At 39.2% G+C, this 104,140-nt stretch overlaps 2 protein-coding genes across 8 annotated transcripts; one reads left to right on the forward strand and one right to left on the reverse strand.

Moving 5' to 3' along the window:
* Positions 1 to 20,456: 20,456 nt before the first annotated feature.
* SGCE (sarcoglycan epsilon) lies at positions 20,457 to 51,799 on the forward strand. 2 transcript variants are annotated; one of them, XM_082044173.1, is made up of 12 exons: positions 20,457 to 20,627; positions 30,128 to 30,232; positions 34,195 to 34,317; positions 36,930 to 37,087; positions 39,612 to 39,684; positions 40,509 to 40,707; positions 42,366 to 42,528; positions 46,390 to 46,601; positions 47,354 to 47,380; positions 48,093 to 48,281; positions 49,850 to 49,893; positions 51,491 to 51,799. In XM_082044173.1, exons 1-12 carry the CDS (start codon positions 20,510 to 20,512, stop codon positions 51,505 to 51,507), a joined length of 1,428 nt encoding a protein of 475 aa, XP_081900299.1. In that variant the 5' UTR covers positions 20,457 to 20,509; the 3' UTR covers positions 51,508 to 51,799. The 2 variants fall into 2 exon arrangements, with proteins under 2 accessions (XP_081900299.1, XP_081900298.1); XM_082044172.1 differs by lacking the exon at positions 34,195 to 34,317.
* Positions 51,800 to 51,947: 148 nt separating this feature from the next.
* Positions 51,948 to 89,973, reverse strand: CASD1 (CAS1 domain containing 1). Of its 6 annotated transcripts, none has more exons than XR_014183208.1 (19): positions 89,641 to 89,915; positions 80,895 to 80,991; positions 80,092 to 80,212; positions 78,503 to 78,547; positions 76,142 to 76,204; positions 74,750 to 74,794; positions 71,782 to 71,905; positions 69,829 to 70,043; positions 68,424 to 68,849; positions 67,922 to 68,011; positions 67,219 to 67,338; positions 64,773 to 64,929; positions 63,113 to 63,192; positions 62,205 to 62,306; positions 60,837 to 60,977; positions 59,445 to 59,522; positions 58,400 to 58,492; positions 56,150 to 57,374; positions 51,948 to 54,878 (listed from the first exon to the last, which is right to left on the reverse strand). XR_014183208.1 is itself a non-coding variant. In XM_082044171.1 (18 exons), exons 1-18 carry the CDS (start codon positions 89,771 to 89,773, stop codon positions 57,108 to 57,110), a joined length of 2,397 nt encoding a protein of 798 aa, XP_081900297.1. In that variant the 5' UTR covers positions 89,774 to 89,973; the 3' UTR covers positions 55,015 to 57,107. The 6 variants fall into 6 exon arrangements, 1 of the variants encoding a protein (XP_081900297.1); XR_014183209.1 differs by lacking the exon at positions 51,948 to 54,878 and having other exon boundaries at positions 55,015 to 56,289; positions 56,614 to 57,374; XR_014183210.1 differs by lacking the exon at positions 51,948 to 54,878 and having other exon boundaries at positions 55,015 to 56,315; positions 56,614 to 57,374.
* Positions 89,974 to 104,140: the final 14,167 nt, after the last annotated feature.

Raw genomic sequence — 104,140 nt, forward strand, 5'->3', positions numbered from 1 at the left:
CTCGTATATTTACCAGGTTAATGCTTAAACTACTGATTCACCTATAAGAGGCACAAGGAAAAGGGAAACCACCACAGGTTTGGTGGGGTTTTTGTGTTTGTTGTTGTTTTGTTTTAAATAAAAGACATAGAAGGATAAAAGCATGGACCAGAGCTCAGAGAACAAGCCTGGCATGCACTGGCAGGAGAGGCGATGTGCCAAGGGAAAGCGGTGCCCATCGCCCACAGAAAGCTGAATGCCAAAGCTGCAGGAGGAGGCAGGATTTCAGAGACATCCCTGTTCTTGTTAACTGGCTCAGAGCGGATTCCTGCTGAGAACGCCGACTCTTTCAGATCACACTTCCCCATATGCAACATCCACCACCTCAGCTGTTTAACAGAGGTAATTAGGGTGCCAAACACCTGAAAGGTATGCACAGGAGCTTATTTTCCATTTCTTCTATTTCACATAGGCTTCAGCCTCTACGGACCACAGTTTTCCGTTTGTTAAAAGCAAATAAGCTTTCTGTTCCACAGGGATGGCAAGGATGAATGTACTGAACATTGAGATGCTCAGATGCTACAGTAATGAGGGGTGTAGCACAGGATAAACCTCACAGAGATAAGATCCTTGTCTGAAACCTTAACTATGCAGGCAACAAACCAAACTGAGAAGAGTAATATGAAGTGATACCAAATGATTAGAATATTGAGTTGGTTAAAAGAGACTGACCAACCAATATTGTGGGGGGAGAATCCCCTACAAGCTACACTAAAATCACAGGATTTCTGCACAAAAGCAAAAAACAGCAAAGCCACCCTCAAAATTCTCTCCCAGTCCTGCTGCCTACTTGAAGGAAAGACAGTAACAGCCTAGCCCAGTACTTACCCCTCCAAAGTGGTGCAGCACAAGTAAGGAAAGGTAAATAATAAGGAACTGGCACAACCAAAATGAGATATAATTTTTAATTCCTGGTTTGGGGAGGGAAAGAGGCAGAGGAACAATTGCAGAAATGAAAAGCTTTGGCATAAAACAGAGTAGGGCTCAGACTTGGACCCTCCTGCTAGGGCTGCCTGGAGAAAGACATTTCTGCTTCATGAAAGCTGAGATTTCAAAATCTGGATTTAAGCCAAACCGAGATGAAATTTTATAAGCTAACAGTTTCCAAACATGAATTTTGGAAAATAAGCAAGATGCTTGATTTTCCATCAAGCAATGATCCTGTAATACAAAAGCAGCATTTGTTAAAAAACCACAGAATTTAGACTTTGGCATTAGAAATTTCTATTTTTGTCCATGCAACTTTAGTCAAATCCTTATCATGTCTCAAAAGAAAAAGTGTATCTAGTCAGAGTTATACAGGGTTTCAAAGTGGTAGTGATTGCCATTTAAAGGATGCCGATACAGACAAGACTAGTGGACTGTGTATATAAAACTTTACTAATTGAGTAAGACAAGAGCAAATATACTACAGTTCATAAAATTAAATAGTTCCTTTCTCATGCTTTTGCTGAATCGTCTCTTCTTTATCACTGTGCCACAGGAGCACCATTTCAGCACAGACTGATAGCAGAGCCTCGCTCCTGTAGATAACAGAAGTCACAGACTGAAACCCAGAGACAGTAGATCTGAGGTTTCCTCCTCTTCCTTCAGGCACAGAAATACATTTGGGAAGTTGCCCATTTTTTAACCGAGTCACATAAATTCTGTTTTATATGTAGAAAAATATGGAAAATGGGATAGATGGATAAAAATAAGCTCAGTCTGGGAAAACCCAGAATTTTCTAACATTCGCCACTCTCTTTAAAGCTGCAGAGCTGTTCAGCAGAGGCCCCACTTTGGAAGCCTAAGGTTGCCATCTTTTGGAATTGCATGTGAAGTGTGGAGCTCCTACGCAGTGCCATTTCATGAGGTCAGGAAACAGCAGTAGCTTAGTGAAAGAAATTTTGGATCAGAAAAATCTCATGTATTACTGAAAAGTCTTTACCTCCAAGTGTTTTAATCAGTAGTAGCATCTGACTTCAGAAGAAATTTACATGCTTTTCTTGTCATCAGTATTTACATCACCTAGGTAAGTTCTATACTGGTTCTACAGGTCAGCGTGACAGATTCCAAATCAGCCTGTGCCTCACATGGAAATGCCACATCACCTGCATTTCGAATGGAGCGTATGGAAAGGCTTTCCATTTTAACCTCCACCCAGTTTCCCCACCTTGTCCCCATGCTCCTTTAAAGTCTTGTCCTCCTCATCCTGGAGCTTTCCCATCTCCCTCCTGGTATGGGGTTCCACCTTTACTCCCTCCCATGCATGTCCCACCCCACACACCAGCCTCCCCTAATCATGCAACTTGCATTGCTCTCACAGAAGGTGCTATCTTCACTCTCTGTCATCCAGCATGCAGCAGATGGGACAACAGACAGCCTGTTTTCCTCTCCTGGTCAAGATGCCCCCTTTCCAGCTCTGGATCCACAAACTATAAGCAGATTAACTAAACGATTTTCCAGAATCATGAAATTCAGTTCTGCTCCTCAAGTTCAACAAAGTAGTTCCTGAGCCTAAAGAAATTTTCCTTTGAAGATGCTACACAAAGGCCATATGCACCAGCCTAGTGATGGAAAATAATATCTGTATAAAGCCACTTTCTTACTAACACCTCATGGTGGGTACACCTGGTACAGCTGGTGACTGAGAAAATTGGATGAAGAATGACATGGGGACAATACCATCCCAAGTTCACTATGTTCATACTTCAATTCAGTTCTCTGGCTTCTGTGAGGCCAAACTTTGTATCATGTTGGCAAAGACAGTCAACATCCTTCTGGACTGTATTAAGATCGCTGCCAGCAGGTCAAAAGCGGTGAACCTTCCCCTCTGCTCAACAGTGGTGAGACACATCTGGAGTCCTGAGTCAAGTTTGGGGCTCCCCAGTGCAAGATTAACATGGGCAAACTGGAGCAATTCCAATGAAGGGCCATGAAGTTGATTTAGGGATGGGAGCATCTGTCACATGAGAAGAGGCTGGGAGAGCTGGGGCTGTTCGGCCTGCAGAAGAGAAAGCTCAGGGAGAACTTGTCAGTATGTATAAACATTGGATGGGAGGGTGTAAAGAAGATGGAGCCAAGTTCTTTTCAGTGGTGCACAGTAACAGGATAAAAAGCAATGGGCACAAATTGAAATACAAGAAATTCCACCTAAATGTAAGAGAACACTTTTTGACTATGAGGGTGGCCAAACACTGGAACAGGCTGGCCACAGAGGCTGAAGTGTCCATCGTTTCAGATACTTGGAGCAGAACTGGACCTGGCCTAATACCCTGCTCTGGGTGATCCCGCCCTAAACCAGGGTCTAAACTTCCCATCAGTTTAGAGTGGCCACATACTTGCTTTCCAAACATATGTCTCCATGCTTCTTTCCCTCAGAGGCACTCCTCTGAAACATCCTCGAAGTTACAATCCTATCTAACCTTCACTTCACTCTGTAAAGCTCTTTTGCTATGATTATTGGGTTGTTTATGTGTTGTAGCTACCACTGACCCAGGTGCTCTCATTGTTCTTTTTAATCCTTCTGTGTTTCTGCATTCTTCTGTCATCTTGTTTTATATACCTAAGGAGTAAACTCTTGGAGTAAGGATTGGCTTTTTGTTTTGTGATTATACAGCCTCAAGCACCTTATGCATACCTAGAATTCCTAGATACTATGGTAAAAGCAAACAGTAGTAAAACTGATCTGTTGATGTACCTTTAAGAAAGTACATTATCTATCACTTTTATTTTTAGATACTTGTTCAAGAAGGTTTTAATCATGGAAGACATTCATTTCACTTAAGTTTAGCCATTTAACTGCCAGAGACCTCGTGGAAAGACAGATAAGCATCATCAGCCAGGCATTCATCTCACTTATCTCAAGAAACCTATCTCAGCCTGGTATGATCTGCCTCTCTCTCCATTTATTAGAAAAGGAGCATAGAGACATAAAATTTAGCCAGCTGTGATTATGCAAAAAGATAATCTTTTGACTAGACATGAGTCTACATATTCATCAGTAAGCATCTAACTTTAACATTTTTAGTTCGATGGCCGGGATAAAATCCCATCTTTTATTTTTACCCAGAGAATGGCAGAGAGAAAGATAAGATTTCTTATAACACATCATTCATGTAATTTAGTCACAAGATTATGCTTTACTACTTGCAGCGTGTCTTCACAGAAGCTGAGAGATTCCAGTGTGCATCTACTTCTTGTTGTGCACTGACCCAGCTTTTTGAGAAAACAATAATTTTTCTCATCACAGACTGCAAAGCTGCTGTGAAACACAAAAACTCAACTGAGCTGTTCGAGTTTCAGTTAAACACGCTTAAGATCTGACTTAGACATTCCCAAAAGATACTTAAATGCTTATTAACTTAAGACAACATTGGAGTGGCACAAATAACTTAAAATTCTGTTGAGGACTCTGAAAGTACTGCTAGATTTCTGGTAATTAGGTGCTCCCGTGAATGGCATTCAGTATCCTGACATTTATGTTTGGGGGAGAAAATGGCTTGTTAGAAGTAATAGTGGATGACTGATGTAATATAGAAAATATTCAATTCCAACAGTCTGTTATTAATGATTTATACAGCTGTGCAATTAATATTCTGCCTTTTCAATATAATTTAAGTTAGACAACAACAGTGAGAAAAATGAGTTTTTTACCTAACAAGCTGACCAAGGCTGTGCAGTGTCCTACACAATTTGCAGCTAATATTGAGTTAAAGAGATTGAGAGAGAGCACTTGTTGTTTCTTTGTTGTGAAATTCAGTCATGCAGAGAGAGAACAAGTGTTTACTATTCTTTCAGAAAAAAGAAGCGTCTGTGATGATTGCCAAGAAGGACTTACTTGCTCACTTAATGATGTGCAAAATCTTGGTCAAGGGCTGGGAATATTTTAAGTTTCATTTGAATTTCAGTAGAAACAGTGCAAAAACCCCTTTGTGGATATATAGCAGTCACCTCCAGGGCTACTCAAAGGAGACAAAATTCATTTTAGAGCTTGCTAGGTTTTGTAAGTTTATAATAACATAACTACAACATTGACAAAGATTAGACCTCTTCATTATTTTTCGAATGGTTGGAGGAGGGAAAAGGGAGCAGGCAGGATTAAGGTTCAGTTTCAGCACCTTTAAGTCATATCTAAGCATGATTTTACTCGCTAAACAGTCTTTGTGATCGTGACATTAAAGTATTTACAAAATAATATAATTCCTCATAAATAAATGCAGAGTGAAAAAAAAACAACAAAGAGGCTTTCAAATATAAATATCAATTCAATATTTAGTGGCATCTTAAAAACCAAGGACAACTTTGCTGGCAGCACACTGCTCAAGATTATCTTAAAGAATCTCATTCTGGAATATAATTTAAGTTCCTATTCTTGATATGAGCTTGTACAGACTAAGCTTTGCTGAAGTTTCGAGACAGAGTTCAAGTTACAGATGCTAAAAAAAGAGGTGGTGATACAAAGTCTTTCATCTCTGGCAAAAATACCAAATATTCTCATGAACAATGGCTGCTTTGAAGTAGGCAGTTGAAGTTAAACCGAACACACCTTCCCTGGTTTTGTTTCTTTAGTAATTATAGAAATCCGTGGATCAGTGAGATCTTTTAAAGAGAGAATCTACTGCTTTCTGTGAATCTTCCCATCCCAATATTTAAAGCTTTAAGACAAAGCTCAGCCATACTGTGGCAGTCACACTACCGACGCTTGAAGTGAGGTGTTACTATTACTGAATAGTAATTTGATGATGTGAGCTCTTACTGCAAGCTAGGGCCTGGCTTGTCACACTTATGCAAATCTGCCATACTTTCTGCTTGCACAAAAGCTCTGTGCTTGACATATACAAGCCAAATATTTTGTTACATGATCATTAAAGGTTCTTTGTACTTAGGTCCAAAGTGTAAACAAGACAGAAAGCCACAGAAATGCCAACAAAGAGACATAATTTGCTATGTCACACCTACTTAAATATCAGGATCTTCAGTCTGGTAATTCCAATGGGAATATTCTGCTCTGTTCAACTGTCCTTACCACCTGACTATGTATATAATCTCACAGCAGTTGTCCCCATTCAAAAGCACTTTTCTGTGCTTTTACAGCTCCAACATCCCCCTGTTTGTCAGAACAACACATCTATCATTTTGTAGTTATTTTTTCCTCCAACCACTCTGAGTATTTTGCCAAGTAGCTTTACAAGATGTCCTTGAAAAATAAGCAAGTCTTTTCTCTTACTCCCTGTGGTTGAAACCTTTGACTGAGCCCAGATCATCTTTCTTCTGAAATTCTTAAGCTACTGCTACCTCCTCTGTTGCTTTTCCTAATTCCTACTTGGTACTCCCACAGTGGCTACAAACCCTTTCCACAAAAGAACTCCTTCTCATAAATCACCTCACTAGTTTCCTCCATCCTAGCAACCAAATATTTCCAGTTTTGCTAATCTTATTCTTTCTCGTATTTCCAATTTTTATTTCAACCATATATTCAATTGTATTGGCACTTCTGGCATTGGTAATGCAAAGTCAGCTCCTACCCCCTGCAGCAAACTTCCACTGTTTCCTTCCCAAAACCCATCACTGCCATATCTACAATTATGCTGCATACAACCTTCTAGGAATATTGTTTTTCCCAAAAAAAGTTGGTTTTGAGTATTCCTGAACCAAACAACAAGAACTCCTGCACACAGCTCTCTACACAGCCTGTGTGACAGGCTCACATTAGAACTTCACAGTGAATTAAATACTGTAATTTCTAGTTTAGTGCAGCTGATGTGCTACATAAAGGTCCTCCTACACAGCAAACTCTCTCATGCAGAGATTTTGTATTTGTTCTGACACTGTGCTGAGAACATATATGTCTTTAGTTCTGATAATATAGGACATTTATTCCTTGTAAAAGCAAAATAAATCCCTGCCTTGCCCTTCCTTCCGAAAATACAAGCTATTCTCCTCCCTCCCCCCTGCCCCATGCTAATCAACAAACATCTAACATAAAGGACTTGAATCATTAGCTTGCCTGGTGGCAATAATTTTACAACTCAGGATGGTGCATGCTTAAAATAGAATGTTACTTTTAGAGGGAAAACACTCAAATTTGTTCTTCAGATAGAAAAGGTGAAATGGTCTAGCCTTTGTAAAATCATGTGTTCAGAAAAAAAATAATCTTCTCGTATTCTAACTAAGCTTGTAGTTTCAAATTAAGCTCTTGTGCCTTACCAAAAAAAACCTCACCAAAAATCTTCTGTATATGACACTGCCCAAAAACCATTATGACTGGGAAGGCTGGCATGGATCCAACAGCTTTAAAGACCAAGGAGGGAAGGAGTGTTGCCCTGGATTATGGCAAAAAGAAAATGCTTAGCGTACAAAGTCACTTCTTTATAACTGGATTAGAGTTTAAAATACTTCAGTTCTACTCTCTGTCTGGACCCTTACAAGGCTGTGCAACTTTATACAAGTCACATCATTTAATACCTCTCTGTTCTACCTTCATATACTGTGTGTGGAATCTTCTCTGTAGTTTTTAATATACATGGTTACTGCAACAACAGGTAGCAAAATCCTGGGTTGCAAAAATGACTATCTACTTCAGTATCTTTTTCAGAGTATCTACTCTCTTTACAGTTATTTTTAGGATTCTGTTTACTAACTTGTAAAACACAACTGAAAGAAACGTTTTTCCAATTACTGCTTTGAGTTCCAGAGTATTCCACGCATCATGTACTGCTCATTATTTTATTGGCAAAGGTATTGTCTGTCTACTGGTTAAAACTTTTTAACCTAAAGATAAACAGATCTGTCACTTTCAGTACTGTAAACAAACTCCCTTGTCTTAGCATATACAAAGTGCCTGAGACTTTTCTTCAGTTAGTTCGCACCTTTAGGTCTGATTAACCAGAGTGACAGTGTGTATTCACAAGAATATACAGAAAGGGAGTGTATCACAGAAAGGATGAAAAATACAAATGAGTCAGGCTAACCCTCAAAACTTGGGTACTAACCCCTTCCAACATCAATATGGGTGTACAAATCCCTCTTCCCAGCAGCCAACATACCTAATCTTAAAAGGAGTGCCCCTATCCAAAAAAGGTTGCCCTGTGCATAGTTACAAGGCAACTATTTTTTGTGGAAATGCTCTTCTTGTACAGAAGTTTAAAAGCTGAATTTTGTAACATGGTCAGTTTTCCTCACCCATTTTCTATCTTCTCCCCTCTATGCATTCCCACCTGCCGTCTCCCACCCAGCACATACTGTTTCCAGCTGGGATTCTCACACCTGTAATCTCTGCTCACATTCTAGATAGAACTTGTCTCACCTCAGGAGTCTTCCCCTTTTGTCTATGCAATATTAAAGGGTACAATCTAACCTGAAAAAGAGATACATGCAATATTCAGTTCCCTCTGCAATCATATATCACTTCTGAGAAAAAATAGAAAGCTTTTCTTGATTTCAGGAAATAAACAGCTCAGGGTTGTTCCTGCCACACAGCAGAGGCTGGCAGATGCGACCGTTTGATATATATCCATAGTCGCTGATGAAACATAGAAGATGTTCTCTAATTTTTGGTGATGAAATGTCAGGTAGGACATTTCCAGTAAACCAGAGTAAATTCCTACTATGACTAGACAGACTCCTGTAAGGTAGAGAAAAGCTGTTCACAGTGAGCCAGTGCCCTTTAAATACAAATGCTAAGTGCCCCTTGAGAGCTCACATTGCAGATCTGGACATGCTTCATGCATCACGTCCTTCATGTGCAGGGATGGCGACTGTAACATCCCTGACATAGCTCTTCTGGTCTGAACAGAATCCCATTTCTCTGCAACACACACCCTGCAAAGAACCATGGAGGGCCAGCCTGTTGTATTGCTTGCCAAAATCTTTTAGCAATTGCCTGTTTGCTACAGGCATTCATTAAAAGGTCAGAGCTAGCAGAGTACTGACAAAACGTCTCTCTCCTTCTCAAGATGACAGCACAATGACAAGCCCAAGAAACTCCAGTCTTGCTGTGAAATCTTGATGTGGCAAGATGTTTTGGTTACTCCTAAGAGTAGGAGGAATGAAGAGGAGGGCCAAGAACAAGGGGAAAACACCCCAAGCTTTGAAAAGCAGCCTGGAGAGAACAGTCATTCACAGATAGGAAAGGCAGGATGTGCTCGGGGAAACATTTAATAGAGGAATAAAAGTAGATCCTGCTTCTCTCCTCTGCCTTTGGATTTCTGCAAACCAGAGGCAGGTATGCTATCGCCAGTTCAGAAGTTATCTGAGCTGGCCTCTGAAGCATGCGTGGTGCGAGAGGGACAACCCAAATCATGTCCTGACCATGACCAAATAGCTGTGAAGGCTCAAACGCTACCAGATATGTGCGTGTCTGTAACACTGACCTGTACGGCACGCTGAAGATGGTCAGCATGGTCCAGCCCAGACTCCACGCTGAGGTGCTTATTGTGCAAACTCAGGTTGCATTGTCTGCCCTAGGCTGGGTACTCAGCCAGTGACACAGAAGGAAAACTTAAACTCAGAAACACTGTAAGAATTCATCACATGGTGGAAGGTAGCTAGAATGGATTAAGTTTTATAGCACTGTGTTTATTTCTCTACCGTGGACAGCATTACCATACCACAAACCAGGGAAACACACAGACAAAAGCAAAGACATTCCTTTAAAATGAAAGCAGAGCAGTGGCAAAAAAGAACATGAGGCTGCACACAGACAGGCAGAGAGGTCTAAATATTGTTCAGCAGTTTTTGCAAATCTGTACACAAAAGAGCAAAACCATTTCTGCAGGAACATGATGAAGAGAGCAGGATACATTTAATACATTTAAGGAAATACAGTACATACCCTATCTTGCAGAGTTAAAGAAGGAAGAGATTGACAAGCAACCCCTAATTAAAAACTGGAATATTATTTTGAACATTCCTATGCATAAATTAAGGTTGAGTTTTAAATATTTGAAGAGAAGAAACTGAGAGATGTAAAGGTAAAAGTTCTAATCAGATGGAAGAGGATTGTGTTAAACAAAGATTTAAAACAAACCTTCAAAATAAGTCACAGTTGCTGTGGGACATGGGGGTCTTGCTCTAAAGCTAAAATGTGAAAAACCTTCTGCATGTCAACTGAAACAACGTATAATATTAAATCAAGAAGCTTTATATCTTTGGTCTGTGTTTGGCATAGAATTTATTTTGCAGTAGAAACTGGCACAGATCAAGATTTTCACTGTGCAGAACACTTCAGAACAATGAAATTCAACCTCATTTAAAATCCAGATTTGCCAACAACGCAAAAACTATCAAAATGAGAGATCACACCACAATGTGACTTAAAAATCTGTAATAATGCTGCATGTAAGTTCAATCTCTTGCAAATTACTTCAAATCAAAAGACAGCTAGAGTCTATTGGAAAATAACATGAAAATGCTTAAAAAAATTCTTACAAAAACCTGAGGAATCCATTATAGAACTTGTTTGGAATCACGACATGACAACAGTTATGAAACCAGGACCATCACATGCTAATGATGTTCAGTGGTCAGATTTTATTAACCTGATGTTGTAAGAATTTACAATACTCATATTTTTGCATTAAAAAATCCTGAAATATTATGTAGAATAAAATGGGTTCGCATAATCCAAAATCATTGCATGTGTATGAAGGCAAAACCAGTGGTCTGCCAGGCATCTGTAGCTTATTTCCATGTGACAGTTATAGGAACAGGTCTAGAAGAATCAGAAAAGGCCTTCCTTCTCCTATTGCAGAGGCTGAAAACATGAATTTTGAGTCCTACAGATCTGAAGCAGAACATGCCAGCAGCAAGGTCTAGATCCGGAAATCTGGCTATTAAGAAAAGCTTCGCCAAATTTTCAGTCCTGCACAAAATCCTTCTAAATGTGAGAATCACAAGACTTCTGACTTCCATGTCACCCCTTCCTTCTCCTCCTCCCTATCATTATAGGCCTAGATTTGACAGTATTGCCAGTTTAGAGTGGTCATGCGCACCTTCATTCACTAGATAAAAGCACTACTTGCAGTCTACTTCATCTAACTTGGATGCTTTAGCATTCACATGATTTACTACCATCAGATATGGAAAACTTACCCAGAGAATGCAAACAACCTTGCCAAGATTTGGTAAGTGAAAATCTTGAAACATAAATGCCCAGAAAAAGACTAATCTATTAACTTTTTGGGCTGCCAAATCTGAAATGATCTGATTTTGTTTTGTTCCTGCTCCGGCAGGAGGATTGGACTGGATGATCTTTCGAGGTCCCTTCCAATCCCTAACATTCTGTGATTTTGTAATCTTCCAGGATGCTAAAGTCTCAGTTCCTACTAAAGTCAATAAGAGTAGTAAAGGACAAGACCCTGTGTAGGCCGTTCCTTCCCAGATTCATTTAGAGTTTATCTGATCACCTGCCTTTAGCTGGCTGGTCCTCCACCTCTCCAGATTAAATCCTGCATTTCAATAACTCTTCAACTCTGGTTGAAGCAGTAAAGGATGAGGGCTGCCTTGGCTGCAGTGACCATGAAATGGTGGAGTTCAGGATCTTGTGTGGCAGGAACAGAATAGCAAGCAGAATTGCAACCCTGGACTTCAACAGGGCAAACTTTGGCCTTTTCAAACAATTGCTAGGGGAAATCCCATGGGAAAGGCTGCTTGAAGGTAAAGAGGCCCAAGATAGTTGGTTAGTGGTCAGGGACTGCTTCTACCAGGCACAAGATCAGAGCATCCCGACACGTAGGAAGTCAAGGAAGGGAGCCAGGAGACCTGCGTGGTTAAACAGGGAACTGCTGGGTAAGCTCAAGTGGAAGAGGAGAGTTTATAGATCATGGAAGGAGGAGCTGGCCACTTGGGGAGAATATAAGGCTGTTGTCAGAGGGTGTAGGGAGGCAACTAGGAAAGCTAAGGCCTCCTTAGAATTAAACCTGGCAAGAGGGGTCAAGGACAACAGAAACAGCTTTTTCAAATACATGGCAGATAAAAATAACACCAGAGGCAATGTAGGCCCAGTGATGAATGAGGTGGGTGCCCTGATGACAGAAGATACAGAGAAGGCAGAGTTACTGAATGCCTTCTTTGTCTCTGTCTACTCTACCGGAGGCTGTCCTGAGGAGCCCCATACCCCTGAGGCCACAGAGGAAGCTGGGACAATGGAGGAGTCTGCCTTAGTTGATGAAGACTGGGTTAGGGAGCAATTAGGCAATTTGGACATCCATAAATCCATGGGTCCGGATGGGATGCACCCATGGGTGCTGAGGGAGCTGGCTGAGGTCATTGCTGGACCACTCTCCATCATCTTTGCCAAGTCTTGGGGAATGGGAGAGGTGCCTGAGGACTGGAGGAAAGCAAATGTCACTCCAGTCTTCAAAAAGGGCAAGAAGGAGGACCCGGGTAACTATAGACTGGTCAGCCTCACCTCCATCCCTGGGAAGGTGATGGAACGACTCTTGGTGCCATCTCAAGGCATATCAAGGATAAGAGGGTCATTAGGGGCAGTCAACATGGCTTCACCAAGGGGAAGTCATGATTGACCAACCTCATAGCCTTTTATGAGAACATAACGAGGTGGATAGGTGATGGTAGAGCGGTGGATATGGTCTAACTTGACATCAGTAAAGCGTTTGACACAGTCTCCCACAGCATCCTTACAGCTAAACTGAGGGAGTGCAGTCTGGACGATCGAGTAGTGAGATGGACTGTGAACTGGCTGAAGGAAAGAAGCCAGAGAGTTGTGGTCAATGGGGCAAAGTCTAGTTGGAGGCCCGTATCTAGTGGAGTGCCTCAGGGGTCAGTACTGGGGCCGGTATTATTCAATATATTCATCAGTGATTTGGATGAGGGAATAGAGTGCACTGTCAGCAAGTTTGCTGATGACACCAAGCTGGGAGGAGTGGCTGACACGCCATAAGGCTGTGCTGCCCTCCAGGGAGACCTGGACAGGCTGGAGAGTTGGGCGGGTAAAAATTTAATGAAATATAACAAGGGAAAGTGTAGAGTCTTGCATCTGGGTAGGAACAACCCCAGGTTCCAGTATAAGTTGGGGAATGACCTATTAGAGAGCGGTGTAGGGGAAAGGACCTGGAGGTCCGGTTGGACAGCAGGATGACCATGAGCCAGCACTGTGCCCTTGTGGCCAAGAAGGCCAATGACATCCTGGGGTGTATTAGAAGGGGGGTGGTTAGTAGGTCGAGAGAGGTTCTCCTTCCCCTCTACTCTGCCCTGGTGAGACCACACCTGGAATATTGTGTCTAGTTCTGGGCCCCTCAGTTCAAGAAGGACAGGGAACTGCTGGAGAGAGTCCAGCACAGGGCAACCAAGATGATCAAGGAAGTGGAACATCTCCCTTATGAGGAAAGGCTGAGGGAGCTGGGTCTCTTTAGCTTGGAGGAGATGAAGGGGTGACGTTATTAATGTTTACAAATATATAAAGGGTGAGTGTCACGAAGATGGAGCCAGGCTCTTCTCGGTGACAACCCGTGGCAGGACAAGGGGTGGTGGGTATAAACTGGAACACAGGAGGTTCCATTTAAATTTGAGAAGAAACTTCTCAGTGAGGGTATCAGAACACTGGAACAGGCTGCCCAGGGGGGTTATGGAGTCTCCTACCCTGGAGACATTCAAAACCCGCCTGGACACATTCCTGAGTAACCTCATCTAGGTGTTCCTGCTCCAGCAGGGGGATTGGACCGGATGATCTTTCAAGGTCCCTTCCAATCCCTAACATTCTGTGATTCTGTGATATGCTACATGTTTCCTCCCACGATCTGTGATATTTCATAAGCTGAGAGGTTTGGCAACCACTAGTTATTTACTTTGCCAGCCAGACAACACCACAACACATTGATGCAGGATTATCTTCTCCTAAACAAAATATGGTTTACTTACCAAAAGACATAAACATTCCATGAGGGAAGACATGGCAGTTAAACAACAGAGTCATTTGAGCACAATCGTGTCTATATGCACTATTTCTTTTCAAAACTAAACACAATTGGCTCCCTTGGGACTTATTCTCTGGGGAACAAATTTTAATGTTTGCTGCTTTCAGTCAATATACGTCTCACAAAGACACATCTGTACAAAACTAGCCTAAGATCCTGGATATAAACTCTACACTACTCAAAAATGGTTCAGATATGTTTAGGTAAGGCACGCCTTTGGCTCTCAGTTGAGACAGAACCACATTCAACAATCCTGCAAGTACAGCTGCATTCCACCCTTCCAGCCTCTGTGTTCTTGCTGCAAACCTGAATATTGTATTTTGTGGCACGCTCTTAATTTTTTTAGTCTTTCTTAACTGCTAGCCTTAAACAGCCACTTTCAATCTGGCTCTCTCCTTGTAAGGGAATACCTCACACAAATACACTGGAGAGCACGTGATACTTATTTAAAAGAAAATAAACAAGTATTTCGCTGTTCCTCCAAGCAAAGCTTGTTCTGGAACAGAAAGAAAACTTGTTATTTGTTTCGTGAAAACCTTGGCTCTTCTTCCTATCACCACTGTCAAATTTCATGCCTTCAGGCTGAAAACATTCCATTTTTCATCAAACCATTTTCATAAACCTGCACGTAACACTCACATCTGTCACAAACTTTTGCTCTGCACCTTTGAGATATTCCTGCAACTCCCACACTTTTGGCAAGAACAGACTCCAGGTACGAATCAAACACCCTCCTTTATTCATCATTTAGGATGTACAATTAAATTGCTTTTTTCAAAGTTGTTGCCTTAAGCGCTGGGTGTTGACTATCCCCACATGAGGAACTACACCTTGTTCAGTGCTGGCCCACGTTTCCGCTTCTCTTGGCTGAGAATTCATAATGAAGCTGGATCTGTGTGTTGCATAACCTGGCCAACACGATACTGACATCCAAGGTTTGGCACTCGCAAGAGTTCCTGCTGGGCGTGTTTCATCCCCATGTTTAGTCATAGACTCCATCTTGACATGGAAACTACTTCTCCAAAGCATCACTGATCTGTTGCATCAAACGTAATAAAGGACTTCAGTTCATAGACATGTATGTATGACAATGCATGTGAAACCCCTCAACAGAATTTGCACCATTCAGTCTAGATCACATTTCACAGGTGCTAAATTACATTTGTTACCAATCCTAGTTCTAGGATAATGTCAGCCCTTTCCAGTAGATTTTGTAGCAAATTATTTGATCAAAGCAGAAGAGATGGACATTAATGCAAAGGAAAAAAAAAATCGAATCTTATTGCCAGAAATTAGGATTTACTCACTCAGTTTGCATTTGCCAATGTTTTCTCTAATAATTCCTTTTGAGCTACTTCTGTGCATCCAGGGAGTGCATCACCATAAAGCTGCACTGCAAGGCCTATGCTCTGCTAAAAAGAAAAAAAATAAATAATTCCAAGTATAAATATTCTCTTGTTTCCAGAGCAGGACCTCTGAAGTACAGAGGACATTCCTTAGTGACATTATCCAAAAAATGTACGTAGCTTTAGGCAGCCACACATTAGGAGAATTTAAAAGTTCTCGTTTTTCAGCCATTAACTCTGATAATTTTATTTCACATATGCTTCTGAACAGACACCTACTCTTATCTTCCCAGGTGGGGGTGGTTTGCCTTGATGTGGATTACAAAAAAAGGTTGAAACAAGGAATTTAGGTAGATAACTCAAGAACTGATAAACAATGAAGACACAAGAATTAGTACAGAATTTTAAACTAATTTAGTGATTAGACCAAATTTTCTAGGCAGAATTTACAAGAAATTAAGCCAAATTAAAACCTAGAGATTTAGGAATGGAAGAGCTCAGAGAAAGATGAGGAAAATGTCAATTTAATGATACTTACAATGAACTAAGCAGTCTACTAATCTGAGTATTACAGACAGATATTTTTTAAAATTCAGATAATGGTTCTGATACTGTTTTTTCCCCCACGAAAAATCAGTGTAGGTACAGTATTTATTCGCCGTGGCATTCTACAAGATGCAGCTTTTTCCAGTACTGACCAAGGAGAGAAAAATCAAACTCACCACTGCCTAGCTATTTTTTTATTTCTAGAATAGCAGTTAGAAACACAGATAGAAATATTAATTCTTTGAAGCAACATGCTCCCTAAAAGCTTGACCACCAGAAAAATTGTGCGACAGAAATCAGAGTCAATACTTTTTTATTTTAAACTAAGGTAGGAGCTATCAGTGAACACTCATCTGCAAGCATGTTTGAAATGGAATTCTGATAAAAGGAAAGCACACCTCAATATTGTTTCAGTCACTGCTGCCTGACAGTACCCTAAAAAAGGAGAGAGGAGCAAACATGGGCTGTTTGTACATATAAAGAGAGTGAAAGCTCTCCTATAATGTTGACAAAAACCAATATTTCAGGTGCAGTGGAGCGTGTCTGAATAGCCAGTGTCACCACTCAGACGTGTGAAGCCATCACCACTAGAGTAAAGCCAAAGTCACTGACACACATGGCTACTGGCTACACAAGCGCTGGTTCAGCAAACTGAAGTTGCCTGAGGGGTGTTTTAACTTACAGTGCACTTCTTATTTCTTCCAAGTTCTATTTCTTATTTGCTCTTGTTTGTCACTTCCATATTTGGACATATATAGCCTTCTTTTTCTGAACGCATGGTATTTTCCAAAATATGTGCCAAATTCTAGAGAAAACTACTACATCGCATAATTCAATCTTTTGAGCTCCTCTTCACCATTTAAAATTCCGGGAAAACATGAAATACATGGGCTAAATCAGCCAAAACCACAGCTCATAAAAATCTATTTCTGTTCAACTCTGGAAGTTAATTTTTTAATGAAGTGCTTTGTTTCAATAACCATCTGTTGGGTGCATATCACATAAAATTAAAATTCTTAAAACCTTAATTCTTGAAGAATTTTTTGTTATACAGTGTCCTGTAGCACTGCTGCATATGAAAAATGTACTTAAACACTGCCTAAAAACTAGTAGTATGCAGCAGTCACAAAGTACCACATTAATAAGCCAGAAGTATTCCAGTAAACACTAGAGAGACAGAAGTACAAAAGAATAAGAATCATTGGAGTGCAATGAAAGGCGGTGTTATAAACTCCTCAGGACTTGCAAACCAGAACACAAATTGTAGTAGTTCTTTTTATGCCTTACATAATAACTTCGTATAATAGTTGCTAACCTTACTAAAGGCTACATAGAGATATACAAATATTTTTCCTCCAAGAGTGCCTTGGGGGGGGAAAAAAAGACAACGCTTCCTTCTTTTTTTTCAGGTGGGCTGATCTTCAGAAGCACTGAACACTTCTAAGTGTTCGGTATCTATAAAGATCAAGCTGGAAGCACCTGTGGTCTAAAAGACAAAGAGGCAAATGGATGAGGTGGTTTCTTTCTTAATGAAGTCAACAGCCAAATGTGTCTAAAGAACAAAATAAACCTTCAAACCTGCAGAATGTGCAGGGAAACGGTAGTTTTCGCTATTGCATCTCTAAAAAGCGAGGGTTTTATACTCTGGAACTAAGAGGTTTTAGCTAAAGCTTGTACTAAGTGTTATCCAGCTTTATACTTGCCAAAGCAAATGCACTATGTATGGAATACAGAGCAATTTCTGTAAAAATGTCTCATCACTGCATCCCTTCCCATTAATTTCCATTACAGTCTGTTAAATTACAGTACAGGGAGAAAGAAATATTTACAGAGGAAGTATTTCTAAACAATACCAAGTCATTGGTGGCTGATATGAACAAATTGTTTAGTCCATTTCAGTTCATTTTGTAAATACAAGGATGGATTTCTTACAAAGTGCACAGACACAGAACCTTTTCCTCCCAGGCAGCGTATCTCACCAACATGTTTCAGATACACGGAGCCTTCTTTCTGCGCAGAGCTGGCAGAGCACTCAGCACTACTACACTGCTGCTACTACATTAAAAAACTTGGTGTTGACAGCTTTACAGTGTCTATAGGAAGATCTCAATATGATAATACTTGGAAAGAAAATAATAATTAATAAGCTAATGATAGTACAGATGTTTACAAAAATCAAGACACTCCACTAGCATAAAAATTATTGTTGGAAAGTTACCAGTATCCTCACTCATTACTCTTAAACATCACCATCACAGGATGAACTCGCTATTCGAGATCGTTACGGTACAGCTGCACCTGCATGGCTTTGTACGCTTCCACAGGAGAATGAATTAAAAAATCACATATATTCAGAGTGGAAGGAGGCCTACTCAAAATTGTAAAGTGCCGTGGAACAGAAGAGTACTTCCAGGTAGAGGTAAATGAAGGACATTTATTTCTGCTCTTAAGTATCTATGTAGTCAAATAAAAAATGTGAATATATTCTGAAAGAAGGTCTCCATGGAAAGAGAATAAAAAAATCTTGTATCTGGGATAATGAACTGGCTGACTAAAACACTGGAGTATTTTGCACCTTAATGTCAGGCAGAACTTCTATACTGAAGAGCCTCTAACTATGTTAAGTTCCCCTTCATGAGATGGTTTCATGGAAATTTAGAGCTGAAACAAGACTAAAGCCAGATAGGGTAAAGTCTTCTACAGTTGTATTTTTTTCCCCTGCTTATAAAGAGTTCAATAAGGTCAATACAATTTGAGTAAGCCAGATTATATTTCTTCCTTCCAACCCCCAAAAACATACAATTATTCTTAGTTTTCACAAATGCATTTGGCTCGTGAGAGTGGAAATGTGTATGAAATTTCATGAGAAATCAAAATTCTGTATGCAGAACAAAGGAAAGAAGGTAATTTGCACAGATAATGAAAGACTTACTGCAATTCGCAAATATCAAACATCACAATACACCAGAAGGAGAAAAATAGAAAACAGATTTATTGAGCTGGGGCTTTAGTTGTGGAACGTAAAAAAAAAACCACCCAAATTTCAACTGCATTCCATGCAATTCCAAGCAAATATTTCACAGAAACTCCCCATCCAAGTCTTGTCCCTATTCAAATCTACTTCTTTGCTAGCCTATACAGCAAAACATTTACAAAGTATTTGTCAAAAAAAACTACCCTCACATGGATAACTGCCCTAAGATACTGCAACTATAAATAATGAGTTTATCAAACCTATTAAATAATACATAAAAGCAGGCATGGCTCTAGATGAGGTTCTATAGGTAGTTCAAGTACAGGGACTACTCTTATATATACAATATACAAAGCTGAGACAGTGTAGCTCCCTAAAAGAAAATGCTGTACTTATATAGCACTGTGTCTTAAGTGGTTACATATGACATACACATACACCTACCCGCAAAATACATTGCTACTGCCAAGAAGTGTATTTGACAATATTCTTCCATCCTACAGAGGGGGATTTGCTTCCACAGCAGAGCGAATACTGTCATGGCTTTTGGGCTACGCCACAGACATTAAATGGCAGTCAAAATCAGTAATTAGTCCAGAAAGCATAATGCAGCTGCTGTGAAGTGAGACAGCATGGAATGGTCAGACCTGGCTTAGGAAATGGGGGCCGCAGAGCCGCAGGACGGCAGTGCCAGAGGAGCGCCAGGTCTCTGTGTGCACAGGAGCCCGGAGCTCAGACCCCGACCATTCCCTCCTGCCACCCCACTCACAACTCTGCTATCCTGTTTCCCTGAAAATAATACAGGGTCTTATACAATTTTTGCTCCAGAAGTTGCTTACTTTTTTACACGTGTAGCTGCCCGGACACTATTTAAATTGACTTGTTTAATGAACTGTAACTAGGACTTATTTTTGGATTAGGGTTTATATTTGGAGCATCCTTAAAAATCCTGAAAAATCATGCTAGGGCTTATTTTCGGGGTAGGTCTTATTTTCTGGGAACAGGGTAGTTGCAGGTGCAACTGCAGAATGTTTGGGGAAAAAACAAACAAACAACTTTGGCCGTACAGGTACAATAGGGATATAGACTTAAAACAGGATAAGATGTTCAAAAAACTGATGCTGCAAGGACTGCAGCCGTGACGTCCTCCAAGAGCACAGGACACCCGTGTGCACCGACCAACTGTGAGGTGTCGTGCCCTGCTGCTGGTGTCCTGGTTTCGGGGCAGGAGCGGGGCAGCGGGAGGCGGGCAGCGGGGGCACAGCCGCTGTCCCCCATCCCCACCCGGCGCAGCACCAGCGCCTCCTGCACTGCCGCTTCGTTCCCGCCGCGTCGGCACCGCGGAAAACGCCGAGCCCCGGCAGGTCAGCAGGAGGTGCCGCCTCGCCCCGGCAGGTCAGCAGGAGGTGCCGCCTCGCCCCGGCAAGTCAGCCACCCGACCCTTCCTTCAGGGGAAACGGCTCCCGCAGCCTCCGCTCCCCAGAACCCCTCACTAGAGAGGGTGACACCCGGACGGCTCCCCGCTCCCCCTCCAACATGGCGACCGCTGGGGTGCGGCGGGCGGCTCCTCCCGGCATGCCCCGCGGGGCAGCGCTCTGCCAGGAGCCCGGCGGGGCGGGGCGGGGAGGATGCTGCGGCCGCCGCGGGGCGAGGCGGCACCGGCGGCCCCGCACGGCGCGGAGCGGAGGATGCGGCGGTGGCGGCGGCAGCAGCAGCAGCAGGCGGAGGAGCGGGGCGCGATGCGGTGCTGCGCGGCGGGGCCCTGGCCGCACAGCGGGGGTGCCCTCACCACCCTCCTGCTGACAGGTCGGTCACGGCGGCGTCTCACCGCGGCAAGGGGGTACGGGCCTCGCCGGTAGCCGCCGGCCTGCGCCGCGGTGCCCCCTCTCCTGTGGGCTTCGTGTCGCCCCCACCCCGCCTTGCCCTGAGGCTGCGGTTCGCTGTGCCCCTCTCTCCGCTGCGTGCCCCCCTTGGTGCGGGGTCCGAGCTGCCCCGCATCCACCCCCGGGGCGGCTCCAGCGGCTTCCCGGCGCGGCGGAGGCACCCCCAAGGCGGCGCAGGGATGGGGGCCCGCCCGCCCCTCGCCGCTCCCCCTGCGGAGGGCACCGCTGCAGCCCGCCCCTCCCAGCGCGGCGGGGAGCGCCCCCAGCCCGGCGGGGCCCGAGCTGAGGGAGCCCGGCTGCGGCGGGGGCGGCCGGGCTGTGGAGCGGGTTTGCGGGCAGGGCGCGGGAGCCAGGCCCGGCCGAGGGCCGCCGGGCGGTGGGGGCGGCTGTTCTCCCGGGGATGTGGCCGGGCGGCTGGGCCCGCTGCTCTCATCCCCTCGGTGGACCTGACAGGGCTGATGCCTGTCCCGAGGGCTGGACTATTTTGGGTACAGAGCTATCTTTCGTACCCCCCCCCGCCCCGAAATTTATTTTCTACCTTGACCACTTAATCAAACTATATCGTAATTAAGTCTGAAGAAAAAGTCTTAATTCTGCTCTCTAATGCATGTAAATAATAGCTGTCATGCAGCAAGCGGGTTTCACACCCATGAGGCTCTTCACAGTGAAATACTTTAAATGGGTAACAGCAGCAGCCCAGACATGAATGCCTTTGTGAGACTATTCCTCCTTAAGAACAAGTTATGAGCAATAAATCTGTTTCTTTAGGTTATTTTGTGACATGAGATGTCAGTGATATGTCATTCAAAAGCTAACAATTTGCTCAGTATCTTCTTGAGTAACATCTAGATACACTACTTATAGGATACTGACAATAGAAGTGACGTGAAGTGTTGGAAATATTAGAGATGCAAATAGCACCTAAACCTTAAGCTGTTCAATGTGAGGATAAAACTCGGCATTTGTTAGATGCAAGATACTGCTTTCTCCTGATGTGGAAATTCTTCTGGCTTCTTCCATCTCCTTTTCTCAAGACAGGTTGTGGAATAGCAACCAAGAAGGAGCGAGGGCAGTCTGAGGATAAGCTTTTGGTATGAACTATGATATTATGTTTAGAAAAGTTCAACTGAAATGAGCTTCTAGAAGCTGAGTTGTGGGCTACATGCTAAAGGAAGTGATCTTAAGGTTTTTTTAGTGTTAACTTTTCCAGATTAAATTCAGACTTTTTAAAGCTTGGTTTAGTTGGAGTTCATTAGTTAAAACAGCAGAATACATGGCTTGAGACTGATGTGAAAAAGGAAGCATGAACAAAGTTCAGTTAAGGTCTCTTAAGTGATATCTATGTAACATCTGGGGGACAGTGAAGGGGACGATGCTTATGTCCTGTCTGGTGACCAGCAATAGGACATGAGGAAATGGTATGGTGACTGAACCGCTTCCCTGGGCAGCCTGTTCCAATGCCTGACAACCCTTTCTGTGAAGAAATTTTTCCTAATATCCAATCTGGACCTTGCCTGGTGCAACTTGAGGCCATTTCCTCTTGTCCTATCACTTGCTACTGGGGCGAAGAGACCAACACCCTCCATGCTACAGCTTCCTTTCAGGTAGTTGTAGACAGCAATAAGGTCTCCCCTCAGCCTCCTTTTCTCCAGGATAAACTGCCCCAGTTCCCTTAGCCGCTTCTCATCAGACTTGTTCTCCAGACCCTTCGTTGCCCTTCTCTGCACTCTCTCCAGCACCTCAGTGTCTTTCTTGTAATGAAGGGCCCAAAACTAAACATAGTATTCAAGGTGTGGCCTCACCAGTGCTGAGTACAGGCGGGTGATCCCTTCCCTAGTCCTGCTGACCACACTATTCTTGATGCACACCAGGATGCTGTTGGCCTTTTTGGCCCCCTGGGCACACTGCTGGCTCATGTTCAGCCAGCTGTCAATCAACACCCCCAGATCCCTCTCTGCCAGGTGGCTTTCCAGCCACTCTTCCCCAAGCCTGCAGCGCTGCCTGGTATTGTTGTGACCCAAGTGCAGGACCTGGCACTTGCCCTTGTTAAACCTCACACAATTGGCCTCAGCCCAACAATCCAGCCGATCCAAATCCCTCTGTATGGCCTTCCTACCCTCCAGCAGATCAACACTCCCACCCAACTTGATGTTGTCTACAAGCTTACTGAGGGTGCACTCAATCCCCTTGTCCAGATCATTGATAAAGAGATTAAACAGAACTGGCCCAAATACTGAGCCCTGGGGAGCACCACTTGTGACCGGCTGCCAGCTGGATTTGACTCCATGACCATGTGAAGGAACTTCCAAACTGGACTGCAGGCTCTGAGATGAGCCACAACCTTGCATAAATGTCCTTTCTTTTGAATCTTGTTCTTAAGTAGCCTCTATGGTATTGAAGCATTACTTAGCCAGGCAAAAGGCATCTTACAGACAAAACGGAACATGAGAAGTAGCACAAGATCTGTGAATAGTTTTGAGTTCTCTTCCACTAGTAGACATGAGGTTTTCCCCTTTCTGTTTTAGCACTTGATCTACAGAAGAAACTTGATTTGTGTTTTTCGCACTTCTTAAAGATGTATGAAACATACACTTAAAGGCTTTTTGGAGGAGGCTGCTTACTGTCAGAATTCCAGGTGGTTGTGACTCTCACACCCCACACTTCCATGGCAAAACAATAACTCAAAATCCAGGGATTTCAAGAGACTTAAGAGTTTAAAGGGTGCAAGAGTGATATCAGAAGTCCAGCATTTGCTCCTAGATGGCCAATGTAGTATTCAAATGGAAGGCATTGACTCAAACACTAGCCGATAATGATTTTCTCCAGTGCCAGAAAAAATGGGAATTGACATTATTGTGAGGTTTTAAGGTTAAGCTTTTCTGAGACAAACTAGGTAGTTTTCTTTGACTTCAGCTTCACAGTAATAGAACCAGTAGAAGTTTACTAGATTAAACTAGTAGAGAAGTTTGCCATAGAATTTGGCAGAGCAATGAGCTGCCACCATATTCTGCTTCTGCAGAGAGAGTGGTCGTTAAAGAGTTGCTTGAATGATTGTGGCCATTTTGTGGTTATTACCAGGTACTTCTGCACTTAAAAGAATGAGTTGTCAGTGCCCATATTTTCCCTGGAATGCCTGTTTGCCCGTGAATAGGAAATTATAGAGCAACTGAGTCATATTCTCCCTTCCCTATACAGAGGTCAAAATGGAGAAGCAGCTCACTAGTTCTCATTTCAGAAGATGTGATTATGTGGTCACATTAGTTTGTCATAAAGCAGTGTTGCTGCCAGAAGACATTCTTCTGCCCTTCCACAGCTAGGCATTTTTCACCACCTCCCTTGTGGGGGCTGAAATAACTCGTACAGTGATACTGTGAATTGGGTCATCTGGCTGAAAACTGCCCACAAACGAAATTGTTCACTGAAATCAGTTTACTGACTAGGACTAGCACAGGATGATTTACGCTGGTGTGCTAGTTGGCCAAGAATGTGCTGAGAATCCCTCCTTTCATCAGGGCTACAAACATAGGCTAGTATGAAACAACTGTGAAATTGCGGACTAGGACGGATATTCAGGAAACTGAACTAAATACCTGCACTTTTCCTGCTCTTCGCAGCAGAAGTGCTATTGGCAATATTCTGCTTCTCAGCTGCACCAAACAGAGGGAGAGAGAATGTTTCACAATGATCTGCTCTTTCAGTGTTTCCAAACTAATATTGTAGCCTACTTGCCCTGTTTTCTTTTGTGGGGGCAACCATTAGGGCAAAGAAGCAGTTTTTCTTCACACAGGGCTCTGAATCTCTGCCTCTGAAGATGGCACCTGTCAAGTCTTTGTACTAATCTGACCCAGATCAATAAATAAAATCTATTGCCAGTAAGTACTTGCTTGAATAAGTAATTCTTGGAATGAAAAGCTAGCCATTCCATTAGTATGCTTTTCATTATAAAAGCACGTTATTTATAGGTAGTATAGTTTACATGGAGACAGCTTAGAGATTTTAAAGCCAGATAATAAGAAGTTAGCTTTATAGCATTAATTCATTTTCTATATGTAACTTTTAGTATGTAAAGACAAACTAAATTTTGGTCTTTCATATTTGGTTTGTTTTTTGTTTGTTTTTTTTTTTTTTTAGGTTTGGTTAGAAGTTCATTAGATTACTTGTCATGGTTTAACCCCAGGCAGCAACTAAGCCCCACGCAGCCACTCAGCCACTGTGCCCCAGTGGGATGGGGGAGAGAATCGGAAGGTTAAAAGTGAGAAAACTCATGGGTGGAGATAAAGACAGTTTAACAGGTAAAACAAAAGCTGCACACCAAAGCAAAGTGATTCACTCCTTTCCATTGGCAGGCAGGTGTTCAACCATCTCCAGGAAAGCCAGGCTCTGTCATGTGTTATGGTTACTTGGGAAGCCAAACACCATCTCTCCAAAAGTCTCCCCTTGCTTCTCTACTTGCAGTTTTATATGCTGAGCATGACATCCTATGATAGGGAATATCCTTTTGGCCAATCTGGGTCAGCTGTCCCAGCTGTGTCCCCTCCCAGCTTCTTGTGCATCTCCAGCCTCCTCCCTGGAAAGTTCTTGACTTGGTATAAACATTGCTTGGCAACAACCAAAACATCAGTGTATTACCAACATTCTTCTCATACCAAATCCAAAACACAGCGCTATACCAGCTGTTAGGAAGAAAATTAACTCTGTCCCAGCCAAAACCAGGATAGTATTTAAGGAATTACTGTCACCAAATTAGAACTCTTTAGATGAAAGATTGTTTGCAATCAAACTAAGGAGAATAAATTTCAAACCTAGACAAGAATATATATTTTCATATAGCTTTTGGGCGCTTCTTGAATAGGTGTTGATAACTTTAGAGCAGACGCTGTCAGTGTAGAGTGCCTTCTTTTGGCAGAGCTCTAGAGGAAAGGAGGGAGGTGGTAGTTTTGATTACTTCCACATGAATTTTAAAGAAACAGAGGAGCCAAGAAACCAGTGAACATATTAGTTTCCCTCCTAATTATCCAAACTGCTTTTCAAGCAAGTAGTAGCAAGAAGTGGTAGAACCAATAAGTGCTCTAACCCAAGAAAAGTTTTTACATTACTATCTTGCTGAAGTGTTTTCAGATTGAGAGCTGAAGGTACACATAAATACTGATAAGTATTGCTGTGTTGGAATTAGCAGGAACTTGTTACGCTCATGGAAAGTATACATTCTTTTGTTAACAGCATAGTTATGGGGCTCATTATGTAATACTAAAAAAAATAGTTTATCTAGACTGTGTCTAAATGTTGTTACAATTGCAACACTAACCACCAAAAATTCCTGTAGTCTTTTAAATCAATTGCCACCTCAGAAATTTGGAATATAATTGCAGGGACACTCTGACAATTAATATTAAGAGATGATAGGAGTATAGGGGGCACCTTGGAACAGTTGGCTTACAGGGTGACCTGGCCATACCTTGTGGTTACACCGTGGGTTTGGGGCTGGACCACAGGAACTAGCCGTTTTTCTCCTCGCCTTCATGGAAAAGCTGATCTAATTAAGTTCTCTTGTCAGGTCTGCAGTAGGAGGGAGAATGGTGGTGGGTAAATGTTACTATTAATAAAGCATAAGGTTTTTGTTCACCCAGTGAGACTAACAAAATGCCTTTTTCAGTTACTTTTCTCAGACGATCTTTGAGAAATATTCAGGTGTTACAGTAATCAATGAATGGCACAGAAACAGGTAGAAAACCATTACCTACTGAACAAAGTTGAGTGAGTGTAGAGCTTAGAAACATTTCTGTGTTTGATTTGAACTTTCACATAGTTATAATAAATGGAGTGCGGAGTGACCTGAGCAATCCACAATGGTCATCTAGCACAAATTAATTCTTGTTTCTTATGTGGTAGCTGTGGTTGAAGAGGATCTTAGCTGTTAGAAAATACCCTATCTCAATGTGAATTTCTACTGAGAGAATCATGTTTAGTCCATAATGAATTTCTACAGTTATAATTGCTTATACTGCTCATTAGCTAAGAACAAGGGGTGGGGAGGTTGGGAGAGGAGGGAGAGTAGGTGCAGGTGCAGCTCCTGCCTCCAGTAGTGGGCAATGTGACCCGGAGGGCAGATGTCTCAGTGCAGGTATCCGTGGATCCTCAGGAACTGCCGGGGTACAAGCTCTGACTTGAACTGTGGGCTGAGCACCTCGATGCAGATGATTGCTTGACGAATGGTTTGTTGTAACTCAGTTTCTAGTTGTTCTGTATAAAAATAATATAAATATAGTTTATATTTATAAAATAGCACAAATATAATTAAAGAAAAATGAAAAATGTTAGTTTAAGGGAAATAAAAGAAAGGACTAATTAAAGAAAATAAAAAAAGAAGACACTGTATTTGTACTTCACCTGGGCACGTTTAAGTCTCAGGCAGGGAACTGTGAGCTGCTCCTGCTGTTATAAGCACTGGTGGGTGCTCCAGCAGCTGTGGCAACATATATAACAAACTGAAGAGCCTGACGCTGTTAACATTTTTTTCAGTGGGAGTTACAAGGCTTATTAAATTAATTCTAAATTGTCTCTTTGATAAAATGCATAGTTTGAATCTCTGCATTCTGTAGTATGAGGCCTCTTTTGTCATCCTTTAATCGTATTCACAGATCTTCCCTGAGCCTTCTTCATGTTGTCACTATGCTTCTTGAAGGCTCTGTGTAAGTAGTAGACATAGCACTTGAACAGTGATCATATATGTGTCAAGGACAAAAATAAAATCTCCCTACTTTTCTTTGATGTTGCTGTTTACATTTCAGCTGTTCTAGCCGGTCTTCTGCTGAAAGCTTCTGTTCAACCAGTTATTACCTGACGTATCTCCCTGTTTTTTTGTCAAATTTCAGCATCCCTGAAGTGCGTGCTCTTTGTAATATGCATATGACATGCTGCCTTTGTTCCTGGGTATGCATTTACATTTTATTCTATTGAAGTGCCCATCACTGGATCACCTTTTTACCAAACAACGTAGACTGTTCTGTGCTAGTGGCTTGTCATCTCCATTATTTATCAATCTCCCTGCCTTGTTTTTACCTTCAAATTTTATCAGTATATGTTGTACATCCAAGTCATTTTATATATATATTATATATGTATATATGAAGTCAAATTGTGTAAGGCCAGTGCCAGAACCTTGTGAGGCCCACTAGAAATCGAAAAAATTAACTATCCAGTAGCTCTGTTCTCTTGCTTGAGACTGCCGTTCCTGTGGTGAAAGCTCTTGGATGGGCAGTGTGCTCCTGAATTGTTTCATTGCACACCTGTCATTTGAAATAAAATAGGTGGTGATAAATATTTATATTAAAATGCCACAGTGTAAACTCTAGGATCTAGAATCAGGCACACTGGTTGCTTTTCCATTTCCCCTGTGAAATGCAGTTTAGGGTGAAGAGGTGGACACATAACCTCTTTAATCCCCACCCCTAAACCTAGCACAACTTGTGAACCTAAATCAAAGATGTTTACTGATTGTTTATATTTAAAAATACATCTTGGAACCTGTTTGTTTTGTTTTTGTTTTTTTTTTTTTTTAATTCCATTTAAATATGCTATGATGATTTTGTATCGAGTTTCTCAAAGTGCTACAGGATATGCTGCCTATCTAAGGGTAACACATCATTATTGCTATTTTTATAAGAAAAAAAACTTGTGGGCTCATCAAAAGTGTCAGAAAAGATGCATTAAATGCTTGTTGACTGTGATAATACTCTTATCCATTTAATAATTCAGTAATCAAATCTTGTATTAATTATTTTCCTTGGTGCTGGTTTGTAGCTGACAACCCTTTGATTGCCCAGCTCATCCTGTTGAAATATTAGAACAACTTTATTTTACCTTTCTGCATTCTCTTGAGTGTTCCAAGAATTACAAAAAATTTACACTAAAGGTCGTATGCAGTGCTGATTTGGATAATCCCTAGGATGGTATTATGTTAAGACTTGCAATGTGTTCAGATCAATTCAGCAGGGAGAAAGTTGTCCATCGTGCAAGACAGATGTAGAACAGTGGATGCAAATAATAAAATTTTTTTTCAATCAGATCCTTTGAGTATATTGAAAATCTAAAGAAACTTAACAGAAATTCATAATTTAGAAATGTTATTTTGTTGGTATGATAATTTGAACATGTAATTTTTTTTGTTACATTTCATCCTCAAATCAGTTTTAGGTGTTTTGAGTAAATTATCATTAATAAATGCCTCACATGCATGGATTATTTGTGTATTGTGACTACTGCTTAAACCAGATCTGTTTGGTCTCCTAAATTGTGTTTGGAGAATGCAATATCAGTAATGCAATAGCTGACCAGTGTAACTATGTCAGCAGAAGTTTCCACAGATGTTTAAGCTTTTAGTGTAAATGATACTTGTATAGTTGGAGTGTTTGCCAATAAGTGTTGGTTTCTTCCTGCAGACTGATGTATCTGAATGCAAGTACTGCTACTTGTTTGATATCATGCTTTTTACAAGGAAGTTAAGATGCTGATAACATCTTTTAACTGGGGTCTGACATGAGTTCTTGCTCTCAAACTATTTCAAAGGAAAGACTGTTTATTACAGCCACTTTCCCCTTCCTAGCATCTGACTGCAGTTCCTTCCCTCAACACTTTCAGTTGACACATAGCTATACAAACAGCTGATATATCTATTATTCACCACAGATGAAAGGGAACAAAAGAACAAAAAGTGGGAGGTTAGGAGCGGGCTTTCTTGGCAGTTCTGCTACTGGTGAAATGGAGTTTTTCTGTCAGCTCCACAGCTGCTGTCTGTCTCCTATAATCATTTGCTCCTCACCACATTTAAACCTTCTTGCACCTTCAGCTGCACTGATCCAGCTGTTTCCAAGCTGTGTTCTGGCTGTGTGGGATGAACACAACTGGTTCTTTTTTCAGAACTGATTATTGGTTATGCCTGCAAGGCAAAGTGGCCAGCCCCATGTGTCTTTATATATGCAAAGCATCTTTGTATAAGCAAAGCTGTTCTCTTGATTTTATTGCTTTCCTTACTTTGGCCAAAATATACTATGCCAATGAAAGTAACTTTAGATATGTCTTTACCTGTGTATGTGGTTTTGCAGGTGAAAATATATTTATCACAGAATGCTCTTCATCATCTTTATTATCAGTATAATTATGTCAGCAGTAGTTCTGCAGAGGTTTAAGCATTTATTGTGAACTTAGTCTATTTGGAAAAATGAGTGTCAAAAAGGTGACTCTCGGAAAGATTATTATGTGTTTATACATTCAAATCAAATGCCACAATTTTTTTTAACCTGAGGCTCCTAAACTTTGACTAAAACCAAAACCTGGTTTAGAAGGCATCTGATCCCATCTGATACTTGTTTTTTGGAAGTCTGTTGACCTGACTAATTTTTTTTGCATTTGTTTTGTTCTGAAAAGCTTTTTTGTTAAGCTCTGCTGATGGCAATAATGGAACAGTTAACTGGAAGACTAAGCAAGCCCACAGTTATATTATCAGCAGAAAAAAGGCTGTTGAGAAGAACGGTGAGTTTAGGTTGTAAATTTAAATCCCATGTTGGTTCAGTCAAATCTGCTTTTAATATTACTCCTGCTTTTTCAGTCATGTCCTTGTTTTAGGAATAAGTTGCTATTTCAAGGTAAGTAATTTGGAAAATTTTACATCTCTTCAGTCAGTTTAAAAACATTCACAGGGCTGCGTCTTTTTGTGAGTCTTCCCCAACTTTTCCTGTTCCTGCAGCTTTGCTTGAAATAATGGCTGTGTGTATACCTAATATTGCACATTTTCTTATCACAGCTGGTTGCTTGGAAATACCTCTGCAGTTCGCTTAATACAATAACTTGTCTGTAACAATTTAAAATATCTTTTCATATACTGATGTAAAAAGACTATTTTACTGTCATTTATGCAAGTACACACAGAATATTGTAGCTAGTGTACACTAGTTGAGAAGAGGCTTGCACTGATTACCCATTCAGGCAGGCAACCTGGATTGGACCCCAAATCAAGTTATTTTTGGGATTGCGCTTCATCTGCTAAAAATCAATGGAGAGAGAACCCATTGAAAATCAGGGAAAAAATTTCCGGGTGTATTTTTTTTCTGAAGGTCATCAACATACAGGCTTCAACCAACATAGTACATCATCTGAAATTTCTGGAAACAGGGGTCATCTGCTCCAGGCTGAAGGTTGATACAGTCCCAGCTGTACCTATGTTCAAGGCCTACAAGAGGAATGACTGGGACAGTTTCTTGACATGTTTAGAAAGGAATAATGCATGTTTTCCAACCTTCAGTTTCCAGTTAATCTACTTCTTTCTCAGTCTCCAGAACTTCTAAACTTTCTGCACAGATATATCTTGGGATCTACAGAAAGTCCTCCAGGAGATCTGGAAACAAGAAGGAAGAAAACGGTGGTGTCGAGATAGCTGATACTATCTTTTTTTTTTTTTGGTAGGGATCTGTTATGATCTTATGTAGTGAAGATTTTTAATTTCCCATGGTTAGTTTTATAAAAGCCTTTAACAGTCCCTGAGATTTTATTTGCCAGAGGGAATTTGCCCAAGCAATTCACACCTGGCAGTCTGCTGTATCAGACTAGTACCTAGAAGTTGGTAAGTATATTCAGTTTCATCCCTAGATCACCTAAGATGATAACACATTCATCTCCAGTCTCAGGCAGTCTTATGAAAATAATAGTGGGTTTTAAAAGCTTCTGAAGAAAACAGTATTCCACTGATTTCATTATTGAAAAGCAGTGGTTGCTGTAGTGGGCTGAAGACTCATCATTTTTCTTCTGATTTTGAAGGAGCTTCGTAGGAAAAAAAGAAGGAGGCTTCTCTGACAAGGGGGGTGAGAACTTTTTAATTCTAAATCTCCGTACTTGTGTCATTACAATGGTTCTGTCATAATAGGATAAAACTGGTTTGGTTTTTTTTCGTTTTTCCTTCTGAAAGGCATTTTTAGACTTCCACCAAGATCACTGGTTATATCTGCATGAAATCCTTATTGGCATGCTTTCTTCAACAACAGAGAACATCCCATTACTAGGCATGGGCAGGTGTTCAGTGGTGGCTATAGATTTCCTCAAACAGACAAAAGCAATAGGTTATATGTTTGTGGTTTGTTTTGTTTTGTTTTTCAGTAACTGCTGATTCTGTTATCCTTCCTTTCTAAAACTATTGCTTATGGAGAAAATATACATTACCTTTTCACTGTATTTCCTGTTTGAAATGGATTCTTATTGTATAGTCAAAGCATCAAAAATGAAAAAATGGATTTTTCTAGATATTTGACACATTTTCAGCCAGCCTCTGTATATTTGTCAGCTTTTCTGCTTATGTTATAAATTTCTTCTTTTGGATTTTCTTGAAAATATTTTAAAGGAAATTAATTAGTTTCCTTGCTCTATTTACAGTTCATTCATAGAAGTGTGTGCAAAATTTTTTGGGTCATCAACTTACTAATTTTAATTATACAAATCAGATAGCTATGTTACTGTACTTAAATCAAGTCTACATAATTAAAATTACAGTAACTGGTTTATTAACCACACAAAATTGTAATAAACTATTTAAACTTCAGGATTAGTTTTAATTTTATCTTTATGGTAAAATTATTAGAAAGATATTCTGTTCACTACTGTGTTAAAAAAGGTTTCCAAAAGTGGTGAAAAGCAGCTGCTGTAGAATTTGATCAGTAGTATGTCCAGGGCTTGAGACTGTTAATTCTGCAACATCAGGCTTGAAGATTGGGAAATGTGTAACTAAATGTAGAGGTCTGCATTACAGATGTCTGCACCTCCTCTCGGCTGCCTCTGCAGTCATTGCAGATCTGGTTTGTGCAGTCAGGAATCTGGGACGTGATTCATCTCGTTTTACAGGAGAAATAAAATTAATCAACCCAGAGAAGTGTCTGTTTCTTCTCCACTGACTATAAAAGGAGCCTGACTAGCTCAGTGGTGGATGTTGTTTCTGTAGGCATCTAAAATTAGGTGAGATAGATTCCACGTGGAGTACGTGGTGCAAGGAACGGAATGTCTGTGATTAATGCCTAATTAGCAGTGGCTGTTTAAGCACATCTCAAGTAAGAAGGTTGGTATAGTGATAAGGGTGGAGAAATTACACCAGGATGAGAAAATTACGTGAAGTTGATCCACATTTCAAATGTATCTTGCTTACATCTTTCAAATGTATCTTGATCCAAGTGTTGAAATGAGCCCTTTTATCTTCTACGAATTTGTTCCCAAGAGTTTGTTACAATACAGACTCTGAAATCTCTTTCCGAGTCGCTCTTCCCAATGAGAGTTTCCCCCATGCTGTATGGCCTATAACCTTTCTTTGGAGATAGGACTTCTCATAGGTTCTTTCACTTTAGCAAGCAAGGCAGGTAGCTGTGTGTCTCTGTATCTGTGACTTATCATCTGTATGTACCACTTGTGTAACCCTCATCTCATTGACAAAATTTACCAGCAATGATTGATTCTTTCAATAGTAATATGGAATAGCAAAATGACTTATGACCAGTCCCGTTAAGACATAATGAGAAACGGTATTCTCCATTTATACTTAAATTTTGAAACTTGTTGATAAAGTGGTTTCGTATCCATTTAATTTATAGAAAAGATTTTTTTATTCTTCTAATTCATGTGTTATACCTAAATAAGATTTGCCTTTATCAGCTAAATTTGTAACTCCATAAAAATAGCATATTGTTTTGACATATGCTGGTGATTCTGAATTGTTTCCTTTAGGTTTTTAATTCTGAGTCCTGTAAAATATGGCTTCATTTTTTGTTTTTGTAATCAGCGATTCCTGACTGGCCTATAATTACTCATGTCCTTCTGTTTTATCCTTCAATACAAGCACATCTTCAGTAATGAGCTCTCTAACCAAATTTTTAGATATATGTTATCTGAACGTGCTGGTCTAAGAAAGTCGAGCTTTAAGAACTTGTAGAAATCCTCAGCTGAAGTGAATCACTTTGTCCTTTTCTGCACAAGAGCTGAAAAATCTGCCAATTCCATTCGGTGAGGAATCAGTACCACCAATTGGTAAGATTCCTCTGTATTCCTCATGTTCCTTATTTATATGTAAAATATCAAGAAAATATGATTGTATCATGAATGTATTTTTTTCATGTGATATTACAAATAAACCAACTATAAAATTACAATAGCCTTCCTTGTTTGTTTGTTTTGTTTTTTTTTTTAAATTGCAAAAAAAATGAAGAGCTTCTACAACTTCTGCAATCCTAACCCATTTTGTTTATTGCAATGTTGAAGGGACCCTGTTGGGCAAAGCAAGGGTTTGCTCTGCCTTCTGTTCTTATATGTATGCAACGTTTTAAAAAACTTATTAACAGTTATCTAATATTCGTTGCTTTCCTTTTCCCAGATGCCCATGTTGCCATTGAAATGCATGCTGTATTATCTAGAGCATGTCTCACTTTTGCTTTTTTCTGTCTCTTATCTTTCCTTCTGCATTTCAGTGTACACGATTCTGTCTAAGGTGCACTCTGATCGGAATGTATACCCTTCTGCTGGAGTTCTTTTTGTTCATGTTTTGGAGAGAGAATACTTTAAGGGGGAATTTCCTCCTTACCCAAAGCCTGGTATGGGATGCTACCCACTTTTGCTTTACGCACGAAATTGTGAAAGTTTAATAATTGTTAAAAATGCCATTTATCTGATCACTGCTTCAGACATAGTATGTATATGAAAGAGCACTTTGAAAGCACATAATAAGCTTCAGACAAAATAGAAGATTAAATCAAATATGAGACTACATAATGATGTTTTCTTTAATTTTAAACAAATTTGGATTCAGCTGCCTTCTTATATTTAGGAACAGTTTAATGTTAGTAAGCCATTTGTTTTTAGAGAAGGAGCTGTGATTTCCTAAGGTTAAAGCTAAAGGATTGATCATTGGCAGATTAGAATATGTATAAGCAACCTGCGGGTTGGAAGAGAGAGTATTCTGCCCCACATGCTTATCAACAATGAAAGGGAATATCTATGTATATACAGGCAAGAAAAGGAATAAATATATAAATGTATCCTATTCATCTAAGCATAACTATGCTGTTTTCCTGTGAAAATGGGAAAAACCTATAATATGTATACAGTGCACAGATAATCAAAACCTGTTTAATTAATAAGCTTTTGAGTTTATTTGAGAGTACTATTTTCAGAGCTCACGTTAAAGAAAAAAGTAAGCTTCTGTTAGCATTGGTTAAATTTTGTCATGAATAAACCCAAATGTTTTAAAAATTTCCTCTCCCTGAAAAATTGATGTTTTTCCTGACGTGTAAACCTGAGTCTTCATTCATGTAACAGTGACTGGCAGAGTGAAGTTTGTCTCAGTCCCCAGTTTTCTCCTGGTTTTGCCACACAGATGGAAGGAACCTGGAAATTTTACTAATAATGGATTGTCTTTCAAGTCCTTACAGCCCCATCCTGTGTTGACAATCGCGTGATTCAAAGGCAGTATGAATTTGGTCTCACGTCCTGCTGAAATTTCTGTACCCATAGACGATTGCGATCATAGAAATTCACTGAAGGCGAGATGTTACCACGGTCCTTTTATTGTTGTCTGCTGTGCTGGATCATTAGCCTGGCCTACCTTGATGAAGGGCAAACCAGAATGTGCCACAGGTGGCTTTCACAGTTTCCCCCAGAATAGTTTGTGATGCTGGGAATTTTATTCAGAATGCAATAGGTTAGATTACTGGGACGTCCCTAGGGAATCAGAGAATGTTAGGGATTGCAAAGGACCTCGAAAGATCATCCAGTCCAATCCCCCTGCCGGAGCCGGAAAACCTAGATGAGGTTACACAGGAACCTGTCCAGGCGGGTTTTGAATGTCTCCAGAGTAGGAGGCTCCACAACCTCCCTGGGCAGCCTGTTCCATCACCCTGACCAAGAAGTTTCTTCTCATATTTAAGTGGAACCTCCTCTCTTCCACTTTGTATCCTTTGCCACTAGTCCTACCATTGGTTGTCACCGAGAAGAGCCTGGCTCCATCCTCCTGACACTCACCCTTTACATATTTATGAGCATTAATGAGGTCACCCCTCAGTCTCCTCCAAGCTAAAGATACCCAGCTCCCTCAGCCTTTTCTCGTAAGGGAGATGCTCCACTCCCTTAATCATCTTCGTGGCTCTTTGTGGAAGTTGCGTTACACGCTGGTGCTGGTTTGGGGTTGTTCTGGTCCCTCTTACCCACAGCCAGATGTGTAAGTGTGGACCTGAAAACTAGTTAGCCCTTGGCCACAGGTCTCTGGAGGAGATGTCAGCCCTTTATTCGCTGGGCTCAGTTTCTGCCTTCTGTGCCAGCCTGCCTGTCATCTTCTCTTGTCACCTGTCGTACGATGGCTGCTATTGCCATTTCAGAGACCAGCTGGAGGAGTGCAGTGCAGCAGTGCCTGCGCAGGCTCAGAGGGATTTGCCCAAGTTCTGTGCCTCAGCTTATGCCTCAGGGGTGAGTATCTGGTAGTGTTGAGGCACATCTGAATTCACTTAGAAAAGCTAAAATAAACTGAAGTAAAATCCAGACATTTGTAAGAGTAGTGATAAGAACCACGAGAACTGTTGTACTGGTTTGACTTGAGAGACTTCTAGAGATTGCATCTGGACCATTGCGTTTAGTAGCTATCAGTGGACCAGGAATGTCTGGTCCTTTTTTGAATTAATTTGTTTCCTAAAGAAAAAACTACTGCCAGCTGTTGGTGCTGAAGACCTGTATGTCTGTCCTGATGCTAACAGAAGCTTTCAGGTATTGATGGTTACACTGCCACTCTTCACAGTAAGCCCTCCCAGGTACATTTGGTCTCTGGAGCCATTATCAAAAACATGAATAAAATAAAGGTTTTGGGGAATTACAGGACTGAAACCTTTGTGCTTTTGTCAGTGAGGAGGTTAGATGCTTCAATTTGAGGTGGAATTAAGCTCTCAAAATCAGACCTACTAGTTAAGGAGCATGAGCTGTACCAGTACATTCATCTCTGCAATTGGTTTACACTTTTCAGATATTAATTTCTTAATACTTAGAAGTTCTAAGTAAGAGTTCACATATATCTGATATGGTAAAGGTTAGCAATTTTTGTTTTTGGAAAGGTTTTGCAAACATAACTGGAAGTCAGAACAAGACTTTCTAGTGGAAACATCAAAATCAAAGCATATAAATGTTTTCTTGTAAATATTCTAATACAGTGTTTCTTATTTAGGTGAAATAAGTAATGATCCTATAACATTTAATACCAATTTAATGGGTTACCCTGACAGACCGGGATGGCTACGCTATATACAAAGGACACCGTACAGTGATGGAGTGCTGTATGGCTCACCAACTGTAGAAAATGTGGGCAAACCAACCATCATTGAGGTATTTTCTTTCAAAAGTTCAAAAATACGTGTTTTGTTTTAGAGTATAAGATTCAGTACTGTCAACAAGTATTGCCTCTTATTTTTGAAAAGTTAATTACAATAATAACAAAAATCTTATAAGACGGGAATTTGTGACATTAACATTTAGTCTTAGGTACCATTATATCCTCTTTTGAAAGAAAGCCAAGTTGTGTGACATTTCGTGTTTTAAGGTATAACTAGTAAAAAGGAATAACCACTTAAACTTAATATTCCTAGTTGCAATACCTTTTGATTCTTGCCCTTCATCTTTCTAAAAGGCATTTCATTTCAGTAAATTATGAATATATTAAAGTTTTATTCAAAATGCAGGGCAAAAAAACCTTTGTAAACTACTGTACTTGAAGAACAGATTAATTCTGAACTTTGTAATATTCAACGCTAAATATGCATCGGACTTTTACCCACTGGAAAATATAGTGTTCAGTCAATAAATAGGTTTTGGTTTTATTTTTTAATTTAAAGTGCCTTCCATCAAATGTTCACTGGTTCATTATTAATGTTTAGTGATAGACTTTAATTAACCCTTGCATTTATTTAATTCTGTTCTTATAAGTTTAACAATGACAAACCCCACTACTTTATTTTTGACAATTAGCTATGCAAATGTTTAAAAGCACAAGTTATTCACTGAGCAGTGATTGAGAGGTAAAAAGGACTGTGTATTCTGCCGTGTATGTCACAGACCACAAACTGAATCGGACACTGTGTGCTCGTTCACAGTGTTAAGGAGAAATCTGCTCATTAGCTTGCTCCAGCCATTTTGCTGCTTCAGCAGCACATTTGTCTTAAATTCTTGATGAGTTTTTTTTTTTCCTAAATTGCATTTCATATAATTTTTCTGCCTCAAGGATGACATCTCTAAATGTTAAGTTGTACTGTAGATAATTTCTCCCATGCTTAGTTTTATATACGTGATTCAGTTTTGATTTCAGCAGGACTCATCACATCTGTAAAATTAATCATGTGCAGAAGTATTTGCAGACTCTGCTTAGCTTTCTGTAGAGGAAACCATTATTTAAAATTGCCCTTTTTTAAATGGCACATGCTTTTAGATACTAGGATCTATATCAAGATCTCCATTCTAAGCATGACCCCAAGCCTGTATTGAACTAAATCTTGCCTAGCATACAATTTAATTCCTTGCAGTCCAACTCTCAAATGTGGCTTTTGAATTAATTCTTCAGTATGTGGGGAGGTCAGATTGCATTTAATCCACTTCCCAGTGCCATCTGAGAAGAGCAGCTACATATTCTATTAATTTTATAGTGGAATTGTTACATTATGTAAGATATAATTGTGTCAGGTAAGTTTTTCCCTCCACACTTAAATGAACCTGCAGAAGATATTCCAGGGCAATTTTCCTTTTCATTTAAAGTCCTTAAAAGAAAATGCAACATCTGTTTCTTTTGTTTATTTAATAATTAATGTCACAATGCTTTGTAGCTGGTTGCTGAGAAGCAATGTATTTGTCACTATTATTGCTACTCCTCTGCCTCTCCTTCACCCCTGAAATGAATGAAATAAGTTTAAAATTGCAAAGAAAGTTTGTATTTTTCAGTTTGTTTCCTGAAATATTCTCAGCTTTCAAGGGGGAAAAAAAAAAGTAGTGAAATTTATACATAATTATGCTGATATCCAGCTTCATTCTGTATTTCCTATGAATGAGCACTTACTTGTAGTACAACCTACTAGATTACAGTCACCTCTGAGCAGCAGCCACTGGTGAGCATTTCAGGCATCCTATACATTTAAACTACAAGATTGGTATCCTTGGGTAATTTGTTTACGAAGGCATAAGTTTCCAAAAATAAGTCATCAATGTTGTATCTGCCTACGAGTTTGCAGTTCCCCTACAGTTACAGATTCCAGTGGGGGTTTTTTTTCAGATTACATGTGTTGGAGCAATGCTTGTGAATCTGTTCATGGAGTGTGACTTCAATGGGGCTACCGCTAAAACTAAACCCCAGCCCCAAAGATTAGAATTGCTGGGATCCCGACACTCCTTTAAATACCTCTGTGTTGGTTCGTTCCCTCGGAGTGATCAATGAATGCAGATCTTCCAGTATTGATGGAGGGTGGTTTGAGAGTGGGCAGGGAAATGGAGAAGCTGGTCTTCATGTGTGGTGGTTCCTAACTCAAAGACAGCAGAAACCGAAGAATATACATGTATGGCAGAACACTTTTATCTGGACCAAAATATATTATTTTCACACGTATCCCTTGGATAATTGTATTTGGCTATCGACTGGTTGAGAAAATTCTGGTATCCTGACCTGAAGGCAGTACTGCATCAAATAAATCGACCTTACCTTTCAAACTTTATATTAATGAATGAATGTTCATACTTTTCAAAATAAAGAGGCAAGGTGTTTAAAAGGTGAGAAGTATTTCTAAATTATCAGTTTCATTTTCTTTGATGTTTTATTTACCTGATTTTCATATTTGCGTTGTTGGTTTGCAATCATGTCTTTTCACTCCAGATCACTGCATACAACAGGCGTACCTTTGAGACAGCAAGGCATAATTTGATCATTAATATAATGTCAGCAGAAGGTATGTACAGAAAAGAGCTTCTTGTGTTTTTAACTGAATAAGCAAAATCATCTTATGGGCTCCTGTTCTTTTAAAATTAAAAAAAATTATAATAAAATAGTTGTCTGGTGTTCAAGCCAAATGCAGGGGCACAAAGGGGAAGCAAGAGAGTTTTCCCTCCTTTGATTCAATTTGTTATTTTTATCCAGATTGTTTGTATCAGGCAGGACTGTTATTCCTCATTTGCAAAAAAAGTTCTGTTTCCCTTTTATAAAAAATTAATTTGAATTTTTTCCTGTCATTTCAAATGGACCTTAGGTGAAGGATTTTACTCTGTTTCTGCATGTTGTTCATTTTTCTTAGTTCTGTGTGTTCTTTATGCAGAGGACAATTGTATAGGTGGATTCCAAAACCAACAGATTATGGCATATACGGATGTTTGTGTCCTTAAAATTAGTTATTTTCATTATATTTATTTATGTATTTACAATCTGGAGTATGGCAGGTTGGAATCCATTGTCACTGCAGATAAGTTTTGGCCCCCAAATTAGCATGAATGTAATTTTATCTGTTTAATTTACCGGCTGAGACTCTTTTACTCTAGTCTGCTCCTTCATCTCCCAGTTGTTTTATAAATAGCCAGTGGTTTTCAGCTAAAGTATTAATAACAGCTAATGGTACTAACTATTTAATTAAACATAATCACATTAGGTTCAAAATGACCTAGTTCAAATAAAAGATTTTTGGAAAGGTGTATCAACCTTGAAGGGGTATTACGTTAACCATTACTTCAAATTCTTTGTTATGGAGCCTTTATTTAAGGCTTCCTTTTTCATCACAAATAGATTTTCCTTTACCGTACCAAGCGGAGTTCTTCATAAGGAATATGAATGTAGAAGAAATGTTGGCCAGCGAAGTTCTTGGCGACTTTCTGGGAGCGGTGAAGAATGTGTGGCAGCCAGAGCGCTTGAACGCTATCAACATTACTTCAGCCCTCGACCGGGGAGGGAGGGTTCCGCTTCCCATTAATGACATGAAGGAGGGGTAAGCACGTGTGTCACTCGGATGTTTTTGCTTTACTCGTTTTGTTACTGAAAAACTCAATATTTTTTCAGGTTCTCTAGAAATTTGCAATTATTCTTTTATATTTTGGAATTAGGTATGAAAAGTTTACTGATGTTCCAAGCCCCCGTTATACCATGGGTTTATTGTGCTAGATGCCATTTCAATGGGCAACAGTTTCTATATATTGATTTTAAAATCCAAGCAATACTAATAAACTCCATTAACTATAATACAGGTGGTAGTAAATACGCTGATTTTGTAATTCCAGTCTTACTTCTGACTAGTCATTTAGCATTATTTTCAAGTATTTAATAGTTCCCAATTCCAAAAACTCGAAATTTTGAAACAAGGTGTGATAGATCATAGGTTACAAAGACACTTGGATTTCCAAGAGTGTTTTGCATATAACAGTGTCATTTGTAGCTGTAATCTCATTTAGTGAAATTTAGTTAAGTGCTTCGGAAGCGCTGTGGACTTTCATGTGAAAGTGATTGATAAGCTGAAGTATCTGGAGAATTTAGGTTATTGAGTGTAAACTGCACTCTTTCTTTCCATTTGTGATTCATAACCATAAACTCTGCTCTGAAATATGATACTTCACTTAGAAACTAATAAGGACTTAGTTTTTTCAAAATACCATTGTGGTAGTGCTTTTCCCTGACAACAATAAAGATGCCTAGTTATTTTTAGATATTTATTTTAGCTTTAAATAATATTGAAGAAAGGGCCGAGGGTTCAAAATCTGTGATGTGTGTATAAAATATTGCTGTTTGCGCATCTGGAGTTTCTGAGCACATCTAAGGAATGAAAGCGACTTCTATACTAATCGGAGTAATAGCAGAGCCACTTAATACAAGTGGGTACATATGTGGCCACATTTGAAACATTTATTTAGGTAGTACCTAATATACCAAATATAAACCAGGACCTAATTTCTGTTTCATGATCCATTGGTACATTATTACTTGTTGCAGCTGACTGTATTTTCCAGCAGCATTCTACATATTTAAATATGAAAATGAATAATGTGTTTAGCTCAGTTGCTCTTGTTTTATATATTGTAATACTAAATGAAGTATCAAGTTTACATTCAGCTTTCAGTATTCTACAAATGTCGTTGGCAGTACACAGCTACAGTATGGAATCTTTTAGGAGAAGCTGGAGGCTTGGGCAGGTTCATATTAGTATTAGGTTTAGAAATAACTAGGCCTCGTGAATTTCATTTGAAAACATGGGAAGAAACTCTTTAAAAATAATCTTGAAGAGTGATGTTTTACTTAAGATAAAATTATGCTATTTCAATGCGATTTTCAACAGTAGTACTGATTTACTTACATGAGGAACCTACTCTTGGAGCTCTTTGACTTCATAGACATTGACAGCTAATGGTAAGCAAACATTGACGTTATGCAGCAAACCAGAATACGTTATAATAAGAAGCTGGAAAAATAATTTGTTTTCAATCTGTTATTCATATGCTTAGATAAAGCATACTGTCAAGAAAAATAATTGAAAAAAGTCTTTAAAGCACAGCTGAATGCTGCCACGAACAATAATAACGTTTGGAGAGTACGTCACTGTCCCCTCGGGATTTGTGAGAGGTTTCCTGACAGTCTGTCACCATTCTCTTTCTGCAGTGTCTATGTTATGGTTGGAGCAGATGTTCCATTCTCTTCATGCTTACGAGAAGTGGAAAACCCACAAAATCAGCTGAGATGCAGTCAAGAAATGGAGCCTGTTATAACCTGTGATAAAAAATTTCGAACTCAATTCCATATTGACTGGTGTAAAATCTCTCTGGTAAGTTATTTTATTATTGCGTAAAAATGATGTTTGAAGGAGTACAATATTTTAGCGAGGCATGACTGAGGTAAGAGTTTTGCCAGCCTGGCCAGAGAGCTCTGCCAAATTCCACTTTGTCATGATGGATTGACATTGTTTTCCATCTAGAAGACACTCTTAAAATTGTGAAAGAATTTAGCTATGTAGAATAAACTCTAGTAAATGTGAGCACCAGTGAAACCACCATATTTGTTTTTACTTGTGATGATTTATATAAATGGCCAGAGAACTGTAGGATTTACAGAACTAAAAGTAATGAGAGAATTATTTAAGCAGGTGTAGTTCATTAATTCAGTGCACTAATACTGCTAGTTACACTTGCTTTTTTAAAAAGTGTCTGTCTATATATATATGTTTTCTCAAATATTGAATCTACAGCACTGACCAGTTAAATAGTATTTCTATTCTGTTAAAAACTTCTTTCTGAAAATTATCTAAAACACATTTCCTGTTAAAAGTGAAAAATAAAAGAAAATAGTGTTCAATAATGAAACAAAAATAAATTAGAACATTCTTCTCAGTCAAATACAAGAAAAATTATAACTGAATGCTGGACTATTTGCCATGGAAGGAGTATAATTCCCAAAGAGGCTTTTAAAGGTTATTTTTGTTCAGTTCTGGTAAGGAAAAACTAGAAATGATACAGTATCAGAAGAGAATGTTGCAGATAAATTTGAACAAAGATGGTGGAGGTACATAAAATAAACTTAGGTGGTTGTTGAGTGGCTTCAGAAATTACCCAAGAGGAAGCAGAAAGGGGAGATATGAAAAGCTTTGGTACAAGGTAAAAAATGTATTGAATATGAGAAAAGGTATTCATAGACAAAATAGATTAGATAACTTTCAACCCTTTCTTTCTATACACTATAAATTAGGAAATCTGTTGGAAAGCTGGAAAATACTTGTTTTCAAAAGAATTTCGAGAGTGTTTATTATTTATTGGCTTTCTGTTGACAAATTGCAAAAGGTACATGTGTACACAGCAATACTTATCAGCACCTGAAAAACAGCAGAAGTCAGCCTTTGTCAAGAGCAAACTATTTCAAGTCTTTGATTTCCTTCTGCAAGAAAGAAGTAAAACAGTTGCTGCAGCAGATGTCATTTATTCTTGATAAGGTTTTTTGATACTTTCTCATAGGCAAGCTCAGGAATATGGCCTAGGGAAGCTAGGGCCTAGTGGAGAGCTGGTTGGATAGCCATAATCATAGCAGAATTATTAATAATTCCTTGCCATTTTTCATTAATAAGCTAGGTGATGGAATGTGCTTATTAAATTAAATTTGCAGTCCCCATGAAACTGCAAGTGTCTGCAGGCACTTTGAAGGTCAGGATACAATTCAGAGAGGTCTTGAGAAATTGGAGGAATGGCCTTAGAAAACACAGTGAATTTCAAAGGGAGCAGCAGAGGAGCAGTGAACTAATGTGAGAATAATCAACAGTACCCATGCTGAATGAAGAGCAGCTGGTGAGGAGCACTTCTCCAGAAAAAAAAAACAAACACCTGATAGCGGTTCATCAACTACTGGTGAAGCAGCATCGTGCTGTTCTGAGAAAAGCAGAGACCACCCTGGGATGTGTAACAGGAACGGGCTCTCAGAGAAGTGTTAATTTTCTGCAGCAGCCTAAGAGGCAACCTTCTCAGCACTTGTTTGGGCAGCACACCACGATAACCGAACTTAAACAGTCTTAGGGGTGTTTGCTGTTGCCAACGGCATTGCTGCTGCGTGCTGTAGCCTGATGCATCGAAGGGAAAAGGGAGCACAGCTCCCCCCGTTTAATCACAGAATGTTAGGGATTGGAAGGGACCTACCTCAAAAGATCATCTAGTCCAATCCCCCTGCCAGAGCAGGAACACCCAGATGAGGTTACACAGGAATGTGTCCAGGCGGGTTTTGAATGTCTCCAGAGAAGGAAAATCCACAACCTCCCTGGGCAGCCTGTTCCAGTGTTCTGTCACCCTCACTGTGAAGAAGTTTCTTCTCAAATTTAAATGGAGCCTCCTGTGTTCCAGTTTGTATCCATTACCCCTTGTCCTATCACTGGTTGTCACCGAGAAGAGCCTGGCTCCATCCTCGTGACACTCACCCTTTACATATTTATAAACGTTAATGAGGTCACCCCTCAGTCTCCTCTTCTCCAAGCTAAAGAGACCCAGCTCCCTCAGCCTTTCCTCATGAGGGGGTGCTCCACTCCCGTAATCATCTTCGTTGCCCTGTGCTGGACTCTCTCCAGCAGTTCCCTGTCCTTCTGGAACTGAGGGGCCCAGAACTGGGCACAATATTCCAGGTGTGGTCTCACCAGGGCACTCACAGTCTGTGCTTCACCGGGCAAGCGAGGGGCAGGAGCCCCCAAATCCAGGGGCTGGGAGGGAGCTGAGCTCCATTTCTCTAACCACAGCATAGACCAGGGAGTGGAAATAAAACCATCAACTCCTCTCCCTCCCACGTTTTATGAGGTGACGATGGTTGTTAGCACATGAATGAAAGTGACAATTTAAGTTTGTGTGTCCCAAATTCTGAAAAGGGGGGCAACATAATTGCTGCTGATAGCTTGTGCATGGGCTTCTGCCAGTCACATCAATAAGTGCATAAGGATTTTTCGTGCTTTGCTGAGGGTTGTAGAGTCAGCTAAGCAGCCACGTGCAGCTTGGTGTACCTGACATAAAAAAAGATGCTGTGGAATTAATGAGTGGAGAATGCATAAATTAATTTTTATCAAACTATCTTGCACTTACATTTGACGCTCAGCAAAACATTATTCTAGCATTCCATGAAAACCTGTTGATCCATTGCGTAATACACCATTTTATGACTTAAAATATAAATTATAAAGAAATGACCATCAGTTGCAAGGTTTCTCAAGGAACAGTGTCAGGCAAGAGGTCAAGAATGTAGGCAAATATAATTTATTTTCATTAATGATCTGGAGAGGGTTTTAAAACTAAGACTGATAAAATTTAGAAGTGCTATCTAACTGAAGGTAACAGGAAAACGAAGGCAGAAAATTGAAAAGTCATGTGGGAAAGGCAGTCAGCTAAATGCAATATGAAAGTCAGTAGCAAAAAAAAAGAGTTGAATTTGTGGAAACATTAGATACAGACATTTAAAAACAATTCCTTGTGACCAGGAATGCAGCCTTGTGAGGGTTAGTTGGATTAGGAGGTAGAAGCAGCCTTGGAAGTCCGTCTCTGATCACCCCAACGCACATCTCGTGTCCAGGGCTTCCTGCGTGGGGTCGGGGGAGGCACGAGAGCTCCATCCCCAGCAGCTCCCTTCACGTCTCCTGCTGCTTCCAGCGCTGGATGCAAAGCTCAATAGGGAGAAGGAGAAAGGAAATCCATAGGTACACCACTCTTCCTCTCTACCACCTCTGTACAAGAGAGGGCAGTATTGTTATTTAGGAAGACTAGTAAGAAATGGATGAATTAATCAAAAAGAAATCAGTGTCAAATAATTAGTTTGCAATAAAAGTGTTTACTGAATTTTTTGCTCACATACTATCTGTGTGAGATATCCCTAAAATTAATCTGTAAAAAACATAATATCTCTGGTAGGCACAAAATAAAGTAATAAAGCGGTATTGTGACAAAGTTATAAAGTGATATTATGTATCACATTGATCAGAAGCTTTCAACGAAATGTAAGGTTTTGTGAGTTAAAAAAAGGTATTGGATGCAATTGTATAGAATTTGTCAAACGTGTAATAGCCATTCTTTTATATGTTGTGGCTGGTTAAATACTGCCTGGTTTTTACACACCGGTACTTTGTGATATAATTGTCTTTTTTTTTTTCTTTTCTTTTTTTTTTCCTGGGTATCAGGTTGACAATACAAAACAAGTTTCCACCTTTCAGGAAGTGATTCGTGGAGAGGGGATATTACCTGACGGTGGAGAATACAAGCCACCTTCTGATACACTGAAAAGCAGAGACTATTACTCGGATTTCCTAATTACACTGGCAGTGCCCTCGGCAATAGCACTGGTGCTTTTTCTAATACTTGCCTACATCATGTGCTGCCGACGGGAAGGAGTGTGAGTACTTTAACACACTAACAAGTAACTGTAGGTTTTGCTAAGGTTATAATGCATAGAAGACTGTTTGTTAGAATTCCATTCAGTTCATTAAAAAACATTTTAAACAGGCCAAAAGATAATCTGCTTGAAGTATTGAGCTATTTCTCATCTAAGCACATACAGTAATTTCCAAGAGAATGGATATAGGGCCTTTAATTGTTCTAGCTGAAAGGGTTAAAAATCTCAACGTATGCACAAAACTCCACAAAATCTTCACATACGCACAGCTCGACAAAATGCCCCAAACAAATAAAATGCTAATAAAGGATCATTGATTCAGGAAAATATTAAGTAATTTCTAAAATGCTAACTTTTATAAAATAAATCTGGTTGAGGATATGAACTGAATTTAGACATGTTATAAAAGAAAAATACATAAAAGGAAAGCAGCAAGTAACGTAATTTCTGCCATTTCTTACACAAACTACAATTTCATTTTGTCACAGAATTTATTTTAGCCAGAAGCTTGTTCTTTAACTTGCATTTTCATTTCTCTGTGTGTGTCTGTGTGTGTCTGTCATCAGTATCATGTTTCTATACGTGCGTTCATCGAGGCCTCATCATAAACCCAGTTGCAAATGCTGCCAAGTTGCGTTTAGCATTAACCTTGTCAGCATTTCAACATCATGTACTATTTTCATCATCAGATAGATTTAATGTTCCAACTATCAATGCTATTATTTAATTCATAAATTTTGTTTTGTTTTTAGGGAAAAGAGAAACATGCAAACACCAGAGTAAGTGTCTTCTTTCCTGTTATTTTTCTTTTACCATTTAACTTTCATTCTCAGTAGCTTGTCACGCTTCATACATGTGTGTCATAATCTTCCTTCATTCTCTCTATAATCCATGGTTTAATTCATAAATATGAAAGCTGCTTTTAAATCAGATTCTTGGCAGGGATAGAAGATTAGAATAAAAAGGGTTTGAAATTAACAGCTGTCAATCGAAAATAAAATAGTGCTGTTAGAATAAATATGTTAACATGTAATTTATACTCCTGGTTATTGGACTTCCCAGCCTCTGTCTTAAGGGCAGTGGACAGGAGAACAAATATCCTGGAAGGTATCCAGTGCCTATACTATGGAGTGTTTTACAATTAATCTACGAGGGTTTTTTTAATCTAACACAAGAATCAGGAGTTAATAAAAACTTTTAACTGCAGCAAATAAGTGGAAAATTAGACATAAATTGCACAGTCTTTGATCCTATGAAAAATACTTATGTAGACAGCAAAATCTAATGGAATAATTATTGCTTTAAAAATTAAATAAATGTAATTTTTATTAAATTAACTATGTAAAGTTTTACTGTAATTGCTGCACTATAGAGTCTGTAGCATGCATCAAAGCCCTTGCATTTTTAAGAAAAATAATAATTGTAGAAGTCTATCCATTTTGATAGAGCACTTAAAGCCTGTATTTACTGTTTTATTTCCTTTTGACGCAGCATCCAGCTGGTCCACCACAGCGCGATCCAGAAATCAACCAAAGAGCTTCGTGACATGTCTAAAAACAGAGAGATCGCGTGGCCCCTTTCAACGCTTCCCGTGTTTCACCCGGTCACTGGGGAGATCGTGCCGCCCCTTCACACCGACAGCTACGATAACACCAGCATGCCGCTGATGCAGACCCAGCAGTAAGTATTTATTTTCTCTTTTAATACTCACTATGTTGCACGATGCTTGTCATCCGAAATGTGTTTATTATGGAGGTATCAGTAATGACTATAGTTCAGGATTGCTCTGCTGTTCGCATTTCAAGCAGAAAGAAAGGCTTTCTGTTATAAAATGAAGTGGCTGGGTTTCAGTCTGCACGCTTGGCAAGAAGCTTTGCGTGGAGCAGCTACATTTCTGCATATTTTGGAGGAAAACTACTTTTGACAGAGGAATCAATTAGAACTGTTCTATTTTAGACACCCTACGTCTTAACCCATGGTATAAAGCTACCACCGGGCCGGTGGTGGTTTGATACCGGAAAACCCAGGCTTTGTAAGTAGTCAGTCATGTTCTGTCACACGTGGTTTATGATTGAAATGGTAACATTGAACAGAAGAGCATATTCCATTTCAGAGATAACAGACTTGCCAGTGAAAACGCTCAGAGCTCTCAGCCGTTTCCATTGTTGCCAGCCTCTCTCCAAGAGAGACATCAGAAAAATACTCATGTGTGTTTCCTGAAGTTCATTTACCAGTAACTTAATGAAACTATCGAGACAGACCCATCTAGTGCTTTGCACGTGTTCTCATTCAGGCAAGTCAGTGGTGCTGTAGGAATGACATTCCTGGGAAGGTTTGGCTGAAGAGCCCGTGGTTTTGCGATGCTCACAGAAGAGCCTGGTGGTGTTTTGTTGTTCCCCAGCGCCGTGCGGTGACACTGGATCCAGTCGGGAGCTCAGCTGGCAGGTCTCCCTGGCCCCACTGATACCCACGCAGTGCCAGCACTAACCTGGCCCTAATTTAGACATGCTTGCCCCGAATTCCCTTCATAGTGTAGATATGGTAGAAGAGTGTTTTCTTCTCCCTGTCCCAAAGCTAAATTCTATATAAAGTAGAGCTGTGTAAATTAATCCTTGTACAACTGCTGTGAAGTGCTCTACCCTCTCTTTTATAGTTCGTTCTCTGTTTGGGATAGCATTTATTTATGACTGGGGTGCCAAAACCTGTACCAAAGGCTTTCTTGAGTTGTACATAGGGCGTTTATCTGCTTCACTTGTGTTCCAATCCCTAATTCCTTTCTCTAAAAACAACCTGATTATCTGGTAGCTGTAAAAGAGACACTTAAGCAGGACACATAAATGTAACTTTGCCTTGATAAGTCAACTGGTCCAATATGTAAAAACTAGCTGACCATGAATTCATCCCACAGTCAATAATTAAGTTGCCAATACTGTCACCTTTTCTGTATTCATCACTTATGGAAACCAAACACCAGAAACCTGCGGTGACTCTTGTTATCTCTGGCGTTTCGCCAAGTCTGAGCCTTTGAACCTAGTTGACAAGTGAAATAATAGTAACTACCCCGTGACACTGATTTTCTTTATTTCATTGACTTGGCTGACCTTTTGACAACTGTATTTGCATAGTGAAAATGGATTATTGCCTCATAAGCAAAAAAAGAAGTTTAAATACTGAACTTTCATGCATAATGTACTTCAGACTTCATATGGAAGCCTTAAATATATATATTTTTTTTTTTTTTTTTGTAGGAACCTGCCACATCAGACTCAGATTCCGCAGCAGCAGAGTGCAGGTCAGTAGTGAGAAAATATTGTAACTATTAAGTGACCAGTGCAGAGGAATCACTAGTCAAAACACATACAGTCTATGGACAGTGGAAACCATTTTCAAATCTAGTGAAGTATTACAGCACTGTAATTCCAGATTTTTTTTTTGATACATCAGTGGAAATTTTGGGATGGGATTGATGGAACAAGTAGGAGAGATGCTACATTAGGACTCAGCATGAGACACTGGAATCTGGTACAGCTAAGTTAGAAACCTCCTTATAGAAATCATTTTCTATTACAACATGAAGCTACAGCCAGATTCCCAAATGTGGTTACACTGTTCAGATTCTTTAAAACTTGATAGGAAATCAAAATTTCTAGTTCCCACCAATACTAGTTAAGCTCTGAAGAAGGAGCTGCTTATTGCTGTTACTAAACATGAGGAGTCGATAGCAGGGAATGTGTGGTGAGGCGCACATCCGTGCTGCGGGTTTGCCGTGTCTTAGTCATCACTTTTACATCATTTTCACAAATCCTAATGTAGTGACTGAGGTCGTGAATGATCCCATCAGAGTACTGACTGAGGCTGATTGTTCTCTTTAGTTAGTGTATCAGGTCTGAGAAAAAGCTACAGCCATAGCCATATGAGAGGGGAAAAGGATCATACAAGGAAAATGTAGAGGTCAAAGTGTACTTTTTGAATTTTCACAGAAGTGTTTAGGCAAAACTCTAGAGACAGATATGTATTGAACATAATACGGGAACTACAGCTCCAAGAGGAAGACTTGTTTTAACTTAGGAGTTACGTAAGCCACTCTTTCTTTTCATTCAAAATCCTTCTTCTTCATTACTGCTTTCGGGGATTAAAGGAGAATTTCGTATGACAACATTTCAAAGATTTGAGGCAAGTATATAATAGATGCTTCTGCCCATGTGGGGTTTTTTTGTTATCTGGAAATTAAAAACATGTTTATAAAAAGGAAGCTGACTGCAGTTCTGCTAGCTTTGCTGTTTGTGTGCTTGATTATACATACAGTGGAAACGGCAGATGACTCTGGCAGGCAAAGCCTCAACCCAAGGCCTCCAGCACTGCTTTGGGTTGACATCTAACATAGCTCTTCACACTCACTACTGCGGGCGTTTAGAAGGTACAATAAAAATCTCACACACTTCAGCTCTTCTGTTACCACCGTTCTGTTACAAGAATTCCTGCCAGTCTGTCTTGCAGGAAAAAAGTTGCAAAATCACCTGGTAGCACTGTAACTTGACAGCAGTGAGGAATTCTTAAAGAGGTGTGAAATCCAAACAAGCATGGGCTTGTCCCTCACAAGTTGCACTGAACTACTGCCGTAAAAATAGATCTTAAAGATCCTCCTGTGTCTCTGTTTTCTGTCGTACGTTATTTTTGTAGAATACACCTGTTCTTTGAGAGTCATTGCAGATGCTGCCTGTGACAAGCTCTCAGAAATCAGGGGGCAAATAAAATGTATTTGGGATAGACGATGTTTCCTCCTCTTTTAGTATACACTGGTGCCTTCCTTCGTAACTCAGATGTGCACTGCAAGTACTTCCATGACATGATGACACTGATGGATTATAAAAATTCTCGTCTATTTGCAGGTAAATGGTATTCCTGAGGAAAGAAAACTGACAGAAGCAATAAATTTGTAATCAGAGAAGGCAGCAAATTGTCTTATTTCCTTATTTGTTCTGACTGATGCATGAGCTTTTCTGGTGTATATTGTGTATGCCCACAGTATTAAGATGATTTCAGTGCCAGAGCGTACAATCACTTCCATATAACTAATGTACTGTATCCTTTTGTACTTTGGACATTTTTGACAATTTGTAAACACTGATATCTTTTTATATTTGTTACATTCAGAAAATAATCTTTCAAATATATGTATTAATAAATATCAAACTTTATTCTGTCTTGTGATCTCTCCTGAAAGTTTCAGCAGGGAAATTAAAACTTCAAAATAAACAGCAGGTTCAAAGGATTTTAGACTCTCTTCACTGGGAGGGTATAATTGCCTGACATTGGCACACAAGAAGCAGTACTGTACAAGCATGAACACTTCTGCATTGGACGAGGCTCAGAAATAGTACTCTAGATTTATTAAGCATTAATTTTGTAGAGATCATAAAAATATCATGAGGAAAGTTATTTTTGGAAGAAAAAAAAAAAAAAAGCAAAACAAAAAAAACCCCAAACAAAACCCTAAGATGATTCCTGTTGAAAATTGAATTGGCTTTCTCTTCCTTTACCAGATATTTTTTCCTGTATTTGACAACTTGCAAGCAATAAACCATTTAAAATCTGTCCATTCATTAATCTGGTTCTGTTAGAAGAAGCTGTTACAAACTACTGTAGGCAGAAGTGAATACCTGCAAAGAAGGGTAAATTTTGTTATGGTATCCATAGACTAATTTTTAACTCTTTAAAAATAGTCTCTTTTGTTTTTGGTGATATTCCTGATGTCCCAATGCGTGGTGCTGTGTTTGGGTTTTGGGTTGTTTTTTTGTTTTTTTGTTTTTTTTTTTTTAACTGTCCTCCACATTCTTTGTTGTTCTTGGAGCAAAAAGAGTTGTGGGAGAGCGAGCTGTCCAATAAACTAAGGGTTATTTTGTTAGAGTCTTAAAAAGGAGCTGATTAAATACATATTTTTTTGGGAGGTGGTTACTTTGAGAGGCATTTGTCTGTGCAGCTAAAAGCTTAATAACATGAACTTTGTTAAAAGGATCTGAACTGAGGTTTCCTTCTGTTTCAATAGGTGGTGATAAATTCCAACACCTTTGTGTGTATTTCAAATGAATTTTTCTGATGCTTATTTAAATCCTCAAATAGCAGCACAGCACAGGGCTTCAGGGTCTCCAGCTCTTAACAGCTCCCACCAACAGTTCTTTGGGTTTTACCTCAAAGCATCGTGCTGTTCTAAGCTGACACTTATGTTTTGCCTTTTTTCTGTAATATTTTCTCTTTCAGAAGCTGTTTGTTGATCAGGACATTGCACTGTAAACAGAAAGCTGCGTCTGCTTTGAAATTACTAAATGCCGGCTACATTTCCTTAGCTGAGGTTTCTGAGGTCTCTGCTAAGAGAAGTTCTGAGTAATTTAGAAATTTAAGACTGAGGCTAAAAAGAAATTTTAAAATAAGGTTTTTAGAGTTTGTGAGAAGACCCAAATAGTCACTGGCTTTTTTTTCCCCACTTATTACAATTATGACAATTTTCCTTCAAAACAAACTTGTTTTTATGCTTATTTTTAAGCAAACAATGATGTGTTTATAGGCTTGGATCTGAATGCAACACCTCAGCAGATGATAGTTAAAAGAAGTCCTGAGCTGCTTTTTAGATGCATTTTGTGCAACAATATGGCAACTATTGCAGCAAAGTATATAATCAGTGCTCAGTATATTGTACTTGTATATTGCTGAGCCTTAAACGTCAGAGTTCGCAAGGCTGCCCCAAGTGCTGAGCACAGCCCGGGATTACGTTACCAATTGCATCCAGCCATAGCAGCAGTGCCAGTGGTTGTGGTACTGCCAGAGCCGCTCAGGCTGCAGTCGTGGAAGTTGAAAAACTAAGTTTCTGAAAGAGTTGGAATAAAGAGCCATCCCTACTCACTCCCCACCTCATCCAGAGGTACCAGGAAAGAGGTTTCCTCAGCCACGCAGCCCTCAGAGAGCCCTTATTTCTCCCAGCAGCTTGGGTAGTTACCAGTGAAAAGTGAATTAGGAAACTGCACACTGAGATTTATAGTAAAGAAAAGATTCACATCTTTTATCCAAGCAGTGAAAAATTTAAGTACAATCAGCGTTTGGTTTCTACTGGTTTGTTAGTTTCTACTGCTGACTTCAAATGCATGAGCTGTCGGTGCTTTGAAACAGAAATGAATGGAATGGATTTTAAATAATGATACTTAATGCAACCTTAAGACTAAACATTGTAAATAGTATTGGATTTGGCTCATAACAATTTCTGATAACTTGAGTATGATGTGACAATCAATTAACTACCAGTTGAGCTACTCCTATCTGTTTTGTATTAATTTATAACAGTGACAATATATTTAAGGAAATTTCTTAAACTGGTGTGTACCTGCATAAAGAATCAGTTTGCACCTTCTCCGAAAAGACCCTAATGATGTAGGTCACTTGAGTATTAAGCACACCTGAATTATTTTATGATTGAAAGTTTCATTTATTTGAGGTAAATTTAATAAATTATTTATTTTTACTTATTAAAACAATTACTGCAGAAGCATAGATTTCTAAAGCTGGCTAAAGACACTTAATGGCTAAAGAATTAGTTAAAAGTGCTGATGGTTAAAACAGTAAATTTACAGCCTCTTTTAATGTATGATGACAGTATGAACTGATATTGTATTGATTGACAGTTGCAACCAAATTAAACAGAAAGTACTACAGATCTCTTTGTAAATACATGAAATGTAAAAATCTAATAAATAGGAAAACATTAAGTAGTGATGTTGCCTGGTTATTTTACATAATGATGCCTGGACAACTTTGCGTTACAGCTGTTAACATCATGGATGGTGATACTGGATGGCAAGTGCCTAAGGATGGAAGTGGCCCCAATCAAACAGGGTTTAACTGGGCCAGCTGGTGTAACTGGAAAGGATGGAGAGTATTTGCAGGTGCCCACGTTAGATGTTATCTCCCCAGTTATATCAGGAGCTTTGGGGATACGAACTACCTCTCTAAATCGTTTACTGAAATAGTCCTTTCTTCTTAAGCAGCTAATTAAAAGTTAAATTCGAGAAACCAAACAAATCTTACGGATGGGTTTCTTCACGTTGCCAGGCTGAAGAAAAGCCAAGTCAGTTCCTCTGCTGTGGTTTCTTTGGGGGATGAAGTGGTCGAGACCCCCGCTGTGCCGTTCTGCTGAAGGCCCCTGCGCCCCAGGGGCGGTTTTGGCTGCAACGTCATCAGACACGGGACAGCACGATTTACTGCAGAAGAATCGTGCTCCCTGCATTACATCTGAAATAATTTGTGATACGAGTGAATATCTGCCCTTCATCTGAAGTAATAGTATCCAGACTATCCCTTTGGAGAAACTGCAATACTAATCTGTAGTTTAAGGTGGGTATAATAGTGAACTGTAGTCCAGCTAGAGTCAAGTAATAAAAAGTTTTTACTTAATTGATGCTGCTCCCATTACAAAAATAAGCATCCACAGCACATTTATTTAATATTTAAATTACGTCATATTTTTACATAACCTGAAAAGAAAATATATTTATCCCACATACAGTAATAGTAAACAAGTGCATTATTTCAAACATTAAAAATAAATCTTTTAACCAAGTCTGTACAACAGATAAATAAAATTATATCTACAATACTTAAGTTGTGAAGAACAAAACAAGAATTATCCCTCAAACCCACAGTTCCCCGTTGCTCCTAATACTGGCATAGATGAAGGTTACGTGTCCCATCCCCACCTCAGTGTTCACCTACACCGTGTCTTTCAGCCATTCCGAGGTGCTGATCAAGGAGCTTCACTTCCCAAACACTGGAAATAATGCGCACAAAGAACAAGTAGCTGAGTGTCTTTCCAATAGCTTCAAAAGAGCTGGCAGACTTAGTAATAACTGCTGAATTTGGGGGAAATGAATGATTTATATTTTTATGACGAATGCCTGGTCATTCTTTAAAAGAAACTGTTATCCACAAAAAAAAAAAAAAAGAAAAATTGAAGCCATTCTTTTCACATTTTTTCCTTCCACTCATTGATGGCTGCAGGATTGAATTCAATTTTTTAACTGGGATAAGATCAAACACACGTACCTGACAGTACATATGGTACAAATTAGAAATCATATTGTTTCTAATCACACATAATTGCACATATGCTCAGAAAACAATACTGTGCTTGTGCTAACAATCAGTAGAAGGATTAAGGTCAAACTATCACTTGAACCAAAACCACAAACAACAAAGAAATGACTGTAACTTCACTGCCACACAAAAGGGCTATTTCTTTCAGTTTTACGTTTTTACGCTAAAGGGAAGAGTTACTAAGCAAGATGGGTGCTGCCAAAAAGGATGGGGAAAAAGGTTCCTTCAAACAGCTCCAACCTCATTTCACTTGTAATTCTGAGACTCAACCATCTGCACACAACAAGGCGACCACTCAATCCCTCCTCCTCATTACACCAACGGATTGACTCTCATCCTTTTAAACAATATTATTACAGGATAGAATATGGCACCAGTTCCCTAACAAGACATAGTTCAAGGTCACCTACAAACTCCGAGAGAGGTTCAAAGATCACCGTTCTCCTGTTCACCCATTTCCAGAAGATCCGATGGAGCAGATGTGGTGGGATTTCATCTGACTGGAAAAGGCTGGAGGTCTTCCAAAGATTCTCTGTCTTGAACTGCGCCTCTGAAATGTATTCATCTGTTTGTTCACTGGGATTGTACAGAGAACTGCACACAGTTACATGAATTAATGGAAAAATTATGAAAAAGCAAACAATTTTAGGGTAAAAAAAAAATCAAATTTTCTGTATTAAAAAATTCTACCTCAGAATTTGCTGAAAACATATTAAATTTCTAAAAGAAGCCCATAAAATATTATGTAAACTTGTATATAACCTTAAATCACTGAATTGGTGATGACTGTTTAGTTCCACATATAAAGGGTTTCATATAACATATACTATCTCCACCCAAAATACTCATTTCTAAACAAAAAAAAAAAAATTACCATTTTGTTCAGAAAAATGCCCTGGTTTACCAGTAACTTCATGTTTCACATCAGCTAAAGGTGACCATTAACGAAGGATCACAAGTTTGCTGTTTTATTCCTTGATGACAAAGATGACAGCACGTGTTCCGCGCAGGTGCTGCTCTTGTAACATCCACTCTTCATTCGGCTGACCCAAGGTAAAGTTAATTCCGTGATATGCACATGATATTGCTAAACCGTTGAACTTCACTTCTTCATGTCATGTTTAAACAGATATGTAAACAGAAACATATATCCAGTAGAAAAGACTCGTTTTCACATGCAATGCTGTACAGTGCATTCTTGTTTCTCAGATTCTTTGAGAAGGTGATTTCCACACAAAATATGTACATTCGCACTATATACATTTTCCACACGCTTCATTTAAGTGTCTTCTTGTACCTCCAGTTCAGAATATTTGTTCAGGCAGACACAAAGTAAACCTGAAGAAAGTTTCCAAGATTCTTCTCAAATTAATGCCTTGACTGATCTTGCATTGCTGAGAAGAAAAGTAGTCCAGATAAAAATCCAGCTATGCATAGCAACCTTTTCAGCAGAGTTGAGTTATCTTTAGGAACCACAATCTGTGCCAGATCATTAGTGATCTGAGAAATTTCATGTGCCACACACACAAATATAAAAGTGCTGACAAGAACATTAAACATTGGATATCCAGGAATGAGCACCAAGATCCCCTTTGTGTCTGCTGCCAGCCAGATGTGGTATTGGCAAATGAAAAGCTGAAAGAAAAAAAAGAGTGTTTTTAATAATACTTACATAAAAGTATTTTTACTGATATAAAAACATATAATTATTACTATTGCATCAACTGACACACTGTACTTCTGCCTAAGTCAGACATGCATGATTCAATAACATACTCTGAGAAGCTGTTTTCCACATGTCTTTGCTATAAGACAAAACTATTAGTCTTTACAGTGCACAGTAAAATGGGTTTACTTAGTCCTTAACCAAACGTGGTGTCGTGGCACATAATTCACATTAGGTCAGAACAGAGGAGGAATACGCCTCCGCTCAGTCACTCAGCCTCTGGTGAGGGACTGAACTAATGTGCCTGCAAATACAAAAAAAATGCTTCGACTGCCATTGAATACAAAGGTCCCTGGAGGTGATCAGCACCTTACAGTTCACCAGGAATCAGGACAATGAAAACGTGACCGTTTATGAAAAATCCAAAATCACGTACTACATATACATTATATTACAATGAGTTTCTCCTCTAAGTTCCTTTCCCTTTAAATAACATATTCTAGGAGTACAATAAATTAAAGAGCAAATAAAATGGAAAGATAACTCCTGCTGTTTCAAAACATACACTCAGTGGAACAACATAACATTTGCACTAAGAAGGGTTTTGTTTGTCAAGTTACATTTTCTGTTAATGCAGGAAAGCTTTCTAGGGCAAACACATAAGTGTAATACTTGCCAGTATAATTCATGCTGATTCTTCCACTGCTTTGAATTTTTATCTTCCAATTGCATACACACCACATTTTACTCCAGCATTCAATCCCCTCTCTCACAACCCAAAACTCTCCCCCAAAACCAGCATAAGAAATAAGTTTGCTTCTGTGAGACTGCTATTTCAGCTATGATATTTAATTGTAGATGGAAGCTACAGTGCTAAAAGAAGTCAACACGGTAACTTTTTTTCACTATTCATGTGTTATACTACAATTTAGACGAGAAAGCCACCTTAAATTTCTAAGTTTCAATTCACTGTACTTCTGATCATCCTACTTACCTCTAAAGAAATTTTGCCAAACCAGGCAAAGAAGGAGCTATACACAGATCGGACATATCCGGGAATGTTCCTGATGAGGATGAAAGCCAGAATCTTTAAAAAAAAAAATTAAAAAAAGGGTGGCTGTGGATGACAAGCCGATTACACACACACAGAAAAGGTTTATTCATTTTCACATTTAAATCAAATTGCATTCTGCATTCAATTTTCTTTTAATAAATATGAAAACCAAACAAAAATCCACACAAGTAGGTCTTGAATTTGCAAATCTCTTACACAACATTCTTATAGCATAGCAAGTCACATTTAAATCTTCAGTAGAATCACGGCCTTGATGTTGATAGATATTCCTATACAGTTACTAGGCATGGTCACAAAACATGTTATACCATGCTGGCCTAAGATGAAGGTGGCTACAAATCTGAGTCAACCCTCACTTTTTGAAGAGAAGGTGTCAAGATGGACAAATCATATTGAAAATGTTACAAATGCTGCCCCTCAGGAGAGCAGGACAAACTATTAAAAACAAAACAAATCAAAACACAAAACAAAACAAGAGAGGGAACAGAATCAAACATCTGGGGTATAGGGAGGCACGGGACACAGTAAGAGGAAAATCTAAATTTTAGAAAACCAGATGCATGCCCCTGTGACCCACCTCTTCTCTGCATAAAAGTGACTACGGGGTCCCATAGGTTAATACCTCCCAAACATGCATATTTCTCTACAGCTTTCTTCTTTTCCACTGCTATGCAATTAGTCAAAAGCTGGGTTTGGACTTAAAATGGTGCATAAGAAACCTACACTAAGGACATCGAGGTTAATCAAAAGCAGAATTACAGTATATGATTTCAGTGCTTAAAGGCAATGAAAAACGAGCAATGTAGTTAAACCCCTTTCCACTTTCAGACATGAGAATGAAGCTCAATAGCTGACATTCCATGCTAAAGCAAAAATATATTTTAAAGCAATTTTTTAAAAAGCCCAAACAAGAACAGACTAGAGATTCTGTGACTGTAAGGAAAAGGACTAAAATTATAATTACCTGCACCACAGAAACAGAAGGATGTAGTTCATTGCACTCTGTCTTGTTTTTACAGCTACTAGCCCAAATAGAGTAGGTCTAAAAGATAAAAAAAAAATCAGTCTGTGTAGCAGTTATATGTAACATTTAAAAATGAAACAAGAGGTAACCTATTTTGAAATGCTTCAGCACTAGTTGGTTCACTAAGATGTGGGACAGTAATAGAAAAAACTCCATGTGTTTAGTTTTCTCTTTCCCTCAAATTCTTCTCTGCAACTGACGAATCCCACACTTGTTAATACTCTAGGATACAGCTATACTGTTGTCCTGGTTTTGTTAAAAACAAGACTGGTTCTCTTTTAGTGATTTTTCTTTCAGCTAAGTTCCTCTAGGTGGCTGTACTTTTCTGAGTTTTAGCCTGCATTTTTTTCCTAGGATGCCATACCCGGTGCTGATAAGAGACCAATGGAATGCTGAAGAAACTCATGTTTAGATTTATTACTATGGTAGCTAAGAAAGACTGATAAGTTTTCCCACGTTCCGTTGTGAGAGGGGCGTGTTTGAGGAGGGGTGGATGGAACAGGTGACTAGAACTGACCAACGGAAGTATTCCATCCCATAATCGTCATATCGCCTATATAGGAGGGTGATCACGAGGGTCACTCTCTCCGACCATGGCCGGCATCTAGAGAGGACCCTGCCTGTCTGCCTGTGACCTACAGGCCTCAGGCCCTGCATCCTGCAACCAGGTTCCGGTTTGCTGTGCAGTCCCGCCCATGACTTCGGGGCCTGAGCTGCAGCTGCTGGAGCCGCCAGCTCCGCACACCCAGCTCTGCTGCTGGAGTGACGCCAACTCCACATCCAGCATTCGAGACTGGTTTTGTATATTTTGTATACATATTGTCTATTTATTACTAGCATTAGTAAAACCCTTTAAAATTCTCCAACTTGAAGTCTAAGTCTCTCCTCCTTTCCCCTTATCTTTCTTATCATCTTTCCAATCTAAAGGAAAGGGGTGGCGGGAAGTGAGGGGATAACAGGGAGTGTCTGCCATGGTTTATTGCCACCTTGCCTTAAACCTTGACAACTGTTGACATTTTCTTCATCACAAACAGAAAAGCAATCAAGAGCGGAGGTAAGAGCTGCATTATCTACCATATTATTTTCATGTTCCAATTTTCCGGTAACATTTGAACAATGAACTGAAACAGTGATGATGTTTTCATCTACAGTTGACTGAAAGGAAAATATTTATTGAGTAGACAGGTAGGGCTATGCACAAAAGCACACCTGAAGTATCTCCAGATCAAGATCTGATTTTTTAAATCAATGTATTTTCTAAACAAGAACTTCAGAAAACTTGTTCTTTAGAGATCTACAAACCTGATTGTACTGGTTATACTAGGTACGTACCGAAAAGGATACAACTGAAATAAATAATAAAACATTTGAAACTCTGTTGGAGAAAAGAGGATCTCCCTTTCCTTCTGATATCATCTGCCGTTTCTGCAATGCCAGATAAATAAAAGCAAACAGCATCCCATGAAAAACCACCTGTAAAAGACAAACAACACATTGAATATTTCATGGCTTTACAAGTACTTCAGGTACAAACTCTTAACAGAAATGCTACAGGATAAACTATTTCTAATACTGAAGCTTAGGTGTCAAAAGGCCCTTTCCCAGAAGCAAACAAAAATAGGCTTTCTACCCTAGGTTGTCATAAGCTGCATTTTTAACTCAACTAAGAAACTAGAAATAAAATACTCCTACTAATGCTTCACAGAGCATTAGAGACAAGACAAATTTCAGGAAGCTTTCAAGTACCTACTATCCCCTCTGCAACCCATGCCAGCACTGAAAAGGCCTTTCTCTGGGGAAAAAACATGAATCTCTGGCCTTCTCCCAAGCTGGCAAGTGAAAACATTCAAGAAGCACCAGAAGCGCTTCCCTCTCTCACAGACACAGCTCCTCAACACTCTGTTTTATGACCTTATGCCAAGTTCTCACTAGCTACCAACACGATGCTGCCTCAGGCCCATGCGGTGCTCGTCTCCTCTGTTTATTTTGGGATTTCCTCTCCAGCAGCACCACAGAACACATGCTGTTCACCACCAACACAGCTCCAAGTTGGGAATGTCCCTGTGCATGGGATCCCGTTCAGGATAAGCTTAGCAGATAAATGCTCCCATCTCAGCAACTCACCTTACCAAGAAGGCAAAACTAAAAAAACAAAAAAGACCAATGTTCTATTCCCCCACATCATAGGGTCAGTAACTGGAAATAAAGCGCTTTCCCACTGGAAAACCACTTAAAAATATGTGAAAAAATAGTCTGATTTGGGCACCAAGACACTGATTTAAAAAGTGTTTTAAAGGTAAACCTAAAAAAAATATATCCTTAATTAATACAACTGCCAAAAAACATTATTAAGAAAGCCATCACAGTAATCTGCCCTGTATTTCAACAGCCTGAAGTGCTACAATTGTTAAGCTTTCACAGTAAAATTTTTGAGAAAAGATAAATCTAGGTCACTTTATGACTTTATTTTTTAAAAGCAAACTAAGCAGGATCCAGCAGCAAATAAATCAACATCCATCTTTTAAGCAAGGCTTTGACAGACATTTGCAGAAGTAAGCTGAGTGCAGCTTAGTGTTATATTAAACAATCCACAGGGACAAACTCCTGCTTCTTCTGAAGGAAAGGAAAACCACCTTCCCTTCCCCCAAATTAAAAAACACACTTGAAAGACTAGTATAAATTTATGCAAATGTTACATACATAGCGATCCAGTTTCCACCTAAACCACCACTCATAGACATTCCCATTCAGTTCAAAACACTTGGACAGTGGCCAAAAAGAAAATATCTTCTCAAATGCACCCTGTAAAAAATAATCATGGCGAAAGTGTTAACACTGACGTCAAACACATTCACTACATTTAAATCAATATGCTGTCTTTTAATTTTATCACATCCCTGTTTCACTAGCTACGCAGCATTACTAAAATAACAGGCTGCCCTGAAGACACTCCACTCGACAAAAGAAAACAAACAAACAAACAAACACCATGACGAAAAATACTTCTTCAAATGAGAAAGGGTTTCAGCTTTGCTTCCCATGAAGGTATTGGAATACCTTCCATTTTGTACCGGAGACTTAAAGGGAGAGATACACTGATACGTTGGGATAACAAATGTACACTCTACGGAAGACTCAACAGGTGTAAAAACCCCAGAGTGCCCAACCCTGCCCTTGCTTCTGCCAGCTATACTCACAGCAGGCAGTGAGTGGCTAATTTAGCATGAGAACCAGGCTTTTGATATGGTATCAAAGCCAACTCCAGGACTAAGAGACACAGATCTTCGTATCACCATACATATCAGCATATGCTCACAAAAAAAACAGTAACCTTAAGCACATCAAAAAAAACCTCACTCCAAAACCAAAGCACAGACCTTTGTATTTATTACACTTGTATTAGTATACTGAAACCGTAAGATACAGAATTGTGTTTTTTCCCAGCATCCACACCAATTCAAACATGAAAAGAAACTGAAAGGTTCCATTTTTCTCCTTCTGTATTTATGATGCAGGAGCAAATATAGAAGTTATGCACACATTAATGGGTAGAGGAAGGTAATACACTCTTAGGTCATTAAGCACAAAAATAGTGAAAATTTACAAACCTGAGAATATGACAGAAAATATATACATGTCAGTAAGCAAATCAGTTTCAGCAGTAAACCAAAGTGCCATAAGCAGTTGCCTGAGGAAGAAATAAATTAATCAGTATACAGTCATCAATTTTTCAAAAGCAAAACACCCAGGACACATTAAATAATAATTGCCAATTATTTAGTGTAGCTATGCTTAGTAATAGATACATTAATAAATAACTGTTCAAATATTGCCAGCAATATTTTATCACTATGTACATTTACCTATTACGTTTGACTTTAAGCAATTAAAATAAATAATCACAGCAATTAACAACTTATTAATTCTAAATCAAGCCTCATGTCTAAAACAGGAGCAACATACATACAGAAATAAGAGAATTTAGATGTTCAAACAGAAACATGATTTTAAAGTCTCTGCTTTCCCAAGCACTCTGCACAGACAGTCCTTATTCTAGTTGAATGTCAATGAATAAACAAAACAAAATGCCCAACAGTTTTGCCATGTGAAATAAGCAAACCATGCGTTATTAAATTTGAGGTACCAGTTGTACTCCAAAGCTCAACTGAGGTGATGAAGGACAAGTATCTTGTTAAGATAAGCCTGAAAATTTGCTCCTCAAAGCTGTCAACTGATACTAAGCTCTACTCAAGCCTCACCATTGCAGCAGAGATCATCTCCCTCTCTCGCCACATAAATTGGTGGCTGTAAACAGGGACTTAAACAGATGGAAGATGTCACTGAAAGATTTTCTAGTTTCATAGTACACTATTACCCTGACACGCAATAGTAATTTCTATCTGGAGCAGAACTGCCTTTGTAGAAAAAAAAAAAAAAGTAATATTGGAGCTATTTGCCTTCAAGATATCTTGTAAAACTACTCACTAGTTATATTTTTGCAGCATCTATTCCTAGGACGCATTTGGTATATTTCATGGTCACATCTGCAGACTATACAATTTGGATATTACTCCATCAATAGGGAAGGAGGATATAAGACTTTTAAGGTTTTAGTTCTAATTTAGGTGAGTTAAATAATAGGCATTTACCACATGATGACAGCTCTTCAATGAACTGCAACACATAAAATAAACCGGGATTTCACTTCAGCTTTTATTTAACATATCCATCTCACAAGACGTATTTCTGATAATTCACTTAATCTGAGATACTAAGATAACAAAGCCCAAGTTCTCATTTGGCAGGATACAGCAGAATTTGTGCTCAGGATGGATGAGACACGTTGACAATGCAGAACAGGGAAGTCTGAGTGCTCACTGTTCATGCTGCCCCCAGTAGTACAACACAGCAACAACCTCAAGTAGCATCAATAGCGTGGCCTATATTTTTAGTTTGCATCCAGTAAAATTACAGCTCTTGATAAAACACATTTCTGATGGTCAAAACCTATTAAAAAGTATTGTACTACGACTGCAATCAGAGATAGACTTTAGTCATCAGCTGTTACATTTTTCAACTGACATATGACAATCGTCTATGACAAACCAGAGGTATGTGACCAGCTGTTTAACATATTTTGACTATGTTACGAAGAGACTGAGGTGTACTAACTATACCATTCTCTGTATGGTTATAATTTGTATTAACATGTAAATGTTTTATAGCACAAGGGGGGGGGGGGGGGGGGGGGGGCGGGAAAAATCTTACCATTTGCTTTTTTCTGGACTATCTGAGGCCATATAGCTAAGGTGGCATAAATGATCATAAACCAGACAGTGACTAGTGGCACAAAATAGTAGAACTGGTAAGGTCGGTCCATCACTACACACAGTACCACGACCAAGAAATTGAGACGAAATAAAACCTGGAAAGAGTCAGAGAAGACAGAGTATATATCAACTTGTAGGCAAAACTAAGAAAGACAGGGAACATGTTTCTTTAGCACTGTATGAAAATATCAATGTATTTCACATAGAATCATAGAACCATTTTAGTTGGAAGAGACCCTCAGGATTACCGAGTCTAACCATTAACCCAACTCTGGCATTAAACCACGGCCCTAAGAACCCCATCTACATGTCTTTTAAACACTCGCATCTCACATGCTGATAGTATTTCAGTTGAAACATGGGTTAAATATCTCAGAGAACATCAATAATGCACTATCAGACTGCAGGCTGATGATGTAGTACTGGACCTGTCCTATGCTGGCCTACTTGGGTAGAGACAGCAAGAAAAGAGTGTAAAACAGAACTGACTCTGGGCTGGGACGGGGTATTCCAGCTGCTGGATGCTGTCAATACCTCTCTGCTTTCAGTCACCCAGTGCCTGGGCCATCACCAGTGCTGTCATCATTCATTTAACAAGTGTGATGATCTGAGTTATATGACAATGTAACACTTAATAGCAATTAGAGATTCATTTTTGTTTTATTTTTTTAAGCTGGTACAGCACGCACTGCAAAACTTGGGAGGGGAACCACAAAAATAGGTACGTTCTCCAGTGTTGTTAGTTTTCTTTATTAACAAATGTAGGCTTCAATGCACTGTCTTTGGAAAAGAAAACAACCCACAGAATCAATAAAGCTGACTGGAAAGTATTTGTTTCCTCCCTATTTGCATTTTGATCTGAAAACTTAAACCCATAACTGAAAAGGCTCTTGGGCCAAGCAAAACACCAATTTTTAAATAAAAAAAAACAAAAACAAAAACAAAACAACAATAAACCTGCATATTTGTTTTTCAAAGGAAGCAGATACAGCTGATACGCTTGCGAAATTTTCATCTGTTTCTAAAGAAAAAACAGCAGCGGGGGTGTGGTATTTCTGACCATATTCTATGTATCAAACAGTTAAACACACTGTTGCACAGAGCTAACTGTTCCAATCAAAAATACAACCCAACAAATTCTCAGTTGAGAACAAAAGAAAAAGCAACGTACAATATTTGGCAATACTTTGCTATGTCTCGAAAGAGGTGACAATTACTACAGTGATGCCTCTTGCTCATGTATTATTAATCTACTTCAGTGCAAAACAGTTGGATACTTAATAAAGTAGCAATGTGAAGAGTTTCTTTAATAGATCAGAAAGATCACTCATCTGAAGGAAAGAGAGGTACCACAAATGCTTTGGGACACTGTCAATTTCCCCAACTAACCAACCAAAAAGTTTTTCTTTTCAGCAACAAGTGAGGAAAAAATCCAAAATGCACACTAAAATCAAAATCTTTCACAATTTAAGCAAGTGGAAATGACTTAAATTTTAATCAGAGACAAGAAAACATTTGTTCCCTCTACATAAAGACTTGTTATGCTGGGAGAAAGCAAACCAATGTGCTTAATGACTTGCTGAATAAATACCTTTATTCACAGAAGAGGACAAAAAAAAGAAATTCTGTACACAACTGACTAGGATTTGCCAAACATTTATCTACTTGTATAAAGAAAACTCTAAGAGAAACATACTAATAATTAAAAAAAAGGCAAACACACACGGGAAAATGTCAACATGGAGCAGACTCATGTTTTAAGAACAAGGTAAGAGAAACAAAATGAAGTATTTCCAATGGCTGATTTGAGAAAACCACCATGTTTTGGTGTTGTTTTTTTGGTTTTCTTTTTCCCCTCAACAGAGGCGAGCAGATGAGAACCTTCACGTCATCTATTTATTCTCAATAGTAACTGCAACAAGGCTGTTCCAGAGGGCAATTCAGACCATCATAGGTATCCACATAAACCTCTTACTCACCAGTGACTACTGAAAAAAATCTAGGAAGATTTAGCAAATAAATTTCTCGCCAATGATATCGCTCTTTACTGCCAGCCAGCGTGTCATCATTACTCATATATTGCTATTTATTGTAAATTGCTACCACAATGAAAACTCCATTGTTATATATTGAAAACTATTTGTCTTGATATTTTAAGGGCTGCATACTTGCATTTTTTACATTGCAAGTATCATTTATATGCTATATGTTTGTATTAGATAAAGGCTACCATTTAAACAGATCAGATTACATGGCAACAACAGCCATTTTTAATGTGCAGACCCTGGTTAAGTAATCACATTATTTAGGGAGTATGGATATATCATGGATGTGGTGTTATCTGAACACATTTCCTCATAAAAACAGTAAGTAGATATTCTTACCTGACACACTCTGTATACACCAAAATCCCCTTTTACCCAAAAATATGAGAAGTGTCCATAACCTGTTTGGAACAGATATGCAGCCACCAGGACTCGAATGTGCATGTACACAGGCAAAAACTGTTGAGAGAAATAAAGTACCTTTTATAAACGGCCACGTAAATGCCCTTGATGTTCCTTTCTTCCCCTCATTTTATGCTGTTTCTGCATTGCAGTAAAACAGCTCTAAGAGACTAAACATTATGCTGAATTTCCCTGTTTCTTACTAAGCTCTTTTGTTGCCCTAAGCTCTCTGATGTTAAAATGAGTTGCTGCTATTTATTGCTCTACACTTTCCATATTCTGTAACCAGTTAAGAGAGAGTTAAGAAAGGATCTTTGAAAGCTTGCCTTCAGGAGTTTCAAGTTCTGAATATAAAAATGAAGTGTTGTTAGCAATTACAAATAAAGTAACATAATATTCTACATGGAGGAAACAAATATATTTTTTCATCGGCCAAGTAACATATAAAATGCTCTTATCAGTGAAATACACCTAAATAGAGAGAAAAGCTAATCTTGCTAATACAATTTTTTAAACTACAGGAACAATAGCATGAGTTATTAATTCTATTCAACTCTAAATATGCATTCACACTTTCTTTTGCAGTAACATGCCCAAATTGCATTCCTACTTAAAAAGAAATGAAATTCAAATCACTTACAGTGCTTGCTCCAGAGATATGATAAATCAAAATAACTAGTTGCATCCAGCCCTTCCATTCATCAGTCTGTTCTCTATTTAACACTTTAGTCTAATGCAAAACAAAACAAGAGTGTTGCTATTCCAAAAAGTACAACGAACATCTACAAAATGAGGAGAAAAAGTTCAAAACAATAAACCACTTTATGGGTAAATAGGTCTCAATTTTAAAAGACTACTGCCTAGTGGACACAGGTCTACCAGATTTTAAAGTGCTCTACACGCTCTTGTATCTGAGCTGTGCTCACTCCAAATTTCACTGAATGATAAAGACTAAAAGCGCTTATATGCTTTCAAAACACTTCTGCATCTAATTCCATGTAATCATTACATTGCTTGTGAATGCATTTTTTGCAGGTGAGTCATACTGACTTTGAAAATTTGACTTTCAATATTTAGCAATTACTTTTTTACACTCAAATGGGGAAACAATGTTATAAGTAGGATGTCAACATGATCATTACCTCTTTGGTATTTTCAGTATAAAATACTCCCAAAACCAAGATATAGACGATTGGTATGAAGAAAGATGAATGTGTATAAAATTTATTTTCCTTCATGAAAAGATTTGCTCTGTCACATAGATAAAAATAGGTCATGATTAGACCAAGTTTGCAGAAGGAGTGTAAGAGCATCTCTAACGTAGAAACATTAGGAGTGCTGACGGTAGGTTTCTTCTCCTCTCCACTTTCCAAATCAGTGCATGATTTGTTCTTCCGAAAATTATTCCGATGAATTAAACTGATAATTAAATATCCAATAATGGACAAAGTAAAGAAACAGAAAGCTAACTTCTGTATCAGAGTGAGAGGAGGCTGAGGTTGGCAGCAGGAGCCATCAATCGGCTTCATTATCTTATTGCAGTAGACATTCATAAGAATCATTGCATTCTGTCAAAGAAATAGGCAGGTTTGTCAATTAATCTCTAATAAAAATGTTAACATTTTAATCGTAAGAAATTTTCTTCTAGAGCATGCATTGACATAAAACATACGCAATTCTCCCTTATCATTACACAGATTAAATTTCCCAGTATACCCATACACTTTGTTGCATTCAACAGTACAGACAAAACCATCTTTTCCAAACAGGAAACCCTTGAGCTTCTTGAGGTAAGCAAAAATAATTAATCTGAATCCTTACAACAGCAGGGTTCTCTCTACCGGCTGTAAAAGGAGCTATAAAGAGCTAAACAGACTATAAACAAAAACCAGCTCACAAACTTGGGTCCTAAAGAGGCACAGTAAGGAAAGTCTCTAAAATACAACAACGAGACTGAAACCTGTGTTAAGATGATATTTAGTTCATCTGGTACTTGAAAGCAATTGAAATCTGCAAAGGAGTGGAACTAGAGGTGACACAGTGGGAGAGCTCCATCACAAGAAAGGCAGACTGACAAAATTCAGAGGGGCTCAGTGCATGCATCAATATAACATAGGCAGCGGTGCTCCATATACCCAGGAAGGTGTATATTGTGTGTTTTCTTATCCTTTTCATACCCCTTACTAAACAAAATTATATGGGCACATATGGGAAAATTTAAGACATTTCTTAGCACTGCCTTACAGATCATTATCACTCTAACTCATTCCCACACATGAAGGCACCAAGTTTGCACTCAGGATGTAAAGGATCTTGCAGGTTAACAGCTATTTTAAAATAGCTACGAACTACTTTGTTTGCTATTGTTTTTCAAACATACTATATAACTGACTGCCCTCCCTCCTATTGAGATCTTCTGAACAAAATTTCCTGAAGAATGTGCAGACGCTCATTACATTCATATTATCTGCCAATTCAGAACACTGACTTAAAATCTTGTTTTACTGTTATTACTTTTTAATGCTGACCAGTGATAAAAACACTTACTGTATCTCTACTTGATTCAGGAAGATGCAGGCCATCTGCAGACTTCATGATAGTTTCTTGTGCTATCAGTTTTGATACACTGAACACTTTAACTTTAGCTTTGGAATTTCGGGAGCTGCTGTTCAGAATACGAATGGCTGCTTCATTATAAGCATCTATTTTCTCATTAGTGATCATTTTCCGACTTTCACTCAGCATATCTTCACAAACAGGGTCTGAATTTGAAAGGGCAGAGAATAGGCAGATTAATCTTCTACTTAACAAATACTTAGCTCAAATTGTACAGGCTACTTTCATTTAGGTAGCCACACTTGTTTAATGGTACAGAAAAAATGTACAATGAGGAATGAGTGACTGTTACAGTAACTAGTGTAGTATGGAGAGTTGTTTATGAGGAAATGTTTTTAATGCCATTCCCCTAGTCATGCATAAGTGCTTATAGATTAGAAAGCTTTAGCCAGACACGAACGCCTGTTTGATTTCCCCAAACCCATGAAGAGTGTATAATAATGGAGTGCAGAGCTGTTTATGCCTTCTCTCAGCAATGGAATCCCCCAAGGAAAGACTCCAAAGCCAAGAGGACCAAAGACAGGCAGCAGAATAGACACGTGAAAAAACACACAAACAGAACACAACAGCAAAAGACTCTCAAACCCTCTAACTAGAACCCTCTAAACTCTAACCCTTTAATTAGCTGCAGAAGAAACCAGTTTCTCATTTCTCTAAGTCATAGTGTATAGGCATACTCCACTTGCTCCTGCTGATTCCAGTTTAACTGATGGCAGAATTTCAGTCTTTCAGAAGAATGGAACATGACTTAATTGCCTGCAGGCTTTAGAAATTATGTAGAGCTTAACACAGGGTTCTAGATCAAAACGTCAGCTAGAGATCAACAAGCTGCTATGAAAAGCTACTGATGCTCCTAACTCCTGTGAAACACCCTCTATGGGCTTTAACTTGATTTGCTGCCTTAATGCCTACTTTTGGACAATTAATATCTAGAAAACTCTGTTCATACAGACTGCTTTTCCTCTTATTTGTTCCATTAAAGAGCTCAGAAGAGACTTAAATTGACTGGATCTTTATCAACAGAACACTGAGAAATGTCTGACAGCTAACTGCTTCTGTTATTGATAAACATGGTTTTGAAAGGAATGCAAGATTAACCTCTCGATTCAGGTTAACCTCTGAACTCATCTTTGACAGGAACTTAGATGTGACAGTACAGCTGGATATAATCCCATCAGGGCTCAAAATCTGCTGCTGTTTCTAAACTCAGGTGATGATCATCTAAAATGCTGTATCCCACAGCAGATAAACCAGGAGCACATTCTGCCTCCGAGCTCATTGTTCAGAATCAGAGACATACCTTAGTTTTATTGAAAAAAGGCAAAAGAATGTGAAGCTTGGTGACACAGTAAAAATAACACAGACTTATTCTGAACCATGATTTCCGGCTCCTAATCTTAGTGTATCAGTGCTCAGTGTACGGAAGCAAGTTTCATCCTAGAGACTTAAATTCTCTATAGCACGTAATTTCATTCCAGGCACACACAGAGGATGCACTTGTTGAACCTTTTTCTATTACTCATGTAATCTGAAAATTTAATTGAACACAAACACAGGAATACAGCTGGTTTATGCACTTGTGATCTTGACTCCTAGGAGGCACATACGGAACACAGCACAAGGAGAACAGACCTAGTATACTGTCTGTGACAGTATGCTAATACATAATTAAGAGTTCAGAAGGAAAAGACTTTCCTGAGAAAGCTCTAAAATTTCCATCATTAGTAACAGCTAGTTAAGGCTGCAGAATGCCAGACTGGAATTCAATCAACACCCTTTCTACTCTGCAAGTAAGCACTATGGACAAAATTTTCCGTATCCCACAAGAGAATGATTCAACAGACAGTGACAGTACCAATTGTTACCTGATGCTCATTACTTTACCTTGTAAGACCCAGTAAACATCACTACTTTTTGCTAATTTTTCCAAAAGAGGAGCAATTGAAGTGATATTGATTTTATATTGCGTGAGGGCTTCATTGCTGCCATTGTGAATCTTGATAGACCACTGGAGAAATAAAGAAAGAAATTCAGAACCTGTATGTCTGAGGATACTTAATTGATTCCATTGCTCCATTAGTAGGTATTTTCCATTATTTCTATAAGCTAGATTATTTCTTCGGTCTTCACCTTTAAAGTGCTAAAAAAATTCTTTGGACCAAGCAGCCATCTAGACAGATAAATAGTCTGTTGGAATGTAATTATATTCAACCTAATGTATATTTGATTTTTCATAAACTGATACAAGGTGTTTTAAGTAAAACCCCCTTGACTTCAAACAATGACGAAGTAGCAAAGCCAGAGACATCATATAAAAATTGTAGCAAATTTGGTCAATTTTAGTCTAGGAACACTGACCACAGCAAGAGATGTGTGCAAGCAAAACTTGATGGTAGTATCAAGTGCCATGAGTTCCATCGGTTTCGCAGATATACACAAAGAAAAAAAAAAACCACCTAAGAATAAAAGATCCATTTTCATTTCTGATTTAATCTTCTATATTAAATGACTGGGAGAAGGCTACAGCCACCCAAGAATTTCTCTTAACTTCTGAAAAGAATCTCCCATATTGTAGGAAAAATAGATTTAGCATTTTTTTAAAGTATTACTGTATCTATACTAATTTAGTCAAAATTTGTAAAAAAAAAAAAAAAATTGGCCTGAATGTAGAGAACTCTCTAGTTATTTTCATATATCTACATAAAAATTTTGATGTAACCCAATTACACTGATTAATCTACTTCTTGAGAATATTACTGAATAAAAACTAATACTTTATATAAACAAATAACATGCAGCTGCTCCAAGAACTCGCACTCCGGAAAAAAAAAGCAGTTTCTCCCAGAAGCTAAATCTTTACTTATGAAATCCCTGCAGTATTTAAACAGACAATTTAAGAAGCATATTCTATTCAGCAGGAAACTAAGCAGCAGAGCGCTCCAGTGACATTCTGAGACCATCTTCTTTTCCCAGAATAAGCAAGCAACTGAGTTTTGTACTAGCTGGAGGTTCTCCAGCTTATAAGACTTCTATTTATAAACTGTTACACAGTTGACTTCTTAAGACAGACATGTCCAGACCAAAGTCGCATGATCAAACTGGAACATGACTTAATTGCCTGCAGGCTTCAGAAATTATGTAGAGCTTAACACAGGGTTCTAGATCAAAAGGTCAGCTAGAGATCAACAAGCTGCTCTGAAAAGCTACTGATGCTCCTAACTCCTGTGAAACACCCTCTACAAGCTTTAACTTGATTTGCTGCCTTAATGCCTACTTTGGGACAATCAATATCTAGAAAACTCTGCTCGTACAGACTGTAAATTAAAGATACAGGTAAGTTTCAAAATGCTGACAAGACCAAGGACACACACCAGTTTAATCTATAACAGCAGCAGGTTACCTCACTAGTGCCAGCAATAGTAATGTTGCTGATGTGTCAGATTTTTGAAGCACTTTATTTTTCTGCAAGTCCCTTAAAACAGGGGATATTTATCTTTGGCCAACTCTAGATACCACTATTAATGTTTTGTGTGAATATGTCAGTCTTACAAAGAGCTGAGCATCACATACATATTGTTGGTTCATATCTCCTCCTAACGCAGATATATGAGTAAAAGGAATTATTTAGCTAAGAGTCCTGGAGTTTTGCAACTTGACCTTCTGCATGTCAGAACACTATCTATATATAATGGCATTTTCTGTGTGAGAGACAAAGACTCCTGCTAGTAAGACATGCTAGATTCTCAGACTACGCAGAGATATTCTAGGCTTACTGAGATTCCTAAAACTCAAATATTTATGTGGATCCTACAGAGATTTTGGGGGTTTCACCTGTAAGGAAACAGAGAATTTCTGATCCCTCAGGAAATGTGTAGGGGGTCTGCATACATATATGGACCTTCCCCTAAAACTGGGGGAATTCACCCTAGACTGGCATGCCCAGTAGCTTCCAGATTGGTAGAATGCCCAAACTGTCATTGGACCAAACTGCTTTCAAATAATTTTGGCTGAAATGGAACACATTCTTCCCCCTCTACATTTGACCTGGTATGGATTTACAACAGCTAATTCCTTTCAAATTCCATTTCCAAAATATCCAGAAGTAAGGGACATTAAATGTGGAATCAATGTTGACTTGTTGACTCCCAGTACCAGCCAACTACTGGAACAGACTACTTAGGGGGGCTGTTGAATCCTGTCCCTGGAAGTTTTAAAGAATTGGTTCACTCCTGCCAAGCACAACACAGGTGTGACTGATCCTGCCTTGTGGCAAACTGAAGGGTTAGGAGACCTTTTCAGGTCCTTGTCAACCCTGTTTTCTGTGATGCTGCAGCTCATAGCAGTGGTGGAACCTTGCAGTGGAACAAGATTCTGGAAGTGCAATCTCTTTGGTTGTTGAATTACTGTTGTAAAATTGAGGGTTTTCCCCCTGTAAGTATAAAATAAATATGTGTGCTCAAAAAGAGCGTTCCAAATTGGACCGTGCTCAAAAGCAGTACTTTGAGACTGAAAAGAGTTCATTAAAAATACATCTCAGTTACTATGCAAGTACTTTTATTTAACTTTTTAAATTAATAATCTGCTTTTAACAAATAAACTACTTTATTAGCTAGGTTCAAGCTAATCAATGCTTATCAACCAGTATTGCTGCCAAAAAGTAAGTCCTGTACACCACACAGCTACAATAAAATACATCTGATATTTTAGAACTACTTGTGGTAACGGAAAATTCACTGAGAGTATATTTTTACTATAAATTTGGCTTAATAACTTCATCATGTAACCAACTTGAGAGCATAAAAATTATCCTACTAGAACTTCCTTCTTTACTAAAATACACCATATAACTTACCGTGGCAGCTCCTACTACAATTATATGAGGTTTTGCCACAGAACCCTAAGACAGAAAGTAAAAAGCAATTAGTTTTAAAATATTCACAAATTTTACTTATTGTTATATTGAGCAAGGTAATTGGGACTTATATCTCAATTAACTGTGACTCAACTTGTCCATCAGTTAGTGGTTACAAAAGAAAAGACTCTGAATATGTTACATAGCACATCAATTTGTGATACACCAGAATTTGCAAAAGATTCAATAAGCACTTACAATCATTATCAAATTAGCAGCATAAGTTCTCTTTAAAAGCTATTTAAACATCTCCTCCTAAGGTCAAGTAAATTGTAGATCCCATTATTGAAGTACTTTTTCTCTCAGCATCTCTCATCATTCTCAAACATTTGTTTGAGCTGTTCTACTGACTGAAGTGACCACAAACCCATTGCAAAAACAGAACAAGGACAAGGGGCAGTTGTTGCCCTTGTTTGAAAGTTACGCCTAGGACAAGGAACAGAACATGTACTCAAACAGAAGAATACAAGGAAACAAACAGTGCTGATCAGCTCAGTGTGAGTTTTGCCTTGGCACATCAAGGGTTTAGCAGCTCTCAATTTTTGGTAGTAATAACAGAAAAAGAAATATGAATTATAACTTCAGCTATCTTAATGGAAGGTGTTGTGTATGAATGACAAATAGGGTAGCAAAAGGATCACTGGGGGCCATTGCTAAATAACCCCAGGTTTTTTAAAAGACAACAAAGAAAGAAGAGAAGTTTAGTTGCCAATCTGTAAATATACTACTCTTTATCAGAATTACATACACAATCTTATGCTGAATAACCCGACTGAAACATAAAATAATTAGTATGCAATTTGAGGGAAATATTGGAGAAAAATCAAGGCATTCTTGACTTTCCACATTGCCTTTGTCCTTCAGGTTGGAAGACTCAAATTGACATAAATACAAAATCACAGAATCACCTAATATCTCAAGTTGGAAAGGATGCGTAGTATACAAAAATATTTGTTCACATAAAAGTGGAGTCATTGCAGACACAGAGGAAAAGTTAAATCAGAGTAAAATCCTTTCAGCTCTTAATAGGATTAATCAACCTGCTCCTAGGAAGTAGGGTTCTCCTGGTTTGGTTTGAGTTTTCTTTTTACCCAAGTGAAGCCAACCTTGTGAGACCAGGAGATGCCCAGAAGCATACACATTAGTAAACATCCCACTTTCACTATTTTGATATCAAATTTCAGACCTATGGTACGTAACTGACTGAATATATGTGATATGTTGCAGTCTGGATGACTAGAAGTTATAGTTGTGTCTATGAAAAAAAAGAAAGCCAGTACTCCTCAGTCGGTTGCTATATTTTCCTAAAATAAACAGTTTTTAAAGACAAACCTCTGTCCAAGATTTGATACGTTGCCTCATAGAACCATTAACTTCAGGATACCACAGAAAATCCTGTAAAATAAATCCAGATGTACTCTGTAAGCTTAAAGACAAGCAACAGATTAATAACAAAAGATTTAAAAAAACCCACTAATTGCCATTAATTCAACTGTGCAGGAATAACACTTGGCCCAAAGTGAGATTTCCTTTATAGTTAGCATTAAAAGCCTGACATCTCAGTCTACCATGGAAAACAGACAGAAAGAAAAGAAAACAAAACTAACAACAACAAAAAACCCCACTAACAAAACAACAACAAAAACCAAACCAAAACAACAAAAACACACCACCAATAAAATCTCCACCCAATCAAACAAAAAAACCCTTTGCCCCCATGAAAAAAGGGGAAATTTTCATTTGTAGTTCAGAAATTGGGATTTCACCAAGAAGGTAACTGTTTAGCTTCTGCCAAAGGAGATGTCCTTGAGCCTTCAATGCAATCAGGGCTAAAACCAAGCTGACATCTAGAACTTATTTATTACAGCTTGCTTTTTGCTCAATTTCCCAAAGTTTTTACAAACAGTTTTTTGTGGGTTTGTTTTTTTCTTCCAGGACTTTCCATAACGCGACTGACAGCTTGAAATAACAATTTTCAAACAGAAATAAATCCTAACATTTTACATGACCACTTTATAAATTATTAGCCGTTTAAATCTAATAGTGCTATGGACATTAAATGTATCATCTAGTGACCTTTTTTTAGATGTTAGGAGTAGTGTCCAACCTTCATCTAGAAGGACAGTCTAATGTAATTTATTTATACAGCCCTAAAATTACATTCAGCCTTTTGAAGGCAACCGCGAAGCTGATGTGTCCCCCCAGTGAAAATGAGTTTGACATCCCTGGTCTATATCTTGGCTAGTGCTATTATGTCTCCCAGATAAAGCTGGGATCATCTAGCATCTAGTTACTCCTCAAGTGCAGAACTACTGAAAGGCTAAAAATACAGGAGAGTGCAATGGTAGGGACTACATATGCAGACATTATTGTGAGGAAACTTTATTATGCAGAATGCAGAAACACTACCAGCAGAGAAAAAAAATCTCTACTTTCCACCTGGCACATACCTAAAGATTTTGGTAGTTCACTTGTACTGACAACTCAGTCTTTGGCAGGAATCTGTGAGCAACCAAGCAGCCACCCTACAGTGGCTGAAGGATGGAAGGGTCAATATGATGACTAGAAAGGGCAAAATTAAACTCTCCACTTGTTCCCAGTGATCTTCTCTTTTGCTGGTCAAGTATTTTCCACATTTAGATTATTGGGGTTACTGCCATTCTGAAAGTGAAAATTCAGCTACCATGCCAGTAATGTCAACAGCAAAGCAAGGAAGCAGCAGACTATTTTCTGAACTACTCAGACATCTCCTAAAAGCCCAAACCTGCCATCTCAAATCTTGGTGGTTAGACATCTACCAAAGCTTAAGGAATTTTGAAGATGTAGTTCTGTCTCAGGCTACACCAACACAAATCACATTGCTTTGTCTCCTCTGTCCTGCCTTGCGTTCTGCCCTCTCTTTTCCATCATTCACATACCTATATGACAAGCCACATCAGACTTCACCAAAAACCCTATAAGGTAAGATTTTGGCTGAATCGACTCCTAAACGAGCCCACCCCACAGCTGTACCAGCACTAGTTACAGCAGAAACACAGTGTGGAGAGCAAGAGAGTGGCAGAGCACGGGCTTAAACTGCCACAGGCTCATACCTTAAAATGTGATTCTGTGCCCCAAATCTTAACCATGTACACAAAACAAGTACTGAAAACTCACTTGCAGACAACTCAGCAAGTACACTACTGCTTTGGTTTTCATGAACAGAGAATGAGTTGTCTCCAGGGAATAAACAAATACATGACTAGCAGAACCCCAGTGCTGCTGACAGCTGTCATGGGAAGCATCGAAAGCTACTGAGGACACCATTGTCATTGCCAGGGCAGAGGAGAACTGAATCCTTCATAAAACCTACCCTCAAGTACTTTGTTTGTTTTCTTTTTTACAATATACACATTATAATCAACATTGTGGTTATTTCTCCATGCAAAAACGGTGGAACGAACACTTGCTGGGATAGCAGAGAGCACTTGACAGCAATTATGACAATTACCACTCTGTGTAAGTTAGCCCCAGATACACATTCTTACAGCAGTGGAAGACTAAACTTCCTGGCAAAAACAATTTTTGGGAAGGCCACATTATAAGATCGGACAAAAAGAAAAAATCCAGCTCTTGCTGCAATTTGAATTACATTGTATGAAATAATAATACGCATTACCGTGGCTCACAGTTCAACGCTAGATAAAAACTTACCACTTTAATTGAAGAAGATTTATCTTCAAAAGGGATATTTCCATGCTGTCAAAAAACCCAAAACAACAAAATCAAAGTAAGACGAATTTTCAGAAGGAAAAAAAAATTGCATTCATATGTTAATTTGCTCTCACCCAATGGTTTATCTTCAGTAGAAAGGATTTTTCTTGTATAAACTTGTCAGTATACTCATGCAAAATGTTTATGTTACTTGCTTGCTAAAACAAATTACTTGCATAAAGGGTTATCTTTCCTGGAAGAAATCTAACCAAGAAAGCCTGAAAAGCTCACTCTCTAACAAAAGTATAATTTTTTTGCCTAAAATTAGCCTCCCCAAATGAGAAAAACTTAGACTTTTTTTGTTTTTCTTTTCTCATACTTCCTTTCCTCTACCGTTCCTTTTCACTTGTCCATCTTCTTTGCACAAAACACCTGAACAGTTTTAATTAAAGCATAAAAGAAAATAATCTCAGGTAGAAATTTGTTTGGAATTGTTCTGGAATTTATTAATATTTCAGTGAGACTGAAAGAAATCAGAGAGGAAGAAGTCAGATACGGCATACACAATCCTCCTTTAAAATATTACTAAATTCAATATTAGTTTCAATCCTGGTCCAAAAAAAACAAGTGTATTTCTTTTCCACAAAGTGAGATCTTGGTTTCATAAATACCTGACAAAAGATACCTCTTGATACAAACATCAATGATAGCACTCTGTCATCTCACCATCACTTTTGGCCAACAACTGTGACCCAACCAAAAGACTAAGAAAACCAGAGTTATTCGATCAATCAAATATCTTGTTTTGACAAGTGAAAGTGAGTGCATGCTGCCTGCTGAAAAAACTGCTAGCCTGCACTTCTAAACAACAGAAGTACTAACTAATTGACAAATCTGATGTACAGTTGAAAGTGAAACATCTTTGCCCTCACTAATGTACACATATCCATAAAGGGATATGCCTAAGAAGCATGATATAGCAAAAGAAACTAATACTCCGTTCAACAAATGACACAGCTAAATCCTTTCTTACTGCTTCCACCCAGCAAGCTGCAGCTTACATTCTTCACCTGATAAAATTCAAACAGCTCTTCAGCAAGAATCAAAAGGAAGGTAAGACCAGAAGCTATTTTTAGTTTCAGGCTTAAGATAGACCTGGAAATCTGTCATTGCCCCAAGGATTTTTATGAACAGATTAGATCAGCAATTTAACTGACATTTAAAATGACAAATTATAAGTCATGAATTACTACTATTTAAAAACACACAAAGGAGCAATCATTTTCTCATCGAGAAGCCAAATATGAAGCATAAATTGCTATGGGACAAGTGAGCTTCATTAATTTATTCCCAGACTGCCGCAAGCTTTCTCTCAAGCTTCCTAGTTCACTTCTCAGGTTCCCAATAATCTCATTAGCACCCAGAAAACTATCTTGGTCTAATCTTGTTCTTCTCCTTTCTGTGGTTCTTCTTCCCAATGGCTATGTCAGAAAATGGTGTAACTTCTTGCTTTTTTGGAGTCCACATAAGAGTTATGAGGTAAATGAGGAACAAAGAAACAAAAACATCACCAAAATAAACTACCTCACCTTATTTCCTTCTTCTTTGACTTGAGGATTTATGAGTTTTATAAATGAATAGAACAGCTGTCGAATTCTAGAATCTCCTATAAACACAATATGTTTGTCTACGAGGCAATTTTTTGCTTCACTGTAAGACAAAACAGCAACATTCATTTTACAGGCAATTTGTATTTTAGGAAAAAGTCTTTACAAAATCTATTGAGCAACATAATTCTAAGCATTACATCCAACTCTAAGGAATGGTAAATCTTTTTTAATCATGCTGAACTAATAAAAAGTTTAGTGCAATTTGCATAAAAATGAAAATGAACACTCCTGCTAATGTGATTATGAAAACAACTAAGTAGGCTTTCCTATTCCATGGTGCTACAAACACAGTGGTAATATACAGTGTAATGCTAAAAAATAAAGTTCTCTTACTAGTAGGTGAAAAAAAGTGATTGGTAATTTTTATTTATGTTTTTACTTGCAGTTCTACACATAAGGTCAGCATTTTCCCTTTCAGCAATCTGAGAGTGCCATATGGAGCTATGCAGTCTTTTGCACTATCTTGTGGCTCTCCATAATACGTATCAGTACTGCTACCACCACCATTTGTATTTTCATATATAAATGCAACTATGGCAAACACTGTTGACACACATATAATATACAAGGATAAGTTTTCCTTCTGATAGATGTTGATCATTTTTGAAAGCCTAGAGAATCAGCTAAAAACTGAAAAACAGATGACATGGCAATTACTACAGCTGCAGTCAAACAATTACTCTTCTTTCTGGCAGATGAACAGAAGACATGAGTTTCCTTACCTATTTTTATACTTATGCATCATACAACTGTGGGGCTGCCATACTTTTTCTCCAAGAAATCTTCCACTGGACAGAAGATACTCACATGTGTCACCACCTTTAAAATGTTATATTAAGATTAGAATTCAGACACACAGAATTTAAAACATAGCCCCACACCCATTAAAAAAGAAAAAAAAAAAAAACCAACAGTATTTGAAACACAGGAATTTATGCAATCAACTGCAGTAAACAAATTTAACTTATTGTAAAAACATCTTGCTCAAGTTTCTGCAAATTGCCTTCTGACTTCTTATATCATACTTGTGTGTAAATCGTTCTTCTATGCACAAAATGTTTGTGACCCCATTTCTGCTGTCAGAAGACATTGTGACATAGAATGGCATTTCCATCAAAAGATGCCAATCCACTGTGCTATCTACTATCCAGAATACACTAATACTAAATTAAATTATTACACAACAGTTCAACATAATAATTTTCTACACAGAATCACCATACACAACATCTTGTATAGAACATGAATCTCAACAGGAGATTTGTTACAAAGTCTGTTACAAAGTCTGCTACAAAGTCTGTTTGCTTAAGACATAGCAGGCACCTTAGAGAAGGTGAAATGATGTGCTGGGTTAATATGCAAAAAAAACCCAAACAAACCACACAAACAAACAAACAAAACCAAACAATATTTACATGGGAATTGCTGATCATTCTGAATTGCAGCTACCTTATTCCAGCCATGAAGTTGCACACTAATTAAGAGTATTCACTTTACAGGTTAAGTTCATATAAATAAAATACCTCAGTTATGAAATCAGTGAGGTTTATCTTCTAGCAAACTCCATGTCAGATACTGCTGCCTTACAACTGAACACAGCTGAACACTGTCCACTGCAAGAGGAGTTGCCCTCCAACATTTTTGTCATACTTGGCATTTCAGAGCACTGACAAACAGCACAATGGTGTGAACGAAATGGCAAGTACTTGTACTAGCCTGTGCAGAAACAATGTACCACAGCCCATACTTAACACCTCCTGTGAAACCTACGCCTTGTTAAACTCAATGAGAACTGCTCTTCTATTCCACCGGTCCTTGCACTAATCCTAAAAAACAGGGCGTCTCCCATCTACTACTTATTTTCACGGCTGCTGGAAGCCACACATTAAATCAAACAGACTTTCTGCTTCAATTATTACAAGAGAATCTGAAGCTTTATGTAGAACTGGAAATCAGACGAGGTAAACGGAAAGAGATGCAAGTAGCATGAGGTCTGATGTCAGTGAGAATGGGAATTACAAGGCACCACTGACATCTATGAAGATCCGGCCTCATAGCCCTCCAACATGAGCACTATAGTAAAGCTCTTAAAAAAAACAGAGCCATGGTATCACTTCCCTTGTGCTTAAGCAAAGGCTTCCACATGACCACAGTCTAATCACAAAAAAAATTTGGAAAAAAAAGGTATACTGGATAAAGAAAGGCTTTCTGTGTAACATTCTGATAAGAAAAAAATATGCTAAATTAAGGTCCTAAGACCACAGTAAAAGCTAACTAATTCTCATATGTACTGAATCAACTTTTTTGTCGTTGTTGTGTTTTTTTGTTTTTTTTTAGTTGGACACAGGATAATTAGAAAAATTACTTATTTCTATAATTTCCCAATAGCAGGAAGAATTACAATGCTATCTATATTGAAATTATTTTTCTATAAACATTTAAAACCTACGGGTAATAAGCTTCAGAAAACATTAATAATTACATGGGTGACAGAAATATATCTGTATTTCAAACAAATATGGAACTAGGATCTTTATAATCCTGTATGACCACAGTTCTTTCCAGATAACTCTTGCATTAACATTGGCAATGATGTTGCTACTCTAGTTTGTGAGCTGATACTCAGCCGCTGGCTCCTTCACAATCCACGCAGAGAAAACAGGTAAAGTTCTCATCTATGAAGCTGGGAAAATGTTATAAGAACCATAAAGCAAAGCACATCTTTAAAGTATAGCTGACACCCAAAACTCCAGCTCTCTCCTAATTAGATACATGAAGAATACCTCAGATACTTAAGCACAGACAGTACATCTCAGGTATGCTGCTTCTTGAAGAATATAAAATTAGCTTGGAGGAAAGAAGTGGCAGCTGAAGACACCTTTTACCCTTACCTTCCTTCCTGAAACTTCTCCTACTTGTTTTTGTGAAAATCAGAAAAAGGCAATGTACAACTGACAGTATTCCAACTGTTACTCCTTGGCTCATTTGTCTAGCCAAACCCAGCAGTGGTAACACAATCAAGTAGTGTTATTTACCATGATATAAGGCTCCTCAATCCCTCATTTCAAAACACAACTCTAATAGTCAGACTTATTTTCTCTCCTGGAACTTCAACTGCTATTGCATCGTGACTCCTACAAAAGCTGGAGTAACATGAAGAATTATAACAGTCTTGAAAAAGATCTGGATAAATATCTCAGATTCATGGTTCTGGGTTTGGTTTGGTTCTTTGTGAGAAACCCACACATGACATACTCCTAACACACATGATAAACTGGCTTTACTGTAACTGTTATTCTTTACTCTCTATCTGTTCGGCAGCTCTTGGTCAGGCAGAGTTTGACGTATAGAAGAAATATGTGTTTAAAATTTGAATAAAAGTTATACATATGATGTTAAACTCCTATTTTTATCATCAGTAAGAGTCTATTAATCACCCCAGGATAGTTCTCAAAGTGACGAGTAACCTCTTGAGCAAATCCTTGAGATACCACAAATCAAACCAACACTTCCTTCCTAATTGCAAAGCACATGCGCTATTCATGTCAAACTGATTAATTACTGCACAGCAGCAATGGGACGTGGCAAGTGGCCAGATGCAGAGGGCCACAGGCTTACGAACATTTAAAGGAGGTCTCATGAAAGTACGCTGAAACCACAGATGTAGGTTGAACACAACAGGTTTCCAGAAAGGTTCTCTCTGTAACTCTCCTATCTTTCAACCGGTACAGGTCACTCCAGGTCAGTAATATTATATCTTTTTACAGTCAGTGCCTGTTTCATTATTCAGTACACTGCCATTTCTGAACAGATTAAAGAAGCAGTTTATTGATGCCCTTCCTCTCCTCTTTCAACCGCTGCTACTTATAGGATAGCTGCAGATCCTGCTGCCAAAACTTCAGCAAAAGTAGCTCAGAAAAGCTGAATCTTTACCTGTTTTTTAAATATGTTGGCACAGTTCAAATTTGCTGGACTGACATCTTTCCAGTAAAAATCATAAATTCAAAATGAACATAGTTTCAGTTTTTCTTAATGGTTTCAAATATAATCCTTTTTCTACCTCTGGCTTTCAAGCAACATAATTTCCTTCATTCTCAAACATGTACACTTACGTAAACTATCATTTCTAGTAAGTTGCATAAAAACAAAACTGTCAGAAATAATGATTAAAAAAAAATTAAACTCATGTTGCTTGTGATTGGATTATGAGAATAGCTGACTTACAATTATTACACCTACTGCTACAACATCCTCCACTTTGGAAACAATAAAAATTAGATATATCAGAGCAACGTAAGATTGAACTGTGCAAAAGAAAGTCCACTACTAATTACATTGCCTCTGAAATCCACTAACTTGCTGAGGAAGATGCATAAGAAAACAAGGACAGTTATTCACGGTCAGACCAATGGTCAGTCTAGCCTGGTATTCTGCCTCCAACAGGGGCCATAAGCCAATGCCCAGGGATGAATAAAGAAGAGGGCAAGTAAACATTATGTTCTTGTCTAATATTCTTCCAACTATGTTCAGTCCAGTGACTCCCTGAGCTGGACATGCTTTCTATATATTTTGTAGAACCTTCAACAGATTTTTTCCAACAAATGCATGCATTCTTCTCCCAATTTTTTAGCATCCACATCATCTGTCCACAAGAGCTTTCCATATGCACAGCTGCTGGCTGAAGAATCACCTGTCTTTATTTTAAATATGGTTTCTACTAGATCTACTTGGCATGCCCTAGTTCTTGCATAAAAAGAGACAGTTCATGCTCATGTCTATCATGATTTGTAGACCCCTATCACTTCTTCCTCAATCAAGTTTTCAAGACTGAAAAATCTTGGTTTACTAAGTCTTCACAGGAGAGCATGTTCCGTATCTTAAGTTCATGACCCAAGCTTGGTAGCTCTGCACTCCATGGCACCTTCGTCATAATTACCCACAAATAAAACAATCCTCCATCCTACAGTACATTTACTGAAATAACATTCCAAACATCACACCCTGTATACATTTGAAACATAGAAAGAATATTTTAGGCCAGGAAGTTACACCTTCTTTCCCAACTCCCAATACCGAATATCTCCCTATTTCCCTGGGCAATATTAGAAAGACTGAAACAGCAGCCAAGAGAGTAAACCGGAGGTTACAGACAAGACAGCACCTCCAGAAACGCTCACGTCTGACTTAGGAGTTGAAATACACAACAGTCAAATAAACGCTCTCATTTTAATATACCACACCGTCTTCTTAACCAACAATGAGATATTAAAAGATAAAAACAGAAAAAAAGAAACCCTCAAACCTGAGAAAAAGAAATTTGTCATTCTATACATAAAACACATACACCCTTCTTTTTGAGCTCTTCCTTTGTGCTTTGCTTAAATTATCTTTCCAACATATTACCTTTTATTTTCATCAAATGTTGCACTTAGATATACTATGGTATAGTTATACAAAGAGTATAATTTATCTGAATTTTATTATGCTCATTATTCTAATTTACCATTACTCAAAATCATGCTTTTCACCATTGAAATTGTAAAATCTCAAAGTCTCTGTTCAGTGCCAGAACAGATCATGTTTCACGATCCTTTCTCTAAAAGGCATACTCTCTATTTCAGAGAAATCGAAAATCGATTGTTCTCTATTATTCAAAATAAAAAGATAGCTTTAAGCAGTATCTATTAGTGCGGATTTTAAGAATGCAAAATTTTAAATTAAAACTTATTTCCAACAAGGTTTAGGACTGTACCTTTGAAATATAATAATAACTGAAAAATACACAGCACTAACTTCACAGGATAGTACATAAACATTTAGCCCAATTAACTCTTCACAGAAGCTGTAGGCAAGTTAAAGACAGTCCTTAAGTTTCTCTTAATCCACCTCAAGCTTCATAAAAAAATACAGTTGACCCCTAAATATGACAGTCTCCCTGAACATGAATTTGACCTCCACAACCCCAGACCAGCAATTTTTCATACACATAACCTTTATACAGGCAAGTTTTACTGGGAAGTGCAGTGGGTTGCTCCTATTTATAATACACATTTGCATGGCTGAGGCCAAAATTAGCTGAAACCTTTACGTGTAAAGACAATCATACAAAACACACGGAGTTCTAACAAAAGTCTCAGTCACCCAAAACCTCCCAAAGGAAGCCAAGACAAAAACAACCTCTTTGTAAAACATATGCATATTCTTAATTGATGCCTTGTCAACATTTCAATATGGCAACAGGAGAAGAAAATTAGATGGCAATCTGCACAACATGGGTTTCTAAACTGAGCAACATAAACTACGCTAACTACCAAAAATTTAAAGCATCCAATTGTCCCTCACTTTAAATCTTACAAGTACAGATACACTGCAAACACAGAATACCTACTTATTAATACTTTCACTCCTACCTAGGGATAGTAAGAAAAAAGAAAAGGTATGAAAGAAGCAGCCTTTATCATTTTTAGAATGTCTTCGTCCCACAGAAAGAAGGATTCACTGACAAACCTTCTTCACAAGTAGCATTCTCTGACTGGTTATATACATAATTCGTGGCTTCTTCCTTCTGGACGAATTGTCCAACGCAAAAAACTGCAGGATAACAGGCTAGAAGTCTCAACACTGTCAGTGCGTTTCTGTGGTAGAAGGTTGATTTTGTAAATAATAGAGGACATAAAATAACAAAGTATTTTAACGTAACACAGAATTTTTCTTCAAAGCCAACTATTGTCTTTGTCAGCCTTTAAACACCCTACAGGACACCTATACACCAGGATCTTGTTTGTATCATCATCATTGTATAATGGAGGAAATTAGATTGCAATTAGGCATGTCATTCATAGATTTAGACATGCCTAATTGCAATCTAATTTCCTCCATTATTCAGGCACTTGCTCTTTCAAATAATGGAAACTTATCAGTTTCTTCAGATATCAAATATCTAAGGTGGGGCAGAGGGAGGAAATGCAGAGGAAAAAAAAACAAACCACACCTCCCACAAAACATATTTAACTAGTTTTTGTTCATATGCAGCTCTCTCTTATTTCCTCCATATTCCTAGAGATCTAAGATGGACAGACACATGGGTGGTTAGTCCACCGCCAGATTTCTTTGCCCCACTGTGGCAGAAGGTATGTTCATATGAAAGAGCTGGTCTTGCTCACTCTCCTCTTCCTGACAGCAGCTAATGACAGATGGTCAAAGTATAAAAGCTCAAGAAACACAGAGCAAACCCTTCCCTGGCAAGGCCCAGCTTTCATAGCCTGGCAACTTTGAGCTGGAGGGTATAAGGAGTTCAGCAAGTTTGCAGCCCCAGCTCATGCACCCTCTGCGAATCAGGATGACCCTTTTCAGGGTATTTTTGGTATGAAAACTTGGCAACACATTTCAAAATGCCCTATGTGGAAAAAAACTTGATTTGTTCTGATAATTTTAAAAGTACTGTCTGCTAATTTCATTTTTCAGTTGATAGTTTTTGTGTTATGATACAATCACAATTAATGTACCATCCCAAATAATTCATAATACTTGAGACCATTACCAGGTTACTAATTTTCTGTCCAGGCTACAGAATTTTAATCTATTTCATTACTTCTTGCACAGAAGCTGTTTCATCTGCCATTTGTATTGCTCTTTTGTACATGTTTTCCAAGCTCTATTTTACCATTACTAGGAGAGGGTGACCAGCACCACTGACAATAAGGAAGGTGTTGGTTAACTTTCATTATGCAATATCACAGAGAAATCTGGTGTTTTGTTTTTGATTAATTGCCAAAAATATCCTACCATTTGCTGAATTTCAAATTATTGAGATCACTGAAGGGCTGCAGAATGATCTGTCAAGCAACTCTTTTATCTATCCTGAAAACTTTTGTATTGCTATAAGCGCTCCACCCTCCTTTCCTAAGCTATTTGTGTCTTTTAATGTTGTTTGTTCAAAGGAGCCCAAGCTTGTAACTCTGTACTCACTCTCACTTTATGCCCTGCCTTTTAATCAGTTATTGAAAAGCCTCTCTCTTACCTGCAATAGATAAAAGAAATCAAAAGCCTTAGGCAAAGGAACTTGTTCAAAGCTTGGTGAAAACCCATACAGTCGATATCAACTTACCTAAAGGCCTGCAAATTCTCTACCGCTTTGCAATTCGTGACTCAACCCCCTCATTAATTTTCCCATCATATACTGGTTTTATGCACAGTTCAGTTTCCTTGTAATCTGCTTGATACGTCAGTCTCAAAATCCCTCTTCAAAAAACCATCACATTCGTCACCCTCCATCCATCTATAATAGTTCTGCGACTGATTTGGGCCTTAAGGAACATAGTTCAATGGGAAAGTTCAATTACTTCATGCCTGAGCACCTCTAGAATTCAGTTAATGCTTCTGTGTCTTCCAACTTACTACTATTCAGTTTATCAGACTTACTGGCATGGCAGACAGAGGGTGAATCTAGGGAAGGCTCCCTACCTCCTTTCCCATTTCTACAATAAACAGCCTCAAGCCTTGTCTTCTGCGGACACTAGCAGCAAGTATTAGAATACGACACCAGTTGTCCTACAATAAACAGAGCTGCAGTGATCTCTCTTTGGATCAACTTTTTGATTTACCCACAAAAACATACTACATTTTTTAGCATTCATCAGAAACAAGGAAATATTTCCTTTAGCAGTTCTGTTAGTATCTACGGATCATGCCAAAATTCACAACTTTGGGGTCCAAACAACCCAAAAGAAGAGGAATCAGCGAGGTCCCAGCACACCCGTACCTGCCGTGCACCCCTGTGCACCGCGGTCACGGTCACCAGCAGCAGCTTCCAGGCCTTGGCTACTGGCCTGTCCTCAAACCACTAAAAACATGTGAAACCAAACTCTTTATCTTGCTTCATCCACCAAGGAGGCTGGATTTTGTTGTGTTGAAGGCAATGGTTCAAACAGTAAAATAACATATACCGAATCTTACGCCAATTAAGCTATTAATCACTAATTGTCAGGTAAAAGTCGTTTAATCACGCTGTAGGGGAACAAGTGACAGGGAAGTCACCCTCCACCCCTGCAACTTCACCTGCAGCCGCACAGCTGCTCCACACGCCGCGGGCAAGGCCCCAAGAGCGGGGCTGTGCTCACGGCAAAAACACCGCAGCGCCACACAGCCCGAGCGCCGCCCGCCCGAGCCCGGGGCCCAGCCCGGCCGCCGGGAACTCTGCGGCGACCCCGGGCCCGGGTCCCGCCGCCGCTGTCCCCAGGCTCGCCTCCCGCAGCAGCCGGGAACCTGCCACACCGCGGGGCCCTCTCCGCGCCAGTCCGCCGGGGCAGGGGTACGCGTGTCGACCCTCTCGTCCCCGCCACGGCTGCTCCGCGCAGGGACGCCGCCGCTCCCCCTGCCCGGCCGCGGTCCCCGGGCTCCGCCGGGGCTCCGCCTCCCGCTGCCCGCCAGCCGCGGCCCCCCGCGGAGCGCCCGCGGCCGCCCCCTCACCTCGGTAGCGGCGGGAGGCGGCGTGGCAGGCGGTGAGGACCAGGACGGCGCCCAGCGCCAGCGCCTTGGCGCTCCTCACGCTGAAGTAGTAGTTGATCTCCCGCTTGCCCAGGGTGTAGGCCGGGGCCGCCATCTTGGCTCCTCCATGACAACAGCGTGCGATGGAGCGGGCGGGCGCAGCGGGGCAGCACTGGGTCCCCGCTGGCGGCGAACGCAGACCCCGCCGCTGGCGGCTGTCACCGTCCCCACCGCCGCGGCGGAGCGAAGCCCGACACCCCGCCGCCGGGGCGGAGCCGCCGCCCTCCTCCCAGCGCCGCCGCTTCCCCTCGGCCGCCAGCGGGCGGCCCCAGCGCTCGCCTCCCCGCCCCGCGGCGGACGGCTCGGCGCGGCGGGGCCCTGCGGAGGGCGGGGGAGGCGGTGGATCCCCCGGGCTTGGTCCGAGGCCCGCGGCTGAGGGGGCGGCGGCTCGGCGGGGACCGTGCCGGGCCTCGGTGTGTTGCACCGCGCCGGGGGGTCGCTGTGACTGAGCCCCGTGGAGGAGCACCTGGGCGAGGGCTGTACCTGAGCCGGGACGTGACAGCTGGCACCGGGCAGCACTGGCTTTTCTCCAAGTAATGCGATTTTTAGACATTTGTCACTCCCCAAGTGACATGGAGGTAGCCAACCCGGGCTGGGAGACTTCACTCCCTGTGAACGCGGATAGCACTGTACAAGCTGAACCACGTTCACAAATTCACCTGGCTTTACAGAAGAAAAAAATTAAAAAAAATAAAAATAAGGTGCATGTTGCAATTGAAATGCTGAAATGTTACAAAACGGAAATCCACAGGCAGTTACGTAAATCCCACCCGGGGAAAGGCTCTGGGCAGCGCTCCGGCCCCAGCAGAGCGGGGGACACGCTGCCCGGCGCGGGCGGGCACCGGCAGCATCGAGCGAGCACCAAAAAACATATGGAAACATAAAACTTGGGAAAAGTGCTCGGTGTGCATTCGCATAAATATGGGAAATGAACAGCGAGCAGTTGTCAGCCCTCGGGTTCGTGATGAAGTACTATGCTTGACAGATGTTGAAATACTTACTCTCCCTCAGATCCTGTAGGACTCTTCATTAGGATTGGCCAAAGAAACATGAATGGAAAAAGGTTTTTCTAACCGAGCGGGTCAACAATAAAAATGAATCATCTGGATTTTTGAACAGAAAAGTGTGGTTTTCATTTCACCATCCTTCCATTTCTCTGCCATCCAAACGACACTGTTCTGGAAGTTCTGCAAATCCTTGAATTTGATTATTCATTTAAACACGTGAAAAAAACGCAATTGGGGGAAAAAAAATAAGTGAAATATTTTAAACTAAACTGGAAATTCTACACACTGCAAGCAAAGTTTTATTTTCAAATATTGTCTGAAAAAAAGCAGAAGAATTTGAAGTATTATGCCCATGTAATGTACATACAAATTTTGAGTTCTAAGTGTTCCTCCGATGTGCACTGTTACTATATAATCAATGTATATCCCATTTCCACCCAATCAATATCTTTACTATCTGCCAACATATAATCTATATTCTTTTATATTCAGTTCAGTCTGTTAATTCATTCAGTTTAACAGCAGTGTTTTTAGATACTAAAAACACTATTTTAAAGTGCTCAGGTTTATTCTCTCAGGGAGGGAGGGGAAAAAAGGTATCAGGTAAGCTCTCAAATATACGGATTTATAGTTACAGCGTTATTTTGCCTAAAAGATTCCCACCCACCCACCCACCCATCTACAAACAAACAAACAAACAAAAACAAACAACCCCCCCAAACCTGGTCATAGCACGAATGCTTTTACTCCATAAATGAAAAGTTCCCATTCATGTACTGGTTTTGGTCATACATCACTCAAAAAGCAAACTTTACTATTTGTTAAAATATTCCTGTTAGCGCTTAGCTTTCTTTGTCCTCGTTTCACATATGTCCAAGTGACAGCTGCAAGCATTTTACACTTTAAGAAGCAACTTTTAAACGTCTTTTGAATAGCTCGTCTAACTGAAAGTATTCACTGGAATATTTTTGTAGCTTTCCGCACTATTGCCCGTTAATGATTCTTAACAGTCTTATGAAATGTGTCTTTCCTGCAGTCATTGAGGACCACGGATACTCTTCTTCATTTGCTTTTGCAACATTTATTCATGAAAAAGTAAGGCTTTTCATCCAGCCACAACATATTTACTTCATCCTGCCTCATTCTGCAGTATAACCGTGTTTTTAGTAAGTTTGCTGGCTCGCTTGCAAGTCTGCAAGGTGCATTTATGACAGTGACTGTAGTTCCTCGAAACTTGCCCTAATGAACGCTGTGACTATAAGCAGAGCAGATGCAGAAAGCGTGGAGTTGAACTGGAGCTCCCAGAGTGCTGACTCAGCTTCTCAGGATGGCTGCAGTGCTTGAGCAAGGATATTTAAATTTTTCTCTCATAATTAAAAAAATAATTCAGCTCTCTACTGTGAGATAGTATCTCTGGAGAATTTAACTGATCCTCATTGAAATCAGCTGGTTCCTATGAAGGAACGGCAGAAATTAAAAAGTTATCAAAACAACCATACTTTTGTTTATAGATACCTCAGAAAATCACAACATTCAGAAGCAGCAACTGTGTCCCACAGCCTGGGGAGGGCTGCTGCAGGTCTGCCTCTTGCTGCTGGAAGACCCTGGGCAGTCCTTTGCCCTGGAGTGCTGACACTGGCCTTCAGCAATGCCAGAAAACTCCATGTGTGGATTACATCTCTGTTATTTTAGGACTGCACAAATGCATACTGATACTGGTGCAGGATGAATACCTTCATTAAGACAACCTGCCTGTGTATATTAAATATATATGTGGATGGGAGCAAGACATCTACTTTTACTTGGTTGCTCCTTTGGAGACATTGCTGAGGTGTCTGACAGAGAGATCTCCTTCATGTCAGTCAGAAGCTTTTGGCTGAACTGCCATGAGCTGGGAAGTGGTTTGCACACGTGCAGTCTTGCTTCTTAAAGGTTTTGAATTTGGCATCATTACCTATACCTAAGTAGTTCACACCTAAATCACTATATATAAAAAAATCTGATGTAAAAGGCTAATTAAGGATTGCTATGTACCTGATGAAACTGACTCCAGGTGTGAGCTATTATTAGCTAGAAGCAGCTTTGTAAATTGTATACCTACTTTATTTTCCTATCTGCCGATAAGCTTAGTGTGCTGGAAGCAAACCAATCTGCTAGCTTTTCTGATCAGTCAAACCTCAACTTTTGTTTTGCAAATGCTAAAGCTTCACATTGGCTTTCTGCTTGCTGTGCTGGAAGCACCGAAGGCCATCAGTAGGAGGGGAACACCTGTAACAACCAGAAAAGACCCAGCAAACAGGAGTTTCTTTGCGAGGTGGAGATTTCACACTGCTGTATGCATGAGATAATGGCTGTGAATATTGAGAGTGAAAAGCCATAGAAGGGTTTTCACATTTCTATTTTCTACAGATGTATCCTTGGCTTAACTGAATTCATTATTTTCATAAGAGACTGCAGTGTTTTGTATGGTGATTAATGATAGAAGCTAAAAGTAGTACTGTGGTTTTGGGTTGTGCTTTTCCCCTGTGTGTCAGTAAAACAAAGCAATCAGGAAAGATGAGGTTCATCTTGCCTAACTCCACCCACTTATAGTGAACACATCTATTTTAAAATAATCACCTACCTCCATCTGTAGAAGTGGTGGAAGTAAGGCACTAACAATGTACTCATAAGTGAGAATAAGGTGGATGACTTACTGCTGGGAATGGTGACTCTTTGCTGAATTTAGATAATAAGTTGGATAGATGTCACTTGCACAGGTATAATTTAGGTGAGATAATTCTTCCTTTACTGCTTCCTGATTTAGCTCAACAAGCTCAGTGTGAATGAAAGAACTCTGTGCCATGGGTCACACCTGGTAGGCACATACAAGTTTGCTGATAAGCTCAGTTCCCAGTAGATCTCTTTCTCTTGATTTTCCTGTTTTCAGCATTACAGCCACACGTGGCTTCTGGAGTTCGATCTGGTGTCCTCAATCAAAGGCTCAAGGCAAGCCCAAGGACTGTAAGAGTGTAAAAATAGATGAAGTGACTATATATTACACAGAGCTGATACTTGAACACTGTCAGAAGAATACTAGGGCATTCCCATGTGATACTTTCCCTTTAGAGTTTTTATATGCTTATAGGTGTGGAATTAATTTTGCACAAGTGTATGTAGCAAGAAATGTAGGCATCAGAGCTGGAAAAAAAATTATGATTTACCTCTAATCTGTAAGTTTCATGTATCATCCAAGGAACATACTGCTTGTTATATACTAACTAGAAGATGCCCTACATTATCTTACAGGTTAAATGTTGAATAATTAATTGATAGGATTTGTCATATCCAAAACCATATCACATCTTAATTTCTGCAACACTGTCAGATTACTCTGCTTATGTTGTAATTCCAGAAATAAAGCTGTATCTCCAACAGACTCCTGGGGAGAGTAGTATTTTCAGTACTGAATCTTTTGCTTCAGCACCTTTTATGTACTTCCAAATCACGACATTGAACATTTTAGTTGCTGAGTTTTCAGCCTCATCTTTCTGTAAGCATCAGGTTTCTGTGTGGTGTGTGCAGGTATGGTAGCCATCTATTGCAAATATTTGATTATGTTAATGAAGAGGGAGTACAGAGAGTAAAGGTTTATTTCTCAGTGGACTTGTTCAATCAAACAGTGCACCCTGAGTAGCGTCCCAGTCAAATACTGAAGCTGATATGCCACCAGACCTGTAATATCTTGGAAATGCTATCACAGATTACTGCTTTTACAGATTTATGATTTTATAGCAGTTATAAAAATGGTTCCTCAATATTCTCTGCTAAAATCAAGCTGATATTACATGAAGCAGTTTTGAAATCACATGTACAAAAGCTATATTTAGCTTTATCACGAAGAGAGAAATACATCCATGGTACTATAGCATGAGACTTAATTGTGTTTTCAGTTCAGATTTCTGTGGACCTGACATAGAGGTGGATTGGAGGGATGGGCACAGGGAAGGGAAATAGGCAGATTGCAAATGTTTGTCATCCATCCTCTTCCATTAAGGACAGTTAAGGGGCTGCACTTTTCTGCATCGTGAGGTGTGGTCACCACTGCAGCCTCGCGTCAGGACTGGGACTCTGCATGGCTCATTAATGCACAGCTATTTTTCTTTCGGCCATGTAGATTCTTATCCTCAAAGGTTCATATTCATCAATGTAACGGGTTCAGAATTTTCAATTTAGATTAGTTTCTTGGTATGCAGGTACTATTTTTTTTTCTATTTTCGCCTTCTGTTTTCTTGACTCCTTCTTGAGAGAAAGTGCTGGTCACTGTTAGTTCCTTGTCAAATTGAATTATTCTTTTTTCATCAACACCTTCTTTTCTCATTGTTTCTCTTCCTGTTTCCCCCTTATCCTCTCAGATGTGTCTCTTTAAAATTCAGAATTCTTTACGGGGCAGCCTTTGGAAGCCTATATAGCCACTGTCCGAGCTGTGTCACGTTTTTGGAGCATTAGGAGCCTTCTCTTCTGACTGCCAGCAAGACAGATGCCACCCTTTAAATACCATGTTATTTTTAAAATGGAGAGAGGGAGAACATAATTTCCACTTCCATCAGTGCAATCTCTAGTAAAAATCATTAACACTAATCATCATTAATGTTCTCTGCAGTATATTAGTAGTCTGCCTGATACTGTTCCATTAAAAAGTACTGAACCTTGAGTTCAGAAAGTCCTGCATCAAAGTCTCAGGCAGCTTGTGCTTAGTGTGCAACATACCCTGCCTCATGGTCACCTTTGTCACAGATGTTAGGTAGGTGTCCTCTGATAAAAAGACCAGGTACCTGTGTGAGTGAGAGCTGATTTTCATTTATTGATTACACTGACATGAAGCTGAAAGGCAAGGAAGTTCTGGGAAGAACTTTACAGAAGATACTTTTTAGGAAATATAGCAAATGAACTAAAACAGTGTAATAAAAAATTGCATGATAGAAATACAGAGGCAGAATAGCAGAATAGTTTTTATAAATTTAATGGAGGGGAAAACATCTTTGTACTTATTGTTTCTACATTTTAAAATGTTAAGGAACATTAACTAAAGAAACATTGAAAAATACTAGTAGGCGGTCCAACTGTTAAGGATAAGTCTTGCCCAAGATTCAGATGATGAGCTGTAGAAGATTAAAAATTCAGTGCATCCTGAAGTGCAAACATCTGAATGAGCATGGGATTCATCCCAGAGGAGCGATGCCTGAGGGCACATCCCTCCTAGAGATTAATATCTAATAGCTAACATAAAGCTGCATTACTACAAATCTAACAGGAAAATAAAACTAACTTTTCATCCTGTCTCTAGGCCAATGGGATACAACCTTTAGCCTAATTTTTATAGTTTATGCAGACTGGACCAATCTGGTCTTGTTTTGTGCTTCAATTCCTGCATCTTTTTTTCTCTTTCCCATGATATCACCTTGAAATACTTTAGGCCTAAAGATGTAGTTTCTTTAATGTAATTTATAAGGTCTTAAAAGAGTTACTAAAGCTCTTTAGAAGTCTGTCAACATGGCTTCTTGTCCTCTAGCACTTCCTGGACAGGCTTCATTCTTTCTGCTCTAGGAGGAATCTTTTTGCTCCCTGCTTGCACAACACCTACCCTTACAGCTTCGTTTGTGGCTTGTGCCTGTTGATACTGCTAAAAAGGTTTGCATGTTACAGGACCCTGCATTTAATATGAAAACTGGTTGAAGGTAAAGCATCTCTCTAAAGCAGTTCTCTTTATTCCCTTTATTCTTAAAGAATCAGTTCATTTTTCAAAGCTTGAAATCTGTAATGGGGTCAGCAATCAATATAGGGCAAAATACATCAAGTAAAACAGTCAAAAACCTAGAAAATGATCAAAAGAACATCATGAAGAGGCAAGCTGAATTTCCTGACAAAACAATGTTCACAAGAATAAAAGCAGTATAAGGAAGGAGTGACATTTTGAGAGTTGAAGGTAGGTGAAAAGCTGGAACAAGAAGGTGAAGCTTTTCTGTTAGAAAAGAAAGTGAGAAGTGAAGTTGCTGTTATTGCCTACAATAATGCTGGAATATGGGGATAGGAAAATATCTCAGTGGGTAAGAAAATACTGGGATGGGAAATGAATCCTTTGATCCTTGAGCCTGGATAGAGGACAAACTTCAATGTCACAAAGGACATTTGGCTAAAGAAAAATTAAGGACAATGTAAGTATTAATGATGAATGAAGTGGCATCTCCTCCTGATTAGGAGAAGCTGGAAGAATGTTCCACTGGGCTTCAGACCCCAAATGTAACCGACCTGTTTTCACTCATGTATGATTGCCACTATTTTTGGTCAATTCAGTGTTTCATAACCTATCCAAAATAGAAAGTGAAATATTAAATGTATCTGTGCTGATGGGCAAATTCTTGACTAGGTTGTTTAATGCTGCTGGAGGCTGCACAGTGTCTTTTGGCTGGGCACTGAGACCACCTCAGCTCCTCAAAGTGGCTTTTAAGCTGTCCTCATTCAGCCACCTTCCCTTCATGTCCTCAGCTGATGCTGCTTATCCTGCAATGTTTCAGGCAGTGAAACTGAGTGGTTATAAAAGTTACACGTATTTCACTGTGGAACCAGCTATGAATGAGCTATGGAATTTTTAATTTAAAAGCAAATAAAAAATGGAAGGGTCTGACTAGTTTATGGGACAAAAGCTAAAATGGAAAAGTCGAAGTGTGAGAAGGTTTATTTGTGAATGAAAAATTATAATTGACTATTACGGACACCAGTGCAAAAATACAATATTTTGGAATAACTAAATGACTTGTCAGCTCTGATTTTTCCAAACAACTTATATTTATACACTTGATTCTGTAATATTCTTTCAGGAGTGAAAACCAAGCTACATTAGAAATAGAAGAAGTCAGTTTTTATAAAGATATTTATCTCTATAAGGTCATTTCTTGCTGAACTTAACATAACTCTGAATCTTTAGAGTTATGCTATTTTCCCAAGTTTTTTTAAATGAGTTTGAAATTTGGTGGAACTGAGTATACTTGACTGATGTCAGGGAGGAGAATATCCCTGTCTGTTGATTTTGATAGTTTGAGATCAAGCCTTTGGAGGGCTCTTTTTTCTCTAGGGAGAACCCGCCAGCCAATATAGTTTCTCCAATAAGAACAATCTTACTTACCTTCCATTGTAATTTCTCACTGGAATTTGCATGGTGCTCTTGAGTAGTTTTTGCATTGAAACACTGAATTACTTAGGTCCTCTATGAAATAATCTACTACAATGAAATACTGTATTGTAATTTTTTTTTTCCATCTTGAAAGAGTGTAAGATTTAGTGGAATTTAATGCAGAGTATCTCTGCTACTTGGAATCAGTGTTCTTAGGAAAGTAATTTTATTTTAGGAAGGGCAATTATTTTTTTATTAGAGAGAAGTTTTGCAAGGCAGTCTCTGTGGCGCAACCGGTTAGCGCGTTCGGCTGTTAACCGAAAGGTTGGTGGTTCGAGCCCACCCAGGGACGGCTTCTCCCCTTTCCTCTGCCCATGGCAGGGGGTTTGGAACTATGTGGCCTTAAAGGTGCCTTCCAAACCGTTCTATGAAACTTTGGAAAACAACTTCTCTGTTAGTCTCAGGCTTCTAAAACATTCAACAGACTAAAATCTTTCCATGGGTCATTATTTAAAGATGAAATTACATGGAAATAGTTTAATTTAAGCAGAATATTACAGAGTGTTCTGTCATATCTGTTTGTGTATATAGGTTGTTGGGCTGCTGTGAGCTCTAATGGGTTTATGTAATTTTATGATGTTGAAATATAAACATATATACACAAAATATCAACATGGGCTACTATGCACCTCAGGTTTCATGAAAATTTGCCATTTCAGAACTAGTAGAAAGCTGAGAAGTTGTGCCATTTCCAGAAATTTTGTGTAAAAGCCTGGTGAGCTGGAATCTGCAGGACAGCTGATATTGTTTGCTTCTAGCTTTGAATCTCCTGTGCATGGTACACTTTAATAATTGCTCTAATGACAGACATATGGATCTATGTCTTTGATGTGATGTTTTTGCACATGCTTTAAAAACACTTGTACTGGGAGGCTTATCTAACAATATGGCATTTTTTTAAAGCCTAAAACCAGGACAAATCCATATGCAGTGGCCACTGCATAAGCCTATGTCCTTCAGCAGCTCTCTTGTTGTAATTTCATGCATCAGGGGAAAATGACAGGGCTCTCTCTCCACTGTCCATCCGCCTGTTTTCATGGAATATGCAATAATTTAATCTCTTTGAGATGTCTTCCTTTCTGTAGTGCTGGAGCATAAGAATCTAAATATTAGGAAAGAGGAAATCAAAATGCTGTTTTCAAAACTGAAGGCAAAAACTCTAACATACTATCGACTTGGGAGCAGGAAGCAGACAAGTAGCTGGTAAAGAGGTGATACAATAGCCAAGAAAAAATACTGGCCTTGATCTAGATGCGAAAGAGCAGCTAATAAAACCAGAAGAAATCTTTGGCCTTGTCTGTTGGCTTTGACAGGCTGTTTCCACTACACAAGTAGGGCACTAGTCTTCAAAACACCTCCTGGTTTTCAGAATATGAGTCTATGCCCTCAAGGTGGCAGAAGAGTGCAAAGCAATTTGAAAATGGAAAAGAGATCACAGTTGTTTCTCAACATACCAGATCCAGATCGTACCAGATAACCAGCTTAAAACTGTTATTTTTTAGAAGATCATGCACCCATAAATTCCTGAGATTAAGATAGTAAGAGGCTATGAGTTTAACTGAAATATCTATTAAACTTTGTAACCATGTCAAGAAACAGATGAAGGAGTCAATAGAAATCAATGCAATTATTCTTCATGTTATGTTGCCTTCCTCCATCAGTGATGAGAGGGCAACCAAACCCATTCTCACCTCAAACTGGTCTGCTACGATTTTTCCCCATTATGAACATGTTAACCCTATATATATATTTGTGTAAAACATAATTGCTGATGTCCAAGTCTCACTGTGAAGTCTGGAGGATAATTTAGTGGGTCGCGAATAGTTTACCCAAGTATGGGTGCAGTTATTAACAGCTTCCACTTATGCCTCAGGACAAAGTTGTCTTTGCCTTGCAAAAAATAGCTTTTAACCTTTCCAGAAATGCAGGCAGACAATAGGAGGAAAACATTGAAACCTCGCACTGAGTTAAGTTAAAATTAAATAGTCTAGAGTGAGTCTAGTGTAAACGGATTGCTTTTGTCTGAAACACACAGTATGCTCAAAGGCTGAGGCCCTGACTCTGGGAGCTGAGTAAGCATCTGTCAGTTTGTCAGGAATCATAGAACAGCTTGGGTTGGAAGGGACCTTCAAAGGTCATCTAGTCCAACCCCCCTGCAATGAGCAGGGACATCTTCAACTAGATCAGCTTGCTCAGAGACCTGTCCAGCCTGGCCTTGAATGTTTCTGGGCATCTAACACCTCTCTGGGCAACCTGTTCCAGTATTTTGACACCCTCATTCTAAAAAATTTATTCCTTGTGTCTAGGAAAATAGAGAAGAAGAAAGAGATGCTGTGAGATGCCATCTTGAATTTCCTTTCGGCCACTCGTGTCCTTATAAACCTCATAACAGTATTGTGGAACAGGAGGAACCCAACCCTGCAGTTCCTCTGTAAATTAAATTATTTTCGCTCTGACCTGTTCCAGATCACTCCCAAAAGCACTGTATACGGAAAAGGACAGCAGTCCATTTAACAGCAGTATCTTTGCACAGAGCTAGTTGTAGGAGACGGACAGGTGAGTTACAGACAGCATCTTAAGCAGCATTTGCTTCATTGCGGAGCTGTTAATCAGATGAATTTGCATCTACTGTTTCAGATTCATAGAACGTAACAACTAAAAGACTAAATTATTATTGTCTTGAGTCTTTTCTACCCCGAGTGAGACTGCAGTTTGCTGCCAGGAGCTTTTCTGCTTTGGATGGGTGTTCTTCTGATAAGATAATATATTTTTAGGACGAGTTGTGATGCTGTTATTTTGCAGAAATAGTCCTTGGGATATGGGCAAAAGATATGGATAGTAACCACGACAGTGAATTCAGGAAAACAAACAAACAAACAAACCACCCAACACTCTTCAGGGGCTGGTAATTAATGTCTAAGTCAATAGGTGGTGCACTATGTGCGTGGAAATGATGGAGACCTGCTCTGGCTGTTTCACTAAGGGTGTTAAGAATTGGCACTTGGGAAAACTTGTTTAATTTCACCCAAATAATTGCTTTCGGAAGCTTGAAAGCAATAAGAGAAAATAAAAGATATAAGTGTTTTTAAGATGATGTTGACAATAATTATTGGAATGGATTATATATATTTCCAATGCTTGTGTTCAAAATAGGATTCAAATGTTGTATTTGTTTCTTTTGATAACTATACTTGGCTTAACGAGAACTAGAATTTCCTGAGTACTTGGAGAGTATATTCAAGCATGGAATCATGTTTAGGAAATTTTGCTCATGTAACACCTGTATTCAACCACCTGTTTTCCAGGAAAGGACAAATTTACTCCAGCCAAAGATTATGAAAATATAGTAATTTCTGTGGAAGATCTTTGTTTATGCACCATAGATTGCATTCATTTTGCATATGGGGTTTATACGGGAGCAATACAGAAAATTAGTGGTATTTCAGTGAGCTCAGAATGAAGCCTGCATAAAGCCAGATGAATTTGAGATTTCTTCTCGTAGCGTATCTAAGAATTTCTTCACTTGAACTTGCTATTCTCTCATTGTTTGAAATTAGTATGCATTATTCTAATACTGTAAAACACTGCATCAAGTAGGTGTTAGAAAAACAGCTTCTAGGAGATCCTGTCTGAAACCACTAAGCGCGACAGCTGAACTCGTCAAGTCATGTCAAAAGCTGCAGCCTCTTAATGTTGCTTAGTCCATTACTTGTATTAAAGGAAATCTGTCTATTTGCAGTCTTTGGCACAGTATTTATATTTTAAACTGATGAACAGAGATCTTTATGATGGTGATCAGTGGCTCATGATTCTCTTCCCAGTGAAGGAGCCTGCGCAGTCACAACTGTCCCTTCTGCAACAGCTTTCCAGGTTTGGAAGTTTCTTTTTGCTCTGCCTTGCTTGAATTTAACATGTTCACATCACCTCTATTTTTAACGTACTTATGCCATATTCATGCAAAAGCACAGGCTACAGGGAGCCCAACGTACTGCCAGCTGAGCCTGTGGGAGTGGGAAGCAGCATCTGCCAGCCTGACACTGGGCCCAGGAGAGCAAGCTACGCTCAGGAGGAGAAAGGAAAGGGGAGATTGAATTAATTCATCACCCCCTGGCAACTGCTGTTTTGTTTGATTCGCGTTTATCTGAACGATTCCCGTGCATGCTGGGATCACAGGCTGACTGGGAGGGTCTTGTGCTCATGGACAGAACATGCTTATAAAAGTGCAAACCAGCCTCAAGAGCTGTTGCCCATCACAACTAGTAAAATTCAGGTGTCAATAGGACTATGTAGGAATCCCAGTTTACATGCACAGAGGCACTTTAAACACTTAAGAAGACTTTTTAGTAAGCCTCATGCATCTTCTCCAGCAATTTATCTTTCGCTTAGTTACCCCAGCTATTTTCCTTTCCTTCCAGGTTCCTTTCTTGTTCTGAACACAAACTTTAACCTATTTTAACCCTATTGTTTTAGCTGATTTATGCTAACAGTCTAGTTGCGTTACTGCTGATATGTACCCGCTTCTAATTAAATGCTCCAGAGATAATCCCTACAGAGAGGCAGACCACTCCCAAAAATGGTTAATTTCACTTTGCCCGAAGTTTACTCATCATTTTATATTCCTGAAATTGGACAATATGAAGGCTCCCTGTGCTGCCTGCGGTTCATCTCACTGATTTTCAGCTATGGTTTTTGAGAGGAAAGACAGTTTCTTCAATATTGTGCACAGTATAAGCAAAATGGACAATAAGTTCTGATGAGCTCAAAACCTGCAGGCCAAACTGAGTATCTTCTCGATGCTAATGAGGATAGAAGTTGAGAGGTAGGTGCTATGTATTTTTTCAGCTTTAATTTCCAAATGAGTCCACTTCTGTGGCAAAGGTGTGAAAACACAGCAGAATTTGGATGTTACCAATGAGCTGGTAGAAAGGAAGTGTTCTGTGCCTGGCAGGACGTGCTGTGGAACAGATCACAGAGAGCAAAGGAGAAATCAGAAGATGACAAAAGAGACAGGATTTGCCTTTTGTAGTTTCCTTGCTAAACTTCAAGTGTTAATTTAAATGTGTTGTGGTTTTGTTTTGTTTTGTTTTCCTTCCCAGGCAGCAAATCCACCTCCTAGTCCTAGCAATAACCTTTGCATACATCCTAGTGGATTGTGTGGACTGAAGGGTGTTATTTTATCTTTTCAGTCCTTGTAGGAACTTCCTGGTATGTAGATAATCTATGTAAGAAGAGACACTCTTGCCATGTTAAAGCATTTAACTATTTTCTTTTTAGAACAACAATAAAAATTATATTTTGACATACCAAGACAATGACTGAAATACTAACACTTTATGAATCATCATGGTCCAATGAATCAATGCAGGTGTTTACCTGTAGTATGTTTTACTCAAGAAAAAATAGGCTGTTATTTTATCACAGCAATTCCCCTTCTGTTAATTCAGCACACAGCTGTGGGCACATAGCAGCTACACGTAGGGCCCTGTTTTGATATTTGTCCATTTTCCCTTAACCAATTAATTGCAAGCAAGAATTAAAAATTTTCTTTAGAAGCTTATTCCTCCTTGCACTGTTTGGAGGTGCCTTCAGACTCTCAGCCACTAACCTTTGGAATGGTGCTTTCTCCAGGTGATAGGGATCTTCTCCTGGATATTTTCTTCATGGTTCCCTTTGGGGGTTCCTGCTGATGAAGTCTCTCTCACCTCTCACCTTACCTGCTTTTGCTCTTGTCCTCATGGTCCTTTGTGTGTTCTCCCGAGTGCCTTCCCTATTCCAAAAACACGGCTGTTGGAATTATGGTTTATTTAGGGTTTTCAGAAAAGCACTGTATGACAGCAGTCTCTTAAAAAGGCCTCAGAGAAGAACAGTCTTTACTTCTTGTGGTGTGCTTTTTGTGACAGTGAATTATAACATTAACAATACCAGATAGTTCTGTGTCTCACACAGAACTGAATAAATAGTAAGAGCCTAACAAACCCTGATCTCCCTGACAAGACAACCAAGTTTAGAGGTTTCTTGTATGGACTTCTGCATATCATTTTGAAAGCACACAGCACAATTCTCTTAACACCAAGGAGCTTTCTGTCTTCAAGTGTAAGATGAAGCCTCCTTTTCCTTCTTTTGGCCATTAATCCTGTTTAGCATTTGGAAAAAAGGAAGGAATTATTTCTACTTTTGAACTTCTCATACTATATTGTGGACTTTT

Source organism: Streptopelia decaocto (genome assembly GCF_964273445.1).
Source record: "Streptopelia decaocto genome assembly, chromosome: 2".
Taxonomy (NCBI): domain Eukaryota; kingdom Metazoa; phylum Chordata; class Aves; order Columbiformes; family Columbidae; genus Streptopelia; species Streptopelia decaocto.

What these genes read in the sequence shown, in the direction of transcription:
- SGCE (XM_082044173.1), top strand. Translation starts at nt 20,510, where the DNA reads ATGCGGCGGTGGCGGCGGCAGCAGCAGCAGCAGGCGGAGGAGCGGGGC. An exon ending in ATTAATGACATGAAGGAGGG is followed by an intron (nt 40,708 to 42,365) that starts GTAAGCACGTGT and finishes CTCTTTCTGCAG; the next exon opens with TGTCTATGTTATGGTTGGAG. An exon ending in AGAAACATGCAAACACCAGA is followed by an intron (nt 47,381 to 48,092) that starts GTAAGTGTCTTC and finishes CTTTTGACGCAG; the next exon opens with CATCCAGCTGGTCCACCACA.
- CASD1 (XM_082044171.1), bottom strand. Translation starts at nt 89,773, where the DNA reads ATGGCGGCCCCGGCCTACACCCTGGGCAAGCGGGAGATCAACTACTAC. An exon ending in CTGAATCAAGTAGAGATACA is followed by an intron (nt 68,850 to 69,828) that starts GTAAGTGTTTTT and finishes TTTCTTTGACAG; the next exon opens with AATGCAATGATTCTTATGAA. An exon ending in ATATCTCTGGAGCAAGCACT is followed by an intron (nt 67,339 to 67,921) that starts GTAAGTGATTTG and finishes TTCTCTCAACAG; the next exon opens with TTTTTGCCTGTGTACATGCA.